This window comes from Carettochelys insculpta, chromosome 10, assembly GCF_033958435.1.
Source record: "Carettochelys insculpta isolate YL-2023 chromosome 10, ASM3395843v1, whole genome shotgun sequence".
Classification (NCBI taxonomy): Eukaryota; Metazoa; Chordata; order Testudines; family Carettochelyidae; genus Carettochelys; species Carettochelys insculpta.
The window spans coordinates 31,308,906-31,447,019 of NC_134146.1; the positions used below are offsets into that span (position 1 = coordinate 31,308,906).

Consider the following 138,114-nt stretch of genomic DNA (forward strand, 5'->3'; position numbering starts at 1 on the left):
TCTTCAATGATAATATGCAGTAATTACATACTAGCATAGTCATTTCAATTTGCTATACACATACATTAAGTAAAATTCTTTAGTGATGGGAAAAAAAAGAAATCTCTCCCAGATTGATGTTCCAACAGCTACTTTTGAGAAAAGCATTAATGCATCAGCTGTTTTTCATAAATGCAATTAAAAATAATTTAGCTTGCCACCAATAGCATCAAATGAAAGCATAAAATGTTGAAGATACATTCACAGTTTAATAACATAATTATATTCAATACCCGTTCTTTTAATATTTTCTGGTTTAGATTGCAAAAGATCCCCCTCAGGCCTCACATTTCAAGTGAACAGCTGTGTTGATGTGTTCTGAAGCCAAGTAGGTGTAACCCACACACCTACGGGTGGCTCACTGTCCCATGTAGTGGCACCCAGACAACTTACACAGAGAAAGAATGAGTCTCCTCTGCAGCCTTAACTAACCGCCAACTGTATTTTAGCTCAACCTGTAGAGGCTCATACACTAAGCTCCAGAGGGCCCAGAGTCAAACATAATTTTTCAATAGTAACAGAGAGGAAGCCATGCTAGTCTATACACTATCAAAACAAAAAGCAGTCAAGTAGCACTTTAAAGACTAGCAAAATAGTTTATTAGGTGAGCTTTCCTGGGACAGACCCACTTCTTCAGACCATAGCCAGACCAGAACAGAATCAATATTTAAGACACAGAGAACCAAAAACAGTAAGCAAGGAGGACAAATCAGAAAAAAATAATCAAGGTGAGCAAATCAGAGAGTGGAGGGGTGGGGGGGAAGATCAAGAATTAGATTGAGCCAAGTATGCAGACGAGCCCCTATAGTGACTCAGAAAGTTCCCATCACGATTTAAACCTGTGTTAATGTGCCAAATTTGAATATAAATGTCAGCTCATCCACTTCTCTTTCTAAAACGGAGCGATAATTTCTCTTCAGTAACACACATGCCTTGAGGTCATTGACAGAATGGCCCATTCCATTAAAATGTTGACTAACTGGTTTGTGGATCTGGAGTGTTTTGATGTCTGTTTTGTGCCCGTTGACCCTTTGTCTAAGGGAGTTAGAAGTCTGTCCAATATACAAAGCATCTGGGCATTGCTGGCACATGATGGCATATGTGATGTTCGTAGAGGAGCATGAGAAAGTGCCCGTGATTCTGTGAGTAACCTGGTTAGGTCCAATGATGGTATTTCCAGAGAAGATATGTGGACAAAGCTGGCAGTGGGCTTTTGTTGCAGGGAAAGGTTCCAGGACTGGTGTTCCTGGGGTATAGACTGTGGCTGTTAGTAAGGATCCTCATGTGGTTGGGAGGTTGTCTGTAGGAGAGAACAGGCATGTCACCCAGGGCCTTCTGGAGTGTAGCATCCTGATTAAGAATAGGTTGTAGGTCTTTAATAATTTGTTGCAGTGCCCCCAACTCAGACCGCGCAACACCAGTCCTGGAACCTTTCCCTGCAACAAAGCCCGCTGCCAGCTTTGTCCACATATCTTCTCTGGAAATACCATCATTGGACCTAACCAGGTTACTCACAGAATCACGGGCACTTTCTCATGCTCCTCTACTAACATCATATATGCCATCATAGCCATGTCTACATATGCACGCTACTTCGAAGTAGCGGCACTAACTTCGAAATAGCACCCGTCACAGCTACACGTGTTGGGCACTATTTAGATGGGACCGTGTAGTTGTTGCGCGTCCCACAACATCGAAATTGCGGGGTCCTCCATGGCAGCCATCAGCTGAGGGGTTGAGAGACGCTCTCTCCAGCCCCTGAGCTCAATGGTGGCCACGTGGAGCGGCCCCTTAAAGGTCCCCGCCCCCTCCCTTCCTGTGCAGGAAACTGAGAGAATGTGCAGGCGGCAGCCCAGACACACGGCCAGCCTGCACGTTCCTCAGACAGCACAGACAGCCACCCCAGCTGCGATGGCCGCCCGGCAGCCCCCCCAGCGCCCCCAGGGGACCCCCCCCAAGGGGAGCCAGGGCGGCAAGCGGCAGCGGGGCCCCTCCTGGACAGAGGCTGAGCTTTGGGACCTGCTGGGGCTCTGGAGCGAGGAGGAGGTGCTCCAGGTAATGGGGAGCAAGAGGCGGAACGCGGATGTGTTCGCTCGGCTGGCCGAGGGCCTGGCCGCCCGGGGTCACCCTGACCACACTCTGGACCATGTCCAGAGTAAAGTCAAGGAGCTGCGGCAGGGTTACGCCTGGGCCCGATCTGGGGCCACCCCCGTCACTTGCCCCTTTTACAGGGAGCTCAGGGACATCCTGGGCCCCCGGCACACCTCCTCCGCTCCAGCCACGCTTGATACCTCGGCCGACGAGCCCCAGCAGGCCCCGGAGCCAGAGTCCGCCCCGGAGGTAAGCCCCGCACCCCAGGGGCCCCCCCTGGAGCCCACCCCCAGGGCACCGGAGCAGGAGGAGGAGAAGGAGGAGGGGGACTCCTCCTCCACCAACACCAGCCTGCACATCCTCCTGCCATCGAGGAGCAGCAGCTGGGCGTCCGCCCCCCGGCTGTCCCCCGACCGTGGGAGTGGACCGACAGGTATGTACCCCCCCCCAGTGTACACCCCCGGGGTTGAGGGGCGGGGGTAATAGATATGTGGCCAGGGCCCTCCACATGCCCAGATGGCCATGGCCCCAAGGACAGCAGTGTCATGTCCCTCACAGGAGTGCATCAGCCCCTGCCCCCCCACCCCCAGCACGACAGTGCCATGCCCCATCCCCGGGGCTGGGGGGAGCGGAAACTCTAGGGTCCCCCGGGAGGAGGGGGAGGGACACCCCGCAGCAGCAGCAGCAGCAGCATGTGATGGAGTGAGGGGAGTGCAAATGCGAGTCTCAGGCTAGATATGAGCAACAAGCTGAATAGCTCCCAGTGGCTAAGGATGATCCTGGGGCTACAACTGGCAGGTTACACCTCTGCCCTGAACAAAGAGGAGGGAGGAGCCGAGCTGGCTTTGAATCGGGGGCCGCAGTTAGAGGCTAGGGGAAGGGAGAGCTGGAAGGCAGCCAGCCTGAGGAGGGGGAAAGCTACACCCCAGAGGGGCACCCCTTGGGGTCTTCTCCCCAGGACGGGTTGGAAGGATGGTCTTTGACTGCTGTACTGTCACTTCTGGGAGAAACTGAGCATCTGTTGCCTAAGAAACCTCTCCTGTCAGACCTGCTGAGTGAAGTGAGAGTCACTCCCGCCGGGGGACGGGGTGCAGTGCAGGGGGACCCTTGAACCCCATCACAGCAGCATCTCCTGGGGACGGGGATGGGGAACCTGCAGCACAGGGGTGGGGGGACAAGGGCCACGGCTCGGGGCCCACACTAACGCCTGTCTCCACTCTTCTTCCCCCCCTCCTGTGTTCCACAGCTGCACCATCGGAAGGACCAGAGAGCGCCGGCAAGGCGTCAGTGGTCCCAGAATCCCCTCGGGGCCATCGCTCCAGGCCAGCCCCTCAGTGGAGGACCGACCGGACCCATGGCGGGCAAGACGGCGGACCCAGCACCACCACCCAACGGCGACAGACCCCCAGCTGCTGGCCCTCCACCGCCAGCAGGTGGAGGTCATGGAGCAGCGGCTGCGGGTGGAGCAACGCCGCCTCCACCTCCAGGAGTGGGCGCTGGCCTGGCGCCAAGAGGCACGGGGGTCCTACATGGAGACCTTTAACCGCATAGTGGACTACCTGGCCCCCCATGCCGCGCCGGCCGCCGCTGCGCCCACCCTGCATGCTCCACCTGCCGTGCCACCCGCTGCTCCTGTCGTCGCCGCGCCGTCCGCCGTTGCCCCGCCACCCGCCACCGAGGGCCGTTCCGCCGAGCGAGACCTGGGGCCAGCTGACACTCGCTGGCCGTATCGACCGGTCCACCCGGCCCCCAGCCAGCCCCGGGCGGGGCTCCCGGCCGCCCACCCCCAGTGCTGAACTATAGGGGCGTGGGGCCCAGGATGTGCCCCCCCTTGTATATATTCCCCCCACTGTTTTGTTCTTTGCGTTGTGTATAGTTTGTATTTATTTATTTGTGCCCCCCGTTTGCCCAGTCTGATCCTTCACCCCCCCATGTAAATAGTTCTCCCCTTCCTTGTTATCCCTGTTTTTTTTTGTTAATATATACATACACTTTTCATGTTTAAGTTAGTTAGAAGTTCCTGTATATAGTTAGTATTAGTTAGAACAGAGTTCAAAGTAAACAAGTTTGATTTCACAAACAAGTGTCTGCTTTTATTTGTCCAGGAAAAGTGTGGAGGGCGGGTGTGCTGTTGGGTGCTCTGTGGTGTGGGCGTAGGGGTAGGGAGTGTTGTGGATGATGGGGGGGGGGGCAGTGGGGGGCCTGCCAGCGTTCACCCCGCGGCCTCATCGAAGTGGGCCCGCAGGGCCTCCCGGACCTGGGTCCCTTCAGGGTCCACCTGGCGACTGGGGGCAGCGGGTGGCTGCACATCGGCCCTGCCGGCCTCCACAGCCCAGCCCTGAAAGAAGGCCTCCCCCTTGCTCTCCACCAGATTGTGTAGGGCGCTGCACGCACCCACAATCTGGGGGATGTTGGTGGGGCCCGCATCCAGGCGGGTGAGGAGACATCTCCAGCACCCTTTGAGGCGGCCAAATGAGCGCTCCACCACCTGGCGCGCGTGGTTCAGGCGCTGGTTGAAGCACTTCTGGCTGGCAGAGAGATGGCCCGTGTACGGGTGCATGAGCCAGGGCCAGAGGGTGTATGCCGCATCTGCGATGATGCAGAGGGGCGTGGTGGTGTCCCCCACAGGGATCTCCCACTGGGAGATGTAGGTCCCCACCTCCAGCCGGCGGCACAGGCCCGAGTTCCGGAAAACCCAGGCGTCGTGGGTGCTGCCAGGCCAGCCCACATAAATGTCCTGGAAACGGCCCTGGCTGTGCACCAAGGCCTGGAGGACCACTGAGTGGTAGCTCTTCCGGTTTATGTAGCGTCCTCCACTGTGCACCGGGGCGCGGATGGGGATGTGAGTCCCATCCAGAGCCCCAAAGCAATTGGGGAAGCCCAGGGTGGCAACGCCCGTGATGGTGGCATCTGGGTCCCCCAGCCTCACGAGCCTGTGGAGGAGCATGGCGTTGATGGCACGACCTGCAGGGGAAGCACATGGGAGAGCACCAATGAGGGGTGAGCAGGGTGTGCATGGCCCTCCCCTGCCAGGGCCCCCCTGCCCTCCCCTCCCCTGCCAGGGCTGCCTCACCCCCCCCGTGGGTCCTCTTACCTCCATGAGGACAGCCCTCATGGTGGCCTTGCCGACGCCAAACTGCTGTCCCACGGATCGGTAGCTGTCTGGAGTGGCCAGCTTCCAGACAGCGATGCCGACCCATTTCTCCACTGGGAGGCCACGCCGCATGGCGGTGTCCTGGTGCCTGAGTGCGGGGGTGAGCCACTGGCATAGCTCCATAAATGTCTGCCGGCTCATCCTAAAGTTCCTGACCCAGTGGTCGTCGTCCCACTCCCCAAGCACCAGCCGCTCCCACCAGTCGGTGCTGGTGGGGTAGCTCCACAGCCGGTGGTGTGTGAGGCGGGGGGGGCGGGGTCGGGGTGCTGCAGAGTTGGGGGTTGAGTCCTCCTCCCCTGTGGGCCGCTCCTCCTCCTGTGTGGCAAGGAGGTGCTCAGCTGCCTCCCGCATGGCATGGAGCAGGGCGAGCCCTGCTCCTGCAGGGGCGGCTGGGTGGACCTCTGGCTGCTGCTGCTGCTGCTGCTGGGGGTCCATGACTGCATCGCCCAAGGTCTGCGTGCCTATGGCTCTGCAGACTGCGTGCTGTGCAGGCTGAGTGTGTCTGGGAGGGGCCCTTTAAGGGAGCAGCTAGCTGTTGCCCCGGAAGCGTTAGCCCACCCTGTGACCCTGTCTGCAGCTGTTCCTGGCACCCCTATTTCGATGTGTGCTACTTTGGCGTGTAGACGTTCCCTCGCTGCACCTATTTCGATGTGGTGCTGTGCAATGTCGATGTTGAACATCGACGTTGCCAGCCCTGGAGGACGTGTAGACGTTTTTAATCGAAATAGCCTATTTCGATGTCTCCACATCGAAATAGGCTACTTTGATGTAGGCTTCACATGTAGACATAGCTCATGTGCCAACAATGCCCAGATGCTTTGTATATTGGACAGACTTCTAACTCCCTCAGACAAAGGGTCAACGGGCACAAAACAGACATCAAAACACTCCAGATCCACAAACCAGTTAGTCAACATTTTAATGGAATGGGCCATTCTGTCAATGACCTCAAGGCATGTGTGTTACTGAAGAGAAATTATTGCTCCGTTTTAGAAAGAGAAGTGGACGAGCTGACATTTATATTCAAATTCGGCACATTAACACATGGTTTAAATCGTGATGGGAACTTTCTGAGTCACTATAGGGGCTCGTCTGCATACTTGGCTCAATCTAATTCTTGATCTTCCCCCCCACCCCTCCACTCTCTGATTTGCTCACCTTGATTATCTTTTTTCTGATTTGTCCTCCTTGCTTACTGTTTTTGGTTTTCTGTGCCTTAAATATTGAGTCTGTTCTGGTCTGGCTATGGTCTGAAGAAGTGGGTCTGTCCCAGGAAAGCTCACCTAATAAACTATTTTGCTAGTCTTTAAAGTGCTACTTGACTGCTTTTTGTTTTGATAATTTTTCAAGCATCCCTGGCCTCAGATTCCTCCCTTAGTTTGACTGTTCCCTGTGGTTTCATGGGTGACTCTCTGTCATAGGTCTCTCTGGTCTAAAAGGAAACAACCACCCCTTTGATTGGAGTTATTCAGACTAGGAAAAAAACAGACAATGTGGGTTTTTGGGGCTCAGATTGTGGGGCTGTTCTACGGCTGTGTAGATTTCTGGGCATGGGCTGTGGGAGGGTCCCAGAGCTCAGGTGGAGTCCAGCCCACGCACAAATAACTACACAGCAATGTTTAGACCACAGCTTGAATGAGAGTCAATGGACCTCCATATGAGAGCAGTTGAGGGGCAGAGACACAGTAGCTCCAGTAATGGTAGGTGACTTGTGGGAGTGGTCAGGGGGCCACGCATACCCCTACATTACACACACCCCCCAACACACACATCTGGTACAAGTAAAGTATAATTCAGCATCAGGAAATAGATGTTTCTTTCCTACTCACAGATATAAATATGTGTTTTTTATTACCAGCATGTATTTTAATTTTCTAAACTTTGTGACATGTCTATTGTTTTATTATCATCTGACTTTTTTACATAGGATTATTAGCAAACATGTTTTCAGTAACAATTAGATTAAACCTTAATCTGTTAATTTATTTTAAAAATCCTTCCATTATATATATTGAAGATGTGTAAAACAAAGCCAGTTGAAAAGATAGCAATCACCCTTGGAATGACTGCACAGCTATTACGTGTGATAATAGATAATGCTTTCATTGCCTTGATGTATTTGCAATCTTTCTACCATTCAGTGATACAAAGGGATGAATGAGGGATGTTTTTGAAACTAAATTTGCACCCCAGGCAGCTATCTTTTATGCACATACTTTTTAGAAAAGTGTTTCCTCTTCTGTGTTTGAAGAGCAGCATGCATAATATAGATTGCCTTCCCAGATGTGTGGAAGACTGACCATTTTGGTGGAACATATTTCTGGAGATTTTATCACGACATAATCTTTCATTTAAAACTAATCTTTAGTTCCTGGTGACTACAGGCCAGCCCTGGAGGGTTGGTGACTCTGATTACTGCATGGGTGAGCAAGCTAAGTATTGTGGTGGTAGTGGTAGTGGTTTTAATTTACACTTGCTGGTTCCTTTTGAATCTTTTCCAAGACCCACCCAAGTAGTTGAAAGATGGTCAGCTATGCATAGCATAGCAGACTGCTTATGTCAAGCATTTGAATGCTCTTTTGTTTAAATTCCCATTGTAGAGAGGGGAACTGGATCATCCTGGAGTTAAGAGATACAAGCTTTTTCTGACTGTAGGTTCCTTGTTCAGAGTAAACCCAAGTCTAACAAGCTCCAGTCCAGCAATGAGCTCCATTCTGGGGTGTATCGACAGCTGAGTGAAGGATGAATGCCAGTCGTAGATTAATATAAGGTCAAAAGGGGCAGTTTCCCCCCGGTATGCAGGACCCCAAGGCTCCATAATTCCATTTTGTTTAAACAAAAGAACAAAAAAAAGTTATGTCATTCTTACCTTAAAATTAAGTGTAATTGCATTATGCATCATGAGTAATAATAAGCATGAATAGATTTCAAAGCATAATTAATGACATTACGTTAATATTTTAATATATTGGGACAGAGGCCTTGTGACTGTGTTGTCTCAGGGCCCCACCTGTTGTTAATCCACCCTCACCACAGCTGTAAGACTGAGTAAAAGATGCTGCCATCTGCAGGTTTTTTGGTAGCCACCAGATGGTACTCTGGTCCTCTGTCTCATCAGAGGGAACAAGAATGGAAAATAAGATGGAGACAGACCATCCCTTTCACTGTAGGGATGGTCCTTCCACAGCAGGGTTGAAGAGTGTTGTTGGCTAGGTCCGACAGGCCTGCCTTGACTATGCAAGGTGTGCTTTGTGAGTGAACCTATGTCTTGGTCTACAGAGCTGCCCAGCTTTCACAGGCATCACAGTTACTCAAATAATAATTATGGAATGCTGCTTAGGAAAATATAGCACAGGAAGATCAATTCTGTCACCGTCTATGAAAACCAAACCAAACAAAATATGGCATATTCTCAGCCAGTTTGGTGTGCTGCATTTCACAAAAAGGCTATACTATACATTTAATAAATCACTGGGGGGAAGAAAAGCAGTAATGTACCCTCCTACAAAACCTGAATTGCCTCTAAATGTATAAACGTTGTAAAGGTGCAAAGACAGACAAATATGAATACCACTCTGCAAAAGCGACAGTTGCCCTTGAATGGAGACTAGGAATTAGCAACAGTTGCTGATACAAATTTAAAATGTAATTGAATAGACTGATGTAACCTTTGTCCCCTACTTTGAAGGATGCCTGCAAAAGTATCTATTTCCCTCTTCCTCATGCCCTACCATTTGTTCCCTAGTCCAAAGACTGTTACTGTTTTGGGAGGAGGCATATTTGTATCACAGTAGATTCTGAAGTTAGCTTGAATGCATCCCTGATCAGCCTGTTCAAATAAAAGGAAACAATAGGTCTACATGTACCTTGTGCATTTCTGAGGTTGCATAATAGGGTTCAGAATATGCTGGTATTTTTCCCAACCAGTCTGAATTGTTCTGTGTAAGTTTAGAAGCTGAAGTAGCAAAAGATTCAGCATAAGAGTAGATGCAATTTTCCAGTAATGTAAAGTCAGACATTTAGCAGCTATTTTGCCTTGGACCACCCTTAATTATTAAAAGATAAACTGTTGGCTCAGTATACATCACAGGACAGATAAATGTCTGGATATTCTACAGTCCCTTATAAAATTTGGCCCTAACATGGTTTCAAAGGTGGGCATTGCCGTGACGGTTTTTCCTCTGCAGTTACAGCTGAACATTATAAGAACATAAGAACATAAGAATGGCCATACTGGGTCAGACCAAAGGTCCATCAAGCCCAGCATCCCATCTGCCGACGGTGGCCAATGCCAGGTGCCCCAGAGAAGGAGAACAGAAGACAAGTGATTTATCTCCTGCCATCCATCTCCTGCCCTTGTTATGAAGGCTAGGGCACCATACTTTATCCCTGGCTAATAGCCATTTATGGACCTGACCTGCAAAAATTTATCAAGCTCTTTTTTAAACCCTAATAGAGTCCTGGCCTTCACAGCCTCCTCGGGCAAGGAGTTCCACAGGTTGACTGTGCGCTGTGTGAAGAAAAATTTCCTTTTATTAGTTTTGAACCTACTACCCATCAATTTCATTTGGTGTCCCCTAGTTCTTGTATTATGGGAAAAGGTAAATAATTTTTCTATATTCACTTTCTCCACACCATTCATGATTTTATATACCTCTATCATATCGCCCCTCAATCGCCTCTTTTCCAAACTGAAAAGTCCCAGTCTCTCTAGCCTCTCCCCATATGGGACCCTTTCCAAGCCCCTAATCATCTTAGTCGCCCTTTTCTGAACCTTTTCTAATGCCAATATATCTTTTTTGAGGTGAGGAGACCACATCTGCACGCAGTACTCGAGATGTGGGCGTACCATAGTTTTATATAGGGGAAGTATGATATCTTTTGTCTTATTATCGATCCCTTTTTTAATAATTCCTAACATCCTATTTGCCTTACTAACTGCCGCTGCACACTGCGTGGATGTCTTCAGAGAACTATCCACTATAACTCCAAGATCCCTTTCCTGATCTGTCGTAGCTAAATTTGACCCCATCATGTAGTACGTGTAATTTGGGTTATTTTTTCCAACATGCATTACCTTACACTTACCCACATTAAATTTCATTTGCCATTTTGCTGCCCAATCACTCAGTTTGCTGAGATCTTTTTGTAGTTCTTCACAATCCCTTTTGCTTTTGACTGTCCTGAACAACTTGGTGTCATCTGCAAACTTTGCCACCTCACTGCTTACCTCATTTTCTAGATCATTGATGAACAAGTTGAACAGGATCGGTCCCAGGACTGAGCCCTGGGGAACACCACTAGTTACCCCCCTCCATTGTGAAAATTTACCATTTATTCCAACCCTTTGTTTTCTGTCTTTTAACCAATTCCCGATCCATGAAAGGACCTTTCCTCCTATCCCATGACCACCTAATTTACATAAAAGCCTTTGGTGTGGGACCGTGTCAAAGGCTTTCTGGAAATCTAGGTATATTATGTCCACTGGGTGCCCCTTGTCCGCATGTTTATTAACCCCTTCAAAGAATTCTAATAGATTAGACAGACACGACTTCCCTCTGCAGAAACCATGCTGACTTTTGCCCAACAATTCGTGCTCTTCTATGTGCCTTGCAATTTTACTCTTTACTAGTGTTTCTACTAATTTACCTGGTACTGATGTTAAACTTATCGGTCTATAATTGCCAGGATCTCCTCTAGAGCCTTTTTTAAATATTGGTGTTATATTGGCCGTCTTCCAGTCATTTGGTACCAAAGTGGATTTAAAGGATAGGTTACAAACCACTGTTAATAACTCCGCAATTTCACATTTGAGTTCTTTCAGAACCCTTGGGTGAATGCCATCTGGTCCTGGAGACTTGTTACTATTCAGCTTATCAATTAATTCCAAAACCTCCTCTAATGTCACTTCAATCTGAGTGAGTTCCTCAGATTTGTCGCCTAAAAAGGCTGGCTCAGATTTAGGAACCTCTGTAACATCTTCAGCCGTGAAGACTGAAGCAAAGAAATCATTTAATCGCTCCGCAATGGCACTGTCTTCCTTGATCGCTCCTTTTATATCTTTATCATCCAAGGGCCCCACTGCTTTTTTAGCAGGCTTCCTGCTTCTAATGTATTTAAAAAACATTTTACTATCGTTTTTTGAATTTTTGGCTAGCTGTTCCTCAAACTCTTTTTTGGCTTTTCTTACTACATTATGACAGTTAATTTGGGAGTGTTTATGTTCCTTTCTATTTTCCTCACTAGGATTTGACTTCCACTTTTTAAAAGCTGCCCTTTTCTCTCTCACTGCCTTTTTAACATGGCTGTTTAGCCATGGTGGTTCTTTGTTAGGTCTCTTACTGTGTTTTTTTATTTGGGGTATACATTTAAGTTATAATTGAATAGTGGTATTTTTCGGCACAATTTGTGATGTATGTGTAGCTTTTAAAAAACATTTTGGAGAGAGATGCCTTCAACTCTCAGGTTTCCAATCACTGCTCAATAAGAGAGACTGGGACAAGAGAAATCCGTGGATGTAAGGTCTTTCTAGAGATGCTGCTGTATTTCTCAGAATCTATGTATTTTATTTAAAAAATAATGTGTCCCTGTTAGATGCAAAATAAGTTTATATTAATCAGTTCCAAACATAGGCTAATGAGATGAGCTTAATAATTGCCTCCCCATCCAGTCCAGCAGCCAGGACCATAGTTTGATTTGTTAATGAATTGTTTACTGCCTTTGAATTGCACAGTGAATGCAGTACTGTACACACACTAAACCACAGTGCCCTTAGCAGTCAGTTGCATCACAAGTGCTTCAAGCCATCCCTGAAATCAATACACTGTTGTCTTGTTTGCTTTGCTGCCTGCCAGACTAAAATAAAATGTTACCCTCCCCCAATTGCATTAATAGGTAACTTCAGTATCCACTTTTGATCATGTAAAGCCCATGACAAAGAGAACAAAACTCAACACTCTTCTCTGAGTCTTAATTCATGGCCAGATTCTTTCTGCCTCTTTTGTGCTTCTTAAGTCTTGTAAAGGAGCCAGAATCTTGCTGCAATTGTCCTGCCAAGATTTCACAGGGGTGGAGGAGGTATATCCCCAAACATAGCATAGGGGGAATGTCAAGGGCAGGAGGAGGCAAATATTTATCTACTAATTCTCAGCTGGTCAAATTCTACTCATGGGTCCCAAAGCATTACTCTGAATGACATCAGTGGGAGCCAAGCATGAATGACCGAGGGCAGAATTATTTCTTTAATGTTGCTTCCCTGTGGAACAGTGTACATTTTTTAACATATCAAAATTCGTGAGTTAATACCTTTGGCAAATAACTAACCAGTATCAATATTAAGACAATGATGTAGCGCTGTTTGTGGATTCATGTATTTCAAGAATTTCAGCTATTTCCATACTTGCATTCCAAACAAATAAGAGACCAATTTATTAAAGTAGTCTTGCTCTCAGTTTTTTAAAGCAAAGACAATCACACAAAATCTCACAAATCTTTTGCAAGGGGAGAGGAACTGTTCTACTGTTCTGACAAATGTTTTGCTGAGACTTATTGATTGTGCCATTTGTTTACCAAACTTATTTACTCTTTCTAAGTGCTTGTGTTTTTAATTATCCTACTCGTGTCTGACAAATGAGAGCTGTCAGTGAATAGGAAAGGAAAAGAAATGGAAAACAAAATGAGAGATGCTTTCACAAGCCTAATGAGTTTGGATAGACCTCTGCAAATCTGAGCTGATCTGAGGAGACTTTAGTGATGGGCAATTCTCTGCCTTCACATAGGTGAGCACTGAAGCATTCAAACTTGTTAAATGAAGTCTCTCAATCTTTTCAGCAAATCTCACCTTTATCCCACCCTCCACCAGGCCTCCTCTTGGACTCTTGCACTCCCTCAACTATCTCCTTCTTTCTTATCTGCGTCTGCAGCAAATTTCCACATTCCTTTAGCAGGAACTGCTCATCTCTCTGACTTCCTGGTTAGTTGAGCTCCAGGCAGAGGAGCCAACAGACTTGTAGAGCCCCTGGAAGGGGCATGGCCTTGGGCAAAAGGGGCAGGGCTGAGGCAGTAAGCTCTCAGCACTGCCGAGAATGTGCCATGCCATTGTCCCTCAAACAAAGCTTAGCCCTTGGAGCCAAACAGTCACGTGGCGCTCTAGGAGTGATTTAAAGGGCCCGGGGCCCTGGGTGCTTCTGCACCTAGTTGTCACTGCCGTTACTGCAGGAGCAGCAATAAGGATTTGATTGCAGTAATATAAACTGCTCCTTTTATACCTTCTGCATTGAAAAGGGCTCTGTACCTTTAAAATCAGGAGATTTGAAGATGCAGATATTCCCAGTGAAGTTTGCAGATAGAAAGATCTAATACCTTGCTGGTCTGCAGGTAGGCTCCTGAGTTTTTTTATTCTAATATATCATGTTATACACCGTTATTTTTAAAGAGATTTGGAAAGATTGTTTTGCTTCCACATTCCAGTGGTGGTAAACATTCTTTGCATTGCTGGAGTCTCAGATGTAGCTGAATAAAAACTGGGCTGAGGATAAGACATGTAGCAATGCAGCAAGCATATGTTTTCTAAGTTACTTAGTAAAATTATCAATATATCAGTATTTGTAACCCAAAATATTTTAAACTAACTTTAGCAGTCTAATTTTAATACTCATGTGCAATTTTAAACATGCCACCCCATTCTTATGTAAGGGCAAGCAGTAAAAAATAAGAGATTTCACATATCAGATTCAGTGAAAGTTTAAATGAAACAGAGAGCCTCAATAGCATGCAAAGATGTTATGCTTTGCAAGATTTAAAAAAGTTTTCCGAGAATATAAACTATAAGAAATTGTTTGTGGTTGGAATCATGCTTGTTTGCAGGTTGGCACTGCATGCCTCTATATATGTGCCAATATATTGCTTCATGGGACAGGGAAGATGGCAAACATTGGGCCCTGTCCCTATCTCCTTGAAGTCAGTGACACAGCTTCCATTGAATCCAATGGAAGCAAGATTGGGCCTTGTGTTTGGATACTCTGCACAGTCTGTATCTTTCACTGCAAGGAGAATATACTCTCCATGAATGGAAAGTCTGCATACTCCACTGATGATGGTGGAAAAGGGTGGAGTGTGACATTCAAGTGACTAGGACACACAAATTCATATTACCTCCCATTTGTTTTCCACCTCTTCGTTTTACTTGGCACTGCCAGAACCAAGAATGTTTTTTAAATAGATGTTACATACCAGCTGTCTTCCCATGAGCCTAAAATGAAGCCATTTCTATCATTGTTGAGGCTATCCTTCAGGTAGTTTTTATTTAGTAGAGAATGTTGATATTATGTATCTGTGTATGTAAACATAGCATGTCACGCAGAGACATGCAGCTGCAATACCTATAAATACTGTACTGTATTCACTATGCAGGTATGTACACATTCACATATCAGCCATGTTATAAACATTTAAGAAGCCCAGGAAAATGCAGCAGCTCAAACACAAAAAAAGATGTTTACATTTTTCAGGGATCGTCCTTGTCATATTCCATGGCATTCAGATGTCATAAATCATGTAGAGCGAAACCATTTCTCTGCAGTTTTTATGCAGGGGAGTGAACGGTACATCTGTATTAAAAGTCTTTACATGTTCCAATTCTCTTAAATATACTTTTCTGCCTGAAGTTGCCAAGGAATATTTATTTTTAAATTGCAAATATGCTGTACTGACTGATCTGTGAAACAGAAGACTCTATTAACAAGTGCATTTATCATGAAACTCCCCTCCACTGTTCTGCAAACCAAGGCAATTTAATTTTGTTTGTTTTAAGTACTGATGGAACAGGAATGTAAGCTTCTAGCCCCATAGGTCACATAGCGCTTAAATTGGGCCTCCAAAAGTCAGTAAAACTGAGGTGCTGAGCAACATATTCACATTTCTCTTCATAGTTTGAGGATAAGTAAAGCCCTAGGGTCTCTTTTTCTTCATGCTGTGACAAACTGAATGAAGAAAGCTGTGTTCAGTAGAGTAATGACTGCTGTCAAAAATACATAAATCCCTGTCCCATGAGCTAGAAGATCTCAAAACTAAGATTCCACTGACCTTAGTGAGTAAAGTTAATGTGTTAAGGAAAAGACAAATCTGCATTGCTCTTGTCTATAAGGAGGGCATTTGTGTGCAGCAGTTTGCACTGTAGAAATTTTAAATAAATTTTGTCTTGATTGCCACTGACATTGGCCACCTTTCTAAAGGCTCTTTCTTAGCACTTAATCATATCTGTGGCACTCAAATGTGTTCTTAGAACTCAAGTATACCGCCCCCCACCCCCGCCATGAATAGATTTTCACATTCATGGGATCTGTCCCATGGCTATACTTAATATGCAGGTCTAAATGCAACCTTCCCAACTTCGTTTCCTCACATATGTGTGAAATAGTCTTGGGAAACAAAAATGCAATTTCTCTTGTACGTGGGATCAAATTTGAGTATCAGCTGCCTCTCTCCTACTAAAATAGCTACAGAAGGCTAATTACCGACAGATCTACACAGAAAAATATCAAGACTTTGTCATGATATAACTCTTACCCTGGAACTTCTAGTCACAAGTCATCCCACTTGGCTGGAATTTGTTAGTATGTTGAAGGCTCACATGAGGCCCACACACCACAGTAAAATTCAGATAGGTGGTGCACATGGAGACAGGTCTGTACAGCCAGGAGTACGTCTACACAGTAGCCTTATTCCGAAATAAGGTGTTCTGGAACAGCTATTCCAAAATACCTTATTTCAAAAGAACTCTGCATTTCAAAATATCACTTAGCTCTTTCGAAATACAGCCTCTACACACACACAGCCTATTTCAAAATAGAGCCATTGGATGCACTTATCTCAAAATAGGAAAGGTGACCGTCCATCCCGTTTTTGGTGGGACAGTTCTGTATTTGGGATGCCAAAAAAGGTGTCCCTACTTATTTTAGAAAAGGGACTAATTGCCCTGTATTTTCCAGCAGTAGCTGTTCAGGCACAGTTGCTGGCTGGAGAGCAGAGAGCCTGCAGGTTAGCCTATTTTCCCCTTCTCTAGGACTCCGAAAAGCAGGAGGAGCATGGGCGGCTGCCCCATCCCTGCCCTTCCCTGGAGCTCAGGGAAGTGGTGGGGGAAGCGCTGTGCCTGCCCCATCCCTGCTGATGAGGCTCAGGGAAGGCCAGGGGGTTAGCACCGCAGCTGCCCTGTGCCTGCCGCTTCCTTAGGACTCCTGGGAGTGCTTGGGGCTGCCTCAGCCCAGGGCTAGGGGAGGGCCAGTGGCTGCTGCCGCCTTCCTGGATCCCTGGGGCTTGGAGGAGCCTGCCCTCCCCTCGCATCTCCGTGTCTCCTATTTGGGACAGGGAGATATGGTCTCCCTAAAAATAGGTGCAATTTCTTGTCTTAACTGCACCTATTTTGAAATAGCTGTTTCGAAACGTGCTATTTCTCATGAAAATTACCAATTTCTAAATAGGACAGATGCTATGTCAAATTTATTTCAAATTGTGATTGCGCCATGCAGATGCCAGCATAGTAAGTTATTTCAGAATAACTGATGTCATTTTGAAATAACTGTGCTATGTAGACCTATTGAGGGTGGCCGCTAATGAGAGTTTTGTTTAGTATTTTCCCCTAACTAGTCCTATAAAGGTTGTATTGTAGCTCCTGTATTTTTCTGGCAAGTGATCTGGCAAATGGTACTAATGACATTTATACTAGGGAACTGATCCCAGGCACATCTTGTTTATTGTTGGAAAATTGTTCTTAAAAATATAAATTCACAAAGCCCCAATTGATTGGCTTATTACAAGTATTTTAAGGCACCCATCACCATATCTGTGTGCCCTTTACATAGGTTAGAACAGACCCAAATAAAGATTCTCCAAATTAGATATATTAGCTTATATTTTGTGATCCTGTGCGGCATCTGTGACCTGTATCCAGTAAGATCTTTAATGGTGGAGAGCAGTCAGTGTGGTATCCAAAATCAGCACACACACAATACACCCTTCCCCATTTATGAGTGCCTGTGACAAAATAAGGTGTACTTTAGCCAGTGCACAAATGCCCCAATAACAACTATGGTGGTGAATCCAGACAACCATGAAGCTCTCAAATGAACTTGCACAGGAAAACAACAACAGACAAGAACACCCTTTCACCTGTGAGCAAACACTTTTCACAAAACAATTACTCTGTCTCTATTTTTTCACACCCCTGAGTGCCATAAGTTTTGCTGACATAAGTGGTATTGTAGACATGGCCTAAATTTCCCTTACCTGAAGAAGAGCTCTGCATACGTGTGGCAGCTTGCCTCTCTCCAATAGAAGTTGGTCCAATAAAAGAATTTACTGGGAGGGGGTGGGACTGCAGGACATCACCTAATGTGCTTATGTAATGCTGACAGGCAGAGCCAAACCTGGCATCTCTGGAGCTTAGTGAATGAGTCTTCTCCACAGCCTTAGCTGAGAGCCAGGTAGCCTTTAGCTTCAGTGGTCAAGTGGCTCTCAGCTAAGGCTGTACGGAAGACTCATTCTTTCTCTCTGTAAGTGGTCTAAGTGCCAGTACATTGGACAGTGAATCACACCCAGTAGGTATGTGGGTAACACACCAGTGAGCTGCCTTCTCTGTCTAGAGAGAGTGGCCAGACTGCCTGGCCCTCTCTCCACAGAATGGTGCACAAGAAGCTCAGTAAACAGGGCTGCCCAGTGTACCAGAAGCTCTGTCTGTCAACAGAGGGCACCCTGAAGCATCTGCATGGCTTTTTTGTCAACAGAAACTGTCAACAAAGGCATTATTCCTCATCCCAGAGAGGCAGAATGCTGTTGGCAGAAGTGCCGAGTTTTGTCCAAAGACTATCGACAAAACGTATTTGTGTATAGACGCTCTGCAAGTTTTGCCATCAAAAACCCTCTTGTGTAGACATAGCCCACGTTTAATCTTCTGTAACACCAGATAGGAAGAAGGGGCTTTTGAAAACTGGGGGGGGGTCCTTTCGGAAGGTCCCCATCTCCATGGGTGGTGCGCAATTCAAAAGCTGCACTTTCGAATCGCCATGGCTGCCATTATGCTAATGAGGTGCTGCATATTTATGGCAGCGCCTCATTATCATCTTTTGAACCTGCTCATTAACATGCCCTTTCCGAAAGGAAAGGGCTCATGTAGACACGGGATTACTGTTTTTATTAACTTGTCTCTCCCTGCCAAATGATACTAAGAACTTAAAAAAGGCCTCACATTTTGCTTTTTAAAGATATTCTGGTTTGCTGTTTAGAAGGAATAATCTCTGTATCTTAGAATAAATGGTCTAAAATGATTGATTAAATACTTGTATTTTTGACTGTTAATCTCAGTCACTATATATGTCTTTGCATACTACAAAAATAGAAAGATTATCATGTAATTACAGCCTGCGACCCCCAAAATGACTATTAAATTACTTTGCAATGAAGCATTTTATTATAATTAAAGTCATAAAAATAAAACCTATCACCAGCTCCAGGAGCCCTTGTCTGCAGTTAAAAATGGAGTCCTTGTACACTAAAACCAACGTGGACCAAAGAAACAATATATCTCTGCTGTCAATCAGTCCACAAGAACATATTTTTAAACAAAATCATTCCAGCCCCTCAGATTTCCATGCTACAGAGCCTGTTCAGAAAGTCAACATATATAGGTTATTTTGGACCCACTGAGGCAAATACAATGCTGTAGGCCTTCTGGAGAACACCTTTCTGAGTCTTCTCACTATCTCTGCTAACAGCAAAAACACTTAACAACAGTAGTGACAGCACAGAGCTGTATATGTGGTATTCCTGTATTTGAATTGCATTTTATGCTTGCTTTTTATGGAACAGCATTCCACTCTCTGCTCCTATGCCCAGATTTCATTCAGCTGTTTTATATCATTCACTGTTAGTGTCTGTTAACAAGACAAAAAAGTTCCCATTACAACTTTTTGCTTTCACATGGCCCACATTCCAACACATTTGTTGCAGTGGCAGAAAAATCACCATGTTTGGTCTCTAACCAAAGATGATTTATTTATATATTTTCCTTCCAGCATGTTAAAGCAAAATTCTTTAGCCTTCTTAAGTTATAGGAAAGGAGGAGGAAAGAAACTTTCCTCGTTGAAAAACAAAAATCATTGTTTGGGATCAGGGTTGTGAAAACATTTGAAGAAAATATAAATAATTTTCACTATGCCTGGGGGTTTCTGATTGGTTTAAACATGTTAATAATGATGGTTTGAATAGTGTATACAGAACATGCTCAGCAAAATATGAATCAATCTACAGGTTTATATTTACATGTAGATTTGCTGTGCATATGCGAGTGCACTTTATGTAACCGCCTTAAATCAGACTACTCATATGCATAAAGTTCTGCACCTACAAAAGCGTTTGCAGGATCAAGGCCTAACTGTACATATCCTTTTTCCTTTAAGGCACTTATAAGATACCCTGACAGACCCTGTAATCGTCTCGAGATGAATAGCTGTATAGCAAGGAGCTTAAAACCCATGAAGATAAATAACTGCTGACTTTTCCTTTCAGTTCTTCGTATTTAATTTACCCTTTTAAAACAAATAAACAAAAACCCTAGAACATTTGGTGCACGTGTTACAGTTGCATAGTTTAAAATTCAAGTCAGCAAATGCAGAAGTTAAGGATCTACCAGAAATGTTAATTCAACCACGTTGCACTTATTTCTCCTATTTCATTTTATGCTTTAGTATATATTGTTGTGTGTCATAATACCAGCAGCCCAAAGCATGTGCAGCACAACTACTGCTGCTGCAGTCTTAACTTTTGCATTTCTGGAATTTTGTGATATTAAATCTGAATCCATAATTTTGTATTAACGTTCCTATTTAGCTTTAAAATGTTAGTAATGTTTATGAAGAGGTCCAGGCTTAATATAATTTAAATAATTAAACAATGACAGATTAAACTTAAGGACACTTTAAACCTCTCTACTCTGATAAATCCCTAGCCTTTGTAAGAAACGTTTCCTACATCCACTCTTAGTATAGAATCCTTTTCTGTACTATAGTAACCACCATCATTACCCAAAACACCATACAACAAAGTTTTAAGTCCAGCATGACAATTACTATATTCTTTCAAATGCAGTTTTGAATGTGTTACTTGAGGTGATACTGAGGCCATTAATTTCATATATAGTATGTAGAAGCCCTTTTTAATGCTATTTTGGTGTCATCAAATTTGTATGTGGCATTTAGTTTCAGCAAGCCAGAATATAAAATTTATTAGCCTTTTAGACAATTATTTCTAGAACAACCAGTAATTAGTACTCTAGCGTTAAAAGAATAGATTAATTAGAGAGAGTTGTAAAAACTGATAAATATGTGGACTTACTTATTTATATCCGCCAGTGCACTTGGTGTTGACTACTAGTAGGATTATAATTACAGTTTAATCTAATCCTTCAAACATTTTAAGTCTGCCATCAAACCAGTGGCAAAATCTGCAAAGATGTCATCTTGCTTTTTAAAAGTCCCTACTTTTTCCTGTATAAGTTTTTATTTGAAAAAAGACATTTCTAAACGTCCACCAAGATTATAAATTATTAATTTAAGTTGTTTGAATAATATAGTTGTAAAACCTAAAATAAAGGTAATAATTAGGAGTTTAATTTCATAGTTTTCAAAACAGACTGATAGCCAAGTATCAACTCTCCCCGGTGCTTGTCTGTTTTGGTGGTGCTGGTGGTGATTTTTAGGGGGTTTATTTTGTGTTCTTAGAAATTGAAAAAAAAAGGTAAGGAAAAATGAGTGGTACAGGTTAGGAAGAATATTGTCAGGAGGGGAGACTGAGGCAGCTGGAAATGGAGCCTGGGAGACAGTATTTTCCCCAGTGTTTGGTTGAGACTGGAGCAGTTGATTGAAACTGGATTAGATTAAAGTGATGATGAGCTGTACGAAGAAGATTATATCAGACCCATTGTCTGCCATTTGCCATCAATGTTCACAGCTTAATATTGGAGCGTCTGCTGCTGTTAGATGACCGTAGAGCATCAGTGAGTAATGTGGGTCTTCTCATTTTGTATCTTGACAGAGATTGCAGTCATTTCTTTTTGAGGCAGACCTTGCTACCAGACCCCATGTCTATAGTATGTTAATCCTAAACTAATACATGCAGGATTCCTGGCCAGGTGGTGGTGGGACCTTGCCAGCCCCAGCTGGCTGGAGTGTGGAGCCCCACTGGCAGCCCCAGCCACAGGATCCCTAACTAGGGGAATGGGGAACAGGGAGAGTACCAGCTCCTTTTTTTTTTCTTTAATAAAAAAGCACTGCTTAAAATGCATCTTAAAAATAATAAACCAGACAATATGTCTGCTTTTCCTAAGCTTCGCAAGTTATTGGTTCTGGGAAGGCTTTCTCCCTCAAGTCTCTCCCTGGACAGCTTGCCCGTGTCTACACTAGGAATAAGGGGATTTTGACATCTGCAGGGTCCTTTCGAAAAGGACCCCGTGCAGACAAGCCACACGTGATTGGAAGTGGCACTTTCAAAGTGCCACAGCTGCTATTGTGCCAATAAGGTGCTGCATATTCATTGCAGTGCCTCATTAGCATATCCCAATGTGTCTCATTAGCATCCCCCTTTCAAACTGGGGGGGGGCTAGTGTAGACGTAGCATTTGTGACAAAAGCCACCTCCCCATGGCATTCTCCTGAGAAGCACTTTCTAGCTATTTGTTCTTTTGAGCTCCAGGGTATCAGTTTTGGCAAAATAAGCCTTGTTGAAGATAGCTTTAATGATTTGTCTCCTCACATCTTGCCATGTGGCCTTGCAAGTGTGTTTCTGGATGTTCCTACCAAGAAACCCATTGTGTTGTAGCACAGACCACATTACAGGCTTATAATAGACGTTCCACTATCTTCCAAGTAAGATACATCAATTCAGTTACACCAGAAATCCTAATAACCTGCTATAGTGACTGTGACTTCCCCTCATAGGTCACATACAATGTTCATAAAATTATTACATCTCAGTGTTTTTTAGATTCTATTATAGCAGTTCAGCAGCTGTCACAAACATATGTCAGATTCTGTACCACTTAGCCACTTGTTTCTGGTTCAGATTAAGGCATTGGATTGGACATATGAGTTGAAGGTGTTTGTAATGTGACTCTCCAAGGTACTACTTCTCTGGTGATTCAGGTGCAGCTGGGATTAGCAGAAGTATCCTAGCTGTAGATCCCTTGATATGTAAGAAGTTTGACTGTTTGACTTTTTGGGCATACTGCTAAATCTATCTGCTAATTCAGGCTTCTGCAGAAGAGTTGTCTGCATTGGCGACCTTTTTGGGAAGACTTTGAAATAAATATTTTGTTTCTGGAGTATTAGTAGTATGGGTGCTGAGTTATCTGCTGGACTTATTCTTGTGCTATTATAGTAAAAGAGAGGGAGCTGTGCTAATCTATACACTATCAAAACAAAAAGCAGTCAAGTCGCACTTTAAAGACTAGCAAAATAGTTTATTAGGTGAGCTTTCCTGGGACAGACCCACTTCTTCAGACCATAGCCAGACCAGAATAGACTCAATATTTTACGCACAGAGAACCAAAAACAGTAATCAAGGAGGACAAATCAGAAAAAAATGATCAAGGTGAGCAAATCGGGGGGCGGGTCAAGAATTAGATTAAGCCAAGTATGCAGATGAGCCCCTATAGTGACTCAGAAAATTCCCATCCTGGTTTAAACCACATGTTAATGTGCCGAATTTGAACATAAAAGCCAGCTCGGCTGTTTCTCTTTGAAGAACGGTGCGAAAGTTTTTTTTCAGTAACACACATACCTTTAGGTCACTAATAGAAAGCCCCATTCCATTAAAATGTTGACTAACTGGTTTGTGGATCTGGAGTGTTTTGATGTCTGTTTTGTGCCCATGAACCCTTTGTCTAAGGGAGTTAGAAGTCTGTCCAATATACAAAGCATCTGGGCATTGTTGGCACATGATGGCATATATGTTGTTAGTAGAGGAGCATGAGAAAGTGCCTGTGATTCTGTGAGTAGCCTGGTTGGGTCCAGTGATGGTATTTCCAGAGAAGATATGTGGACAAAGCTGGCAGCAGGCTTTGTTGCAGGGAAAGGTTCCAGGACAGGTGTTCCTGGGGTATAGACTATTATCTTTTCCACAAAACGTTGGCAAGCTGCCTAGGGCCCCAGAGAGGTGGGGGCATTTGGGTAATGACAAGTGGTGTTCTGTTATTAACCTTCTTGGGCCTATCTTGAAGTAGCTGGTTTCTGGGTATTCCTCTGGCCCTGTTGATTTGTATTTTTACTTCTCCCAGTGGGAAGTCTTGTAAATGCTTTGGTTTCTGTCAGGAGGATCAGAGTATATGCAATTACATCTAAGGTCTTGACTGTATGTGGTGGATCCTGTGGTGTGTGCTGGATGGAAGCTGGAGGCAGGTAGGTAAGTGTAGCAGTCAGTGGGTTTCCAGTGGAGAGTGGTATTAATCTGGCCATCAGTGTTGTGCTACTCTGTGTCATCTCTGTTAGTATTTGTACTGCTTATGTGTTAGTTATTACATACTGCTAGATAAGTCAGACACTAATTTCTCCAAAATACTGTTCTAAATTACTCAAAGAAAACAGGTAGAGCCATAGGAATGGTTGCAAAGGCTGCTGAGAAGTCCTTGCACGGATGCTAGGTGTCCATACTGATACATGTGGCCTCATTTGCGACACGCTATGTTGGGTGGCTTTGCTGTTGTAATAATAGACTTAATTCCATAGCTGGAAGCAGTTCACGCTGTGCATGCGGGAGGCCTGAAAAAGAAAGCAATCGCAAGAGAGCTGAAGGGGCGGCTGGAGCCCTACCAGCTCGCAGCCTCTTAAGCAGAAGCTGCTCCAAGTTCGTAGGCTCGGGCTACGTTTCCTCCCCCCGCCGGGGGACTGTGAGCCCGTGCCGCACCGGAGAGCCCCCTGGAGGTCTGTGGTTGGCGGGTCGCGCTCTGGGCAGGGGCAGAAGGAGAAGCAGAGCAACTCCACCCCGAGTCGTCGTCCCCCCGCCTCCCTGCAGGAGCTGCAGCCGCGCCTCCCCGGCAGTACCGCAGGGGGCGGTGTGAGCTCCAGCCGCCCGCTGCTCCTTACGCCGGCAGCGTGGGGACGGGACTTCATGCCGCGGCTGCCGGCCGCGCTCCCCCCACACCTCCCGCCGGCGGCTCCCCGGCTCCAGGCGGCTGCGCTATGGGGCCGGCCGCCTCCTGACCGCGCCATGGAGCCCTGACCTGGGCGGCTGCCCCGCCCCTGGCCGGGGGTGAGCTGGGCGGGGAGCACTTCGGCCGGCGCCGCTGGCGGGAAACTTCGGGCCAGGTCCGGGCGCGGCGCTCGGGGGAGGCGCCCGGGGCTGGGCTCCCCGCGCCCGGCCGGCTCTAACCCGCCGCCTCTTTCCTCCTGTGCCCGCAGGACTCCCGCGAGGATGGGATGGAGCTAGGCAGCGACGCCGGCAGCAGCCGCTCCAGCTCCGAGTCGGGCTCCAGCAAAGCCACGCCGTGCTCCGAGTGCAAGTCCTGCGCCTCGCCCGGCAGCCCGGACCTGGCGCTGGAGGACTCGGAGGAGGAGGGCGAGGGCTACCCGGGCTACGGCGGCAAGGCGCCCGCCGAGTGGCCGGGGGACGGCGGCGATGCCCGGCCGGCCGCGCCCAGGAGTTTCGCCGGGGCGCTGGAGGACCTGAGCCGCCGCCGCCCCATGCCGCCCCCCGCCCCCAACGGCAACCCGCCGCCGCACCGCCCGCGCCCGCCCCAGGACCTCCGGCACAACGCCAACGTGCCGCCCTCCGGCCGCAGGACGGGGCGCCGCGGGGCGGGCGGGCCCCAGGCCCGGCTCCAGAGAGCCCCGCCGGCGGCGGGGAGGCAACGCGGGCCCCCCTCGGACAGCTGCACGGGAGGGACGTGGCGGAGGGAGCAGGAGCCCCCGCCGCCCACCATGGACTGGGAGGCGCTGGAGAAGCACCTGGCGGGGCTGCAGTGCCAGGAGCAGGCGGTGCGCAGCCCGAAAACCAACTACACCTCGGTAAGTTGTGTGTGGCCCCCACCCCGGGAGGGGTTGCTGGGGGTGACGAGCCCTGTTGCCAGCCAGTGAGTCACGGGCCTGGCACTGAGCGTGGCCGTAGATGGTCACCGGGCACAGGGCAGGGGTGGAGGGGTTACACCCTTGCAGTCTGCGGGCAGCGCCCGGCCCCCCGCCGGCTGAAGGCAATGGGGCGGGGGGGCTGCCAGTCACAGCTGCCTTCTGTTCGACTCCACAGCCCTCCCCTTCCCGCAGGCCGGTCGGTGGGTCTGTCTGCGTCTGTCTGTCTGCAGCCGCCCTTCTTCCTTGGGCTGAGGCCTGCTCTACACTAGGGATCGAAGTTGTTCCCAGATACCAATTTTAGCTCCCTCCGCCCCTTAGCATAGCTAGAATCGACCTATCAGGGTCGACTTTGTACCCCGGTGTAGCTCAGGGCTCTCCTGACTTGTGCCCATGTCTCTTGCCCGGCAGGACAGCATGGGGTATCAGGGTTGGCAGCCGAGCCCCGCGAGATCGGTTTTGCCACCTTACGCCGCTAATTTGAGCTCCTGCAGATGGATCAGGGCAAGTCAAACCTGCACTAAGTATAGACGTACCCTGAGGGAATACCTGAATTCTGACCTGGCCTGAGGACCAGGGAGCCTGGGCGTGTGTCTGTTGAACAGACCACGCTGACTCAGTGATCATTTGTGATGCATTGTGAATGGTGTGTTGGTGGGGCTGTGTGGCACTCCCTTTTCCTGTCAGAATGACACCTGTCTGGATAGAGGAGAGCCAGACAGAGTGGGTGGCATCAGGAGGAGGCATGGATGGAATAAGTATAAGCAGGAGTGTTAGGCTGTCTAGTATGCTTCTCAGTATGGATCTGACCCAGTGAAAGGGGTGGGTATCTCCTTTTGAAGGGATTTTCCCTGGGTGCTTTTTTCCTGAGGTACAGCAACAATTGCAACCTTAGAATTTAAATGTGTCTCAGTTAAGAAGGATTGCATATTTTAACCTAGCTAAAGTATGTGGCAGCCTTACAGTATGCTTGTCATTTGTTATGTGGCCTTGGGGTGTGGCTTGAGTATGCAGGGCCTCAGGCTACTGGAAATTGGATGCCTGCACTTTGACTTCAGAGCATGAGGACAGGTAACAGTATTTCTCTGTGTAATTGGCATTGCTAGTAGTAAGAGTGGGGAGGAAATGCTTCCTTCGCCTCAGAGAACCTGGTTGTAAGACACCCCCCTCCCACTCTGTTTCCTTTAATCATTGTTGTATGTCAGTTTCATAGCTATTCTTTAAACAATGTTCAGCAAATAAAATCTTTAAGCAGCAAACAAACATCATTATTAGACACAAAATTATTACAATGTTAGGAAAAAAAAAAAGACACTTCCAGATAACTCCCTTAGCTATCTATTTCGAATAGATTTAGAAAGTATTAAGCTGAAGAATGGAATTTTTGCTTGTATTCTGTGGTTTTTTCAAGTGTAACAATATAATTCAATGGCTTTTAGTTACTGCAGTAAGAGATCTGGTGTCACTTCATTTTAAGCATGGCACAGTCTCAGTGTATCAGAGGAGTAACCAAATTAGTCTATTTTCAAACACAAGTCCTGTGGCACCTTATTGATTAACAGATATTTTGGAGCATAAGCTTTCGTGGGCAGAGGTGCCACAGGACTTCTTGTTGTTTTTGACAGTCTAATAAAGATTTTCTCTATTCTGTGAAAGTTGCTTTTATGTGTGTGAGCCTATGAATTTAATTGCTTATGCTTTGATGGATTAAATGGCATTTGCTTCACTCTACATTGGGCTCTTACCAAATTCGTGTTCTGTTTTGGTCAATTTCACAGCCATAGGATTTATAAAATAATGAAGGTCATGATTTTAGCTGTTAATATCTGAAATTTCACAGATTGTATTGTAATTGTAGTGGCCCTGACCCTAAAAGGAGTTGTTGCGGGAGTGGGGAGGTGGCAGTAGTGCTGACTGTACTTCTGTGGGGCTACTCGGAAGGCAGAGTCATCTTCAGCAGCAGTGCTGAAGGGAGGCATGGTATGATGTTGCCACCATTACTTCTGTGTTGCTTCTGGCAGGGCACCCACTCAACAGCTGCCACTTTTCAGATGGTGCAGAAATAAGAATGCCAATACTGTGGCTCCTTCTCCTTAAAATTACATGTTGACCCTTTCTAATCTGGCACTGTGGTCTGCCAAGATCCATGTTCTGGCATGATTTTATTTAGCCAGCTGTCCACTTACCATGGGTGTGACCAAGTTTCATGTGGTCTCATAAAGTTTGTCCATAGCCACCAATCTTGGCTCTGTTCTATGCTGTTATTTAGCTCTACTGTATCTCAAATGTCTTCTAAGAGCCCAGTAAGCAGTGGAAGAATTGGTGATGCTTCTAGATAATATTGACCACCCATGGTTCAGCAAATTCTCTGGTTCTGCACTAGTCAGGTCCTGAGGGTGCTAGACTAGAGAGGTTCAACCTATACATTGTGATCCCAACTTCAACTTCCTTTTGGTACAAGAGCCACAATTTCAGAAATGCCTGACTTTGAAATCTGTAGATGATAGGTAAAAGCACATACAAGACCAGATTTCATCAGGGGAAGACCAGATTTCATGGTCTACGATGTGTATTTAATTGCCATGCATTTGGTAGGACCCTACCTATGCAGCTCTGCCAATGAATGACACTTATACATGGCCAGAAAAGTGGTATTCTCAGCCTGGGCTGCTCTTGAACAGAAGTAGTCACACAGAATACTGGCCTTTTATTTTATTTTAATTTTATTTAATTTTATTTTAATTTTATTTATTATTGTATGAAGAGAGTTGTTTGGTTCTAACAACTAGATGAAAACATCATACATGTTTTCACTTCTAACCTGACTCAGCATTTGAACTCAGTCCCCCAGAGATTTAAGAATCACAGTCAAGATGTAAACCACTTCAATTATATAACTACTTGGAAAGGCAAATACAGTATATTTTAAAATCTATAGTATATAATTTAGTATGTAAAGTAATAATTTTGGAATCCTTAAGGAAGGAAGGGAACTAGCACATTTATTTTCTGATAAGCAGGTGTCAGTAGTGTGTTGGGTATACAGTGTTCAGTGCAGAAAACATAAACACTGCTTTATAATAGATAGCAAATCCAATGTATCATATAGTTAACCTCTGGTTTATAACTTCACTTTTCTAGGGCTTGATTTTATAAGGTGCCCTGCAACACTGTTTCTAACTGATACCCGCTAAACAGGGTGCTGAACAGCATTTTTCCTCAAGCCAGGCATCTAGGACTTATATCACATTTATTGTCAGTATTTTGGATGACTCATTCCTTGAATATTACAAATTATGTTTTTGAAAAAAATCTTGTGGTTATTAGATATTGTAATTAGGCCCATCTGGTAACATAACAGCTGCCAAGCTGTGCATTTTTAAAAGACTTGGATCTAAGGATAAGCTAATAACAAGTAGTAGAATAAAATCACTGATCCCATGACTTCTTAGGTGATCTTGTAACTGGTATTCAGAAACTAAACTTTTCTATAAAAAAAGTTATTTCTGACTTTTATTCTTATGAGGATAATCTCAGCAATGTAAATGGATACATTCTTTTAAATCTCTTGTGCTCAGAGAAAGCCATTGCTAACTAAGCAGCAGTAGCAAATATAAGACCGCTCTTTCCAGGCACATGCTCATCTAAATAAGGTGTTACCCTGAAAGATTTTTGGATTGTTGCCTTTCATAATTCCAGCAGTCACAGCTAAGAAAAACACACTAATTTGAGTCTGAGTGTTTTGACTACCCCTTTTTCCAAACCAAAATCCTCTAGCTACACTGCCTGTACTGGAAGTAGACTGGAGTTTCTTATGTCCCTTCACCCTTGCTTGCCATTATTTCTGTTGGCTCTTAACTGTGCTATAATCCAAGCACCTTGCCTCCAGCCTGGAGGATGAGCACATAGCGCTTCTCTGTTTATCTGATACAAACATAGATCACTGCAAGAAATTCCTTGGAAGCATAGTCTGTGCTAGAGTCACACTGTTTTTCCCCCAATGGAAGTTGCAGTTTGGGAGCAGTACTTTTCCTCGCAGACATGCAGCTCTCCGTGTAAGCATTGCAGTAGCATTCCTTTCTGTAGATCGGATCAGGCAGAAGAAACTGGACTTCCATCTCCAGGGCTGCAGCCCATACATGTCCCTTTTTTACCTTTCTATCTTAGCTGTTGCTGAGCTGTCTGTCAGCTTAAGCCCATAGTGGACGTTTCACATTTTTATAAATGTTTGTTTTCTGCTACCTCAAATACTGTAAGAATTCCTGATAATTCTAACCTGTATTTTCCCCTACAGTTTTCCGGTACCCTTGGAAATGTTTGTAGCTTGTGGCATCTCTCTTTTCCCATGTATATTTTGGTTTATATTTTTGAGCATTTATTTTGCTAATGCACCTCAGTTCTCTGAATCCAGTGAAGAGCACTAAACTACTGCAGACGTCTCATTTTTCTTATCTCATTCCTGGATTTGTGCTTTCGAATTAGCATCTGTGACTTATGGACACAGTTCAGGACAGAGACTGTATTAGACTTATTGATGTGCAAACAGCCTCATGTTTTTACCGAACCTCACTTTTATAATAGAGAAAATCAGGGTGAATAAATAGTGGGGAAATGGGAGATCTCTGCTGTCATGGCCAGTTTAACAGTAATTATTTTGTTGTGCTTTCCTACAGTAACATTCTCTCAGCTTTGTTGCATCTTCAGGGAGGGTTTTCCGTGATCTCTTGGGATATGCCTCCACTGTAATTAGAGGGGCTAGCCCATGCCAGCTAGTCACATTTACAGGGTTTTGTCAAAGGGACTCTTTGACTGCAGTGTAGACATTTGGGCTCTGGGTTGACCTAAGGTACTAGGACCTTGTGGAGTGGGAGGGTTCCAGAACTTAATTGCAGGTGAAACTAGAACGTCTATAGTACAATTAAACAGCACAGTGAGCCTGATTAAGCTGGCGCAGGCCAGTGTTGGATGTCTAATTGTAGTTTAGATGTACCCTTTGAGGTCCAGGGCCTGCATGCTTCTTCCCCTGCTGTTTCTTAGATGTTGATTGTTCTTTGCAGCCTCCCCTTCCAGCACAGGAACAGTCTTTTTTCCACCATCATTCAGCCTAATGTTAGACCTGTTTTTCCTTGTATACCTCTTCTTGGCTGTCAGCCTCTTTTGGACTGAGAGAGCAGAAGGGAGAATCAGACACTTCATAACTTTGTGTAGTTTGAAGTGAATTTTTCCCAGGTTTTCTGGGAGGATGGGGGAGCAGGCAGAGCTGTGCACAAAATTACCCCTTTCTACTCTTTACCTTTCAGTCTGTTGCTGTTTGAGAAAACTTCAGATCATAGAATCATAGGATTGGAAGAAACCTCAAGAGGTCATTGAGTTCAGCCTCTTCTGAAAGCAGGACCAGTCCCCACCAAATCATCCCAGCCAGGGCTTTGTCAAGCTGGGACTAAAAGACCTCTAGGGAAGGAGATTCTACCACCGCCCTAAGTTCATTCCAAAGCTTCACCACCTTCCTAGTGAAACAGTTTTTCCTAATACCCACCCTAGACCTCCACCTTAGAAATATGAGCCCATTGCATCTTATTTTATCTGCCACTGCTGAGAATAACTTCTCTCCATTCTCTTTGCCCCTCTTCAGGTAGTTAAAAGCTGGTATCAAATCCCCTCTCACTCTTTTGTAAACTAAATAAGCCCAAATTCCTCAGTCTCTCCTCATAAGTCATGTGCTCCAGCCCCCTAATCATTTTTGTTGCATTCTACTGAACTCTCTCCAGTGCTTCCACATCCTTTCTGTAATGAGGGGCCCAGCATTGGGCGCAATACTCCAGCCTCATCGGTGCTGAATACAGGGGAATAATCACTTCCCTAGATCTGCTGGCAGTGCTTCTAGTAATTCACCCCAGTATGCCATTAGCCTTCTTGTCTACAAAGGCACACTGTTGGTTCATATCCAGCTTCTTATCCACTGTAATCCTCAGGTCCTTTTCTGCAGAACTGCTGCTTAGCCAGTTGGTTCCCAGCCTGCAGCACTGCTTGGGATTCCTCTGTCCTAAATGAAGGACTCTGCACTTGTCTTTGTTGAACCACATCAGATTTTGTTTGGCCTAATCCTCCAATTTGTCTAAGTCTACATGGACTCTATCCCTACTCTAGCATATCCACCTCTCCCCTTAGTTTAGTGTCATCTGCAAATTTGCTGAGGGTGCAGTCCATCTTTTCATTCAGGTTATTAATAAATTTGTTGAACAAAACTAGTCCAAGGACCAACTCTTGGGTTATTCCACTCGGTACCAGTCACCAACCAGACAGAGTTATTGATCAGTGTCATGACCCGTTGAGCCTGATGATCTGTCCAGCTTTCTACCCACCTTACAGTCCATCTATCCAAGCCACACTTCTTTAAGTTGCTAGCAAGGATACTGTGAGAGACTGTATCAAATGCTTTGCTAAAGTCAAGGTTATGTTATGTCCACCACCTTCTCTGTATCCACCGAGCCAGTTACCTCATCGTAGAAGGTCAGTCAGATTGGCCAGGTATGACTTGCCCTTGGTGAATCCATGTTAACTATTCCTGATCACTTTTTTCCTCCTCCAAGAGCTTCAAAATGGATTCCTTGAGGATCCTGTCCATGATTTTCCAGAGACCAAGTTGAGGCTGAGAGGCCTGTAGTTCCCATGATTCTGCTTGTTCCTTTTTTAAAGGTGTGATGGAGTGGGGGGGGTGCATGTGTGAGTCAGGCTGGATGTCCGAGGCAAGCAGCAGCTCCCAGTGGCTAAGGATGACCCTGGGGCTACAACTGGCAGATAACACCTCTGCCTGAACAAAGAGCAGGGAGGAGCTGAGCTGGGTTTTGAATCGGGGGCGGCAGTTAGAGGGGAGGAGAAAGGAGAGCTGGAAGGCAGCCAGCCTGAGGAGGGGAAAGCTACACCCCAGAGGGGCCCCCCTCGGGGTCTTCCCCCCAGGACAGGTTGGAAGGACTGTCTCTGGCTGCTATGCTGTTGCTTCTGTGAGAAACTGGACATCTGTTGCCTAATAAACCTGCTGTTGTACCTGCTGAGTGAGAGTCACTCCTGCCAGCGGACGGGGTGCAGTGCAGGGGGACCCCTGAACCCCATCACAAAAGGTAGGCACTACATTTGCTTTTTTCCAGTCATCTAGGGCATGCCTTGATTGCCAGTAGTTTTCAAAGGTCATGGCCAATGGTTCTGCAATTACATCAGCTAACTCCTTCAGCATCCTTGGTTGCATTTTATCTGGCCCCATTGATTTATGCATGTTCAGCTTTTCTAAATAGTTCTTAACCTGTTCTTTCTCCACTGAGAGATGCCTACCTCCTTCCCATTATGTGCTGCCTTGTGAAGCACTCTGGAAGCTGACCTTGTCTTTAAAGACAGAGGCAAGAACAGCATTGAGTAGTTCAGCTTTTTCTGCATCATCTGTCACTAGGTTACCTCCCTCAGTCAGTCAGGGTCCCACACCATCCCTGACCAGCCTTTTATTACTAACATGCCTGTGTCAGAGAGGTAGCTGTGTTAGTCTGTATCTGCAAAGACAACAAGAAGTCCTGTAGCACCTTAGACTAACAGATATTTTGGAGCATAAGGTTTCGTGGGCAGAGGCCTGCTTCATGAGATGCATGAGTGGGGATTACAGAGGAGGGTCTAATTATACAGGCTCATGAAAAGGAGGGAGTCCCAGTCTAGAGAGAGGCCAGAACTGACGGGGTTAATTCAGGCGGAGAGGATGTGGCCCATTATCAGTAGTTAATGTGGAGATGTGTACATCAAGAAAGGAGAAACTGCTTTTGTAACTGGCCAGCCACTTAAAGTCTCTGATCAGTCCTTGGTTGATGGTGTCAAATTTGCAAATGAATTGCAGTTCTGCAGTTTCTCTTTTGGGGGGGGCGGTGTGTGTGTTTGCGCGCACGCACGCATGCATGCACGTGCAGGATGGCTACTTTTAAATTTGTTACTGAGTGTCCAGGGAGATTAAAGTGTTCTCTCACAGGTTTTTTATGCTGCCGTTCCTGTTATCTAATTTGTGTCTAATTCTTTAAGTAGAGACTGTCCAGTTTTGCCAATGAATATAGCAGAGGGGCATTGCTGGCACATGATGGCATATATAACATTAATAGATTGCAGGTGTATGAGCCCCAATGGTGTGGTTGATATGATTAGGTCCTGTAATGGTGTTGCTGGTGTAGATACGTGAGCAGAATTGGCACTGTTTGTTGCAGGGATTGTTTGCTGGTGTAGGGTTACCATTGTGTGGCCTATAGTTGCTGGTGAGAATTTGTTTCAAGTTGATGGACTGTCTGTAGGCAAGGACTGGCCTGCCTCCGAAGGTCTGTGAAAGTGAGGGATCATTGTCCAGGATGGGTTGTAGGTCACTGATGATGCACTGGAGAGGTTTTAGCTGGGGGCTATAGGTGATGGCCAGTGATGTTCTGTTGTTTTCCTTATTGGGCCTGGCTTGTAGCAGGTGATTTCTGGGTACATGTCTGGCTCTGTCAACATGCCTGTAGAAATCTTTCTTGTTCTCATTCACATCTCTTGCTAGCTACAGCTCCAGTTTTGTTTTAACTTTCCTGATTACACACCTGCATACTCAAGCAATATATTTATACTTTTCCCTAGTCTTCTGTTCAAGTTTCCACTTCTTGTGAGCTTGCTTTTTGCACTTAAGCTCATCAGATATTTCTCTGTTATGCCGGGTTGGCCACCTACCATATCTGCTTCTTTTTTTTTTTTTTAACTGCACATCAAGATGGTACATTCTTGTGCCATTAGTAAGGTTCCTTTAAAATGCAGCCAAATTTCCTGGACTCCTTTCCCTCTCTTGTTAGCCTTCCAGGAGCTTCTACCCATCAGTTCCCTGAAGGAGTCAGTCTTTTTTTCTGAAGTCCAGAGTCTGTGTTTTGCTGCTCTCTTTCTTTGGTCAGTATTCTGAACGTGACCATCTCATGGGCACTACTGCCCAGGTAGCTGCCCACATCTGCTTCCTCAACCAGTGCTGCATCTGGTTCAGCACTTGTACCAGGAAGTTGTCTCCAGCATTCTCCCAAAAACTTCCTGGATTGTCTGTGTACTGTTCTGTTCACGTGACCAGTCTTCTCCCCTCCTGTAGTCCTGGCCTGGGCTGTCAGCCCAGCTGTGGGGAGGGGAGCCCAACCAATCCTCCCTCCCCAACTCCCTCCAAGCACTGTCTTGATCCCTTATCTGCTTTTGCCTTCTCCTCTTCTCCTTTACGCTCTCTTTCCCAGTGCCTCTACCTCCTCTCTCTCACTCTCCACTTGTCCCTGCTTGACTGGGCTGCTTTTAAGCCTTTCCAGCAGTCGGATCAGCTTGGCTCTTGTTAGTTGATTGCATTGCTGCCAGACTGAGCTGCCTTTTCCTCCATCCCAGTAGGGTCTGCTTGCCTCTGTTACAGGTATAATAATAAGTAAAATCTGAAGTCTTAAAAGGATTCAGATAGAATTAGAATGCCTGCTTTGACTTTTGTGGTCAGTTGCTAAGGCATTGTCAGCTAATTTTAGGTGACTCACTCCTTAACAGAGTTATGTAAACTCAGATAGAAACAGAAGTGTTTTCGCTATTTTTCCTGAATTGAAAGGGTGTGTGTGTGTGCCCATGAGTGTGTGTTTTAAAATAGTCCTTGCCTCTCTGAAAACTCATTTTTAAACATGTGCATCTGATTGAACATGATTTCAAAACAGACTGAAAAACAGAAACTGACTCGTTTAATTCTATTGCCAAAGTTCAGTGAAATACAAAAAGAGAAATTGGATTTTAAAAATTAATTTTTGTTGTAGTAATCGAAAATAGCGTTAGTAACAGCTGTGTGTGTGGACACTTTGGCTTTGATTGACAGTGGTCCTTCTATTTGTGAGTATTAATTAGACTACCTGCAGCTTCAGTGAGATGTTTACAAGAAAAGAGCTAGGATAAGTCTAAATTGAGAAAATCCAGACTTCTTCTGGAATTAGTATTTACTTCAAATTTTTTCAGCCTTTCCCAGAGAGGATTCTACCAGTGCCAAATACTTAAATATTCATTAATACTCTGGCTGCCTGATGACCTGAGTAATGGGTGAGTGACATTCAATTTATCTAATTGTCTAGTCAATATTTCAGGTCCTCAGTCTCCCATGTACCCCAGTTTATAGTAAGTTATCTTCGTCTTCAGAGTTTTGTTTAGTAATTTGAGATTTCATCATCTCTGATCTAGGGGTCCTGGTCACTTTAATCCTTATGTACATTAGACCTCTGACTTACACAATTTCATCTTACATGTTTCTTGCAATAATACAAGTCGAAATCATGAGTGTCAGGGAGCTGTGAACCAGGCAGCAACCTGGCTTCCAGCTCCCATGTGCTTGTGGGAGCAGGGAAACTGACCAGTGCTGCTGGGCTGCTCAGTTTCCTGGCTCCAGTGAGTGGTGGGGAGCTGGGAGCCAGGAAACTGACCAGTGCTGCCTGGGAGCAGGGAGCCAGGCACAGCCAGGACTGGGGGACCTGAAGGTAGCAGGGCCCCTCCACCACCCAGTCATGACTTATGCAAAATTTGACTTACGCATGGTTGCCCGGGAATGCAACCTGTGTGTAAGTCAAGGGTCTGTTGTATTTGAAACCAGTTTCAAGAACAGCTCTAACAAGGCCCTGCTGTCATACAATTGCATCTGTATCTTGTATTTATTTAAAAAAAAAGTTATGTTTAGAACTTAGATAAAGCCATACAGTAGGAGGGTAGCCTGAGGCATGAGTTCTGCTAATAATTATTTGAAAAAAAATTTCCCATCCACACCAAACTCTTTTCCCTTATCTACACTTCCAAACACCACCCTGAAATTTCCCATTGTTGGGTCTCCCTGTAGCAGCAACAGTGTTGCATCATCGTTTCCTTGTGCTCCTCCTGTTTTGTATTTGTTGGATTGTAAGCTCTGGAATAACAATGATTTATTCATTGTATCATACCTAGTTGTGGACCAGGACTCCTTATGCGCTCCTGCACAACTAACATGCAGCCTGGTTTCTAGGTTTGTTCTGAACACAGTTATTAAAATGCTTGCAGCGTCTTCTGCCTTGTTTATTAGAGAGAGAGAGCTGGTGATCTTGAATAGGTAGCAGAAGAAATAATAGGACAAATTACTAGTGCAGATGCATCCTAAAACTGCACAGACTGCATTTTATGTGTTGATGAGTGTCAAAGGGGATTTAGAATAAGGTTCCATTGTTCTCCAAAGGAGCAATATAATGTCAGTGAAATTATTTATAAAGATAAAATATGCTCATACACAGACTCTTCTTATATGGGCTAGATTTAAACTAGCAACTCTGAGGATGGACCTATTTTCTTACCAGTCACCTGAGTTATGAGGGTACAAGTGGGGTTTGGATCTGACTTCCTGGAGAAAGGTAATATTTCTGGGACTTTTTGGATCCCTTAGAGCAATTTAAATTCCTTTAAAACTTCCATCACCCTCAGACACTTGTACTGTGTGTTAAATAATTTCATCAGCTACTACTTAGTGACTTGGACATTATGCTCTCTCAGGTTTTTCATAACATTCTGCTAAATTGTGGATGCATGTGAAAGTGTTGACTTGATAAACTCATCACATTCATTTCTTTTGGGGGCAGCTCTTCTAATGGCAGCATTATTATTGTTAGTCTTCAAGGAGCATAAGGACTGCTTTTTTTTTTTTAATTAGATTAAAACAGCTACTGCTCGGTGACTCTTGAAGAGGGAGGGTGCAGCACAGTCGGCTGCTGGGTGTCAGGCTTATCCATCTCATTAAAAATGTTGAAATATATTGCTGTTTTTATGTATGCGTATTCACATGTATATACTGATAAAGTTTTTGCATTCTACATACTTATTTTCTTACACATGCCAAAGGGGTTTTTTTTTCATATGAACATAACTAAAATTTCTGTTAATTTGGATTACATTTGACAGGTTGCAGGGCCCCTGCTAAATGCAGGGACAAAAAGTAGGGCCCAGCTTAAAAAGTTTGCTCATCCCTGGCATAGATAATGCTTAGGATTTACGGGCTGCTTTAGATACCTAGACCTTTAGCTGACAAAGAAGAAATTTCATCTTTCCAGGCTATAATTAATGCCCAGAACAGTCCTTCAAAACTATTTTGGATTAATCTCCTCATCCATGGGCTGGCAATCTGCCACTAATGTTTCCTCTTCACACTGTGTTCACTTACTGCATCTTAGCTGCATTAGAAATTATACCAAACGTATCATGACATGATTTATGGTGCTTCGTATCTGTAGTATTACAACCTTATTTTGTGAATAGGACGCAGTCCCCTTCTGTTTGAAGCCTCAATAATGGTTCTTAAAAATTAGCATTAATGGGCTTAATACCATTTTTCATCAGGTCTCTGCAGACTTTACCTATGATCAAGAGTGTATTTTCTGAAAAATGATACAAGCATATATTTCATAGTCTCTAAAAACCTGAAAAACTAGTAAATTGACTTAGCAGCATGACTTTTAAAATGACTCTGGTGCTTGTGATGACTGCTGGATGGGTGGTCCTAGAAAACAAATTCTGGATGTCAATGAACAGTTTTACAGTGGACAGTGATAACACAGGCTTATACTTTCAACTCCAGGGACTGTTCCTCCTTGCAGATCTTGGGTAGCTTCCTTCCTATAACAGAGGAGGTACAGCTTTTTGGGAGACCCACCATTTAACACTCTGCAAGGTTTGTTCTTACACTGGTCTTGTTTTTGTGACCAATTACTGATCCATGAGAGGAGTTTCCCTCTTATCCAGTGACTACCTAAACAGTCAGAAGGAGTCATTTTCTATATCCTAGTGTCAGTCTTCTGAGTCATCCAGTTCTCCTGATTGTCTTTGTTCTGCATAAACTGGCAAAATGCTCTTTAGTTTCCATAGGAGGCTTCAGTGATCCTATGCAGAGGGAAAACAGCATGCAGGAGGTAGAACAGGGCTGGATCTAAATAAAAACATCTGTTTCTTGTGTAAATTAGTTTTGTGGGCATCTTGAGGGTCTTTAATAAATAGTGTCAAACCGTGCTTTTTGCAACTTCTGTTTTGAGAACAGCACATGCACAATAATTTATAATGTAATACATGTTTATTTTTATTTAAAATAATCAGGAGGGGTTTTTTTACTTTGCAATTATAGTGTCAGGAGCTGCAAAGAAGTCCTTAAAGAGCCACATGCAGCTCCAGAGCTGCAGGTTGCAGGCCCCTGAGCTAGGGGGCCTTCATACTTCACACTCAGGCTATCACAAAGTGCTGGTTGAAGCCCTTTCTGTTGGGGTGAGACAGTGTGAGTTGGTGTTTTATCTATCCGCGTAGTTCAGTTACATAACACAGTAGCACAACATGGGGCAGGACGGGGAGCTTCCATTCAGTCTGGGCACATTGTCCACATTATGCATGCCATAAAATGTGATTTGTGTGTGCATGCAGTGGCAGATCTTTTACTCCAAACAAGAAGAATGTTTGCTGTCTGAGCAGTTTTGTTCCACCATTGATAGCTTAATTGGCTCATTGCTTTGAAGGGGAGCATATAATATTTTGAGAACATGGGACCAACGTGGATCCTTTCATGTTTATAAGGTGTGCATTTACCTGATTTTGTCCAGGAAATCTTAGCATCAACATCTTCTTTCCTCAATCCTTACCAACAGACAAATTCATTTTGAAAATGAATATCCGTTTAAAACGCTAAGTTGCAACTTCTTTCTACCTTTATTGTCCTTGCAGATTAGGAGCACAAAAGGATGAATATTAAATGACCATCTCCCTCCATCTGATTGCTTTATAGGGTCTATCATTTCATTTAACACTTCAGAATTGATTTAATGAGCGGTAAAATTATTTTGGGAATGGAGCTTCACAAAGCTTAGTCAATATTTATTTTCTGTCTGAGTTGACAGCAAAAATGAGTATTTTCATTAGCCCAAGGAAAATATTACATCTTTAACCAAACAATAGGCTGCTTGATTTGCATGTCTTTGGAATTGGTTGTAATAATTGGCATGATGTGATGTAATGGTTGACACATCACTGATCCATTTGCAGCATAATGTAGCAAAGTAACAGTGTACTTTGGCTGCTTCCCACCCAGTTCAAAGGTTAAGTGAGGTTGGCAAGATATTAATGATTTGACCTAAAGGTTCAATGTCATTTAGCTTAGAAGACACTCTGTAGTACATTGTGGAGTTTACTGAATACCATTTAGAATTCGATTCAAAGGATGTTTTATTTCTGAAAGTAGTTCAGCAAGATCACCTACAGTTATTCAGTTGAGCTCAGAGTTTATTCTTTTGCTACTGCAGAGGCTTTCATTAATGAAAATGCACATGGGATAGTTGAAAGTGTTCCTAAATGGGTAGTCTGCATATGAGTACTCTATACATGTATTATGGATACAAATAAGGTGGCTGCATTTCATAATTGCTGGGTAAGTAAATGTTTCATACAGTATGTAGAAATAGTTAGAATGAATTGATAGTTTGTATAGACTTCGTGTGTTCAGCTAACACAAAATTTTTTTTTTAATATACTTGATTTGGATAGGGAAACAGCTACTCCTATAGCTGAAATGACTGGAAAGAAAGTATTTGTATTTGGTATAGAAATTAGCCGCAGACTAAAGTCTTTTATTGTACAAAAAAGAAAATAGTAAAATATTGTGTTCCAAAACCAAATGCTGTATAACAGTTTATTTTCCCAAAGCAGGCACTATTTATTTTGTGTCAGGGAGAAGCCTACTGTGCTTCAAAATATATTTTCTTTGTTGTAATTTCTGGAACCAAGTTGTTCTATAGTGTAGTATCTTAGGGTGGGAATACTTCAAAGCTTCTTTCAGACTTCTCCTTTAATGTAAATAAGTATCTTCTGTTGAGACAGCAGTAGGAAGCAAAATATATACACTTGAGATGATAGTATTTATGCTTCTGGCACTTGAAAGTCAGTTGCAATAAATGATGTAGGGATTTTAGTACTCCATAATAGACAGGCTGCTTATAACTGTTATTTTTAACATCAAAGGGAAACATTTGGTATGAAAATGAAAAGGTAACTTTCTTCCTTTCTACAAAATAGCATGGGAAATATAACACCTGGCTCTGTAGAAAATTAGAACATAGACTCTAAGATAATTTACAAGGTCTCTCGTAAGATAACAGTAGTACTGAAAAATATAAAAAGGAGAGGTCTGTTTATTCAATGTAGATTAAAACATCTTCGGAATTGAAGAACGAGCTTTAAAAATTTGAGGCTTGGTCCATACCAGGTAAAATGATATGACCAGACCAAAGGAGTAAAGATTGATTATAAATATAAGAAAAACAATAAAATGAAACAATCCCTCAGCCAAAAGGTTGGTACATAGTTGATGTGGAATACATTCAGAAGGAAAGCAAGAGGAAAAAAACCATGTTCTTCCGCACTCCAGAACCGTATCCTAGGGCAGTCATTAACTCCAAAACAAGTCAATTGCTGCTGCCAAAGCAACAGAATTTAGGGCAGGTAGACAGTTCCTCAGATTCCTTTCTAAATGGTACAGTAGACCCCCGACTTATGTGGAAGTTGGTTCTTTTCAACCCCATATAAGTTGAATTTTCGGGTAACTTGGGGAGTTACCCTTGAGCAGCAGGGAGCTGGGAAGCAGGAGACAGCCTGGCTCCCTTCTGCTGGCAGGACCCAGGAAACTGACCAGCACATTGCAATGTGCTGGTCAGTTTCTCAGGTCCCACTGGCAGAGGGGAGCCAGGCTTCCCCTCCAAAGGGAGCAGTTTCCCTGTCGGAGACTGCAGCCTGACTCTCAGCTGCCACCATCAAGAGGATTGGCTGCCGCCCCTGACAGGAGCAGGAAACTGCTCCTGTCAAGGGGAGCAAAAGTCAGGCTGCTGCCGCTGACAGAAACAGTTTTCCACTCCTGTCGGGCAGCAGTTTCATTAACGCAAGCCTATATCAGTGGTTTACTGTATTAGACTCTGAAAAGCTTAGCAAATATAGTATGGTAGAATGACAGCTTCAAAGCGAAAACAATGATCTGTTTCTCTTGTTACCACAACATTGATTTAAATTCAGAAACTGATGCTTCTGATGACATAGTTCTGCTAGGCAGAAAAAAGTAAAGAATAATCCTTGTACATTTTCAAGATTTGGTTGGAAACAAGATCAAAAGTCACATTTTTGTATTTAATATTTTGTGTTTCTGTATACAGAAATGTATTTCTTGAAATGCAAAGATTTGGCCTAGTCAGAGGTAGCAGGGAGGAGAGGAATAGTTGGCAGTGAGGGTTGGAATAGTTGAGAGTGAGGGAGAGGAATAGTTGGGAGTGAACCTTGAGGGTTGTTGGATGTGGGTGGAAGTGTGGAATAAAGGTTTGAGGGGGGATGATGGTTAGGGAGCTGGGGAGCCATCCCCTCAGGCAAATCCTGGCTGACCCCAACCTCTCCTGTTCAGTCAGGCATCAGTACCCCATCCCAGTGTGTCCCTGTACTCTCACCCCCATGTGGCCCTGCAACCCCTTCATTCAACCCGTGTCAGTGCTCTCCTCCCATTAGCTCCTGAGCTTGTTCCCCTTTGTCTCCCACATTAGTCCTTCTGAACTTCAGTTGTGCTCCCAGCAGTACTGTGTGCCCCACTCTGTCTTGTTTCTGCTCACCTGGCTTTGCTGTTAGGCGCACAGGCTCTCTGGTTGGGTGTCCTCTCTTGCACCACAGCAGCCCCTGGTGGAAAGGTCCTAAATCTACATCTACACTTACTGCAGAAGATTGACCACTCAGGTTCAGTTTTTCTGGACATGCGTGAAATGACTCATTCCAGGGTCAACGTCAACCCTGGAACTCCTCACAAGCTGTGAGGATTAAGGAAGGTTGATGGGAGGAGTGGTCCTGTCAACCTTCTGCCATGAAGACAGCCACCAAATTCGATGTCTGAAAAGTCGATTTTAAGTATGCAAGTGGCATACATAAAATTGCATATCAGCTGTTGACTTTCCATGAGAGTATAGATGCAGGCTAAGAAGTAACTACAGCCCCTCTTCTGCAGAATCTATATTCTGCAGAGAATTAAAATCTGTGCGGGGATATGAATTCTGTTTGTGTGGGTTGGTGCAGAATTTTCCCTAAGAGTAGTATATCCCTGAGGGATGTGGGCCATCATGGCATAAGCTGGCATTTCTTCTGAGATGCAGTATGTGTTGCACTGGAGACTTCTGTTTTCGTTTTTCTCATGAGCCCTGTGGAGACCAATGATTATTGTCTCTAGTACCCCAGGATCATTGCTGGAAAATGGGTGCACAATTTTCTGGTGTGAATTTTGTCATTGATGGGTGACATGAATACTAGTGCCACACTGACATCACAACAGAAGGTGTTTTTTAATACATCTTTTCTTTATAGAATACAAAGGCAGTATTTTATATTTTTAAGTCAGTGATTTATATTTATATTTTTAAGTCAGTGATTTAAAATAAAAATAGTTATGTACCACAGGAATGCAATTACAGTAATCCCTCGAGGGTTGTGTTTCATGCAGCCCTCTCAAACCTAGAATTTCGTGTAAGTCAGGGATGGGTTGGGAGGGGCGGGTTTGGGCACTGGGAGGAGGCAGGGGGAGTTAAGCCTGGGGTGGGTTAGGGCTGCCTGGTGTGGGGAAGGTTCAATTAAGCTGGGGCATGCAGGGGGTTGGACCCACACAGCAAGGAGTTGAAGCAGGGGTTGAGCTTGGCCAGGGGTTGGAGTCAGGGCCGCAGCGGTGGTGGGTAGAGGGGTTGAAGCTGGAGCCCCACCTGCGGGTTGAAGCTGGAGCCCCACGTGCCGGGGTGGGGGGTGAGCTGACGTTGGGAGGCATTGAATGGAGTGAATCAGGGCGGGGGTGGGTTGAGCCAGGTGGAGGAGGGATTGAACAGGGGTGGGTTAAGCTGACGGGGGTTAGAACCCCTGCGCATGCCACCAGTGGCTGATAGTTGGAGCCCCAAGTGTGGGTGGGATTTGAGCTGGGACCGTGGTGGGGGAGGGGTTGAGCCAGGCAGGGGGGTGAATGGGGGTGCACCCGGGTGGGGTGGTTCAGTGGGCAGGGGTTGGAGACCCCACAGCGTTCAGGGAGCTGGAAGCCAGAGCACTGCATGTGGGTTGAAGTTGGAGCCCTGGGAGCGCGGGGGTGGGGTGAGCTGGGGCCACAGGGATCAGAGAATTGGGGGGTGTTGAGCCAGCGGGGGGTTTAATGAGGGTGAACCAGCGTGGCTGTCAAGCAGCGCCGCTCTGGGAAGCAGGGCAGAAGGGGGTTTTAGCCTGCCTGGCTGCCCGCAAGGGCAGGCAGCTAGGTGAGCTAAAAGCCTTCCCCCTACATTCCCAGAGTGGTGCCCATCGATGCTCTGGGAAGGCAGAGGGAAGGGGCTCTTATCCTGTAGGCAGGCTGGGAGCCCAGCAGCTTTGTGTTATGCGAACGTGAAGCCACGTAAAGCAGAGGATTACTATACAAATCAGGGGTCAGCCGCATAAAAGCAGGGTCACGTGCTCTGGATTCGTGTACTCTGAGACCTTACTGTAATAGTTTTTCATATTAAAGTCATGTTACCCTGAGATGGAATTTTTCATTCTCTTCTATATTACCGTGAAGTGATTAAATATTGATCAAGGAGAATGAAGTGGTGACAGTCAGAGGCCCAGTCTGTGGTAAATGCTGATGTATGTTAAGATAGATGTAAATAAATCTCTGCAGAGCTATCATCTTTTTGGTTGAGGAAGAAAAATGGGTTAGAGGTAGAATTTCTAGGAGCAGTAGTAAAATGAGGGCGCGCGCGCACACACACACAACCATAACAATAACTTGTTATAATTTGACTAAAGGATACCTTGCTGCCTGTTGAAGTATTTAATAGCAAAACAAGGATTTTCCAATAAATGAACAGGTATGGCCTCTGAAGCTTGTTAGTTCTGTCTTGAAATATTAAAATATTTTCATGTGCAAAAATTAAAACATGAGAATTAAAAATCTTCATTTTAGAACTTAACTCAAAGTTGTTTGCAGGGAGATATTGGAAATACCTTAATTTCAGTTTTCATTCGAAAGGGTTTTGTTTATAAAAATGTGGAACTAATATTTCAAACTCCAAATTTGGTAATAACAAACAGGTTTTTTGCAAGAAATGTATTTTTAACTTAAAACCTGTTTTTTTTTAATTGGAGTCTTGGGGGAAGAAGACTTTTTTATGCCACTATTAAACCTCAGTTTTATGCCACTATTAAATCCCAGTGCAGTGTATGAAAATAATTATGGAAAGAAAATCTGACTCTTCTAGTTCCTGCTCTTTGCCCAGGATAGCTCTTTTCTTTTAGAACATAAAGGATTATTTAAACTGATCAAATTACAGGAATATGTTTGGTTTCCTGACACTTGTTCCTGTAGCCTGAGTTACTATGGATACATGACCACACTTACGATTAGGTCATTCCAGACAAATGAAACAGCAGTGTCAACATTAGATACCTGTTAAAGTACAGGTTGCACCTCCTTGGTCTGGAATACTGGGAACCTCAGAGGTCCCAAAGGAGGGATTTTGCTGGACCAGGAGCTGCAGCTGGTGCCGTGGCCCACTGAGCAGCTGCCAGGGGACACTCATGCTCCAGCCATAGCCCCCCATGCAGCTGCCTGGGGACACTGGCACACCAGCTTCCCTTGGTCCACGGGCCTACTGGGAGGCTGGCTTATCTTGCCCTCCTGCCCTGTCTTTCTGGTCTAGGAGCCTCCCTGGTCCTACTGGGTGAGGGATGTTGCCTGACAGGAGAGTGTTGGTTTTAGGAGGTGAAGCTTGTAGTAACTTTGAGTGTGTCTAAAATATTCTGATAATGGCATTAAAACATTTCAGTGTAATTTAATGTTTGCTCTTGGCTATGCAAATAGTCCTCAGCAATCAGGAGTGAAATTTTATCCTGATTGTGTCCTGTTGCACAGCACTTTTTAGCAGTGCGGTTTGATCTCCTCCTGTTTCGGTATATTGTGTCGTGACACATACGAAAAGTATTTTCCTGTAAGTATCAGAAAGGAACCTCAGGTATGAAAATAGTAGAGCAGGGTCAGCAACCTTTCTGGGGCCCCAACCCAGGCTCCCAGGGGCTCTTGTGGGGTAGGCAGGGTTTTCTGGCTCTCCTGGTCCCCTGCTGCCAGGGGTCAAGCAGGGGGTATGGCTCATGCGCCAGCCCACTGTTCTTTCATCTGGCAACATCTGTGGTCCTGCTGGACCACAAATGTTGCTGGATGAGAGAGTACCAGATTTGAGAGGTTCATCCTGTGTATCAGTGTATTCTTGAAGCTAATAATATGTTGGTAGACTGTTAATAATAGCTGTAGAACTTGCTGTGGGGGAAGTATGTTAGTCCATGGTTCTTATCAGGAAACAAATTTCTCGTTCTGTCTTTGTTTGGTGAATAAGCATGAAAATCACCTGTTGCCTGAAAGGGTGGAAGTCATAATGAGACGCTCCTGATGCTCCCTATGGAGATGAAAATATTTCTTTAGTGAATATATTTCACATTATGAAACATTGGAATTGGAGGAATCAAGGGTGCAGAAATGAAATTCTGTCAGGGTTGAAATGCTTTTGGTTTCAAAATGCAGTTTGTGAAGCAAATTTTTTTTATTCCGTGTTATAGTCCCCTATTTGTATTTGCAGTAGTGCTTTCTAGCTTTTGTTCCTCTTCCTTGTGGTGTTTGATCTCTGAATTGGTTTTTAAGAATGTTTGTGCATTTTTAAAATTTTGATTATCCTATTCAGTTATCCTCATTCTATTGCTACTGTAAAATGCACTGAAATGTTTAATGAACTCTGAGCATTACACTCTGTTTGGACTTTCTATTAGCGGTGGGCAAGCATCATATATAATCAGCCAGCAGATCATATAATCTAAAATTTAAGTCCCACATTTGGAAACTGACAAATAGTTATGATAGCAAAATTATTCATATAAAAAGACTGCAATAAAATATTTCACTAATCATTTCAGAAACCATTGACAAGCTGTGTTCTTAGAGTCAGAGAAACAATTCCTAATATGGGCATTATGTTGATAAAATTATTTTAAATCAGTCTGAGGATATCATTTTTGAAGGCACATGCCACTAAGCAATAGGATGTAAAAATGTAAAAAACAGGAAAATCAAGGGTGGGTCTCAAGTAAGCTTTATTAGTCATGGAAGGGCAGAGAACACTCACTGGCTGTTCATACCATGACAAACAGTACCCTGCAAAAGCAAGACAGAGTATCGCATGTCTTAAAATTTAAGTTTTTTTTCCCTTCTGACTTGTCAGATAAGACTTTTTTCCTCTTAGCGTAACAGCCTGGAAAGTTTCTTCACTTTTCCACTGGAAGATCGCACAGTTTTATATATATTATTAAATGTCATTAATATCAAAGGTGATCCAAGTTCTTGAGCCTGTGTTAAACAGAATAAAATTGATGAATAGTTATGTGGAAGTGCTTTTGTTTGTAAAACTTTCCGCTCAGCACCACATTTTGGGCCAAATTCAACCCTCAACAAACACTGACTTCAGGTCAGGATAGCTATTATTATTCACAGAAGGGAAAAGTTGTATTCCTCACAAGATTGGGAGGACATGGAGGAAAAAAAAGGTTAAGATGAAATGGCCAAGAATTAAAGTATCATACATTACCCAGTGTAAATCAATAATAATTTAATAAAAAAGTTTATTTTAAAATCTCCAGGTCTGATAAAAAAGCAGCCTACTAAACACAAACCTAATTATTCCTTTTATTCCCTAGTTTCCTCTCTTAGTTCTTCAGTAGTTATAATTACAGCAATGTATTTTTCTTGCAGAAGAATGCTAGTGAAGCAATAACACACATTTTGTATCAAAACACGTTACAAAAATATCAGTTAAAAAACCTGAACATTTTACTTTTCTTTGTAGCCAGAGAATATCCAAACTGGCAAAATGATGCCATGCTACTTTCTAATACCTCAAATGACACAACACAGAGAAGTACTCAGAAATATTTCAGATCACCTGTATGACTCTTTTAAAACTGTTTGAGTGACGGAGAAATGACAGCGCATGCAATTCCTGTACAACTCTTGATTTTAGGTGTAATACTGAGAAATAGTTAATAAAGTTTAAGATGTCATACTAGTCAATCCTTCCTGAAGTCAAAATACATATAATTAGTATTTGCCCATACGCTAAGACGCACCTTCTGTCAAAATGACTTTCACCCACTAAAGGCAGCACATAAAAATGAATGTTACGCAAGATGTTTCAAGATCAGGGGATGCCGACTGAACTGTAGCAGCACTTGGATTGGATGCAGAGGGAGCACATGCCTCTCTCTCAATGCTGTGCACAGTCAGCACACACCTTCCTTCATGTGCCCTAGCTTTAAGTGTGTGTCACTTTAATAATGCCGGTGGGGGCGACAGTGGGAAGGAATCTGTGGATGGAAACCAGTGGAATCAGGCAACCCTGCATATGGGCAAGAAGTAAACAAAATGTCTCGTGGGCCACACATAGAACCCTCTAGGGCTATATGATCTGTTGGCTGATTTGTGTCGGATCTGTTTATCCCATGCTTTCTTCCACTCCAGTCAAAGAAAAGAGAGCATCTTGAGGAAAGTGAACAAAAAAGTGTGTGTTTTAATTTTACTAAATAAATTTAAGCACAGCTATTGTTTTATTGCTCCTTTTCAACTAACTGTTGGGATTGAAAACTTAGTTATTTTTGCATTCATTTATGATAAAACCAAGACTTTTTAAAAAATGTAGACTAAATGTAATTAAGGCCTTGGTTCTGATGCTCTTTCTTAATGCGATAGGTCTTTACTTTGCATACTACTTAGACTCTTAAGCAATGTGGATTTCTGAGATTTTAGCTGTTGAATCTCCCCACTGGAAAGCTGTTAGGTTTGGAAAATTCTGCTCTCAAATTGTGAGCCACTGGTTGTAGCAATCTGAAATTTGAAAATTTCTTTTGTAGTTCTAGAAATTTAATCTTCCACTTATTCTTTTTGACCCTGCCGCAGGTTAAACTCTGCTTTACTGAGCTACATAGTATTATATTTTGTATGGAACTTACACTATATTGCCTATTACGCTTAGTTTGGGACTGTGTTCATGTTGGCATTATCTGGTTATACATTTTAAAAATTAGAGATTACTTTCTTGGTGGTGGTACAGATTATATGAATATGAAGAAGTGAACTCTAAGTGCCCATCCTGTGTTCTGTACCTGGCACCTATTAAAACATCTTTTAATATAATAAAAAAAAAAACCCTGCCTATAAATAATCTACCTTCCACCCACTCCCTTCTCAGAAGACTGAGGAGGGAATAAAAGAACTGATGTGTTGCAAACAACTGATATTGCCATATTCCTCTTTCACTCTCACTTTGAATTAACTATGATTCTTTTGCAGCAGAAACATAGGCGACTGGAACTAAAAGGTCTCTCTATCCTCTGTGTGGGCCAGATGTTAGAGGGCAGCATCTGTTGCTCCTAAGATGGTGGATTGCAGTGGGTATATTTTGGGCTGAGGGTGGTGGCTGGGGTTTTTTAATAGAAGAGGTCATTACTATAGCTGCCCATCTTCCCTGAAGTCTCTAGAGAGACTTCTGATTGCAACTGGTGTGATTTGGAGAGTAACAGTGTGACAGTTACCTTACCCACACTATCAGGTATATGTGGTTTAAAGCTGTTTCATGTAAACATATGCAACATCAAAAAACAAGTAGGTCCGAGGCTTGTAACTATAGGTTGCATACAAAAATTGTGCTGCCAGGTCTCTTGTTTGTGAGATCATTCACACTTAAAAGACCTTAATTTTTTTCATGCAAAAATGGCTGTCTACTTTCACAGTAGGAGACTTTGTAACTGTACGTTCACCTGTAAGTTGTGGAACTTCCTGTAAATTCTCTAAATAATAATTAGAATCACATAAAAACTTGACTGAGTTGTAAATATAGCCCAAGAAAAGCATGACAGGGCCCTCGCCTAGCCAATGCATTTAAGCAGTGTGATGGAGTGTATTCAGTGGCAATGTGGGATACAGTTTAAGGAGAGTTCAGTTAGGGTACCTGTTGGCGGGTTTGGGGCTTGTCAGGCTCAATGAAGGATGAGAACCAGATAGGGAACAGCTGTTTGGCTAATATAGATGAAGAACTTCAGGTCAGAATGAAACAAGAAGCTCAGGGGATGAAGAGATTTGCGCTCATCTTCCAAAAGGGACGCTCAGGTGAAAGACCTGGAGAGAAATTGAAAACCCCTTGGGGTAAAGTGATCTCCTGCAGTGAGTCCAATAAAGGGCAGAAACTGGATTTCTAGGGAGAAACCCCTGTGAGGTTTTGTTTATTACAAAAGGCAGAGGGTGGGGGGAACCCCTCTGCATAGCCTGGAAAGGGGCTTGGAAAACAGTCTTGAGGCCAAAGTAGAAGGCAGTTCAGGGAGGAACAAAGAGTTGTGGCAATAGAACTTAGCAGCATACTATGGGATACCTATACTGGAACCCAACAACGAGGAAGGGCCTTGGTTCCATTCTGTGCAGTGCGGAAGGTGGAACCGCAGATACAAAGGGTGAAGATCACTGAATTCGTTAAGATGAGATGTAAGGAACACTGGGCTAAGTTTTTGAAGACCTGGTATAAGGACATAGGATCGTTATCCTGTGGGATTCTATCCTTCTGGAAGAGGTGGAAGTGGATTTGACCCAGCCAGAAGGCCAAGTCGTGAGTAGAAGCAGGGCTGTAACATCTATTCATAGAAGGCACCAGAGGGAGATATTGGTACACCAAGCATGGCCACAAGGGGGACCATCAGTTTGAGTTACTTCCACAACAGTTTGGACCTTAGGCACATTAGTCCTTCTGAAGTCAAGAAGCGAGCACTCACAGGAGGGATTTTTTTTTTTAATTCCATCTTCAATGTGTTTCTGTATGATCTGTTGTAAAGAGAGAAGCATTTTTACTTCTTGATAAAAATGACTAATATGAAGTTAATTTTGAAAATCACTTTGAAAGTAGTTTTATAAAATCTGTATATTTCAAATTAAAATGGATTAAGGAGCAAGTGATTTTCTGAAGTTCTGGTAAAAACTATGTAATTCAGCTTCCTAAGTACTGTATTTTTGTTCCTGTGTGACAGAGACCTCTAGTGATTAAAATTGCATTACATACTACAGCTTCCTTGATCTTGAGGATGATATTTAAGTGTCTGGCTTCCAACTGTGACTCTGCCAGTGGGAGTTCATTTTATGCATAGCTTTAAATTAGAAAATGAATGAAGTTAATAAAATTCATAATACTCTTATGTTTTATGAGATGCAGGTTGCACTTCCGTGGCTCAGTAATCTCGGGACCTCGGTGGTCCTGAGCAAGGGATTTTGTCAGACCAGGGGAGATCAGTGCTCCCTGGCCCCTAGAGGACTCCTCTGGCTGTGGTTCACTGTTGCAGCCATCCTCCCAGCCCCGGTATGCTGGTCCCACAGGGCTGCTGGGGGATGCCAGCATTTGGTCATCGCTGTCCCCCACGGGGCTGTCAGGGGGTGCCAGCATTTCAGCCTTGCTGCCCCCAGTGGGGCTTTCATCTGCTTGCCCTGCTGCCCCAGGTCTCTGGTCCTACCAGACATGGGATGTTGCTGGACTAGAGAGTGCCTGTTTTAGGAGGTGTGACCTATACCAGCTTCTCATTCCTTGGATGCATGTCCTTCTGGAATTCTGGCATTATTAAACTAGGATTCCTTCTTCATCTGTTTTACTGAATCTAAATATTCAGTTTCTCTGAAGTGTCTATATCATAAAGACAATCATCTGAGTTGGAAGCACTTGGCACCTGTAATTGCAATCTTTTCATGGGGTCCATAAATGAATGTAAATATGGGCCCAGCTAATATGAACTAATTCTGAAAACTATATCTTAGTCTATCAGCAACCCATAAATGCTGTTTGGTTTTAATTTATATTTGATGCCTTCTCGTATTTGTTCTGCGGAGAGAGCCTGATAAACAATGACATCTCTGAGGTGAGAGGATGTAAAATTATAGGCTATGACTGAGTGCACTCTGGTATGTACAAGTTAATCCACAAAACCACCTGCTTTCATAGAACGTCATTCCCTTCCCCACCCTGTGTGTGAGTGCACCAGAAATACTGAAATTGCTTTTCAGTGGATGGAAATGGAAACCATGACACATTTCCTCATCTCCTAAATGTAGTAGAAATAGCACTGTCAAGTAGTAGTGCTGCACCACTTAGTTCTCGGTAGTGCCGGGTGTGGGGTGGGGTGAAGAAATGCATTTCTGTAAGAAGTCATGAAAAACGCTATCATGTTCTTTTTTCTGATTGACCTATTACTAGCCAAAGAACTCTTTCTTCTTATGGATAGAAAGTTGCAAGCGAATTTTGTTGTGCTTAAAATATCTCTGTGGACATAATTGCCCCTGGGAGTCAGGGACAGCATGCTTTTGGTGGGAAAGATCACTGTGAGGAAAAATCTCCTTAGACACATGGAGTTTCAAATTGTCATAGCCTGCCAGCTGGCAGTGTTCCAACAGTCACTTTTTGACCGTTAGCTCCCCTGGCAACTTGAAATCATACATATTCATGAATCATGGTTTGCATGCGGTGCCCTGGTTGGCTGGCTATGGAGACTTTCCAGAACCGTCTGCGAAAGTGAGGACCTAACAGAGAACTGTGCCTGTATGCTAATTCCCTCATAAATATGCATGAGAACATTCTATATAAGCGGGGCTCGCAGCTCACTCCCCGGCCCTTGACGGGGAGGCGTGGCTCGGATGAGCGTCTGCCAGTCCCCCAGGCTAGCCTGAAAAGGCGAAGAACATCTGAAGCGCAAGATTGCCCATCATCTGCGCCCTAGGAGAAGTGCAAGATTTCCCATTGTTCCCGCTCTTGGCAAACGGGTTCTCTGGAGATAAGCTGCCAGCTGTCGAACTGGCCTGCCTTTGGCAGGTACAGTGCGGTTGGCAGTGACTCCCAGAGCCCTCCATCTTACCGGACGTGACCTTTTCAACTGGACGTGACGCACTTATCAGGACAAGTGTCTCCAGTCACAGGCCTGTACTTGCCACAGAGCCACACCTATCACACCTCACGCCAGTCAGTGGCATCGGGACCCTCCGTGAGGGAGTGAGGCTGATACCCTCACTGTGTCCCTGCTTGGTAGGGTAGGGGCAGTACCCGGGGACCTGACCCTAAGGCTGGGCTTTACAGGCCTCTGGCTGGACCTTGATCCAGAAACAGGACATTTATAAGCTTGTTTAATTTGCAATAGTCGTTCTATTTAGTTGTTAGTTATAGAGACATTTAGGAGATATTCTTAAACAGGGTATTTTAATGTCATTTAATTAGTTAACTTATTAGAACTGTTAGTATTATTAGAATTGCTATTGTTAGTTGTTAATGATATTTTCCCACAAAGGGATTAGTAGCCATTTACCAGCCACATATATCTATATTCACTAAGGTGAAGGCGTGGCCTCCCTTTTCCTTATTATACTTTTAGGCACAATAGAGAGGAAAATCCTCCGTCAGGACCATAACCATTATACGGACCAGGCTAGCAACCTGATCCCAGCAGAGGTGAGAGGGATAGCATCCTCCCCCCTCCTCAAGAGTACATGCATATTTATATTTATATATTTAATATTTATCTACTTGTTATATTTCTTCGACTTCCTTCAACTATCATGCCACGTTAGTGTCACCATGAATACCGTGGCTGCCATCCAAGTAAGTGGGTACTGTTGTTGAGTAAACCCGTGCAATACTGTTCTATTCATCTTTTAACAACCAATAAATTTATTGAGAGTGTTTACACAGAAAAAGTCTGCTCGTCTGTCTTGTTGTTCCTCCTAACTCCTGCTTGTCCAGGGGGGTTCGGTGGGGCAGTGTCAACCGAGTGTGCACCCCGTCATAGGTCCGCGGGGGTGGGTCTTGGGACCTTCAGTGAGGAAGGCCTAGCACTGCAGTAACAGTTGCAGTCTTGCTAGAGAGCCTCCCTCTGCATTCCATCAAATTTAAGCATAGTTTTCCTTTGTCGTTTCATTATCATCTATAATACCTGGCAGATGAATTAGGGTAGGTAATTAGTGATGGGCTCAGATAATGCAGCTGTGTGATAAATGCATTTTTTTCAATCTGAAAACTGTGGAGAAATAGGGGAGAAGTTTACACTCTTAGACCAGCAGGTATCATAAGATTCATGCACAGCTTCAGGAAGAGTTACCAACTCTCACAGTTTAAGTCCCTGCTGAGGTACAGTACTTGAAGAGTAGTCAGGGTGGATAAAAACAGGGTTTTTTTTATTTATTTTTTAAATTTAAATCAGGTTTATTTTAAAACCAATTAAATGCTAAATTTCTCATTTAAAATAATTGTTACAATTAATTCTCATCATAAACATGTTACAGACAGAAGATGTCTACACTGAAACAAAACTTTAAAAATGGCCATGCAAATGGCCATTCTGAAGATTACTAATGTGGTGCTGAAATATATATTCAGTGCCTCATTAGCATGCTGCTGGCCGCAGCTCTTCGAAATTGCCGTGTTTTGCTGCTGTGCGGCTCGTCCAGATGGGTTCCTTTTTGAAAAGACGCTGCCAACTTCGAAATCCCCTTATTCCTATCGGCAGATAGGAATTTCAAAGAGCTGCAGCTGGCAGCATGCTAATGAGGCGCTGAATATGCGTTTCAGCGCCTCGTTAGTTTTCTTCAAAATGGCCATTTGTATGGCCATTTCAAAGTTCTGTTTCAGTGTAGACGTAGCCAGAGTCTCATAAAAATGAATTAATGGCTTCTATGAGGGAGCCCTGCACAAACGCATTGTTACACACACACACACACACACACACACACACACACACACACACACACACACACACACACACACACACACACACACACACACACACAAAATAGTAGCAACATATTGAAGTACTTTGTTTTGTAATGTGGTGGTCCATTCTCCACTACGATGACACCTCCTAGAGATTCCTGGGAACAGCTTATGATATTAGTGCCCCTTTCCATATTGCATGACGTTTGCGCCCTCTCCCTTGCTCTTCAGGTGTGTCTTTCTCCACAGCCTGCTGCTGCCGCCTCTCCTTGACATGGCCATCCAAACATCACCAAAGCATTTCCCCATTCATTGCCAAATCATGCTCTTTCCCTCAGTGGCTTGGTTCTGACTCAGGAGCCCTCTAGCCAGCAGTCAAGGGTTGTGCCTTCTTGGCTCAGGGGAAGGCAGTCAGGTTTCTCTCCCGCTTTCTTGGCTTCCCCCCCCCCAGTGCCCCTGGATTTGCCAGTCCAAACATAACTCCCTTGCTCCCTGGGGTAATCACAGACTTTCAAGTTAAGCTCCATCTTCTTTAGATTTTCTTTCTTTGTAGTCCCAGACCAACCCCTCAGCTGGGCTCTCTGTCAGCCACCTGCTTCACCTCAACTGTGACCTGCTGAGTTAATTAGCCCCCTTCTCTGTATTAACTCTTTCTGGGCAAGTGGGGGGTAAACATCTGTGTCCTTTTTAAAGGATGAAAAATTTCCTGCTTGAGAATCAGCATCTATTTTACAGAATATTTTCTTGTTTCTTTTTTTAAATGCCAAGCTTCACATCCCAAATATACTGCCTGGTAAGGGTACTATACTCCTTTGAACCAAAGCAATACATGGAAAATAAGTAACATACTCTGAAAGGTTTTATTTAAGATTCAATAGGTAAGTACTTCTAGGAGCATATTTTTTACTGCAGTTATAAGTCAACCTATGTGAATTCGATTTACAGCAGCCCACGCTAGCCTTTTGTTGGTGATGTGTGTCCCTAGGAGCTCTTTTCCATTGACTGAAGAGGAGCAGCAGGGTTTTGGGGGTGGGGGGAGGCACTGAGAGTCAGAGTTCTTAGCTCCATGCATTCTCCTCCTCCCTGCAGAAGCCCTTCTACCCTTGGGGTTTCTCACTTCCCTTCTCTTCGCTGGGAGTAGGGGAAGTAGAGGAAGCAGCTACTGGAGATGCAGCAACAGCTGTCTTGTCAATTTCAGGACGCCAGCAGATCCCTGAAATTAATACAACAGCCAACAGCCAGTACAGGTTGCACCTCTCAAATCTGGTATGCTCTTGGACATCCTGCTGGACCATGAATGTTGTCAGACGAGAGTAGCGGTTGGTGAAGAAGCCTTAGCAGGGCTGGGAGCTGGAGCCCTTGCCTGCACCATGGAGCAGGGACTGGCAAGATACCAGTGGAAGCCCCTGGGAGCCTGGGTTGGGGCCACTGTCCCAGGGAGGGAGGCTGGGGCTGCAGCAGCCCTGGAGCTCGGGACTATCTGGGTGCAGAAGCCCCAGACTTCCGGTTGTTCAGCAAATTCTTTTGTTCAGGATCTGTGAAGTCCTGAGCATGCTGAATAAGGGATGTGCAACCTATATAAGGAAAGTCATGTCTGTAGTACACAGACATTGCATCACCCTAGCATCGCAGACATAAGCCCTACACCTATTGACTATGTCTACACTACAGCAATCTGGCAACAGAAGTTACTGTTGGGAGAGATCTCCCAGCAAAACCTCTGTTGACAGATCATGTCCACACACGAAAGCGGATTGAAAGAGCAGTTTGCTCTGTCAACAGAGAATGGCCAGACTGCCCGGCCACTCTCTTGAAAGAAGGACTAACCAAAAGCTCAGCAAACAGGGCTGCCCAGGGAACAGGCAACCCTGTCTGTCAACAGAAGGGCACCTGGAGCATCTGACATGTTTGCTTTTTTGTTGATAGAAAACTGTGGACAAAGGCATTATACCTGACCACAGAGAGTACGGTGCTGCCGGTGGATGTGCTGGGCTTTGTTGACAGTCTGTCAACAAAGTGTATTATGCGTGTAGATGGTCTGTGCTCATTTTTCAACAAAATGACAGCTTTGCCAGAAAAATCCTCTTGTGTAGACATAGCGGTTGTGGAGGTGGTTCTGTGAGCTTGTGTTGGTGTATGCAATAGGGCACTTAAATCAGCAGGAGAAAGACTGTAGTGTAGGTACTGACATTGGGTAATATAAGCTGCCTTATGTTGATACCTGTAGTAAAGACCAAGCCTAGGTCAAAATGGACTTGATATATCATCTCTTCCTGTGTGAATAGATGGATACATTCTTTCTCTATATGATTACATAGATTCCAAAACTAAAATCTACCATGCTGTTTCTATATCTTTGTCCAATGCTGTGTTTGTGGAATAGGAGGTTTTGTTTTGTTTTGTTTTTTTAAATCTTGTACACCTATGATATATTTTTCACTGTCATAATTACCTAATATATCTTTATTCAGGGATGGAGAAAGGTCTATTGAAACATTATTTGGATGAGTTGATTGACAAGGTTTGGGGGGCTGCTTTTCCTCACACCTCCCTCTGCCCCCACCCATCTGGGTCAGGGGAAAAGAGAACATCTGCCTGCTTTTTATTTAATATGATGAGAAAGGAGAGCGATGCAGAGGCGTGGTAGTAAAATAACTGTTTAGCCATTTGCTCTACCAATCTCAGTCTTGATATTACAGGATGAAGTTGCACTGGTGGGAGTTTTTTAACCTGCTAGTTATGGTAGACAGGTCTTCCAAAGCAAACCAGTGAAGCAAACATTTCAGTTTCTATCCTGTTATATTTCCTAGGATTGTGTGTGTATTCTTGAGGCTTATGTTTTATAAAGTGCTTTAAGAATCTTTGTTAAATTGTAGAAGTGCAAAGAGTATTTAAGCCTCTAAAGGATTATTTTATTGGAGAATAGTTATATATTCAAAATTATGGAAAACATCTCAGCAGCATTCTGTTTAAATAAAAAATTAATCTCAAGTATTATATGTGAAAGTAATCTGAGGAAAGAGTCCTGTTTTCAAATAAATATGTTGTCAAAACAGATTGCTAGTACTGTATTATTCAGTTTTGGGAAAAAAATCTATTTTGTCAGGTGTGGTAATGCTGAAAAATTTGTTGCTTAACCTAAAATACAGCTAAGTACATCACTCCAAGTAAATCATGAGAAAATTATCATTACATTCCAGTAATTCTGCATGTATTTTTTATAGTTTCTTGAAAATACATTTTACTCATGCAAGCATAAAGTAAATTGTGTTCCCTGTAGTGTTAGTAAAAATACTAACTATTGATGAAGAAAAAAGGAGTATAAGTAATTATGGATAAGTATGCACAGCAGGCATATTGTGTCATTTACGTGAATTAGAGCTGTATAACTTTCTCCTAGAAATGACCAGTCACTGGTTTAAATAATTACCTGTTACATGTAAATAACGTTTTTAAAAGTCCTTATGGGTTTCCACCTTGGTCATTACCTGAACTGGGGATATGTTAATAATGAAGTTCTAGAAAACTAAACTAAAATGAACCACCAGCATTGTCTACTGTAACCACTGTTAGCTAGAAGACCTAGCTTTCTTCTTCTGTTCCAGGAAAAACTGAACAAGTAACATAAGGCATCAAAATGTTGAGTGGCAGTTTATAATAAGGGTGATTGTGGGCGAGAGAGAATGTTTCTCCCATTATGTTTAGGGCAAGGCTGGCTCAGCTTCTGTTCCCCCTGCAACTCTGCATTTAAAAGGCTGAGCTGGTACACAGGCTGGTTCTGTTTCTGTCCCCACCATGGGGTTTGGGCACTTCCCCCTCTCTCCTGCCACTCTGCTTTTAGAATTTAGAAACAGAGGAGCAGGGAGATGGGAGGAGGGAAGAGCTCAATCCCTATGATGGGGACAGCAGCTGAGATACCCTGTGTGCCAGCTCAGCCTTTTAAATGCAGAGCAGCAGAATGTGTTTTGGGTGGGTGTGGGGCGGGGTGTTAACTGAGTAACCAACAGAAATTTACTTGTTCTGCAGATTACTCATTCTTTAACATCCATGGTTCCCATCCTGGTAGCTAGGCTTTTGGAAGGAGGATTATTTCTCTCTGGACATCTACGTATATCCCATAAAGCCTGTGTTCTGTTTTTAAACCAAAATTCTCTGGAACTTCTAGTCAGCAGCGATCTGTTCATCCAGCAGCACAGGACTGGCGCTCAGGAGGACCAGAGTTCTATTCCTGGCTCTGCCACTGTCCTGTTGTGTGGCCTTGGGTGAGTCATTTCACTTCCCTGCCGATTTTTCCCTGGTGTAGAATAGGGTTAATGACACTAACATGCTTTGCAACATGCTTTGATCTACTTCCCTATGTAAGAGCTAGATGTTATTGATCATGACATCTTTCATTAGGACCCAGTAGTGTGATATACTGTTCCTGCTTTTCTTTATAAAATGTAGTCCCTTTTTCATATCAGTCAGGAGACGTTCTTCTTTGGTTTCTTCCTCACTCTGTCTGACGCTCTCGGTAGGTACTACCATCTAGGCATATACTAGACCCCTTATATTTTTTTCAACTGTAGAATCCCATTTTGTAAGTCAGACAGAATTTTCCATTTCATTTGTTGGGGAAAATTTCTCTTGGCAAGTTGAGTTAAATATTTCATTCTATAAAAGCAGTCAGAAGAGATGGAGAGGACAGTTTTTGCCTGGCTAACAGCTCTCTCTGTCCATTCAGTAGCTTCCTCCTGGGCAGAGAGATGCATCTCTTCTCAGCAAGGAACGGTTAGCATCATACTCATACTTGCATTTTTTTCTCAAAACACTGCTGTATAGATGCTTTTGTGTTCTCAGAAACAGTTTGCAGACCAAGAGTTTCTTAGCGTTTCTTAGTGAAATTTAGTTTATTTTCAAGCCCCTTCCTGTCTTGGTGAACTGGCATCGTATAGGTGCAAAAATAGGACTGTTTACCCGTTCTTTAATTTAGCAAGGAAGACTGTTATTGTAGCAACCCATTTGGGAGACAGCCAAATACATTTCAATCACATGAAGCGTCTACTGCTTTATTTATTGCCATCTGACTTGCCCTTTGGGGTTATGAATACACTAGCACCCCCTTTTCGAAAGGGGGACGCTAATGAGACACTTTGAGATACGTTAATGAGGCACTGTAATGAATATACAGGAACTCATTAGGGTAATGGCGGCCACGACACTTAAGTGCCATTTTTGATCGCGCATGGCTCGTCTACACGGGGTCCTTTTTGAAAGGATCCTGCACATGTCGAAATCCCCTTATTCCTACAGCCAAATACAGCAGACCCTTTGCTTGGTTTAAAGGATTCCAGTGAAGCCTGTTACTGTGGTGCAGCTGTGGCACTGATGCTGCAATGAGGGGTATTGAGGTGGACCTCTATGCCAGTGAAGACTCATGGATGTATTCATATGTTCACGCAGAACTTACTGCAGAATTGGGAACCATGTGCTAGACAGACCAACTGACCTGTTCAGAACAGACTCTTGGAAGAGGTGGTCAGATTCTTTGCAGCAAACGAGAAGTTAAACATAAAGCAGCTCCCATGCACAAATTCCTGTTGAAGGAGTAATTTGTTAAACAGAATTGTTTTGTATACTTCACTCCTCACTGCACCAAAGCTGTGTCCAACAAGATTCACACTATCCTTGTCAGATATCTGCTTTGTGTGAAATGGCACTGAGTCATTTCAACTATAAAAATAAATCAGCAGTGTGTGAAGTGTGGGATAATTTCATGAGTCTTTCTTATGACACTTGATAAATGTCATTCAAAGATTATGTAACACAGCAAAAGCTACTTTGATCATTAGCAAAGGTTTTGGGGTTTGATTGTGGGGTTTTTGTTTAGGTCTTTCTGGGGCAAACAGCTTGTCCTCTGTAAAGGAAGCTTTTGAAAAAGTCCTGTTGAGGGATTTCTTTACACTTCTTCAGAATGGAGCATTAAAAGGTTAAATGTTTTTGCAATTTATTTTTTAAAAAAGACATTTTGTGAAGGAGTTCTCTGATACAACCAAAAAGAAAACTTTAGCTGATGCTCACCCATCAGAACTTTTAGAGATTTCATAGCTCTAGAGCCACAGACACTCTTCCCTGTTTTAAGAGGGTTCACTCCTTCTGCCCCCCACCCCTATTTGTGGTGTGTCTGGTTAGGAGTACTATCTTTTCACCCTCTGCAGATCTGGAGTTTGGAAATTGCTCCAGTATGATTATCTCACGTGTGGCAATTAATAGCTTCTTTAACTTATGCTGAGATTTACTAACTTGAACTGTAAATCCCCACATATACTGATAAAGGTTTTCCCATCTGAATGAACAACTGGCACCTGGAGGAGCCAGTGTCTGGCTGTCATCAGTTGTCTTCTACATTTCTGCTGTTTTATTCCATTTTGGAGTTCAGCCAAAAAGAGGAATAAAGTGTTTGGGGCTTGAAGGGAGCCCTCTTCTTTCTCCATCTTTCTGAACTACGAAACTTCCTTGCCTGTTGCTCTCTCTTCACCCATTCCCCACCTCTTGATTTTGTGTTTGTAAAAGTTGCAAACTTTGGAAGAGAGATGCTCTTCTCCTCCTCCCCATCTAAACACCTGGCCAGGTGTTCAGCAGAGTAGTTGAAACCTTCCACTCCAAGGTACATACATCTCATAGAAATGAAAGGGTCCTTAGGAGGTCATTGAATCCAGTCTCCTGCCCTTTTGTCAGGACCAGGCACCATCCCGGACAGATTTTTTTTTTTAAATCTATTTGTCCCAGACCCCTAAGTGGCCTGCTCAAAGTTTGAATTCACAACCTTGGGTTTAAAAGGCCAATGTTCAAACCACTGAGAACAACAAGAAGTCTTGTGGCACCTTATAGAATAACAGATATTTTGGAGTATAAGCTTTCATGGGCAAAGACCCGCTTCATCAGATGCATGAGTCAGGGGTGGTTTCAGAGGGATATCTAAAGAGTGGGGTCCCAGTAAGAGGGAGGGGCAGAGCTGACAAGGTCTATTCACTGAGCTATTACTCCTACTTACTATTTCTGCTTAGCTCTCTCCTGGGGCAGCCTGGGGCCTTTCCTCTCCCACAGCATTGTTGACTAAGCACTCACTCTCTGTCAAGCTGTGCTGCAGAGATGAAGACTTTAACATGTGGCTATGGGGGTAATGATGACTATATATCAGCCTTTCTCCTAAGGTGCTGGATAAGGCCCTCAGAGACGAAACTGAAAAAATAGCATGGGGTTTTGGTTTTTTTTTCCATTCAGCTCTGCCTTCCCATTTTCGTGAGAACTCTGGTGACTCTTCAGCCGCCCACATTTTCCCTGCTTTTTTGAATGTTCTTGCAAGGCTAAAAAGCTGAGAAAATTGGGGGACGACAGATCATCATGTAAGGCCATTTTTTGAGAGAGAAATAGTGAGTCATGGCTAAATTTTTGGCACTTGAATCAGGTACTGTGAGGAAAAGTCATGATTCCTGTGTTCTCATGGCCATTTAAATTTGTGCGCTCAGCCTCCACAGGCCTAGGAAACTAGGCTAATATAAAACAGAAGGGACAGACTGAAAGCTTTTCAGTAATGCAACTGGCATTTGTATATTTTGTAGAAACACTATATTTAGGAATGAGAAGGATATAGTTGCTTTTTATCGCCAAGAAGGTTTTGTGCATTTTCATTCCATACAAGCTATTGTGCAAATGTGAATATTAGTCATTACATTTTAACTTTTTACCATGTTTTGCCAATAGCCTAGTTTTATAATATTTCCAGTAGCAGTCTTCTCCAGAGTAATGTGATGTACTTGAGGTCAGCATGTCGTCTTCACTGTCAGTACAACATAAGAAACGTGACTTCATTGACATAATTCTGTGAGCAAGTGATTGAAATGTCATAGCTGTGCTATTAAAGGGACAAAGCAGATTTTGCAGCACTGGGTGCATCTAATACTCCTGTTGAAAGACTGGCAGAGTTTGAAAGTGTCTCTTAGCACTGAACACCAGATTCTGCATGATGGACACTGACCAGTTTGGGATTGTGCGGTCCCTTCGACCCACGTAGAGATCTAGAGGGATTTCACAATCCGTCCTGGAGTTCTCAGGCATTGAGAGGGAAAGCACAACTGTGATGCACCATAAGAAGGTGCTAATTTCTTGAGAGCTGGATGTCTCCATGGCCTTTTCTATATGGGAGGTACCCCCATCAGTTACTGCATTAAAGGGAAGAGCTTCTGGAATACATGAGCAAAACAGCGCTCTTGTGTCATAGCATCTGCATAACAACTAGGCATGCTCTGGACTGAGTGTTTTACAGATCACCACTTTGGCTGATAATGTACCAGGACCGCATAATATTTTTTCAGTGTTTAAATAGAAGGTGAACAGCCCAGTCATGAAAGTGACTCTGAAATCTCAGATTTTTCTGAGCTGCTTGCTAAAACTCCCAGGCTAAAGTCATAAACCCTGAGAAACTTTAAAATAGTACTTCATTTCTTCTTTCGCTCCTGTCTTTTAAAAGTTTTTCCATGAATGGAATGCAAAGTTTGTATATGGTTTCTATTGTATGTCAAGAATTAAAGCCTAGCCTGTACTATCATTTCCATACCCAGTGTATAATCTCAAAATGTTATTCTGAAAATGCAGTAGAAAATTCTACAGAATTCATGTTTGTTCAGTTATTGTTAGATACTTATCACTGCTGTTTTGGATGATTTATTCAGCCTCTAGGAATTTTCAGGCCGAATTGTCTCTCATCTGAGGACTGCATAACGGTATTATAAAAGTAAAAGAACTAGCTCTGAGCTAAAATACCAAGCCATAGTATCCCTGAAAATGCTATTCCGACCAGCTGTGGCTGTGTATAAAGTTTCCTATGGATATCTGTATGAGCTTTAATTTTTTGTTTTTTTAAATCAGTGAAATTTAGTTAAACAACCCAATTTTTGTTTGGGGCTGTTGCAAAGAACACAGGTGTTTTTCTTTCATTTGTGTGGCATCAAGCGTTCCCTAAACTTGAAAATATCTATATTCAAAGCTCCTGCTTAAAATGGAGATTACAGTATAGAAAATAAAAAGCTTCTTAAAAATATCATTGCATCCTATAATTACAGTTCACAGTAAATGTAGGAAAAAACATTCTAAAGAAAATATTTTCTCAGACCCATTGTAAAAGAAGATGACTGGAATGCATTCCCACCTCTTATCTAATGATTTAGTATTTTACATCTATTATGGGGAGACAAAATACATAGCTTATTTCTTTTTTTGGATGGAATGTACACTGGAATTTGGGTTTATTCAGCTGTAAATTGTCTAGTCCAAAGAAAGAAATGTCTGATCATTGAAATAGACTCATGTTTTTTAAACTGCCAAGGCAAATGTTTGTATTTTTGTATTTCACCATTATGACAAGCTGTTTATAAGCATCAGTAAAACTTCAGAGTAGTAATAAAATTTATTTGCAAGTTATCTTCCAGATGCACTAATCAAAGAATGGCTGTAGGGAAGGGAGAATGATGGTGAAGGTCAGAAATGTTCAATTGAAATATTGATTTTTTTTTTTTAATTTTTTGCCTTTTCCTTTAATGAGGACTCAAATGTTCCCACATCAGTTATCTGCCTTCAGAAAGCACCAGAAGGTCACACCAGCCTCAGACTGATCCTTTTCTTTGTGTCTGTAATATAATTGGCCGACTGTGCTAGTGATGAGTGAGCCCCCTCCCCCATTACAGTCTTAGCTACATGTTGTTAAGCCTCATTGCTAGTTCCCTGAGGAGAACAGCACTGCTATGCTCCTTGCTTGCAAAGGCAGTGCCATTGCGCAGGTTGAAACAGCAGAAACAGCATCCATTTTAATCTGCAGGAAGCCTCTCGCCTTACAAGGGCGTTCTTTTCTCCTTCAGATGCTGTAAATTTTAACTGTGCAGCTTCTTTAAACATTCCTGGCTTTGGTGTCTGCTCTCTGTATGATGCACTGAGATGGTACACCAGGAAAACTGTTCGTATCAGGTAAGAATTAAAGCTCTGTTACCATGATAGGCATCCTTTAGGGAGAGAAAGGCCTGCCCTTTTCTGTGCAGCAGGTTGCCTCTCTTTGGCGTCTACTGTACTGTGCTTTGTTGAGTATTTGATAAGCAGTGTAGAAAATAATGCTTAGTTGGCTTGCAAAATATGAATTATAGAGGTATAATCTGTGCTGATATGTATGTCAGTATAGATAGCAGAACTCCTTTACATTAAGAACTGTTTCAGATATGGGAAACAATTTTGGGGAGCAAAAAAACTGGTACATAAAATAATAATAGAGTATTTTAAAATGTTACCTTACATGTGTTAATGTCTAAGGTTCTTGTGCAAACTACATGTTTGCTAATTTAGTACAAATCTTTAGATAAAGTGGAAGGGGAATTAACTGATTTATTTACCGTGCACTTCCATTCATTGCTGCTTTACATTCAGTAATACGCATTCGTCTGAGATTTTATGTATGAGCTGGGTTTTATGTTGTATAACATATCAACTCTGGTATGCTTACAGCTAAAAATTAGAGTATTTGATGTAAATGACTTATACAAAGCAGCTTGTATAGCATCTTTGTAGTTATTACATTTGAAGAGAGATTAGCTTTTAATATTTTTAAGAGTTCTGTATTCACTGTCAATAATTGCCTGTTTATGACGTTAGAGACATGAAAATGTAGTGGGCATTTTCATAACATGCCTAACAGTATTATCACACACTGTATTTCAGATTCCACTCCTAGGGCTTGGTCCTTTTTGAAGATTACTGTTAAACACATGTCCCAATGTATAACAACAATGTATAATATGTATAACATATTATCATAGGATGAAGGGAAGTAAAGCAAAGTACCACTACATGCACGTAGTACACATTTAAAAATTATTTTTGAGTTGGAAGATTTTAAATCTAAGTAGTAGTTTAAAATAATTATTACAGTCTGTCCCCTTCTTAAAATGTTTTTAAATCTTTTTCTGAAGCATTTAGCCTGTCATATCTCAGTAACGTAAAAAAACAGCATCATTGTTGTCTCTCTGAGAATGTTTTCCCAGCATAGTTCTGAGAACTGCAGGGTTAAAGGTCACCTATTGTCTCATCTCAAATGGAAGCCAGTCGTCTGGGAACTGTGACTAAGTGAAGGTACATTAGATACAGTCAAGAAAAGACTGCTGCTGTTAGGCTGTGTAGCATCCTAAAGCATTTGGTTTTGTGTGTGCATAGTATGGCTTCATTTTTAGTTATTTAATCTACTGCTTTATTATAAAGTGTTCTTTCAAAACAAAAAATTCTCACTGTAAATCACTGGTAGTGTATGAATCTATTGTAGAAAAGTATCATCTGAGATTGATCTTTATGATTTATTTGGTTGCACAGAACAGCAAAAGCAACCATATGATAAAATCCACTAACCTGGAGGCCAAGTTTTAATCCTTCTGTGATCCACAAACCAGGGTTTAAATTCAAACTACAAGCCATAAATGATTGGATTTCAGCATGCTAGAGAGGAAAGATGTCTTCCCCAAACACTGACTTGGAATTGGGAGTGGGGAAGGGGAAATGTCAATGTTAAGGCTGCCACAGTAATTTGTGACATCTGCGATCAAATTCTTTATTGAAACGTGCTGTAGGTTTCAGAGCTTTAAAATACAATTAACAAAGGGACCCATGCATAGGGAAATTTACAGCACACTAGTTCTCGGAATGTACAGTTTAGATTTTAAATCCCTGATATTATTCAGAGCTACAGGTAGTGGCTGTTTTTAAAAAAAACAAAAAAACAAAAAAACAAAAAAAAAACCTCAAATGCTAAGCAGGACAGTATGTTATGCTAACCAAAAGAATCTTAGAGTGGTGGATCAGCAGCACAGTTTTATTTTATGAACTGAGACATTTTACTGCACATGATCTTTGACATAAATCAACTGCTACTGCTTTCTAAATTCTTGAGAAAATGACCCACTAGATTTTTTTTTAAATTAACAGAATTAATTCAAAAAAGAGAAATGCTCAGTGTTTGTTAAACCGGTTTTTAGATCCTATGCTAGATAGTATGGTGAATAACCTTCCTAGGAAGGTTAAAGATCTGTGCTTTAATATATGAAATCTCTTAAGAAATCAGAAGAATTATATATTGATTGCAATGGAATTGAATGTCATAAGGTAATGGAATATGGATCCTTTCGCTTTTAGGTCATCCATCTGAATCCATATCAGGTCAGTAGTGACCAAAAGTTATTAACACCTGAGGCTGGTGAGTTCTCAAGTATTACACAGCTCAATTCCGTCCCTGCTAGTATCAACTCTGTAGCCGTGGATCCTTTCACCATTACAGATTGCCCTGTTCAGGTGTGTTGGCATTGGTATATCAGTATTCTCTATTACAGCACCATTAAGAGTGACTGAAATTATTTTGTAAGTAATACCGAACACTTGCTAAAAGCAGGGAAATATTCAAGACGTGTGTGCACAGTAGACCCTTGAGTTATATGGGGGTTGTATTCCTTGCAACCTCCATGTAACTCAAATTTCACACAAGTCTGGGGAGATGGAAACCATGTAGCAGCCTGGTTCCCAGCTCCCTTGGGTTTGCAGGAGCCAGGAAACTGACTAGTCCTGGCTCTGAGTGGCAGGGAGCAGGAAACAGGCTACCACTTGGTTCCCAGCTCTCCCCTCCCTCCTTCTTTTTTTTTTTTTAATGCATGCATACAGTGCGTAACACATTGGGACCCAAGCCTCGAGATGCTACCATAATATTATTGCTACTCAGGCCTGCTGATGATGGTGCAAAGGAGGTAAAAAGGCAATTGCCCAAGACCCTGGGCAATTTAAAAGGGTCCAGGAGCAGCCACTGGCAGTACAACAGGGTTAAGGGAGGATTCCTGCTTGTTCTTGGAAGTGGCCAACACAGTTCTTGAGGCCCTGGGGGGGAGTCACCACGTGCTGCCAGTGGGAGCTGTGGGTGTGGTGCCAAGGGAGTGTGCTGGTTGCTTTCAGGAGCTATCTGAGGTAGGCAGTAACCCCCTCCTGCACCCTAGCCCAGAGTCAGCACACCTACACCCTATCCTGCTGCCCAACCCCACTATCTTATAGGCCCAGGCCCAGTGCAAATGAGTGAGGACAGGGGAGAGTGAGTGTTAGAGGGAGCAGGGCCCAGGGAAGAGATGGGGCAGGACAAAGGTCTTTGGGTTTGCACAGTTAGACGCTTGGCAGGACTATTGGGCAGGCATGTATGTGGAAGCCCTTGCCTGGTAGAAAAGCATGGTAGAAAAGCATGCCTAGCAGTGCAGTGGGCAGCTCACGGGGCAGCACAACATTGCCCAGATGTCAGCCAGGCTGTGTGTGTGGCTTGTCTGGGAGCCCACTGACTCTTCTGCCCTGGGTCCTGGAATTGCTGTTGCTGGGCACACTGCTATGGCTGTAATGTTACGTATCGTCTTCTCAGACTTACTTCTGATGTTCTAAAAGTTGATAAATTCCTGAACTCCCAAACATTTGGGATTGAATCATTATAAGCCCTAAAATTGTCCATGGAAGCCATTTGGTTTTGGAGAACAGCATCAGTTTGGATATTTCTGTTGACTGTGACAGGTCAACTATTTTTGGGCTTTATACACATAGGCTATGTCTACACTAGCCAAAAGCTTCGAAATGGCCATGCAAATGGCCATTTCAAAGTTTACTAATGAAGTGCTGAAATACATATTCAGCGCCTTATTAGCATGCGGGCGGCCACAACACTTCAAAATTGATGTGGCTCGTCACCATGCGGCTGGTCCAGACGGGCAGGTAGGAATAAGAGGACTTCGAAGTAGCCAGGGTCCTTTCGAAAAGGAGCCCGATCTGGACGAGCCACACGGCAGCGAGCCGTGTCAATTTCAAAGTGTTGTGGCTGCCCGCATGCTAATGAGGCACTGAATATGTATTTCAACGCTTCATTAGTAAACTTCGAAATGGCCATTTGCATGGCCATTTCAAAGTTTTTGGCTAGTGTAGATACAACCATAAAGAGACAAAAAAAGGTAATATGGCCCAATTAGATTTGATTTTCCTTGATATCCCTCCTCCCCCCCAAAAATCATGACATGTTTAAGCATCTAATGACTTAAGTCACAACAACTTACAGCGTGTTTATTTGCCTTTTGGGTTTTGAGCTTTTAGCATTCATATTGTGAGGATTTCTCAGCACCTGTAAATTAAAGCTGAAAACACCAAATATGAGACTACAGATAAATAAAAATTGTCACCGTTATGGTCTACTTCTCCTGTAGTGAGGCAGAAGACATGGCACCCATCCTATCTTCCAAAATAATTATTTTCTTCAGCTGCTATCTGCATAATGCTGCAAAACATTTGGTAACAGGGGAGTTGGAACTCATTAGATCAGTAGCTCCAGGGTGCACTGATCACCAATGGAAAAACTACTATGATTAAGTTAACTAAGAGAGATTGCTGCCATGGAGATGGGGCTCATGAGACAGACAGCTTGGCAGGGTGCATGAAAGGCAATGATTTAAAAAAATCATTTTTGTATTTAAATGGGAGTTTATTTTTGTAAAAATTTGAAATACTAAATTTCTCATTTAAATGTAAGTTATAATTATCCCATCACAAGTATGCTACACCTACCCTTAAAGTCTCATAAAAATACATGAATGACTCTAGTCTGTCCAGCCTGTCAGCTCTTGCATCTTGAAAGTTCTGGGCTTTCAATTTCTGTTTCTCAGCAGACTAAAGTCACGTGTGCAAAGACAGACACTGGCTGGATAGGATTGTTTTTGTTCTGTGCTTATGTGGTGGTGGCCTGTGGTCATGCGTGGCAGAAGAATTTAAGACATTGTCTTAAAAGACAGAGACAACATATAGGAAAGGATGGAGACAGCATAGACAGGAACAATGAAGTGGACTGGAAGGAAAATGTGATGACTTTAGTCAGCACACATATTTTCCTATATTCCTCCCCTGCACTTTTGCCATGACTGAAGCTCTGGACCCCTTTGAAGCCCCATGGAGCACTGTGCCGCCACTCCTTGTGTGGCTCTGACGGTGCATGGGAGGGGCCCAGGGCTGAGTGCCTTAAGTCCTGCTCCTTCTGCCCTTGGCCCCCAGCTTCCAGGGACAGAGAGCTTTGACCCCAGGTCCACGACAGCTGTTCCTGCTGCTTGGAATGGAAAGGTGAGGCTGGCTCTCTTTAGTGCTGTGAAAACATGTCCCCTTTGCTATCAGGAAGTGCTTTCTGCTCATTCTGCGATGTTTTTCAGGCACATCTGTATGAGTAGAAAAGAAGTTGATGGCCCGTCTTTGAAGTGGTCCTTTCATAATAAGGACTGACTTCACAAGAGTTTTTCTGAAGTAACAAATTCAGACCTTCACAATAAAATGTGTTCTTCAAATAGCTGTCCAGTGACCTGAAATTTCTCTAGGTTTGGTGGAATGCTATTTTTATTTTTTATAATTATGTGGATAATGTTTATTTTTAAGCATTTTTCTATTTTTATCTATTTAAATCTTTACAGTTGCAGGAAGTTATGGGGAGATCAGATAATCATGTAATGATAGCTGAGATTCAAAAAGCTAAAGCTTTATGACCATTGTAATGCAAATGGTCACATCAGATATCAACATATGAAGTGTACATATCCTTAAATCAAACTTTCAGACATTCTCAAGCAGCACTTACCTTACTTTGCCTATTTGTCCATTTTGATTGTTGACAAAAATATATTTTATAGGTTTGTATGTGTACAGTGAAATCAATGTTTTACTGGCATTTACTGGTAAAAATGTAATCCTTCCAAATGTACATATAACCTAACAATATATTAGAAATGCTCTAAATTTTACTAATAAATAGTAAACTAATTGCAGTTCTGGGGTAGTGTGAGAGATGATCATAGTTATAAGTACTCTAGTTGAGTTACTGTGATCAGTCAACTAGATTGTGTAAACAAAGATCAGATTTTTGGAACAAGAAGATCATGATGACCTGTTCTCTATCACTCTCTTTATGGTATGCCATAACAAATTTATTCTGCACAGTTCAAAGTTTATTTCATTGATTCAGATAAATGTTATCCATGGGTAGTTAAATGTGAATATTTAAAATACTCATAAATATTCAGTTACAGTTGTATTGCTCATTTTTAGTAGCCCTTTTAAAAAATCAATAGCAGGAGGCGCTTACTGTTTCATGCCTTATTACTATCCCTATGCAAAACTGAGTTTTTATGTTAAAGGTGAGTAAAGTTAAGTTCTGTTTTCTTGCTTTTATAAAATCTTAAAGTTGAAAATCATTTTTCCCAGACTTCTCCTGCACAAGAATGGGGTACAGCTTAAAATTGATATGTAAATAGTTTTATCTTGAAGGGAATGACTAATTTTGATCCTGGAATGGGGAGGGGTGGAATAGGATTGTTACATTTGATTATTAACTGTAGCATCTTGAGCCAGGGGAGGTCTGCATGACTTACTGCATAGGGCACTAAGCAGAGAGTTAGAAGACATTGGATCTATTCCTGGCTCAGCTACTGACCTGATTTGCGACCTTGGGAAAGCAAGTTCCTTTCTGTGTGCCTCTGCTACCTTTTCCTCCCTTTGTCTTATCTATTTAAATTATTAAGTCTTTGAGACAGAGACTCTTTCTCACTTTGTGTATGTACTGCCCCAACAGAATGAAGTCTGGTTGGAGCTTCCAGATTGCTACTGTGATATTACTATTACGAATGCTACTGCTAATAAAGCAGAGTTGCACTAAATATGTTTCTGGTTAGGATACCCAAAGTACAGTCTCAGACTTCTATGTCTTTCCCTACCCCTACCTGCAATGCTATTATTTAAATTACCTGAAGGGAAAAACAGCTTTTGTAACTATAACCATGGATCCAGTTTCATAGTTAATAACATTTTACATGGACTTCTCTGTCGCAAAAAAAACCCTTGGCCACCGACACAAAAGCTAAGTGAACCTTACAGTGTAACTTGCTGTGTATCATTAAACTGACTGCAAGATATTTGAATAGTAACAGAGAGGTACCCATGTTAGTCTGTATTCCAGCAAAACAAAACAGCAGTCGTGTAGCACTTTAAAGACTAACAAAATGATCATCACCTAATAAATCATTTTGTTAGTGTTTAAAGTGCTACATGACTGCTCTTTTGTTTTACAGTAAATTTGGTGTGTGTGTTATGTTAAAAGCACCTAAAGGGTACCAAATTGTTTATCTGGATGGATATAACAAGTACAGCAGCAGTGTAATCATCTCCAGTGGGCTTTGTCAACAACCTGCAAATGGAAAGGAAGTAGCTATCTACGGAAATGTCTGGAATGTTGTGATAACCCAGAAATGCATTTGTTTTATCGTTTAGTTTTCAAGACAGTCATTTAAATATGCGTAGAGGTGGAGGGATAATGCTTTTGTACAATCAACTCACTCCTCCCAGCACTTGAGAAGCTACTGGGAGGAACGATGATTGCTGGTGGCTGCAACGTGACCCCAGAAATGGTATTTAGATTGCAAAAAGAGACGCTGCTTTATCAGAAACCTGTTGTCCAGTAGAGTATTCCAAACTGATTTCTTCTTCACTTTTAAAAAAGATATTCACTGAACAAAAGATTTTCATTTAAGTTGTGATTTGAGTTGAAACCCAGGATTGCCATCATCTAGACTTACAATCTAAATCAACAGACGTGACTCTGGTGTGGGAATGATTTCATTACCGGATTAGTCCTCAGAGAATCCCAACAAAGACATTTCTCAACAGTACTGGGGTGACAGGGTAATCAGCCTGGAAAAGCTTAAGTGGAGGGTCAGGAGGTAATTTAGGTGACAGATTTCATGTGAATATATTTTAAATATAACCTGTCTTTTTATCAATAAAGTCGTAAAATATTCTGAGTTAAATACTGCAGTGATGGGTGTGATTATATTTCATTTTTCCTAAACATAATTACAAGCCCAAAAGCTTGACTTTTACTGTAGTGGTGTTGAAGTAAAATAAATAACATTATGTACGTTTTTCAAATACATTAATAACATTTCTTATTTAGGCAGTGGTAGTACCAAGATGTCCTCGCCATGTACTAGACACCATAAATACATATCATGAGAGAGAGCCCTAGATAAAACAAGAAAATTTTATTCCATTGTACAGGTGGGGAAAAAGAGGGCATAACTAGTGACTGTCCAAGGACAGATAGGAGGAACCAGATCTCCAAAGTCATAGTCCAATATTTCAACTACAAAAATAAACTTTTTCTTGAATCAAATTAAAATTATGCTTAAACTGTCCAGTTTCTGTAATATTAGCAAGGTGGTTTTTTATGCCTTAAAGTAATTAGGTGCTGGGGTTTTTGTTTTTTTATTTGGTTTGAAGCTTGTTTTTTTGTTTTTTGTTTTGTTTTTTGGTTTTACTTATTCATTTTCATTTATTACCATGTTGTTCTGTCAGGAAGAGTAAAAGAATACACTCTTACTATCCAGGGATAAATGGTCAACTTGTAATGATTAACTGCTTCAGCACAGCCTTCTCCTTTGCCTAAAATGATTCATCCCATGAAGAAAATATTTTAGGATTTCTGGATATCAGTTTTAATTGGAAGATAGGATATTTTATTACTGGGTTAGAGGGGACTGTGTCCAATAATTTAAGATGGAAGCAAGTGCAAAATAGCTGAATAAACAACTGCTCTTCATATTGATCAATTTATACTGAAATGATAGAGGAGATTGATATAATCAGTATTTGCAGTATACCTCAGTAGATGCACCATATTTCCTGTATGCAAGGGGAATGAAGGGTATAAGAAAACTTGTCATGTTTCTTCCATGATGTTGTTTTTCATTTAAAAGTATAATTATTTGCTGTACGTACTTTTTTTTAAAAAGTATGATGTCAGGACTCCTTATGCTCTCTAGCAATGATCATGTTTTCCAGGTAAGTTAACCTAGAACAGTTCTTGCACAAAAAGAAATCTCTTCAAAGCATTCCATGCTTTATTTCTGACAATGATTTTCCATTTATTGTACAATATTTAAATCCCTAAATACATATTTACTTAATTAAAAATTGTGTATTATTCTGAAAATATAAAATGTAGTGATTCTAATCCATGTGCTCCATACCCTAATTAAGATTCTGAGGCTGTGGTTACAGTAGAGCCACCTGTCAACAGATATTTCTGTCGGCGTTTTTCCGACAAAATTTCTGTCAACAGAATGCAGCTATGTACTAAAGCCGAGTGAAAGAGTGATCCACTCTGTCAACAGAGCAGCTGGACTGCCCGGCGCCTCTCTTGACAAAACAGCCAACCAGAAGCACAGCAGACTGGGATGCCCAGTATCCAGGAGGCTCTGTCAACAGAAGCTGGTCCCCCAACCCTCCCCCACTCTTCCCAAGTATCCGCACAGCTTTTTTGTCATCAAACTCTGTCACTCTTCCTCATCTGGGAGAGTCAGAAGATTGTCATCGGAAGTGCTGAGTTTTGTCGACAGACTGTTGGCAAAATGCATTTTGTGTGCGGACATGCAGAGAATTTTATTGACAAAACTCCAGTTTTGTCAGAAAAGCTCACGAGCATAGCCATAGCTCCTATGTTTATTTTGTAGCATTTTGTACCCTGACTAGGTAGGCACCAACTTTATAATTGCTAAAAGGGAGTAAAATGTGATTTGATTTTATTTTTTTAAAAAACCTTCAGTGAGATAATACTTACTTGGTGTGGTTTAATTTTCATGGCCCTGAATAAAATAAAAAGCTTTGTGTAACCACTGACCAGCTCTTAGCCCTTTTCTCCTACACAAAATGCACACAGGTCCCCTTTGGTATTTTTAGTAAATAACTGAGTTATGTTGCATGAATATTTTCTAGTAATTTTGAAAGCTAGTTCCTAGGATTTATACAGTGAAGTTACACTTTTTCTGAAAAATGTTATGCTTCTTAAAGCTCTGCAGCAACAATGCTAAGGACTTTTCTTCTCTTTTGTCAATAACTATCTGTAAAAATGTATTTTGAAAGGAGACCTTGAGAAACCATATATTATCAGAAATAAAAATCAGGAGCCCTACTGCAGGAAAAAGGAAGTTAATTTTAGTAAAGCTGGAAAATGACACACTTGAGTCAGCCATGGATAGGAACCAAAAATAATAAAACAAGCGCATAAGCATAATTCCCTTGTACGGCACAGTAATTACAAAGCAACCAACTTGGAAAACAATTGATTTTAGCCAGCCCTGTTCATTAAGCTTTTTTTCCCATGAAACTTCGACGTAGAATGTTTTAGAATATCACTAATCATCATTGGTGCATAATTAAAACTACTGAGCTAACTGGCAAAATGCATTTTGTGTGACCCTATGTAAGTACAGTTTAGGCGTTTGAGAGACTTGAAAAGTAGTTAAGAACTGTTGAACTAATAGGCTGGTGTTGTGTTTTGTCATGTCACCATTACAAATGTGAAAACTGTAACTTGGCAACACAAATACCATCCTACCTCCGTTTTGTGCTTTAGGCATTTAGGTTCTGATCCAGTGAAGCATTTAAACAAATGTTTGCCTAACTTTTAGCACATCAAGATTTACATTGACTCCCTTCAAGCCCTATGATTCTGTCCTTTTCTGAAGCTGAGTGCGAGGAGAAGAAATTTAGTGACAGTCATGAAGGCACTGGATTAATAGCATTAATCTAGAAGTCAGCCAAAGTGACAGGTGCTATGCAAGCACTGCCAGACAGCTCAGGCACGTCATCCCCCTCCTGGCCTGCAAAGCTCTGACTAAAACAAACCAGAATGAGCATGTCAGTCATGCTCGTTTGCATGGTGGGTTTCTGCAGTGTAAGTATTTCTACTAGGCTCTAGTTAAGGAACAACCATAGTAACTCTTCAGTTGGGAAATGAGCCAGAATTTGAACACAGATTTCTAACTTTTACCGTCTGTGTAGGAGGGAGAAAATTATGCTAATTATCCTCTTTGTCTGACCTCAAAATTTGCTGCTATGGTAAAACAAAACCCTGTTTCTTACATTATAGAAAAATGTAAACCTTTCCATAATAGGGGCTGAAGTTTGCTTGCTGTAACACCAGACTCACTTTCCCCTTACACCAAACTCTCTATTGTTTGATGGCCACAATTCTGTGGCCAGAAGACAATTTTTGTCCAAAACTTATTGTAATTTAGAAATTTATGATTTGGTGGGGCAGGGAAATTATGATGTTTAAAATTCTCTCCTGTACATGTACTTGGGAAGAAGTTTATTGTGGTTTTATATATGTATGTTACAGCAATGGCCAAAACCCAAGATTTTTAAAATCTTCAGATAAGTTATGTGAAAGATCTGGTAATACCTCGTGTTGGATTTTCAAAGGTGATTTTCAAGTGGGTAGTAAACTCCCTTAATCCCTTTTGAAAATCTCAGCACTAATGTGCAAGACTTCTGCTCCCCACCCCCCTTGGGGAAAGGCGTATTATAGTACCCTATTGGCAAATTAAGAACATCATAATAAACCATTGGACTCTGGCAAGCTGTTTAAAAAGAAAAAAAGCCACATGACTAGTTTAGACATAAATTTCAGTTTTTTCAAAAACATGTTTATAGGCCTTTTTCTTGTGAACAATTGCCTTCAAAGTATAAGCAAACAGGATGTAACACGGCCTGTCTCCCATCAGTCACAGCCAAAGATAGCTCAGTTTCTGGTATGTTTTCTTCTGTGTCCTACAAACAGGACAGGCACAAGTGGAATTTTTATTCCTGGTGTTTACCATTCTCGGCTTGGTTTGCTGTGCAGAAACCATCACTACTAATTTTTCACTCCTGTCTGAAGAATGAAGGCCAGCTCAGGGTTGATATACCTAGAAGGCATGCGTGGATGCTGAGAAAAAGCCAAGAAATGCTTCTTCATCTGTGCCTATGGGACACACTGAACTAGATAGACCATTTGGTTTGAACCATTATTGTTATCATATGCTCTTAGGAGGAAAGGAGAGGGATCTGCTCTTCCTCCCTCCCACATGCAATCTCACTGACCCTGAATTAAAGACACTAGGCTCCAACCTCTTCTCAGTGGAACCCTCTTAGAGGGAGCAAGGTGTGAATATTTCTAGAACTGCAGTTTGGAGTATTTTACCCTTCCCTTGCATGGTGGATATGGTGGTATATCATCCAGGCTCCCTTGTGAAGAGGGCAGAGGGAGCACAATAAGTGCTGGCCACCAGTGTGTCATGTTCAGCAAGGTCTTTACATCCCACTCTGCAGTGGGAAGCTCTTGGTACATTCATGTTTTCCCCTATCTTTTCTTACTTCCCCCACTGACAATTGACAGGCAGCAGAATTAATACTCCTGAGTGACTTAAAATGTCTGCCTCCATGGAAATAACATTCAGTCTGAGGAAGGAAGGTTTAAAAATGGAAAGCTGAGGGGCTCAGGAAACAAATGGAGAACTGGAGATTCCATGACTTCATAAATACCATTACCAAACTAATTACTAGGTCCACAAGTCTGGGGTGAGTGGAAAGCTTTATGAAATCTAAAAGGAAACCTGGTATGGAGAGTGGGGAGCAGTGTGCAACATACTTGTGATCACCTGGGAAGCAAGGGTCCACACTGCTGTTTAAATTTGTAGCTACCAATGAGGCTTAATCTAATTCTGGAAATACTATAAGATCATGGCAAGCAAAATCTTTATATGTGAATGGTTCCTTTTTCTCCTTTAGTTTAGATTTATGTTTTTTCCTAAAAAGCTTTATTATGTCTGACCAGAATGTTCCAGCCAAGGAATAACCCTTTAAAATTGAAAATCCCCAGTTAGGTATATGTACTTTCTGAAATGTGTATGAAAAAATTTTTCAGTTGTAGATTTTGTTACCCCTGTCTTCTAAGCAAGTAAGCAAACCATGTACTGCCTGGAAATAAGACCAGCAATAAAAAGAGTAAAGTGCTTCTCCTGAAATTGAGAAGATACTGGGTGAGTTTCCAAACAAATTAGTGAATTCTTTTTTGCTTCCCCAATAGACTAAAGTTGTGTATATTAAAACAGAACACCCAGTCTGTACAGAAAGTATTGCATGGTTGTACATGGAAATCCCAGAAATGAGTCCACAGTTTTGCCTTGTGTTGCCTTGATTTTGAACCATACTGTTTTAATTTTGTCATGAGATACCACATTTTGTCTGCCCTTGTTGTAGTCTGCTAGGAAGTTTTCCATCTATTTTTATCCTGCACTACTAGTGGCTGGAGGAAGACTGCTGCTTTCCTCTCGTAGCTAAAACACACACGGGTAAGCAGTGAACTCTGTGTAATCAGCTGGCTAAGGCTCAAAAACAGCCTTTTACTTTATTAGGGAAAAGGAACATGCTTTGAAGAGGATTCTAGCAAATTGTTCAGAGGAAGGTGATAGCAGATTGAGAAGACCATACCCTTGACAGGCCCAAGTGTCAGCAAGAAGTTAGATTTTAACTGCACGGTGTAGCAGCTGTCCTCACAGCAGAGTGAATGAGACAAGGGAATTAGCATTGGACAGCCTTTCTGAATGAAAGAGAGCAACAACGCTGACCAGTTTTCATGTTTTTATCCCAAATTTCAGTTTAAAAATGAGAAATCCAAATATATCTTGAAGTATAGACTAGTTGTGGATACACTAAACAGTGATTATAGCAGGAAATATTTAGTCTTCAGAGAGTGGGTTTGAGTTAAAAGAATGAATTTGGACAGTGATGGAATGGATGACGACATCAGTGAAGTATCCCCATTGGAGATGGAGGGGAATTATAAAAAGGTAAGAGACAAAAAGGATGCTTGTCTTCTAACAATTGCTCTGTTTTTGCAAAAGGGAAAGAGTTTAGATCTGAAACATTGCCAAATACCATGCACAGCGCGCTAAGCTACAGTTCAACCAGCTATTTAAATATTTATTATTTTTATCTTCATTTGCTAAAAGAGCAAAATAGTCTGTTGTATTTAACACATGCCTGTTTTTCATTAAAATGTTCAGTTTTTGCTGTACAGCTATGTTCTGTAGAACTTCTTACACTCTACAGTTAATTGTCAAAACTATGGTTTAAGAAATAATTAAGAAATATTATGGTCCTGTAGTTTTTCATGTAAATTGAAGTGTATCTTCAGAAATGAAAAATGTTGACTCTAAATTTTCATTTTATTTATACTTTACTGGAAATACATCTTGAAGTGAATGATACAAAAACAAGTGTTCCATGTCCTTTTAAAAATAAAGTATGCCGTGCACAGTTTTGGAACTTTAAATATAGTAATTGTCTACATCTGGTAATGACAGACCTAAGGCAAAAATAGCTTCAGTTGCATGGCTGAAGTCCTAACATTAACTGAAGTATATGCTTGTCCATTCAGAGCCAGGATGTTACGCAACTTGTTGCTCCTCCCTCTAAACTGCTTCACAGTATGTAGGAGTATTAGTCCCTGACAAACCAGTGACCCTCGGCTTTCCCTCTATACAGCACCAGGCAGTATTTGGCCCAATTTATAATATTAAATAAATTTTTGTCACCGCCCTGCTGGGGTTTTAACCCAGTTAAATGTTCACAGTATAACATTTTTAACTCTTATACCTCTGTAGGTTAGCAATATCCATGAATGATTCAGCTAACTGAGGTACTATGTGCTAAGTTGAGTAACTGCTGTTACAGGTTAGTTCTAAATATACATTTAAATAAGTTTTGTATATGTTCTACTCACTATTTCAGATGACATCTTAGTGTGTAAAATATAGTAAAACAATGGGCTGCATTGTAATAATCACTTCTAAAGTGAAGTAGTTTTTCAGGTATGAATTTGGTTTGTTTTTGGAAATTATTATGTAAATAAATTCAAAGAGTTGACTCAGGCATTGCTGTTGCTGACCTGCCATGGCATGGCTTATGGTTTGAATGTTGTATAATTGCCAAGAAGGGAAAAAGTCTGAGGTGATGAGTGTCCACATCTTAACATCCCCTGCAGGAAAGTTCTTGTTCAGGAAAAATGCCTTTTCTTTTTTTTTTTTTTTTTTCCCTCTGAACATATTTTACACTGTGGTCCAATAAAAATACTTTAACAATAACTACATTTAAATCACTTTACTTCATAGAGCAATGTAAAATTGACTGTGTATGCCTGAAAAATGACTGTGTATGCAAACTCTTAAATTCCATACCAGAGTCAGTTATTGTTTGTTATATGTGGAATGAAGCGTGCATAAAAGTAGGTCAGTAAAAGATAATGATCTAATGCGTTATTACTGATGGATGAGCAATCAACTAATGTTCCCAGTTGCTTTTGTGGGATTCACATTCTTCATAATGTGCAGTAGAAACAACAGGAATAAGCCAATAATATTTCAGATGCTAATACAATCAAACTAAACAGGAATGCTTGTCAGTAAATGATGTCTGAACACTCTCTGATACTCTGTAAATTAGAAAGGAAACTGAGCTCAATAGTACTTGTACCCCAATATGCCTTTGGATCGTCAGACTATTTCTTTTTCTGGGGGCATATAGAGCTTTCTTATCATCAGCCCACTATTATTCAGATAAGTAAGAATTGGTGATAATATTGTGGTACTTAAGTATTTTAAGTCTTTCCTTGTTAATCCCAGACCTATTTCAAGCAAACTAAAGCAAAAGTGAAAATATGGAGTTAATCGAGGAAAGGAGAGCAGGTATAGGCAAAGCAAATGACAAGCAGTGAACTGTTGACAAGACATAAATTGCCAGAGGTATGACAGCATTTGTATTGTTCATCTACTTCATTCTTTAATGTATATTCAGTGGGTCAAATTCTGGTGCCAATTACACTTGCATAAGCCCGAGCGACTCACTAGAGTTTCTCTAGTTTGGCCCGTGTGTAATTGATAAAGCTTTGCCCTATTTATTATGTTGAGTCAATAAATGTGGTAATATTTCAAATATCTGGAATACTGTGAAAAAAGACAAAAAATTGTCAGGGTTTGTGTGTTAAATGATTCATACACTGCATACAAAATGGTGTTTGTCATGTATCTGCAAAACCTGCCAGAAAAAGACTGCCCTGCAGCTCCAGTCTTCCCAGATACTAAATAGTACCCTGTGTGTCTAATCATCATGAAATCCTACATTTCCACTGGAGATGTATAAAATACCTTTCAAGAAGCTTCTGTAATTCCTGTCCACATTTGTCTTGTCATTCTCATGAATCTGCAGACTGATAGAAAACAGCATATCACCCTCCATCAGAGTTGGCCATTACCGTAGAGAGGTTGATAGCACTGCAGATCAGTTTCCAAAGAGCAGCTACTGGTGCCTGAGAAAATTGTATCCCCCTCAAACATTCAAGCCAGTTCAGGTCTTTAGGCAGTGGATAATTGCATCAATAATTTAAAATGGAAATGATAAATACTTGTGGCATGGAACCAACTTTGTTTTGTGAGAACAGGTCCTCCTTACCCCCAAGGTTAATAGTAAAACTATAATAGTAAAATTATAAACCCTCCAACTTTATAACGTTTACCCTTTTAATGTGTTGGAAAAGTTGAATCCTGAACTACACAATGTAGAAAAGAGATACAAGCATTATTTATCTATATAGTACCATAATTCTGCAGGTGCATGGGTGCATACATAAAAGTTTTATAATTCTTGTTTGTGCTATTGTCACCAACACCGCTCTAGGGATGTTTCTCCTTTACAGGGCTACATCTGTGGTACAAGATAAATTTGAATTTATTAAAATCGATTTTTATAATGCTGGTTTTTAAATTCGATTTTGAGTGTCCTCACTTCCTACAGGCTCTCAACAAATTCAACATATTGCTTCCACACAGAAATCGCCAAACATTGACTGTTGCAGCAGTGCATTGTGGGAACATATCCCACAGTTCCCTCAGCCCTGCATTCTGAGCTGGGAGCCAGGTGCAGCAGCATTGTCAGTTTCTTGGCTCCCTGCAGCTTGGGGAACCTGGGAAACTGACAGCACAGCAGCCTTGGGCAATTTCCTGGCTTCCCCAAACTGTAGGACCTGGGAAGCTGACAGTGCAGCAGCCCTGGTCAATTTCCCGGCTCCAACAAAGCTGAGGGACTCAGGAAGCTGATGGTGTAGCAGCCATGGTCAGTTTCTTGGGTCCCACTAGTGACAGGGAGCTGGGAGCCAGGTGCGGCACATAGCTTTGTGGGATACATATGTAACACTTGAAGAGGCTAATAAATTTGAATTAAGGACATGATGCTTCCACACTAGCCTTTATTCGAGATTTTTAAATTCAAAATTGATGCTATATCCGTCCCTTAGTATTGACTTTTTGTTATCGATATTAGAGCAGACTGAATTGAGCTAGTGATGTTTTAATGTCAAGCTAACTCCTTTAAATTCAATTTTATTTCATATTGTAGATGCAGCCTAAGATTTGAAAAAAAGAACAGATATTAAATAGGTGGGACAAATGTGGCAAATGGAAGTTACTGCTGTGCACCTGAAAGAGGGTTAGGAGGTTTTTTATTTTTGTTTTTTCTTGAGAGAAAGATAGGGGACTGTTAAGAAAAAACATTGTAATATATGGGTCAATAAGCAACAAAACTGTAACTTAATACATATTTTGAAAACTATGAGGTGGCATGGTGGAATACGATCACAGATGACAATAATGATGGCCTTCCCCAAGGCATTTTAGTTAAGTTATTGAGGAAAGTTGTCTTAATGTAAACTTAATTGAAATAAGTGTTTTAGCTGCAGAGATTCCCATTGTCCTTTCCTTGACTAACCATAGATACTTCACTAGTTTAGCCAAACTGGCCTACTTTGGTATTGTTGTTTAAAAGAAAAAACCTGCAAAGTTCCTGTGCTTAAAATTAGATCCTACAATGCATGTGAAAAGAAGAGATTCTGTAACTTTGCCTTTAGGAGGTGGTGTAGTTGCAGGCTGCAGTTTTCAGAATTAGAACCCTGTACATGGCACACACAAATTGGGAATTAATAATTCAAACATGGATTGTAAGCAAACAACTCATGAGATTAGTGGACTGTAGTATTTGTGTTCTCCTCAGTAACAGCTACAAGTAAAACCTTTTTAAAGTAACTTTTCCTAAAAGTTATGCTGTCCTTAACCTTTTAAAATGTGTGCTTTAATCACAAAATTGATACTTTGGTGAAAATCTGTTCATCTCACGATAGATTTAACAGAGACACGCACCTTTGACCATATATGTATAAAATAACTATTATATTTTAATTGTTTGTAGTTTTTTAATGTAGGAAAATAAACACTCGGTAGAGGAGGAATGAAATTATTGATTTGGTTCCTATCTAAAACCAAGTTTCTTAATGTCTCTTAGACTATTAAGTGTATCCAATTCAGTGATCTGTCTAGCATGAAATCCAGCTCTCAAATATATGAGATTTCCTAGGAACTGTTCCTTGCTTTATAACAACTAATGGTACAGTTGATTCCTTTATGATCATTATCTGGAGTGGGATAATGTGGATGCTCAGTAATGGAAATTGTTTTATTCACTATTTCAGTGATGACTTAGTGGATATAATAAATTGTACATTGATCACTGCAGAATAACCGATGAACTAAATTCAGGACCCTGGGATTCAGCATAATGGGTGGTTTGAATAGGAGAGGCAGACTCCACAGGGAATGGGTAGATGATATAGAAGATTGGTGCGGAGCTAGTCTACGGAAGCTAAGCCACTCCGCACTAGACAGGGAAAGATGGAAGGAAATAGTGAGAGATGCACCAGACACCAATGGGCATTGAGCCCGTGGTTGTTGATGACAATGGTCATGCATGTACTGATATCAGCTGGGAAGAACTGCAGTCTGAATGCAGATTTCATCCAAATTACAGAATCATCTGAAAGATTTAGAGAGATCTCAATTAGATAAAATATGTAAAAGTAAAAAAGCAGACCCCCAACACAAGCATAAAAGATGAGGATGCTACTTAAAGAACAATGCTGCGGAAAAATCTATGGAGATGAAAGCAAGAAATGGGACATGAACTCAAAATAAAATGAGGCTGGAAAAAAAGCCAAATGAAGTTCTGGTCTGAATGCAGGGTTTGCACTGATAGAAGAAGGAAAAGGTAAAAACACTTTATTTCAGCTTGGAGGGAGTCTCATTTTTGGCATCTTATTTCTAAAAAAACCATAGATCCTTCCAAATCCAATGAAAGGCCACAAAAGTGATAAATAGATTACAAGACATGAAAATTGATTGTGTGAGATGTATATGATTACAAATTTTAAACAATTACAGCATTGAGATGAATAACATGCAGAATACTTAGGAGAAAGAAAAACTTAAAATACCATAAAGCAATAGTCAACGTGGAACTCAGTCAGTGCATGGATTGTCTCTCTCCTCCATTTATGCAGCACCCAGCACAACAGAGCCTCAGTCATCTTTGCAGACTTTAGGCACTCCTCTAAGAAAAATATTTAATCATCATAATGTTCAATTTGCAGGCATGTTGTGACATTCCTGATCCCATTGGTTATCAACAAGGCCACTGTTCCTTCCAGCATAGCTGCTTAAGAGTAGATTAAATGGAAGAAAATGTTGTGCTTTGCAACTCATTGAGTATGACCTTCAAAAGCGCATATTAAGGCTGTAGAGGAATTCTACTGTCACTAGGACCCAGCAGAAGCAAAGTTAGGAAGAGCAGAGATGCAGCAACTTGCTCTCCTCCACTGATTCCAGTTCTCATATTCACCAAGACAGAAAATGTAGGCTCCTGGTGAAAAAAAGGTTGAGAACTGGTGAGCTAGTTGACACACAATTTAATATTTAATGAAATCTTACACTAAATATTTTCCATGTGAGAATGTCAATAAATTTTGAGAAGTACTGGTGACATTCTCCATCAAACAGGCTAAATGTATGAAAGTACATAGGTATGGCCCTACCAAATTCACAAGTGTGAAAAACTTGTCATGGCCCATGAAATCTGCTCTCCCCCATGAAACTTGGCAATTACAGAGGAGTCACGGTATTGCCACCTTTACTTCTGTTCTGCCTTCAGAGCAGTGGCTACTGACTGGGCATCTGCACTGAAAGCAGCATTATGATCAGCAGCAGCTCATCAGAGAGGCTACATCTACCCTACAGCCCAGATAGATGCTCTGAGACCAATCCACTGGTGGTCAGTTTAGGTGGTCTTGTTAAGACCTCAGTCAACTGCAGATCGCTTTCCTGTTGACCCAGTTATTCTACCCCAAATGAGAAGAGTAAGGGCTCTACCCTGTGGTGTAGAGCACATGGTAACTCAGCTATCCCCTACATGGGCTACTCAGACCTACCTCCGGCGTGACAACACAGAATTACAAGTGGCAGTAACCTATTAGGACACTTTCACTTCTGGTGGGTGCTTCCTGCAGATCTGGACTCGCAGTCAGCAGCCAACACACTTTAGCTTCCCATTTCAGGAGGTAGCAGCAGCGCAGAAGTAAAGGTGACAGTACCCCCACAGAAAGCCCTTTGTGTGTCAAGAGCCCTGCCATTACAACACCATGAAATCTGTGACTTAAATATTTGCGGCTAGGAAATTTAGGAATATTTAAATCATGTGACTAAAATTTACCAAACTGGACAATGAATTTGGTAAGGTCCTATTCATAGGATTGAGTAGACATTTTATAGATGTCAGATTTCCCCCTCACTAAGGCCCTGCTCCTGCAAAAATTTTCTGAATATGATGGTTTCTACTGCCATGAACAATTTCATTCTAGTTTGGAGGATGCTAATAAGCGTTACACACAGTAGTGCTGTGAGAGTGGAAAAGGTGTTTTTGCTTTTATTAATCATAGGGTAAAACTCCTGAAAGAAAAAATACAGAAATAGTTATTTACTACATTCAGTGCTGTCAGATGTCATAAATAATGTTTGAAGTTTACATTAAAGCTACCAAGAATTGCAGCAGTACAGTAGGCTTTATTTGCAAGATTTTCAGTAAATTTTATTCATAGTTCTGATCTCTAGCGAAGATAAAGGCTTACTAACCAAATGACTGAAGAATCATAAGAGATCTAAGTTTTAAAGGCCTCTGTCATTCACCACAGTACTGATTAAGGGCTTGACTTCAGTATTGTGGCTAGACTTGCCCAGAGTACAGCAGTCTCTCTGGTGGATTTTAGATTATAGAGTTCTTTGAATTTGTGTATCTATTGTAAATGAATGCTGTATACATTTAGAAGCTTGTGACAAGTATCAGAGGGATACTATGTTAGTCAGTATCCGAAAAAACGAGGAGTCCTGTGGCACTTTAAAGACTAACAGATTTATTTGGGTATAAGCTTTCCTGGGCAAAAACCTAAATAAAGACGTGTGTGGTGACTCTAGTTACTGCAAGCCTCAAAACAATGATTATGTTAAAATTTCAGGTGCAGGTTGAATCTTTCTAGTCTGACACATTCTCATTGGGCAATATCCGTGCTCTGGCATGATTTTAGTTAGCTGGATGTCTGTTTATCACAGGGGTGAGCAAGTTTCCTGTGGTCCCATAAAGCTTGTTTACAGCCACCAGTCCTGGCTGTCAGCCTATGTCTGTATTGCCACAGGAGATCAACCTGCTCAAAGTCAATCTTTCAGGGTTTCATTTTGCATGCGTACAAAACAGTTCCTTCCAGGGTCAAAGTTTGACTTCAGAACTCCTCACTAATGGCAAGGATTAAGAAAGGTCGATCGGGGGGGCGGGGGCGGGGCGGAACGCTCCCATCAACCTTCTGTGTAGCTTTTAGCTATGCAACTGGCATAGCTAAAATTGCGTATCAGCAGTTGACTGCCAAGAGGGTATAGACAGCCTCAGTGTTCTGTGCTATTACTTAGCTGTAGTTTACCCCATATGTCTAAGAGCGCAGTGGAAGTGTTGGTAATGCTGCCAGACAATATTGACCTCCCATGCTTCAGGAAATTCTCTGGTCAGGTACTGAGGGAGCTGGTCTAGAGAGGTTCAACATGTAGTACTAAAATACTTTCGTTTGTATCTGCACTGATCCAGAAATGTTTACACATCTGTGAAGCAAGACACTGTCAGTCATCATAATACATCTGAATATAAAGTTGGAATATAAGTTTATGTAGATTTAGACCAGTTAGGATATAATTTGTTTTATGCAAAGCATGCCCGTTGAAAGATGAATAATTACTGTCTAATGCTGTTTGTGTATACCTAGGGGTGTCAACAAAATTTCCAGGTCCCTAGGCAAGGTGGATAGGGGTCTGGGTTTGCACTCCCAGAAGGGGCAGGGCAGGCACTTGCTTCCCCCAGACAAGCCCTTCAGTGCTACCTGGGACTCCAGTGGCCATTTAAAGCACCCAGGGCTTCTGCTGCTGCTGTCACAGTAGCAATGGCCAGGACCCCTTGGCCCTTTTGAGTCACGAAGCTATTGAGACTGAGAGGGCGAAACGTTGCCAAAATATAGTATGGCACGGTTTACTTTTTTTCTTCAAATTTGATCATTAATACTGCATATATTTTTATCTAACATTTATCTAGTACTATTTAAATTCAAAGCACTTCACAGACCTTACAGCAGCCTTGTGAGAGAGATTAAATAAGTATACTAAGATTCAGGAATTCCTGGCTTCTAGTACTGAGGTATGGCCAAGTGGTCTAAAGATCCCATTAGAGCATTCAGTGGAGAGAGAAAATTAGTGATTCACTATAAAAATGAATAGGGAGTAAGAGAACTGGAAGTGGCAGGGATTGGCCTGTATTTGTTCTAACTTTGTTGTATTTAGATTTTTGCTACTGTAGGATATTGTATATTTCTTTAGTGAGTGCTTTCACATCTTGATTAGCTCTTCAAACTGACATTTTTCTAGTTTTAAAAATTATGGAGATTAAGGGTGCAAGATTCTTCAGCATGTAATAGATTTCATGAAAAATCTAATGAAGTAATTTGGTGGGGTCTACTTCACAGTATCAGCACTTTCTATATACTGAAAACTAATGTACCAGTTTATTAAGTTCAATAAATGTGCTTTTAAAACTATTGATTTTATTTTGTTTGTGGCTGCAGTATGTTATTTCATCATGTTTGGAGAGAGAAACTGTGTATTAATGGAATAAAAAAATTAACTGTGGATTTTAAAGAGACTAGTGTACAGTATGCATCAAAATCTAAGTTTATTCATTAATGAGGACTACTAATGATGATGCTGTCAGAATTCACTGGACAGAAGGCTTCACTGAAGCTGAGGGATTAATATAATTGCTTCAAAACAGACAATGTGGCGTCAGCTACAAACAATACGACAAACAATCAAGGAGTTAAAGCAAAGCTGTTCTTTAAGTTCTGTCTAGCTTGTGCTATGGGAAACACTTTTCTGCTATTACCTGCTAAAACATGCATTGCTTACTAGAGAGTTAACTGATAGTTGCACAGTCTAGCATAACATTTCATTGCATAGCGTAAAATATAATAAAAATATGGAGATTTAAAAATATATTGTTTTCAAAAAGATAGATTTTATTCGGTAGTAGAAGCAATTGTTGAAGTTACTTTGGATTGCCATCTTCAAGTGTGTCTTCTGTTATTTCCTGTCCCCAAGCTGTTCTCTAAAGTTGTGTGTGATGGCATGCTGCTACAGTTAGAAACCCAAAGTTGGAAAAAGTGCCATAGATCATATCCAGCCATTGTTCACTCTATGACTCTCACTGAAGTCCATAAAAGATTAGGATAAAAATCAATGGTCAGATATGGCCTATTAGTAACTACGGGAGGCTGCAAAAGGATAAAGTGCTAAGCCATTTATGTTTATCATAAGAAATTAACTACCAAAAGTATTTTCATTTTCAGGTGTTTCCAGGAAGGAGGTAATAAAGTAACTAATAAGAAACAGGGAGAAAAAGAAGCATTGGGAAACTACCTTTTTTGCCTAAACTTATTCTTTGAAATGACTACATAATTTTTGCTGAAACTAAAATAAATATATATTAAGATCTGACTGAAACAGGAAACAAACATGGAAGAATTTAGCCAGAACAATTAATTTGGCAAAGTTATAAACATCTGAACATTGGGACTGATAATTAAAGTTGCTTAGCATTTTAAATTAAGGTTTTGCTACCAGGTTTACTTATAATTGAAACACGGAAGGTTCAGATTTAGGGTTGCCAGGTGTCCAGTTTCCAACCAGAAAATCCAGTAAAAAAATGAACCTGGCAGTGTCTAGTTTGTATTGCTGGTCAGACCCTAAAAGTCTGGTTACCTCCAGTAACTGGTCTCTGCCATGGGAAAGGGGGATGGGAAGAGCAGCAGCTGGAGTCTGGAGGACCCTGTCCTGCCCCAAACACCATCCCTTCTCTACAGCCCAGTTCACCTGACAGGCAGAGTGAAGTGGAGAGACCAACAAGTGGCAGGGGGTGGAGAGAGAGGAGATGAATGGGGATGTGCCTTTGACAGAATGGGGTGGGGCAGAGGGTGGAAGAGGTTCCCAGTACTCAGTATCTGATTTTCACACAGAAGAAACTTGGGCACCCTTGTCAGATAAGTGAGGAGAGATCTGGTTTCAAATGAAGTCCAAATTCTACTAAGAGTCTGATAATATAACAGATTATAATAATAATGTAAAATCATAAATCAGCATTCAGGATTGAGGTCGTAACTAAAACAGGATCTGTTTCTTTTATGGTTAAAAAAATTCATTTAATCTTGTACAGGTTGACCCTCTCTAATCTGAAACTCTCGTCTCGCGAACTCCATAACCCAGCATGATTTTAGTTAGCTGGATGACCACATATGAGTCCAGCCATGTTTTCATGGTCCCATAAAGTTTGTTTCCACCCATCAGTCCTGTTCTGTGCTGTTATTCAGGTGTAATTACCCCAAATGTCTTTTAAGCGTCCAGTAAGCAGTGGATATGATGTTAATGCTGCTAGGCCAATGCTAAATTGGAAAACTTAAAAAAAAAAAAAACAAAAAAACAAAAACTGATATTTTTGATAAATGGTGAATGTTTAAAAGCCCAAAAATGAACAACTTATATCTAAATAGCAAACAGTAGGTGATCTTGAAATATTGGATGACTCCCCCTAGTGTCCTCCAGACACAGAGAAGGTTCTGGAGTCAGGAAGACACTGGTACAAACACACATGTAAAGTGTGAGGAAATAGAATATGTGTAAAAAGTTTGTGAACACCTGCAGTAAATGTGTATCACATTACAAATCATTGTGTGTGCATTGTTCTTAAAATAGGGCTTACAAAAAGTATGTTTTGACATTATTTATTAAGGAGGATCTCATATTCACATGCATTGCAGCACTTAAATTACTGAGTTTTTAATAGAATAGGAAAAATTCTCTCATCTGGCACCAGTCAGGTACCAGAGGGTTCTGGGTTAGAGAGGTTCAACCTGTATTACAATCCAGAATGATAAAATTTAGTTGTTTAATGGAATCTAGTATATAATCTAGAGAGTTTGTCTGTTTTATCAGTAACTCATCATACATAGAGCTAGCACCACCAAATTCAGTATACACTTTCCTCTTTTAACTAAAGGTAAGGATTTGGTTGTAGTGGGAAAATGGGATATGCCTGGAATGGGGTTGTTTTTCATAAAACCAAACAGAAAAGAGGGAGAATCACCAAATCCACTACAACCCTCAAAACTGACGTGACTGAGCGAATGTTGAAAGAGACTCAACCAAGATGGGCCAGAAAAAGAGGATGAAGCTGAAATAGTATTGGTTTTCAATAAGCCTTACAGAAAAGAGAGAAAAGAGAGAAATTTGGAGTAGTGCTTTCCTTTGGCACAGCTAAACCAATGCTTAATGTTTGAAAACAATGTTACGGGAAATCAAAATGACTATAGCCTGTTGAAAATTGAAATAATTTAAATAAAGCCCGTACATTTTCTTTTAATTTCCCCCATCACCAGCAACAACAACAAATTCCTTAATGGAGTTAAGGACCTGAGCAATGCTGGGTAAATCTGCTAATTAAATATAAAGTAAAACAAGGTGCACTTATAGGAAGACATCAGAAGTAAACCCAGAATTGTACAGTATACTTTTGCTTTATTGTATATGGTACTGATAGGCTGAGAGTGTTCTTTCCATTAGCCCTTTAACTTCTATATATATTTGCTTTCTATGTTGACACGCTATAATTATGTATGATCCTCCAGGATGGTATTATATTAATATTAAACATATAGGGCTTGTCTGCACTTGCCTCCAATTTCGAAGTGGGGGGCATGTTAATCAGGGCGATGGAAGATTACCAATGAAGTGCTGCGGTGAATACGGAGCTCTTCATTAGGCTAATTCTTCTCCATGGCAACTTCAAACTATCGGCATGTGTGTAGCCATGGGCACTTTGAAGTAGTGTGAGCACTTGGAAGTGCCCATGGTTACAAGTATGCCAGCACTTCGAAGTCTGACACTTGGAAGTTGCCATGGAGAACAATTAGCCTAATAAAGTGCTGTGTATTCACCACAGCACTTCATTTGTAATCTTTATTAGTAATCGTCCTGATTACCATGTCCCCTTCTAAGTTGGGAGCAAGTGGAGACCCAGCCAGTTTTAATTTACAATATGTGGAGTGGTTCAATCCAAAAATCAAGTCTACAGCCACTGATGATTTAAGCACTTTGTAGCTTAATTTTTTGAAATGTAAAATATTAAGAAAACTGATGAATAATTCAGAAGTAGCTATTTTATACATATACAGTTTTGAAATAAATTGTGTGGAGATGAAATGATCACGTAAGAAAATATATTGGAAAATATTGCGTAAATTTGATTGTTATAATCCAGTTCAGGTTAGTCTGTTAGTCAATTAGTTACTTCTCATATGTTTGTTTTGTTCTGTTTCAGCAATTTTTTGTCATTTCATATATAACAATATAAGAATGCAAACTCTTTTAGATGGAATAAATATTTTCGCACATTGTATTTTTGACACTACCAGTATAGAAATTATTTAAATATATAAATCTGGTAACACACAGTTTATGAAACTATCTTCTACCTGTATTTTTAAAAAGTGAATACAAACTTGTGCTCTGTGTATGATGCAACAATTTCACTTTTTTTTCTTTTTCTAAAATAATTATAGCTTTCTTTTGAGTAGATATTTTTATATTAGCTCAATATGAATATACATTGCTAATGTTTTGGAAAATCTTCCTTTAAATGTTACAAATCCATAATCCAGGAATTGTCTACATTTACAATGCAGTTGTTTGGCATAAAAGGTTGGTTTTCTTCAGTAGATTTTTTTTTCCGAAAACCACCATTTCATCCCCATTTATCATCATCTCCACTGGAGAGTAGATTTTTGAGCAGCAGTCAATGTGAGGGAAGAAGCTGCTCTTTAAAACATTGAGGCTGAGTTGGTTAGATAAGCTTGAGATAAACAAGGCTGAGATAAGTAGTGCAGGTAGGTCAGTGGCAATTGAAAGATTTTTAATTTAAAACAAAGCCTCTGAAATGTCCCCAATGTGATGGAGGGTTTCTGACTTTGCTCATCTAATATAATATACTGTAAATGCTAATTGTGTACTGTAGTCAGCTTGAATAGTGAACACATGGTTAACACTTTGTTGTCTACCTGCACTTGTAGGCACAGAAAAATGAGAGAGAATCTATCAGGCAGAAATTGGCACTTGGAAGTTTCTTTGATGATGGCCCAGGAATTTATACCAGCTGTAGCAAAAGTGGCAAGCCAAGCCTTTCTTCTCGGTAAGTAAAATGGCATAGTAAACATTCCTGATATTTATGGATTTCATGTGACATGGCATCATAGTGAATTTAAGGGGAAGTATCTGTCTGGTGAAAACTAACATGAAGCTTTGCGTAGGGGATTAGATCTACTCTGAAGTCCTATCAGAAACTCATTTAGAATATTGAGGAAGGCCCTCAGTATTCGTAAGCTCCATTTTCTCTTCTGGTTGTCTGCCACTAAAAATCTAGGGAAACGTCTTTTAAAGGGCCCTCATTTTAGATCCATCGATTCCACACAAATTTGATACCTGCTATTTCCATTTGTTGTGAAGAATTTCCAAAAAAAAAAAAAAAGGAACAATTTTAGGACTGTACAGAACATTGGCTGGGGATGAAGTAGGTGACCTAATGCTCCACTTCTCCCAGCTTCATAGTCAGCTCCAGCATCCCAGCTCCACACCCAGCTGCTGGTCCTCTGGGCCAGCAACGTCCGGGGTCCCGCAGGGCCACAGATGTTGCCAGATCAGAGATCCCAGGCCAGTAAGGTTCAACTTGTACTGTTGTACTGTAGGTATTTTGTGTGTTAAATGTAAGGAAAATACATGAGTGCTTCCAGAACTGGGATTAATGTACGTATGATTAGAGGAGGCCAGGGAATTTGGTTAGGATCCTCAGAAAGATAGGATTGCCCTTGGGCAACAGTACTTTTTGCAGATATTAGTAGTCCTGTTATGTCCCCCCTCCCCTTTTTTTGGACTAAACTTTGCATATGATGTCTGAGTGCAGTTAGATTTTTTTTCTCACAGAAGGGCACACTTTGCAGCCCTGTACATTTTTCCAGTATGTAAAATAATGATACATTGAATGCTAACTTAGGAACAACTTAGTTTACTAGCTTTTCTTAGTAAAAATTTTTCAAAACAACATGAAGATCATAACCTAATATGTTTGTACAATATGTTTCAAACCGCTTACATTGCAGAACATTTTCAGCAGAAAATAAATTTTCTCAATTATAGTTTGTTTTTTTCTACTATTTAAAGCAAAAATCGGAAACGTCTTTTGTCTTTTTTATTGTGAAACTGTCAAAGTTAGTAAAATGCATTTTTTTGCCCAGCTCCCCTCCCCAGCATGTAGCCTGTGGCAGGGGGGAGCCCTGAGCCTTACAAATGGCTTAGGCAAGCTGGATCTGGCCCATGCACTCTGACAGGCCCAGAAGGGGGAGCGGGGGGAAGGGTTCAGGAAGCTGAGCAACCGCTGCTCTTCCTTCTCTCTGCCCAGCTGGGGGAATGGCAGCCAGTGTAGTACTGCCTGCAGAGAGGCTTTGCCCATATCTGATTGGCCAGAATTCCAGCCAATCAAAGCAGCAGTGTGGAGGGGTCTCTGGAGAGGCTTTTCTACACTGCAGCCATTTCACCAGCCGAGGGAGGGGCAACAGTGGTGGTGTGCCGAGGTAAATGCTTCTATCGCCAGCCTACTCCTGCCCCATCCTCCTGCCCACTCCCAGCCAGACCCCCTGCCCTGTTCCTTCATCCTCCCTACTGCTCCCCTCACCTCCAGCCCACTTATGCACCTTCCTTCTTATGCACATCACCCAACTCCCGTCTGCCCTGTGCTCTCCCTCCTACCCAGACCCCACACCTGCTCCCTAGCAGCCCCCTCCTGCACAATGAACGCCCATTTTTGGTCTGACCCCAAGCCTCCAAAAGAGTTGATCTGGACTGGGGGAAGCTCTGAACCTCAGTCCCCACTTCTCCACCCTCCTGCCTGTTGTGCAGGAGCGTGAGAGGAGGGAGACCTTTTTTTGTCTTGTTTTCTTACTTTCATAAAAGTTCTATAGGGCTCTTTATTCCTTCTCTGGCCATCATCATAAGGCCACTCAGATCATGAAATATCACATACTTACGTGCCATCCATATATGTATAAAATTCAAGTGTTCATTCTGCCAAAGCTAGTACTAGGCTTTTGTGTCATCTGGATGTCCAATGCGTGGATCAAATGACAGATTTGGTGGCCTGAGAGAGAGCATTGTGATACAATAAAGTCTTTCGTACCTGGCAGCCCTGTGACGGGAGGTTGCTGGATATTCAAATGTTCTGGGTAACAGAGAGGTATACCTAGCAATGCATAACACTAAAGAAAAACAAGATTAGGTATTAAGACACCAACAAAAAAATGCTGAGTACTTTATTCACCAGCAGTAGTATTGTACACTGTTAACTTACACTGTATTTACTTGATTCCTTTCACTACACTGTAGTCCCTTGAGTTATGTGAGGTTTGCATTCCCGTGCACCCTCACGTAACTCTAACTGGGCGTAAGTCGGGGTGTGGCTTTTTTCCCAGGCAGAACACGTATTCTGCAGCGCAGCAGGAGCACTGGAGCTCCTTTTGAAAGGTAAGTCCTGGGATTGCGGTGGGGGGTAGTTGGGGAGGATTTAGCCTGGCGGTGGGTTGGAGCTGTGGGAGAAGGGCAGAAAGGTTAAGCCTGGGGTGGGTTAGGGCTGCAGGGGGTGGAGTTGAGCTGGAGCCGGAGCTGTGTGGGGGTGATGAGTCAGAGCTGGGTGGGGGCATGGAAAGGGGGCCAGGGATGGTGACCTGGACCCATGCACAGGGGGTTTGAACCAGGGCTGCGTGGGGGCTGAGCTGCGGCAGGGTTGGTGAGCCGAACCACAGGGTGGGGGCTTGAACCAGGGCTGGAGTGGTGAGGGGGTTGAGCTAGGGCTTGGAGGGGGGAGGGATTTTGGGTTGTGCTTGACTCACATTAATACAAGTTAAGCTTGACTTGAAATCACGCACTTTGAGGGTTTACTGTACTGTACTTATGGAAAATGTAAATAAAATTTACTTAGTTAAAATGCCGTTTTTTTTAGTGTTCTGCGTGATAGAATGCCAGGTATGATAGAGTTTATACGTTAGTAAGAAGGGGAAACACATCCAGAAAATTGCCAATATGCTAACCTGACCAGCTGCTATCAATTTGATGCGCAACCCTGAAATCATGCTGAAGTCACTATTCCTGAAGATAATGATAGTATCTTCCATTAGCCAAGTAGCATTTCTTCACTTGCTAGACTAAAGCCATTGTGATCCTTGCTTTCATCTCCTTAGCTTTATGCAGCTTATTCAGCCTGGAACTAAACACAGGCACCCTGAGAAAGCTTAGTGTAAAATGCCGGGGGGGGGCAGGGGGAGACAGGAAGTTTTAATTTTAATCCAAAGGGAACAGAGAAAATCCTGTTGGCCATATTCTCCAGAGAAGTGCACCTGATTTTGCTGTGCTCCCCAATGCAAACTGGCTCCATGCTGGTATAATTAGCTCTCAGAGGAGAACTGCAATGTAAGGGTATTTACCCAGTAGTGAAGAGTCAACATAAGAGCTTGGATGTCACACTCATGTCATTCCCCACCTTCTCCCATTATACGTACATTGGGGGAACAGGACAAGGATAGAGGAGAGGGCACTAGGCAAATATGTCTCTGTATTATTTAATCTCGGGTTTTAGTATCATAGATAGGTTTGCAGCTGGCATAAGGCCTGTTCTGCTTTCATTAAGTGGAATCATACTTGAAAAAAGCCAGCAGCAAGATGTATAAAGTAGAAAGATAAAGTTTGAGCCACATTTCTTTCCCACTATGTCTTGCACTAGGTGTGAAAGTCTTATCATATCTGTGGATCTGGATCTCTGTTATACTTCCCTATCATGATGTTTAATTTTTGGCAGTCCATTATGCAAACCTTCAGTAGGTTTCAAAATAGTCCAGAGATGTGTGTTTACTTAGGTTGTGGTGAGTAACACAGTTGTTTTCATAACAGAGCTGCTTTCCTTTTGGAAGTTTCTGAATGGACTCATGTTGAGAGTTGAGATGTACACATCACCAGGGTGTGTCAGGAGACAAAGTCTTAGGGATGCATTAAAGCAGGAGAGAAGTAGCCATTATTTGAGTGAGGCTGCAATTATAAAATCAAGTTTAGCTTCAAATAATTTGAAAAGAAAAACAATTTGACTTTGTTTAGTAACCACTTTCCTTTAAAAGCAAAGCCAGTAACTCAATCTTCTAATTATACACCAGGTCTAATTAACAGTGTGCATGCAGAATTTGGCAGATGTACCAAGTGAAATTACCAGATGTACTAAATGCTTCTGAATTTTTTAAATATTTATACACCAGTCAGAACTTAAAACATATTGCTTGTTGTTAGAGGTGGTGGAGGCATCTTCATAAGAGTGCTTCCATATTGAAAAATGATATGGTATGGTATAGAAAACAGAAATATAAAAGCCCTTTACCATATAGGCAATGAATATGGCATAAATGTGCCCAGCTGTTCACATTCCTCTCCTCAAGCAACACTTGTGTGCAAGGTGCATTGTTTGCATATATGGAAAACTGACTGGGAAAGACAAATGGAATTTTCCAGTGATCAATTCTGTACTAAGACTCCCATCATTCTTTTTGTGATTCATGTGTCTCATACTCTGTAGTTTCAGAATGTTTCTACTGACATTTTGAGTACCTACAAAAATTATTATAAGTTGACAGTATGGAGTACATACTCTTTCCTCATTAGTTTGAGGCCAGCTCAGGTTGTTAGTGACCAGAAAATGATTTTATTTCATTTTAATGGCCTTTGCCAAATGAGTTGGTTCCAATTGAATAGCTGTCCATATGGCAAAAACCGTCACTTGCAATTATTGCCAACTGTCAGTCTTTCTTGCAGTCATGGTAGACAGGCCAAGGATTAATAGGAAGGGGGATTTCCTTTTGAAGGAACCCTATCCACACTTCTGCTTTGGCTTCCAGAAGCCAGATCATGCAAGAATATGCAAAAGAAGCATGAGATATTTAAATCTGAGCCTCATTTGCATTTCCAAGCTTGCTCATTTACATGCCCCCTCCAAAAGGGAGGGGCCATGTAGACATAGCTGTATTGTTTTGTGTTCTGAAGTGTGTTCATTGTGAAAGCAAATAATGGTAATAAATGCATTTGTCCATGTTAACATTTTCTTACTCTAGAATTTTATTTAGGTGTTATGAATACGATGTGAATGGTCATTGCTGATGGAAATGCAAGCTAGTATAAAAATAAAACTCTAAACAGCTTTCCATGCAAACTGAGCAGCAACAGCCCCCAGAGGAGACAATATACACATCAGAAAAGTCATCATCTAAGAGAGCTTCTTGATCCTCTGTGTTTGATGCTCTATGTAATCCAACAAAAGCCTTTTTGGGAAATTCAGCTGTGTCTCAATTTTGTAAATTCTCCTCAGCATGATCGCTTGCTAAACCTAACAGTCAATCCCTTTAAATCTATGTAGCACATCAATCTGCCCTGAATAACACAGCTATTCTCAATACATCACAATCAGTAGAACCTAGTCTTAAGTTATGTCCCATGTGAGCTTTTAGATCTCTAGTCAGAGCTTTTTGATTTTGAAGTGCTCATGTTATGCTGTTAAAACCAGTGTGAGTTGAGCAAACCAGTAGGCCCAGCTCTCTTCAGACAATACAATATTAGGCAAAGTAGCACAATTCTGTATGTACAACATGTTTCCCAGGGTGGTGATAATTCATTCTTTACACCTAAAACCTTTGAAAAATCTCATGTAACATAATGTCAGTTCTGTTGCATATTATTAATGCATCAAATAGGGGTGTTAATGGTTAACCAGTAGGGGCTGGAGCAGGCAGAGGGTTGGACCACCATGGGTGGGTGTGCTCCAGCTTTGCTGGAGCAGTCCCCATCTACAGTGGCCGGGGACGGGGGAATTGGGGGAGTGCTGGACTGTGAGTGCTGCTGACAGGGAAGCTTCAGCAGAGCTGGAACAGCCCTGATCTCTAGCACACTGTTTGCAAGGGTGCTCCAGCCCAGCCAGAGCAGTCCCACTCCCCCAGTGCACCACAGCTGGGATGGAGGGGCAGCAGGGCAAGCTGCCAGCCCTCACTCTTTAATTGGTTAACTGGTTTTACATCCTTAGCATCAAAAGAGCCTTTAAAATAAATGGAAAATAATATTTTAGTGACCTGACCGTTCTCATTAAATAGAATGAAAGCAAAACTACTGGGAATAAGATGCATTAAAGCCTATGATTGTGAGTTATGCTCTATGTTGGATGTAAAGTAATACAATCACTTCACCCTCATACTTGAAATCATTAGTGAAATAAGAATTATGACTAATTTCTCAAATCGCAGCTTCCTTATAGAAATTATACATGTCGGGGAAGAACAGAAAGGCTTAAGCTTTGCACATACTTTGTTTAAATCTGACTCATTTCTCTGAAGACATCTCATTGACTATAAATCAAGTCCAGCACTTTCAGGGTACAGCATTCCCAATTTAAGTAGGATAGGAAAATATGGAGAGGAAAGACCTGCACAATTATTTACCTACCCAGTATGTTCCTGTGATTGGATTTGTAGCTCAGGAGACACTCTTAGCTTCTTCCCCCACCTCCTTTCTGATGATTTGCATCTCTGAGGGCAGCTGCAGTGAACAGACTTAAGCCCTTTGTCCTGAGGGATTGCATTGGCATCTGCTCGTGCAGGGAAGTGCAAGTGGAATGATGGATATAGCTATTTTTCTCTCAAAAAAGACAGTGTTCATGTAATAAGCCATTAAGTATTTTATAAGGCTTGTTTGTATGATACAAGTTCAAAGTGAAACTAACTCAAGTTAGGGAAATATGCAGAGATCTTTGGCACAGCAGGAGTCATCTTCGACCATAGAAAAAAATGTTAAAAACTTTTAGTCAAGCTGGAAGGCAAGGAAATCTACCTGGAAACATCATTCAACTTATTTTAAAATGCTCTTAATCCATTAACTACACTACAGCATCATACTTGGCCTGTGAACCATTCTTGGCTACAACCTTTACAAAGGGATTATACGTTTTAACCTAAAGGTGTGTCTGCATTCCTATACAGAGAAGGTGCTGCTAAGGAGATTTCCTGGATTTTAAATTCCTCCTCATTCCACTCCATCCAGGAAATTCTCCTGTTTTCCTTTTGACACTTTTCAAAAAGTTTTTGATGCTACAAGAGCTCTTACATCCTAATGGTGAAAGGATTCATTCTTTTTTTGAGGCGTGGAAGTTTTGTATAATTCCTTGTACGTAAAAAGGAGAAACATTCCCTAGACGCTTTTTAGTTTGCCTCTGTATCTTGGTTCTGATTATGTTGTGATGGTGGCTAGGAGGCGATTAAGTAGATGTTATTTTATATATAAACTTACACTGCGTTCCTAACAATCCTAAAATAATTGATGATGGTCATCCCCTCCCACCCCATGTTAATGTTTAATAAATCTTGGAATACCAAAAGAATTTCCAGAAGACTGGAAGAGTTTTAATGTTCTAGTAATATTCAAATAAGACAAGTATACTGACCTAGGTAACTCTAGGCAGGTTCACCTGAGATCAATCCCAAGCAAATGAATGGAGATGATGATGCAGTAGCCAACCAGTAGGAAATAAAGCATAGTAATATAATTAATGCCAGTCAGTGTGGTTTTCTGGAAAATACATATTTTATTCCATGATAATAATACAAATTTAGTTGATAAAATATCATTGGAAACCTTTTAAAAGTCTACAAATCAAATTTGGTAGACTTTCAAAAGGAATTTGACCAAGTATGGCGGAAATTCTAATAAAAATCTCAACATCATGCAGTATCACTAAAGCGTATGTTAACTGGATTAAGAAGTAGCTGATGCATTTTTAAAAAGTAGTTTGGTGGGGAATCTTTATTGGAAGGGACACTGAAAATGGATTCCTCAGGGATCATACTAGACCTAACACTAATGAACATTTTAAGCTGTGATCTGGTAATGAATATAAATGTCACTGATGGTAAATTTGCAGATCCCACAAAAATTGGTCGAGTGATAAATAATGAGAAGGATTGGGCAGCCATGCAGAGACAGAGACATGGCTTGGCATGCCATTCAAACAAAATGTATTTTAATACAGTCAAATGCAAAGCTAGGTATCTGGGAAAAAAGAATGCAGGCCATAACTCCAGAATGGAAGATTGTGACCTCGGAAAGAGTAACTCTGGAAAGGATTTAGGGGTCATAATGGACAAACAGCTGAAAATGAGTTCTCGTGATACTGTGGCAAAAAGGGCTAATGTAATCTGTGGATGAATAAATAGTGAAGCAGGGAGGAGATTTTACTTCAGCATATAGCACTGAGGAGACATTCTGGAATTTTGCATTCAGTTTTGCTATCAACATTTTAAAAAGAAAGTTGATGGGGTTGATGGAAAGAGCCCCATAAATTATTTGAGGGATGGAGATGCCACCTTACAATGAGAAATCAAGATTCCAATCTGTTTAATGTATCAAAAAGACTGAGAGATGACCTGACTATATTGTATGAATAAGTATCTTTCTGGTGAAAAAATGACACTATATATCTTTACATGAGCAGAGAAAGGTGTAACAAGATCCAAGGGCTAGTTGTTGACGCCAGATATGTTCAAATTAAAAAAGACACAGATTTTTAACAGTAAAGGTTATTAACCTCTGGTAACCAGCTCCCCTCCTAGGAACGAGATAATCCCTCTCTTGATGTCTGTGAATCAAACCTAGATGCCTTTCTGGAAGGTAAATTCTAGCCAAGCACAAATTATGCTTTTTGCAAACCACAGTACAAGGGTAAGTAGGTGAAAGTCTGGTCAGGCATGAGCTAATTGTCCCTTCTAATCTGAAACTTGAATCTTTGAATTAAAGGTTGGTGGTGATAAGGTACATGCTGCTTCCAAAAGTACCCATCTGAAAAATTTACTCTCAAAGGAATAAGCATTATCTGCATTTGGAAACTGCGTCGCCCAGAATTGTTCTAAGCCACCAACATGGGGGGGGGAAAATGAAAAATTAGTGTGCTTTCAGAAAAGGTAAATCTCTAAGAGCACATGTGAGAGAAACAGATGACGGTCCTTGTGTTCTTTTGCCAATTAAGCACATCTGTTACTTTGTATCCCAGTAGTACCTAGTGCCCCCAGTTCTGATCAGGGATCCAGTCCATTTGGTGTTGTATAAAGACATTGTATGAGAGAGTTCCTGCCTCCAAAGAGTTTGCAAAGACACAAGCACACCATAGCCATGTCTATGCTAGCAAGTACGTTTGGAAAATTTGGTCCTCTTTCGAAAGAGCTTGTGGTGCATCTATACATAAAACTTGCTCTTTTGAAAGGAAATGGAAAGAACACAGCACTGCTTTCAAAAGTGTTATTACAGTCCCTTAATAGGAAGAGTGCCCTCTTTCAAAAGAAAATGCATAGATGCTCTACGGGCTGCTCTTTCAAAAGAGTGAGTCCATCGTGGAGCTAGCCAACTAGGGTGCGGAGGTGCCCTGGCCAGCGGCAGCAGGGCTTTATGGTCTTATTGTCTGGCCGTTTTTAAAGCTCTATAGACTAAGAAACCCTGTGATAGGAAGCTGAGAGTATTCTGACAGCAAAGTCATGACCTGCTTGCAGCACACCCTTATGGCCACCCTCAAAGAGCATTAGAGCAACACGGCCAGCAGCCAACTGCCTCAGGAGTCCCGTCCTCCCCCGCCACCCCTCAAGCCCTCACAGTAGCCCAGCCAGCTCCTGAAAAAAAGGGCACCATCCTGGATGGAGCCAGATCACTGGGACCTCCTAGGACTATGGGAGGAGGAGGTCCTGAGAGAGATGGATGGCAAGTGGCAGAATGTGGCCACCTCCGCTCACCTCATCACCAGACTGGCCGCACAAGGCCACCCTGACTGGAGCCAGAAGTAGGTCCAGAGCAAAGTCAAAGAGCTCCAACAGGGCTACACCCAGGCCCAGGACAAAAGCCGGCCAGTCAGGGACAGATCTTGCAACCTGCCACTAATACCAGGAGTTCTGGAGCCTCCTGGGGTCCTGGGATAGCTCCCTGCCACCCACGTTCCTGGACACCATGGCAGGGGAGCTGGGACCCTAAGGCAGGCCTATCCTGCTGGGCACTGAGCTGGAGCCATTGTCTGAGGACTCCAGTCGTCAAGCTGGGTGACAGCCAGCAGGGTATTGCCAAAGGACCCTCCAGTAAGTACCCGACAAGGCACACACCCTGGCTCATAGGGCAGGGGCACCACAGCTGCCAGTGGGACATCCACATGCCCAGGGGACCAAGGCCAGACACATCCAGGCTGGCTGTGGCTCCTGGTATATCATAAAGACCACCAGTGACGCTCAGAACCTGCCCCCCATGGATAGCACCATGAGGCACGTGGAGAGGGCATGTGTGGGGCTGGACTGTGGCTAGGGCCTGCCCCACACAGGCGGGGCTCTCCTCCACACTCATGATACCCCATGGCTGCCATTCCATTGGACAGAGTCTGGTGCTCATAGGGAGGTGGGGGGCAAAGCCCTTGGGCCACGAACAGACATGCTGTCCATCTCTTCCTTTCCATCGTTACAGCCACACTGCAAGAGAACCAGGAGAGCCGTGAACTATCCGTGGTCCCAGACAGCCCGGCAGAGCGCCCAGTTCCCCCTGCCACCAGCTCCATGATGCTCCTGCAGCAGGATGGGACAATGATAGTCCATGGATGATTATGCCATCCACCACCAGGAAGAGGTGGCAGAATGATGTTGCTACTTGCAGGAGGCAGACTGGGTGTGGCAGAGGGTGACCTGGGAAAACCCTATGTCCAACCTGCAGGACATCACATCAGTCCTGCGGGAGCACTTGGTGCACCTGGCCCACCTTGTCCCACCCCACCACCCCCTCTGTCATCCCTGCTGAAGTCCTCCCATGGCTCTACTTCCCTGTGCTGCCTGCCCCATCGCAGCCCCGCCGGGGACCCCAAATCGGGTGGGAGGGGATCCCAGGGCTGACAGGGCTTGCCGCAGTCCACTCCTTCCTGGACTATTGCCTCCTCCTCCCCTCCAGGTTGAGTTCCCCTGAGGTTAAGCTGCCCCCCCTTCCCCAGCCCCTTGATATATGCCCTGTTCATCACTGTAAATAGTGTTGTTCCCAGTTGTTTGATAATGTCATGGAGTTATTAGTTTTGGGTAAAGAGTTTAGTTTTCCACCCTCCACATGTCCTGTGCTCATAGCTGGGGGACAGTGAGGTGGGATCGTAGTGGGGGGATGGTAAGGGGTGGATGTGCAGGGTGGCTGTGGATGGGAATCACTGGGGCCTGTGAGTGAAGCTCTCAGGGAGGGCCTCCCTAATGCAGACCGCATCCCAGTGGGCCTGGCGACTCAGGGCAGCAGCAGCTGTTTGTACCTAGGGTAGGACTCCTCAGCTTACCGCTGCACGAACGCCTCACCCTTACCCTCCACGATGGTGTAGTGGGTGCAGCAGGCACCTACCACCTGGGGGATGTTCTACAGCTTAGCCTCCAGGTGCATGAGGCGGCACCTGAACCAGCTCTTGAGGCAACTGAAGACTAACTCAAATGTATTGCAGGCCTGGTTGAGCCTAGCATTGAAAAGCTCTTGGGTAGAGTTGGGATGGCTGGTATAGGGCCACGTTAACCATGGTTGCAGGAGGTAGGTGGCATCTGGCACAGTGTGGAGGGGCATGGTGACATCCCCATCCAGGAGCTTCCACTGAGGGATGTATGTCCTGGCCTCCATGCACTGGCAGAGGCCGGAGTTTGGAACATATGGGCATTGTGTCTCCGGCCTGCTCAGCCCACATGGATGTCCATGAACCAGTCTTTCAAGCCCACCAGTGCCTGGAGCACTAGCAAGTAGCAACCTTTGTGATTTATGTAGCGGCCAATGCTGTGTTCCAGGGCATGGATGGGGATGTGCGTCCCATCCAGGGTGCTGAAGTAATTCAGGAAGCCAACTGTGACCAATCCTGCAGTGGCCACATCCACATCCCCCCATGCAGATGACCCTGTAGAACAGCATGGCGTTGATCATGCAGACAACCTATGTCGGAGGAAGGGCATATGCTCTCTCAAGGGTGTGACAGGATGTGCCTAGCCCCCGCCCTCATGCCCATATCCCCATGTGCACTCCTGCCTCCATACCCCCAGCACCAAGGGTCCCCCTTAACTGGGAGCCCCCTCTCTATGGCGGGTGAGTGACCTGAGCGTACCTTAACTCCATGAGGTCAGTCCTGATGGTGGCCTTGCTCTCCTCAAACTGTTGCCCTGCAGACTGGTAGCTGTTCAGTGTGACCAGCTTCCAGATGGCAATGGTGACCCACTTCTCAGGGGGGAGGGCAGGCCACATGTGGGTGTCCTGGGATCTCAAGATGAGGGCAAGCCAGTGACAGAGCTCCTGGAAGGTCTGCTTGCGTATGCGGAACTTCTTGCGCCATTTGGCTTAGCTCAGTCTCCTATCACCAGCCACTTGCACCAGTTGGAGCTGCTGGGATGGTGCTGGGGCACTTTGGGGGGTGGGGGGTGTTAGCTGACACTAAAGGGGTGGCTGATCGGGGTAGTGCTTGGTGCCAGAAGGAGTCCCTTTTACATTCGAGTCTTTAACTGCTAGGACAGACTGTCCCTTCGCAGCAGGCACCCTGGGCGGTTGGCAGATGCACCAGGTGTTTGCCCCTTGGCAGGCGGCCAAACTCAACACCCAGTTTCCAGCACACTAGCACCGCTGACCCTAAGGGGTTAATGAGCCAGAAGCCGGCTAGGGTTCTTTGGTTGTGTATGGCTCGATGCAATCACTGGATGAGTCAGGTTTAGTGTAATGGTTACTGTGATTTATTAGAGTGAAAAGTTTAGCATGTAAGAGATGTGAACTTACAGGTCATTTAGGTCATTAAACTTTACTTTAGTTACAGCTTAACTTTAGTTACAACAACAACACTTAACCTATTAAATGCGCGCAAAATAATACAGAGCAGGTATAATTCTCACCCCTGCATCATCCAACTCCAGCGTTGCCAGCGTCTGTCACTCAAGCCCTCAGGAAGAAGAGTACGAGGAGGGCGTCCCCTTACCTCAGGTGGAAAAGGCCTGTTCTGACCAGTAGGTCAGGCAATTGCAGCTCAGCTCATGTCTGCTGCTAGGCCCTACTTTATACCGCTTGGGTCACGTACACATCTTCCTTAACACCAGTTGTGCTGGTACGTCTCAGTGATGCCAGTCTCAAAAGATGGTTACTAGATTAATTTGCATTTGTTAGGTGACGATAGCCGACTGTTAGCCAAATCATTAAGACTGAACATTCTTTTCACGTGGGCGTGGGAGTTCTCTCCTGGAACGTTATGTGGGTGTATCACTATAAGTACTGTTCAAGGGTAGCCTGAGGCCCCTGGCTCCAGGAACAGCCTGTTACCCCTTTGTTTATTCTTCTGTGCGTCCCATGGTTTCGACACCTTAGCACATCTGTGCCTTGAAGTAGTTACAGTGAGAGGAGAAAGTGGGGGGGGGGCGGGTTGTCTGGTTCCAGGGTGCCAGCAGGATCCTGGGTAGAGGGGGCTCCAGGAAGGATCCCAGGTAGAAGAGCTCCAGTAGGCAGCAAAGAGCAGCTGTGACCATGGCACCCAGGATGGCCACAAGTTGTTGGTGGGGATCCATCAGGCCTTGCTCTCCATCTGGTCCTTGCAGGCTCTGTGATGCTTGTGGCAGCTCAGCAAGCCTCAGCACGTTCAAGGCAGGGGTGTTTGGGAGCCAAGAATGTGAGCAGGGCTGCTGCCCTGGTCAGTTTCCTGTCTCTGCAAGCAGAGGGAAGTCGGGAGGCAGGCCGCCACCTGGTTCCTGACTCCCTCAAGTTGCCTGAAATTTGATGTACATGGAGGTTGCGAGAACTCAGTGCCCATGTAAGTCAGGGGTCTACTGTACTGTAAATAAAGCCCTTAAATTTCATTTCACTGTGGCATTTATGCTTTAAAGGCCATGTTTTCTAGCAGGAAAGGTGTAATGATGAATTGTAGACTTTTTAGTAACATTAAAATTGAACAACAGATGGCAGCAAAGGCACAGTACTGTTACCAACTTGGAGAACTTTCTAACTGAAACATAGTAACTAATTTAAAAATCAGCTGTTGTGTTTCAATAATGTGGTAGACCAGTGGTTCTCAACCAGTGGTAGGGTTACCATTGGGGGTACACAGAAGTCCTCCAAGAGGTACATCAACTCATCTAGATGTCTGCCTAGTTTTACAACAGGCTACATAAAATATGCTGGTAAAGTCAGTACAATCTAAAAGTTCATTCAGACAGTGATTTATTTCTACTGCTTCATATGCCTTACGCTGGACTGTAAGTACAATAGTTCTATTACAGTTCTCTTATTTGATAATAACATGATAGAAAGTAGCAAGTTTTTGGTAATAGCCCTCTGATATTTTTGCATGTTTTTGTAAGTAGTTTTTAAATGAGGTGTAACTTGGTTGTATGCAAAACAAATCTGACTCCCAAAAAGGGTATTTTAATCCGGAAAAGTTGAATGGCACTTTAATTGGGGATACACATCTAGAACTGGAAGGAACCTCAGGAGATCATCTAGTCCAGTCCCCTGCCCTCTTGGCAGGATCAAGCACCATCCCTGACATCTATTTGCCCCAGTCTCTAAATGGCTTCCTCAAGGATTGAGTTCACAAGCCTGGGTTTAGCAGGCTAATGCTCAAACCACTGAGCTATCCCTCCTCAAGACCTCAGATTACCAGAGGTATGTGAAACCTTACGGGTTTGCAAGAGAAGTCTGGGGGTACTTATAATTTTTTAAAGGGGTGCTCTTGTTTTAAAAAAAAAAAAAAAAAAAAAAACCCAAAACGTTGAGAAGCATTGCGGTAGAGCAGAAGACATGCAGCTAGAATAGCTGAGTTTTTGTTCCTGGCTTTGCTGTTGAATTGGTTCTTGAGTTTGGGAATTCAACTTCTCTTTGCTGGAGATGCATGATGGAGAAACTGCAAGCAGAAAGACTGGGGAGTGGTACAAGAGCTTCTGTGTGGGTTCTTAGCTATCAGCAGAACTCTCTTGTACTGAAATCTTCCTTCCAGTGTTGGATCCACCAGTTCCTTAGTTAGGCTTGTGCTGTTTGTTTGTATAGACCCTAGCACAATGGGGTAATAAAAAAAATTTCACCAGCGCTGGAAGGCAAATGTCATACCAGGGGATCTGGCCCTGGGAGTTAAGTATATTGCTTTAGCTATGCCCCAAGAGCCCTCTTGATATATTAAAAGTGAATGAATTTTACCTGACACTTTGCTCTGTATTTACTCTTTATATTTTTTCTTCATCACTGAGAATCATTTAAGTCAATTGCACCTTTGTTTATAGTCAATTTCACTTTCTTTTCCTACTGAAGTGTTTAGTTTTCAAATGATACCATGGAATAATGTTCATTTTGTCTAAAACCAAGTTCTTCCCTTACAAAGAAAAAAAAGCCCTAATAGAAACACTTTTTGCTCATATACAAATTGAAAAAAAATCAAGTTGATGGTATTCTTTTAAATAATTCAATAATTTCTGCTTAAGGCACTCAAGCATTTTCTTTTCTGCAAGATTAAGTAAGTCTAGCTCTTAATGTGTTGATAGAACCAGTTAACCCTTCAGTGTTGATTTACCTCAGAGTTCTTATGTTTGCTAATATGTTAGCATATCTTGAGCAACAGTGATTGCTGATGACGTTACTTTGGATTTGTTGTACAGAAAGAGTATGCATGCTAACACCTGTCCCTTTCCTCCCCACACCAGGCTACAAAGTGGGATGAACCTACAGATTTGTTTTGTAAATGACAGTGGTAGTGACAAGGACAGCGATGCCGATGACAGCAAGACTGAAACAAGCTTGGATACCCCTTTGTCTCCAATGGTAGGTCTGATTTTAAAATCTAAAGAACTAAGGAGATATACCTATCTCATAGAACTGGAAGGGACCTTCAGAGGTCATTGAGTCTAGTCCCCTGCACTCACAGCAGAACCTCTCATAATCCCTGACAAATTTTGTTTTTAAACTATTTGCCCCAGGTCCCTAAATGGCCCCCACAAGGATTGAATTCACAAACCTGGGTTTAGCAGGCCAATGCTCAGAACCATTGAGCTATCCCTCCACCAGCCTGTTTTAAAGCATAAATATGTATGTGAGCATCTGTCATTTAAAATAATTCTTTAGCACATGCACATGTCATTTTTAATTTATACCTATCTTAAATATATTATGATTGGGAATAATTATAAACCAACAATGGTGTAAGTAGACAAGGAGCTTGTCATAGAAACTGCTTAGATAAGCTGGTTCTGAAAACTTAAGAACAATCTTTGATTACCTGTAAAAAAATATATATATTTTGGCTGCCGGCTGCAGTTGGCAAACTATTTCTAGGTAGAGAGACAAGGTAGGTGAGGTGTAATATCTTTCACTGGACAAATCTCTGTTGGTGAGAAATCTAATAGAAACTATAACCTCATTTACCTTCTTGCTAGTATCCTGGGAGTGACACAGATACAAATATCAATGCATATTCCTTGGTAGCACAGATGTGCTACTTGTGTGAATAAGTCCTCACTCTTGACCCCCATTATAAATCCCTTTTACGGGCTGGTAACAGTAAGGGGAAAAAAAAGGCATGGTATAGCATCAGCTTCCTACCGCCCCTTCCTTCTGAACAATATTGTAGCAAGGAAATTAACATATCTGCTACAATTTCCTCTTTCCCCTATATTAACGATACCTGAGCGCCTCCAACCCTTACTGGAATTTCCCAAAGTTTGATTAAATCTACTCCCTTTAAATGTTCACTGAGCTAGTGGGTTCTTCTCTCTCAAAAATTACTCAAGTTTCCATTAGCATTTAAAAATAATTTTGTTGAGCAAATGCAAAAATTAAATTATCTTTATCTCCCCTAAAGAAATCGTATCACTTGCATATGAAAATTTTGAACCTTAAAGCTAAACTTTCTTACAGTATTATTTATCTTAAAAGGATGAACATTATTATTCCCTTACAACTGATGTGTGTGCACTTTCTTAGAGCAAGCAAAGTTCTTCCTACTCTGATAGAGATACTACTGAAGAGGAATCTGAATCGCTAGATGACATGGATTTTCTCACTAGACAAAAGAAGCTGCAAGCTGAAGCCAAAATGGCTTTGGCTATGGCAAAGCCAATGGCCAAAATGCAAGTAGAGGTGGAAAAGCAGAACAGGAAAAAATCCCCAGTAGCTGATCTTGTGAGTATCAAACCAAAGGCCAGTATGCATTAAATAACCACCAAATGTTAATCTTTTGTTTTATTGTTTGGAACACTTGACCACTTTTCAGCAACTTTTAATTCTTTCCAATTATCCACATTCTGCATCTAAATTTCTCCAAATCTGCATGGATGAAAGATTTTTTATTTCTAAAGACCGGGGGGGAGCCTTTTCTGGGTCAGGGGCCACTGACCCATAGACAAATCAATCAGGGGCCACACAAGTGAGAAGGCGGGGGTGGAACCAACTCACTGATATGGTCCCCAGCTGTATGGGGTCTGGAAGGGGGTACAAGAGCAGGCTGCGGGGTGTGTAATGTGTGGAGAGAACTATACATTAATTGCTACTGCTGCACACAAATCTGTTCAAACTAGTAATTAAAGAACCAATAAGTGCAGCGGAAACAATACCCTAAGCAAAATGAAAACTACAAAGAAGTAACTTGAAAGTAAATTGTACATTTTAAAGATGAGATCATCTTTCTATAGTCATTCTTCCAACATATATAGTAATGTAATATACAAAAAGGTTAATTCCAGATTTAAAATGGTTTCTGTGTGTTTTCAAATAAATCTCTCCTGCTGTATAGTGTTTAAATTACTCTCTGAAGAGCAGCAACAGATAAGGCTGACCAGCCATCCCTCTATCCTACCTGCCTGGGTTAAACATAAAGGCTGATAGAGAATAAAAACAATAATTTAAAACTGCCAGTAATTGGTAACATCTGTCTTTTTAGATATCTTTTCTCAAGACATTTTCTATTTAAGTTGACACTTGTCTAGTTTAATGCTACATCGACATTTATATTGTGATGTGTAGATACAGCCCAGCAGTTAAAAGCTTTGTTTTAAGCATTATTCAGTGTTTTACATATTGCTTGGTCAGGCATATCCATGTATGCCAAAGAATATGCAGTTACCATATAAATCAAGAGATTTATATATGAAATTTCAATCACTAGCTGCAGAGTCAACATGGGTCACTGTATTGGGTCATTTAAGGAGCGTTATCTATGAGGGAAATTAAGTGATAAATCTAGAAGATCATGACAACACAGAGGATGGTTGTCTCTGACAATTTTTCATAAAGGATGTATTCATCCTGGCTCTTTCCTTTGAAAGATTTATTTACATATTAATGAAAAGTTTTCACTGTGGAAGTCTCAGTAAATAGACTTTCTGTGGTTCCATGAAAGTATGTGCATGGGTGGGTGAGGGAGACTAGGGAAAGCAGAGAGTGGTACTTGGAATGTCCACACCTTATTTTATCATTTTTAGAAAAACAGATAAGTTAAAGTAATAATCTAGATGGCTTTTATTCCATCTTTAGCTGCCACATATGCCTCATATAAGTGAGTGCTTGATGAAAAGAAGTTTAAAACCCACTGACCTGAGAGACATGACTATTGGGCAGCTACAAGTGATAGTCAATGATCTCCACTCACAAATAGAAAGTAAGTGATTTTTGTTTTAATTCTTTGGTATTTCCCTTTTAATAGCTACAATATATTAACTTTTGTGTGGTAAAGGGGTACAACCTGTACATTGCCATAGGAAGAAAGCCATGTTTGTGTTAATTTTGATATATTAACTTGAGAAATAATATTTAGACAGGTGTTAAACTCAACTCATTGGCATGGCTGTTTGTATGTAATGTGATAATTTTTAAATGCCATATCTGATCAAATTCCAAATTTCACTGACTGTTCTAGGCATCAGTGGATAGAATCCTACTGATGTGGAAGAAAACCAAATGGGAGGCTGTGGGACACAGTGCTCTTGGTTTAGAACAACTGCAGTTTCAAGCATCTCTGCAAATGTGTATAAGATCAAATAACTGGTTGGTGGCACCAAATAACATCTTTTACCATAAAAATATTCCTATTTCAGCTCTGCCAGTGCTCCCTGGAGACGTGAGACTTGATGACATATCTTCCAGGCAGATAGAAGAATAGTACTGGTTGGGGAGAATAAGGGTATGGCACATGGGTGATAATGGGACCTGACTATGGGCTGGGGGACACAGAACCCTTCCTGGAAGAGAAACTGGAGGATCCTTACATTGGAGGAAGAGGGAATAGGGATGCAAGCTCAGCTATTGGCCTGGAAGACAGCGGGGTATGAGGTGTGTGCATAGAGGTGCTGGCATAGGGGGACCGTGGCAAGTAGCAGAATGGACAATATGGGTGACCTGCAGAGTTCCTAAAGGAGTGAGGTGGGGGGAATTTCAAGACATTCCTGAAGCAGAGGGGGATAGGAGTGAAATGTGAAATTACATGATTATTAGGGTATAGTAGTGAAGTAACTCAGGCCATAATCAGCCCTGCTGATAAGGTCAGTATAGTTAGACCTTGGATGAGTATGGCCTATTTGCTTAGATCAGTGGTTCTCAAAGTGCCACTCTGGCTGGGGGAATGGCAGTGCAGGAAAGGGCTCATTTAGAGCCTTTCCCTGCTGCTGCCATTGGCCAGAATAGTAGCCAAGGGGAACATGGAGCCAGGTAAGTGCCCCCCTCTCCAGTCCTAATATGCAGACCCTACACCCCCATCCTCCTCATGCACTTCTCCCTGCCTGCCAAGACCCTGCACCCACACCCTGCCCCAGCAACCTCCCACCCAGACCCTTCACCCTCTCTCCCACCCTGACCTCCCACTCCCATCTACATCTTACTTCCTTCCCAGACCCCATGCCCTACAGTCCACTTTTGCATCGTTCCTCCTGACTACACCGAACCCCAGCCAACTCCTGCACCCAGTCTCCCACCCAGACCCCCAATCCGCTCCCTTGTGCCGAGACTCTACTCCCTCACCCCTCTTCTGCATCCTCCCTCCCTAAAATTTTAATTGAGTAAATGCCACGTTTGTTATTTCATGAGACCCAAGCTACTTAACAGTCTGTGTTTCTTATAGCTCTTTTAGTATTATACAGTAAACTTTTTTATATCTGGCATTCTATTATCCAGAACTTTAAAATAACTGGCATTTTAACCATAAGTAAAATTTAGTTGTGTTTGCCATAAGTACAGTATATTGAAAGTAAATACAGAGAAATACAGTAAACCTTCAAAATATGTGGCTTCAACTTGCACATTACTTGCTTTAATGTGAGTTAAGGACAACTTGAAGCAGGTACAAGGCTGGTCAGTTTCCTGGGTCCCACAAGTAGCAGGGAAATGAGGTTGCCCACTCGTTCTTGGCTCCTCACCACCCTGGGAGCCAGGAGACTGACCAGCCCTGGTGAGCTGTTCAGTTTCCTGAGGCCTGCAAGTGGCAGAGGGCTAGGAACCAAGCAGCAGCCTGGCTTCTGGCTCCCCTCCTCTTGCAGTTTCCTGGCTCCAAGGAGTAGTTCCCCTCCACTGGCTGGAGCCAGGAAACTGACCAAGGCTGCTGCCCTGGTCAGTTTCCCGCACTGCAAAGGGAGCCAGGCTACTGCCTGGTTTCCAGCTCTCCACCACTCAGGGGGCCAAGGAAACTGACCAGCTCATGGCTGGTGGGCTGGTCAGTTTCCCAGCTCCTGTAAGCCCAGGGGAGCCAGGAACCAGGATGCGGTCTGGTTCCTGTCTCCCCTACCCCGACCCCAACTTGTGTGAAAATTTGAGTTACACAGGGGTTGCAGGAATGCAACCCCCATATAACTCAAGGGTTTACTGTACTATTGTTGTTGGCAATCAAGTACTTTGCATACAGTTTTGTTTGTTTCTTAATAGCTTATCTTGTTTCAATTTAATGTTATGCATTACTGAGTATACCTCTCTACTATCCAGAATATTTGAATATTCAGCAACCTCCTGGTCCCAGTTGCCAGATATGAGAGAGTTTACTGTTGTATTATAAATTATTACTGCATTTATTCCATTTTGTGATTATGTTCCTTTTATGAAGACCAAAACTTTAGCTATGGAATCCTTCTGCTGTTGTGTTACATACAACATTATGATTTGAGGAGCTAACAGATTCTCTAATCATTAGTTTCTGGATCTGTGGTTAAATTATATCATAAGCACCTTGTCTCTGATACCAGGCTTGAATGAAGAATTGGTGCAGCTGCTTCTTATTCGAGATGAATTGCACACAGAGCAGGATGCAATGCTGGTAGACATTGAAGACTTGACCAGGTTAGAAACATCTTCTGATAAATAGTGCTGCTAAAATAATAGTCCACGTTTCACGTACTCTCTATATTTTGGAGTAGAATTCTGGTAGAATGCCAAACCTAAAGGTAAACCCTGTACCTGTAAACTGTCACAGAACTGCTGAAATGAACGTATCTTCTTTCTGCTGAATAGCATAATGGATCAGCAACAGAAGCATTTTAGGTAATATAAGCACTTAGGAAGTTATCAGTTTGATCATCCATTATATATTTTTATTGCAATTCATGTCGTTATTTTGTGTTTTATTTAGAAATCTATATTAGACCCCACTGGCAAGATAAGTGAGTGTTTGGAGCAGTAAAAAAAAAATTACAAATCAATTCAGAATAATATCTAAGTAATTGCTGTTACTTAATGACATATCACTAAGGTAACATGAAGAGTCCTAATCTTTGGTTCCAATTCCTGTATAAACTAGGCCACAATTTTCTCTAAAAGCACTCACATTAAGATAAGTGCAACTTCCATGATCATTAATGCTAGGCAATGAGAAACCTGAGTTAACTTTGAGGAGCTGCAGCATCCTGTGACCAGAAATGTATCTTCCTCAGGACAGAAGTGACTTTTATCCTCTTGGACATTAGTGATGTCATTTGACTCTGCTTTCTTCAGTCTGAATTCCTTCCTCTCAGTTGCTGACTTGTTTGGACCTCTCTCTCAACTCCTCTGCTGCCAGACTTTCTCTTCTTGTCCCTGCCCCCAGGCTTTTTCTTACTCTTCCTTGTCCCTTATTCCCTTGCTCATATTAACCCAACTTCACCTTCCTTGCCACAACTCAGCCTTCATAATATATTTTTAAAAATGGAGTTAAGACGTTTGACAAATTCTCCCCAATTGCTTTGATCAGTTGCTGTCTCCCTCTCCTCTACCCCTTTTTATGTTAGTTTTTTACCCCTGCAGAATAAAAAATGACTTCCTAGACTTTCAGCTTCACCTGCAGACACAGATAAGTCAAATAAAACAAAAGCAAAAAGGTCCTTTTACTTGTGGTATCTTTTTTACAGAGCAGTCTCCATCAGTGTTACAGTACTTTGTCTATTTCTGCAACAGCATAATTCAGCTATGGGCAATGCTAAATATTTTAAACAGTTTTCTGATGAGATGTATCCACTAGCTGTCCCACTCCTTTATCCTGGAGACCAAAATTCTGATACTGGTTGAACCTCTCTAATCTGGCACCCCCAGGAGCTGACTGGTGCCAAACAAGAGAATTTGCTGGACAATGGGAGGTCAATATTGTCTAGCAGCACTACCAAGACTTCCAGTACTTAGACTCTCAGAAGACATTTACGGATAAATTACAGCTAAACGACAGCACAGAATACTGAGAGCCAGGACTGGTGGATGTAAAGAAACATTATGGCATCACAGGAAACTTGGCCAGCTAACTAAAATCATGCTGGATTATGGATGTTGCTGGACAAGAGAGTGCCAGACTAGAGAGTTTCAACATATATCTTGCTTTACCAAGCTCTGGCATTATCAGTTCTGAAAGGTGGCAGATGCAAATTAAGACTAAATCTGCTTTGCTAGTGCCAGAATATTTTACTTTCAACATATCAAAAAGGTGTTTTTTTTAAAATTCCCCATAGTGTGAATGTGGTGCAGACCAGGCAAGGCAGACTTTGTAATCAGAAGGATTCTAAGAAAATATAACAGTAATCTTAAGTAGTGGGCTGAGAGAAAACATGCCAGAATACAGGTATCAAGTTCTCTTTATCCATCCTCTCTGCCATGATTTAGGGGATATTTTGAACTTTAATTAGCTGCCATACTGTTATACAACAGATTTTTTAAGGTTTATGCTTAACAGAGATTGGAATTCGCGTAGCTGGAGTTATTGACATTGATTTTGTCCCCTGGTGTAGACCTGGCCTCTGCCTGATTCCCACACTTCTGCTCACTGGTTCCAAAGTACTTTTGAGCTGCTTGGGTGGAATAGCCACATGTCCCATAACCTTTGAATGCCTTTTTGTATTTCCTTGAGTCATAGGTGAACACAGATTCTCCATGTATCTGCTGTCATATGATTTGTCAGGTCACAAAGATAGGGTGTTGCAGGAATATGAAAATGCACAATAATTTACACTACTTACTATCAATGTATACTTGCATTGTGTTTTTTCTATCTATTTCTTTTTCTGTGCTTCCCAAAACATATCAGCATTCTGAAAGCATTTTGCAACAGTTTAAGCCATTTCATTTACAAACCAGTTAGAAGTGTTTTTGACATCTTCTGCACCAGTGTGTTTCATTCTTACGCTTTATATTTTTCTGTATGTTCACATAACCAAAGGACAAGGGATACAGAGTCAAACCTAATTCCTAGCTAATGTCCACATGTTACATTATCTAACTCTTGTTGAACTAACAAGTTGAATTTCCTTGGGTAGGAACAGGGGAAATTTTCAGGTTTATATGATTCCAGAGAGTGTTCTTTAGGCTAAGAAATGTTTCTTTCCTCTGAACATGTTGTACACCAGTTAACCAGACCAAGTTCATAGAAGAAATATTACAGTAAGCTACACTGAACAAAGTAATTGCTTGCTTGATTTTTAATTCATTGGGGAAGCCTGGTTTAGGTTAAAGTATGTTGTAATATGTTGAATAGCCTGTTTAATTTTTTTTTTTGGTAGTAACACAGTTTTCCCCTCCCTAGACATGCTGAAAGTCAGCAGAAGCACATGGCAGAGAAAATGCCAGCAAAATAAAGCAAGAAGCCATCAGACTACAGAATAAGATAGCATTTATTTGCTTCTGTGGATGTACAAATGCTGACGCTCAAGGTGGCACACAAGAAAATGGGTGTTAGTCATTATGTCTGAAGCTTTATGTCCAGTGATTAGCCTCTGCTCCTTTATTTATTTTAGTCTTTTTTACTTGTGCCACTAAATATCAGGCATTTTAATATTATTATTACAAAAATGTAAAGTACTTATGACATTACAAACCATGGATAAGAAGAAAAGGTAGTTTACCTTTATTTTTGTTCGTTTTGAGATTTTAAGTTGAACAGTATTTTACCATTGACTACTTTTTATTCTTCACTGTTGTTTTAAATGAAGAAACTGTAATTGACGGTGCTATACAAGTAAAAAAGAAAAACAAAACAAAAAAAAGAAAAGAAAAAAATGCCTGCCTCGTAGTGAAATTGTAGAGTTCTGTAATATGTATATTTTAATCAGGTTTCAACATTTTGTGAATGTTGATGATCTGATATTCATTTTTAGATGTGCTATTAACATTCAGTTGGATTCAAAGAGTTACCTTGAAAGTTTTATGTATAAATATGTAAAATAAAATTTAAATTTTTGTTTCACGTCTTTTTGTTGACCAGTGGTTGACTTAGGTGTTGCACCAGTAATATATTCATCCTACTAAATGTGCAATTCCTAATTTCTCATCACCAGAAAGAGCCTTTTGCATATTGCATTAAAAAAGAAGAGAAAAAATGGAGACAGGACCTGATTTTTGTAGAGCTATTTATTTGAAAGTTCATAAAATATATGTGATATGAACTTATGATATTCTTATATATAATATTCACTGGGAATCCTAATATCATGACTATTGTTAGAATCAGCAGGCACATATAGTAGATGTTTTTATATTTTAATGTCGGGGGCTAAATACTCAAGTAACTCACCACTTGTCAAAAGTATAAATGTGTCAAATCTTAATGCACTAACTGCATCATATATGGTAATTAACCAGTTTACTACCTTTTGGCTGAGATCATATTTAGTGTACTCGTCAGCTTAATATCTGCTACATCTGTCTTGGAATAATTACTGACTAGGTAAAGAAATTGTTCTCTTTAGTCTTTGATTTCTGTTATTTAATACTGACATACAAGGTCATTGTATCTGTTCCTAGAACTAGACAGCTGTAGCCCGCAGCTGAATACATTATGCAAAACAGGTTATCTTTTGTATTTTACTTTATTTTTTTCTCTGAGATGTGACAAATTTATCTTGATTAAAATTATGGCTAACATTATTCAGGATGCTTTAACAGAGCCATATGGTAAAACTGTCATTAAAATTTCATAAAGAATGTATTTTATAAAATTATTTATTTAATGTTATGTCTCAACAATTGTGTAGTTTGTAAATGAGGCACCAAAACTCTGTGGAGTGAGGTATTTTTTTTTAAACAGCCCTACTATGTTGTAAGAAACTTCTCTTTGGGGCATAGTTGTCTCCACATGGCAGATTGCATCTGCTTTCATTTGGATAAGCTGGATCACACTTTCTAGCACTGATGTATATTCTGTATGTTGTTATTAGAAAATATTTGCTGCTCTGCATCTTTTCGGTAGGGAAATGTTCACAGGTTTTCCTTCAGATCTAGCAGGAAGAACGTCATGGCTCTGAATTTGCCCCTACAGTTTTGTACAAGGCTGAAGCTAGCGTGGGGGGTTCTCAAACTGATCTGTGAATCCCTTCAACAGGCATGTCATGCTAGGGATGCATTTGTCAGTATCTAGTCGGTGACATTCCCTATCATTTGTAGTCCAGTCCAGAACTTTATTTTTAAACTGCATAAATGAAGCACAGTCTGCTCCTTTTCTACCTGGCAGCCTCTGGATGCTCTCTGTCTGGTGTTGCTGTGGACTCACATGTACAGATGACACCTACAGCAGAGTGAGTGTGCAAACACAGGTGGATATGACCAAGGAGATTTAGTATGACCATCCTAAGAACTGGGTTATCTGAAGTGCTCAGTTTTGATATAATTGCTCCCACTGTCTTCAGTGTGAACAGAATTAGGCCAACCCTGAAAATCCCACCTGTAAAGTCCTTCCAAGCATCCAGAGGTGGGAAGTAAATAGCACATGGGGGGAAAAGTGGGAATTAACCAGTAAGTTGATTTTCATTCCATCTACTTAACACTGCCCTTAGACTATGTTTCCAATTAACCAAAACTTGAATTAGGAAGTCAGAAGGGGGAAATGTTTGTGAATGAACTCATCTATTTTAAGAAGTGGTCCATGGCATGGACAGAGTTTGAGAACCACTAAACTAGCCTATAAAATACATATAAAGCAGGAATGTAAAACTAAGATTATTTATTTTGCTTTCTTTGAATCTATGCAGAAGAAAAAATATTTTGGGTGTTGTTTCCCTGTTGCTCTTGGTTGTCTTGACATGTGTGCACTGTGATTTCAACTATTTTTATATTTCTGCTTAGTAAAGTTCCATGTTTTCAGTGTTCTGAGGCCAAAATTGTCAAATTTGGAGACCAAAATTAGGCAAATAAATTTAGATATCTATATACAAGTGGCCTGTTTTTCAGATGAGTTGACTGTTGTATTTTCTGTTAAAGATCCTAGTGGTGTTCACGCTCAGCGTTTCTGAAAATTAGGCCATTCACTTTTGTGCCTAAGTCTGGGTTTAAAGTGCTTGTCTTACAGCTCCCAAATTTGAAAACTTTGGGCTAGGCTAAATAAAATAAAATCCTGGTATGCTCTAGGTGTGTGTGATAACATACAGTAATAGAGTTATAACAGTAACATCTATCTCACATACCTTCATCTGTGACAGATGTTCAGAATATTTAACACTACTGATATGCTATAATAAATGAATATGTGCAATGGAGACAAATACCGTATCATGAATAGTGTAGTTGGATGAACCTCAAGCCCCAGCTGAACATGTCTGGCAGTTTGACTGCACGTGCTGCTGTGTTCTATCAAAAGCTTTATCTTCAGTCATTATGTATTGATTTATTATAAAGAATTAATTTCCTGCAACATGTAGCATTGAAGATTTAATGGGATCCCTTCCTGCAGCATGCATATGCAAAGCCTATTAAATATTAGCCTGTATCAAAACAAGGACACATCCCTAAAAGTGATTTGTTTTTCAGCCCATTCATTAGAGACCGATGAACACCAAATCTTCCATAAAGGAATAGTTTTTCCCATGAGGCACTAAAAATAAGTTGTAAGGAGCAATCCTGACCCTTGCATGTGAAATGAACTAGGTCAAGCTTTTGGTCTCTTCCCACTTTGATTCAACCTATCCCTGCAAAGAGGGTCAGTCTTCTTGGCTTTCAGTTGTGTAAAGTATTATGCTTTGTGTTCAGGCTCATATCTTCCTGGCTGAGTGTATCCCACTCCCCATTTATACCCAGAATTTGTTCCCACGGAACACAGCTGCAGATATAGCACCATTTTTGGACTACCCAAGAGCCATTTGTGGGAAGAGAAATTCATGTGTATGGTGGGAGTGCATAGTCTCCTAACAAATGGCAGGAAATTGGCTTAAAAGTTAACACAGCCAAAGGTTGCAAATCTCCCAGGTGGTGTTCCAGGTATAAGAAAGTAGGAACACTTTCTGTCAACATATGAAGGCAAGCTGTCTAGGAACTGGATGGGAGACCTTGAACGTGAAGCTATGGAAAGGCCTATGACATCCAGTCAGAGATCAGAATTTATGGCAGTCACCTTTCCTTCCTCCTTCATCCCCCCCAGTCTCCATTTATTCTGCTGATCAACAAATTCTGCCGCAATCAAGATAATGTCGGGAAATTGCAGGGTAGCCTCTGTGAAGGTTCTCCCATTTCCCCTCACACACACCAGTTCCCACTACAAGTTTTTAAAAGCAAAGGGGCAGTTAGTTCTCGGTTGTAACTTTTTGCTCAGTGCTCCCTCAACCAATCCCCCTGGATTACAGAAAAGGTCTAAATTCAGTCTTCCGATGCTTACCTCCATTAACTGCACACCATCCACACCACTCATGAATCTAGGCAAAGATTTGGAAAGCGTTTAAAGAGCTTTCCTTCAAATACGTTGTCCAGCAGAGCAGTCAGAATGTAATTTAACCCACACACAAGCCATTTGTTTCACAGCATTGCATGGCCAAGCATTCAGGCATCTGTTAAATGTTAGTTTTGGTTCATTGCTATGAAATAATTGGACCAGAGGTGAGCAATGGGCCTATCGTGAACAAGGAGTAATGCATTGATTCAGGCAATCAAAGGGTCACCAGCCCTAGGCCCACTGGTATAGCTGCAATTGGCTCATAGTTATGATCCAGTAAGCTAGGGCCAGATTCTCTTCTCATTTTCTCTGGCATAAATCTGGAATAATACTGCTGAGCTCAATGCCATTATATCAGTGCCAAACAGACAAGTGAGAGGAGAACTGGGCCCATTACTTGCTAAGCTGACACAGTCAAATGACAGGAAACTTTTGTCAGTGCTGTAAGAGCAAACAACAGTTACAGCAAGATACAACTGCTTTTATCCAAATGACTTGTGGAACTCTATTGTGTAATAACATCACCTGTGTTCTGAGGGCTGTTTTCTGAGCTCAGGCTTGCCTTTCCATTGACTTTTACGGAGTTATGCTGTCTTTACAAAAAAGGTAGTAGGGATCAGAATCTAGCCTTCAATCCTCACTAGATTTCAGGGCACTTGAGACAAGGAGCCTAGACAAGCTGGAGTTCTGTTAACATAAGTGCCTTTAACTTGATAATGAAAAGTAGTGACGTTTAGTCAAGCAACCTGCTGGTAATAACTAATATTTTTTTTCCTGTAACATCTTCAGACTTTTGTTTCTTTTTCTGAACAAAAAATATTGCTAAGTAATTGCATCTTTCTTGGATACCTGTCCAATGTACTTGAGTATTGTGCTGATGTGTATGATGACTGCTGTAGAATTAATGGATTAAATTACATTTTTAAAACAAGAGTGTCTTGTGAGTCTTTGGAATGTTAATATTTGTGCTAGATCAGTGATATCATACAAACACTTACGAAGTGTTTGCTTGTTGATTTCTCTGTGTGGTCAGGAAGGAGATACCCAGTGCCTTTGCTGTATTGGTCCTTGTTTGCTTGGTGGCCGTTTGTTTTTCTTACATTAACTATCTAGAGGTTTAGAAAAGCAGCTAAAGTTCTCATTTTGTGTTGATTTTGTATTGCAATAGTTGTATTAAAAAGTGGCCCAGTGTTTGAAGAAAAGAACAACTGTCATTCCAAACAAAAACAAAAACAGGTTCCCTCTTAGCATGTGCTGGTGTCCAGAAGGGGCAGTGCTAGAATGGGTTTAAACCACTTTTGCTCCCCTCCTGTCATAGGACTTTAGAGACCTGCACACGATACAGAATTGTCCACAAGCTGATGGTATCTCAGCAGTACTGCAACTCTGCTCCCTGCACCAGGGTTTTTAAGGGAGCGCACGGAGGCCGCTTCTACACAGGCCATTTCCTTCAGAAGTGGCATGCTAATACATGGAGCAAAAGATGCTAATGAGGCACAGATGCAAATTTTCGGGAAAAAGGGGCCTCCGGAAGCAGCCTTCCCCCCGCCCCTCCCCGCCAGGGGGCTGCGCTTCTACATGGCATTTTGGAGTCCGGAAGAACAGTCTTCCAGACTCCAAATCACGTGATGTTATGCTAATGAGGCATGGGGAATTTGCATTCGTGCCTCATTAACATCTTTTGCTACGTGTATTAGCATGCAACTTCCGAAGGAAGTGGCCTGTGTAGAAACAGCCAGCAAGTTTTATGGCCTTCTTTTGTACTGGAAATCCTCCCTCAGACTGAATAAGGGATTTCAATAATAATTAATATATAGCACTTTACAAAGAAGGATATTATCATCCCCATCTTACTTCTAGAGCCCATTTACACCACTCCTACTTTTCTATCTGGCATAAAGGGAACAGCCCACTGGTGAAGTTCTCACCCCTGAAGTTCATAGCCTAATATAAGAAATGGAATTAGAATATTGTAAACCCTTGATTTAATGGACCCTGATTTAATGGACTTCAGAAATAACAGCTGCTGTCCACCAGCTCCCAGATACATGCCAATGACTCAACAGAGCCACCACCTGCTGGAGCTGCCAGAGTGGGAGGAGCTGCCGCCCAAGTGGCCAGGGCCAGTGTGGCAGGTGGGACTGGAGGAGCTGCAGTGCTGAGCATGCTGAGAGCTGTGGGGGATGGAAGGAGCCCAGCTGGGGTGCAGTTCCTTTCCTGGTACTTGGGAGAGGGAGATGGTGATGTGTAGGGAAGAATAGGGCAGGAGCAGGGAAAGGAAGAGGGGGAGCAGAGGACAGGAGCGAGTGATGCGCTGGCTAGGTCAGTGCATTGTCACACAGTATAACCCTTTGGATATAATAGACTTTTGGCATTAACGGACACCCCTTTCCCCATTAGCCCGTTAAAATGAGGGTTTACTGTACAGGTGCACGTGCCAGTTTCCTAACAGTACAGCTGTATGATGGTAACTATGACAAATCTGAGAAATACAGACTTAGGGAATTTCCACGTCTCGCAGAAAACCCTTTACTTTAGATAAAAAAATGTGCTTACATCACTGAACTTGTTCACTTTCCTGTTGTCTTGATGCCAGACTCAATGCTCCTTTTATTTCCTTCTGTCCCTGCTTTGTGTCGTCGTCTTTGCAGTCTTCTAGACCTGGAAATCCCTTATCTCAGTATCCAAAACCTACCTAGGTTTTCATACCATAGTACTTTGAGCCCTCACCACCATCCTCATTCAGCGTTTCTCTCAAGCCCTCTTGCTATACCAACTAGAAGAATTGAGTTCATACAAATGTATTTAATAAACAATAAGAGTGACCAAAGTGTGCACTGCTTATACAGACTGCTTCGTCTTTTATTCTACTTCAACAGATTTCTTTCCCTTCCTTTAAAAAAAAAACATGTAATGTCAGTTCCAAAGTAGAGAGTGTAACCCTTCATAAGGTAACCTCGAATGATTAGCTGTGCATATCCCTAACACGTCTAGCGTGTTTTTGGATGCTGCAGACCTAATGAATATTTTTTTATAATTGCACTATTAATGGATTTGAGACCAGATTCAGGACTTCCAAACAAGGATCCAAACATCTTCAGCCCACATTGTATAGAATTTCTAATTTCAATAATGATAAAAATCCACCCATGCAAAGCTTGAGTGATAGGTCTATGTCCCAAAGTGAAATTACAGTTTAGGCTAAACCTGTCCTGTTCGCCTATATATATCTGTACATAAACCTGCCTGGTTTGTGGGCACATAAAAAATAAAAACTAATTTGTTCCCCATAATTATGCTTTATCTTTTTTCCCATTCTATAATCTCAGGCAGTGTTCCCTGTAACCTGAGTATTTACGCAGCTGCCCAGAAGAGATATCAGCCTGCCTTCCTCTAGCTGTGCAATAGGACAGACTGTTATTACTTCAGAAAAGTAACAAGACTAAGAAAAGTACAGAAGGGACCTACTGTAATTAGCAAAAAAAATTATCAATCAACCTCTGTAAGCACAAAGACATTTTATTAAAGCTGTAGTGGCTATGGGTCCTGAAAGTCCTTCGCATCATGAGTCCTGCTTAGTTCAACATACAGTCAACAGGGCCAATGTCTTAGACAAGCATGCATCCATCACTAATGTTTAAGGAGTAGTATTTTGGTTCCAAACATTTACAGAAAGTAAGGCCAGATGTAATTAAACTAAATAGAACTGAAGAAATATTGGAATGTGCAGTTTTCTCTCTGTGACTTAATCTGGCCACATATTATTGCACTCGCTAGACAATCTTTATTGATACTCACACTGTGAGGTAGGGAAGAGCTATCATCTTTTTATACACAAGAAACTGAGGTAGGGAAGAGCTCTTATCTCCTTCTTAGACACAGGAAACTAAGATAAACAGGAACTATGCAGTGTTCTTAGGATTACACCGGCTAATCAAAAAAGAAAAAATGAAAAGAAAACTGACAAATCTGCTACATAGGACAGGTGGTGGGGGAGTGAAAGGAGGGGAAGACAGGGAAGAAAATTTAATTAGCATTGTTAAATTCTCAGCATGCCAGTTTACTTTTATTAGAATTTCCAGAGCTGAAGAAGTGGGTCTGACCCCCGAAATTCATCACCTAATAAATAATTTTGTTAGTCTTTTAAGTGCTACAAGACTGCTTTTTTGTTTTGTGAAGCTCAAGACTATCATGGCTACCTCTCTGTGATTACTGAATAATGTTATGATTAGCATGTCATGTTATATGTGCTGCTTGTATGTTTAAGTAAGTTGTACAGCCTATAGATGTCTGTCTCATTGGTAGTTAGAAAGGCCTCTATGTATGAGGTATCTAAGTAACTAGAATTGCAACATGAACCCTGTAAGATTTTTTAGCTTGACAGTTAGGCCTAAAAGCTTGACATAAATAAATGACTGAAAATAACCCAATGCCACAAAATTACAGGAAAAAAATATACCAGTGAGCAGTAGTGCAAAAAATTAGCCATAAAATTGATTTTAAAAATCATAAAAATGCCCTAGCCTAGAGTTATGGGTTTTTTTTTTTCTATAACGTACCTTACTCAGAGGAACCACATTATGCATCACTGCTAATGAAATCAAAAGGCATATACACAGCATATGGAAAATCAGGTATCTTACTATTTGGGGCTGGGGGGGGCGGGGGGTTGCACAGTGTGTAGCAACCAGCATCCCTGTGGCTGTGGCTAGCCCCTAGCATTTGAAGGTTGACACTACTTAATTGGTTGAATACACAGTAAACCTTTTATATCCTGAAATTTGCGTGTGTGTGACTCTTACCTAAATTACAGCCTTTGGTTCCAAAATTGTAGCAGCCTGTTGAGAAATTATGGGGGCTGGAGAGGAGGTCTTGGAGAGCAGGTTTATAGAGGTGTATTTCAGTATATGGAGTGTGCACTTTATTTTTTTTGTTGTGTTTTTTTTTTTAAATGAATGTGGAGATTTGTGGAGTTTCACTGAAAATTCACATTAGCTGGCCTCTAACACTGTAGCCAAACTTTCCAGAAGAGAGTCAAGGAGCTCTTGGTCAAAATGTTACTTCTGGTACAGTAATATCAGCACATATAAACAGTTTCTGTTGTGATGTTAGCTAACACACTAGAATTACAAGAAACAATATACTAAACTAGTTGCAGACATCTTCCCTAAATACATGCACATGCACTAACAAAAGCTATGCACAGGTGAGCACAGAGAAGGAACGTTAATTTGAATGCAAGCAAGTTCAATTTTTCTGATGTTGATCTGGGCTTCAGTTTCATTATACACTTTATCCTAACTGGTTTTCCCCCTTTGTTTTTAATCAGTGCTTAGCTGCTACTGCTGAAATAGCTTTGTGCCATTTGCATTATGATGCCTTTTCCCCAAATCCCAGCAGTTTGCAGGAGTAAAATTAAAATGCTAGTCAGATGTCTAAAAGTTTTTCAGATGTGTTTTTGAGGCCATATTTGGTCTTGATACATTAAGCAATGTGCAGCACTGGAAATTGCTCACCGCCTGCTTTAAAAGTAGCGACCAGGTGCCCTCAGATTTGGGCTGGCTCTAGTTTACTAACATCATAGTTGAAATGCTGTGACATCTCAATAAGCGGAACAAAAGGGTTCAGCCAAAGGCCTCACTATACTAAAACTGTTTAGTCAGTTTATTACTTCAGTTTTTTTCTGCCTTACAAATGTTGGTTCTCAAGTGAATACCTGCAGATGATTTATAAGAGCAATTACCTGCCACCACCCTGTGTGCTGCAAAGCAAAAATCCTAGCACACAACTGCAGCAAGATTAAATTAACACCTGCTGCACCATTTGGACTTCCAAAGTGATCCACTTCAGTTTGCAGATCCCATCATTATGGGTATATTTCCCCAGTACAAACCACTGCCTATTCATTCCAAACGTCTACATCGTTCAACATATCCCCGGCACCAACAGGTTTGCACTCTGGCTTCAGGTACACTATAGCAGTCTGTCAACAGAGGTCACCGGTGGAAGTGATTGCCCCATCAAACAGAGTGCGGCCACACAAAAGCCAATCAGAAGAGCGCTCCACTCTGTCACCCTTCACTCTCAACAAAACAGGCCCCCCGAAGCACAGCAGATAGGTTTAGCCCATTGTTCTGGGTGCCCTGTCTGTGGCGAGAAGGCCTCCACAGGCGTCTCCACACAGCTTTTTTTGTCAGCAGATGCTGTTGACAGCAGCATTTTTGTCTCACGGCCAAGAGGCACTTCGCTGCCACCCAAAACACTTTATATGTGAGTGTTCCACTAGTTTTGTTGACACAACCGGCTAGTGTAACTGTAGCCTTTAAGTGCCCCAGTCTGATATATGGCCACCAACGCTCATTGCAGAGCAAAGAAAGAGAGAACTGAATGGCTGAGACATCCAAAGGCTCAGCTTTGACATATAGATTTTGTTCACTGCCCTGGACAAAGTGACATTGCTGAAGGGCCTTGGATAGCTCTACATGGTCTATCCTGTGGACGGTCTAATCAGTTTCACTCACACACATATATGTACACACTCTCAAAAGCTTTGCACTTACACTCTGCTGAAGTTTCTCCTCTGTACCAGTTAGGCCTAGGATTACCATATTAGCAATTTCAAGCGAACACCCCCTGAGACGGCAGGTATCAGTATTTACCAATTCACGGTGTAGTAATGTGTTAGTGTGTGTGTGTGTATATATATATAGAGAGAGAGAGTGTACACATTAATAGAACATGAGTTGGTCGGTATGGATACAAATAGCAAGGACGGGTCCTGTGGCACCTTATAGACTAACAGAAAAGTTTTGAGCATGAGCTTTCGTGAGCACAGACTCACTTCATCAGATGCTCAAAAATTTTCTGTTAGTCTATAAGGTGCCACAGGACCCTTCGTTGCTGGTACAGATCCAGACTAACAGGGCTACCCCTCCGATAATGGATACAAATATACGCCCTTTCAGGGGTGTTCTCTTTTTTTAAAAGTTCAAATATGGTAACCCTAGTTGGGCCGCCAAGAGAGTGCCAGCAGTGCACAATGTTTGCCAGGCGCTTTAATGAGGGCCATGTCTGGCACTAATGGAAATTATGCCTTTCAAAAGGAAATAAAAATTGCTTCAAGGAAGTGCCCATGAAAATATTCTGGCATTTGCATCGTGCGTGCTAATGGCCAAGCTGCACATGACTACAGAGGTGACCAGCCTCACAGCACTGAATTGGGCTCTTTCTGCAGAACTGGGGGACCCAGAACATCCGTTTGCAGGGGCTTTTCTCATCCTCTGCTGTCCTCTTTCCTAGAAGCATTTCCTATCCTTTTTCCTGCCTGACTGATGAGCTGAGAGGCTCTCTTCTGTGTATTTCCACTGAGCCCTGGGTAAGTTGAGGGTCCTCCCTTCTCTGCCTTTTCTCACTAATCAAGGCACATGTTCAATACTTCCATTGCTTGTGGACCCACAGAGTGTGCTATTCTACCTTCTACTCCAGGCTCATGCTCTGTTTGTAACCCTATTTCATGGCCTGATGGGGAGTGTGGGCCATTCTGCATCACACAGCTGAGGGGCCAATGACTTTTCTCCATCCCATATTCTGTGGACACCCACAGACTATGTCCAAGATTTCCCAAGGGGTCTGGGCCTCCATTTGAAAATTGTAGATGAGCTGCAAGTGAATAAAAAAGGCTGGGGAGGAAAAAAAAATATCACTCTTCTCGACAGCAGATGCATGCAGCCCAACGCGTGCTGGGTCCGACACACCGAGTGCGGTAGCGTGCAGGCTGGACTGGTTGCGGCTCGCCCCCTGGCCCCACTACCTACCTTGCTCCCAAAGAAAGCATGCCTAAGAAATGTAACGCCAGGGCAGCAGGAACCATTAGCTCAGGCCTGGCATGCAAGCCAACAAAAGATTAAATACAACACTCTGGACAAGGAGGTAGCAGGAAGAGCAGTTACTATGCTGTGCAGTGTGCTCACAGCCTGCAATCAACCTCAGCACCCTGCCCAGAGACATAATTTGTATCCACAGTTGTTTTGCTGCCACAGTCCAGAGCTAGCCACAGCTAGCCTGCAGCTATCTGTAGATCTGCAGGGCTCCACTCACGATAGCTGGGATGGTGCTCTTCAGAGCAGCCAGGGTCAAGAACATGGGGTGAGGAGGAGCACTTACGTCTGCTAGCGCTCTGGACTATTTTTTTAAAAAAAAAAACTGAAAGGCCTTCTTCATGTCACCAGGACCAATTCTAGCCTAACCCATGCATGCGTGCGCACGCACGCACACACACACACACACACACAACCTCTTGGTCAGTGACACAGGAGCCACTTACTTTGCTATCAGGAACCTTAAACTGATGCATTTTCTCTGGTAACTGTCTCATGGTATGTGCCTGCGGGCTAGGAAAGAAAGGCCAACCTCTAACCACTAGGCTCTTCAGCCCACTCGGCCCATGTTGGATTCCAGCAAGTATCCTTGGATGCAAATTTTTTTGTGTCAGAGGGTCCCAGCAAGAGTCCAGTTCTGTAGAGCCTGTCTTCACCCACCCTGCTCTAATTCAGCTGTTTGATCTTAAACAATTAAAAGGCAAAACCTTTTCCCTTAAGTAGCTGTTCTGTTCATCAAAGACCAAAATAACTGCTATTGGGAATTGTATGTAATATTTTCACAATGAAAGCTATGGCTACAGATTAGCTGTTAGACTGGTCTTCGTAACAGTGTTAGCTGAGGAGGGCCTGGCTATATACATACGGAAAAGTATCAATTCACTATGGTAGCTAGTCCTCACCCACCAGTTCCGAAAATACAAGTTGGCTTTCAGTTTTTAAAAAAAAAAAAAAAAATACAGATTAGGTTGTATTCCCTCTCCTGAGTACAGTCCACTATAGATGATACAGAAAATGGGGAAATTAAACTTACTTAGCATGCCACTTCTAAATACCAGCTGGACCAGATTGTTAGCACAAGGAGTTACATCAAATGCCTGCTCTCGCTCGCTCGCTCATCACCAGAATTTGATCGAGACAGCAATGTTAGCTCATCTGCCATATGTAGCTAATATTCTGGGCCTGCACAGCTACAACACTGCATAAACTATGCCCAGTAAGACAGCAGTTCAGTGTGAAAGGATCTCCCCTACCCCAGGGTAAGTTATTGCCAACCTGGGGTGATTTCATAAACTCACAGGATGGGAACGAACCTTGAGAGCTCATCAAGGCCAGTCCCTTGCACTCATGGCATCCAAATGCCATCTAGACCATCCCTCATAGGCATTTGGTTATTGCAGTGCTTAACCCCACTGACAGGAAGTTCCCCCTAATCGCCAACCTAACTCTCCCTGGCTGCGCTAGCAGTGTGTTTTATCCTTTTCCTCCTTGTAACAACCTGTTACGTACTGGAAACTATTATGTGCTTCTCTCAATGTTCTCTTTTCCAGCTTAAACCAACCCAATTCACTCCTAAGGCACTTTCGAGCCCTTCAGTCATTTCTGTTGCGCTTCGCTTGCCTTTCTCCATTTTGCCCACATCCTTCCTGATGTGTGGCAGCCAGAACTAGCCAAAATACTCCAGTTGAGCGCTAATCAATGTGGAGTAGAGCGGAAGAATTACTTCTTGTGTCGTGTATCGCGGGGTAGCCATGTTAGTCTGGATCTATAACAGCAACGAAGGGTCCTGTGGCACCTTATAGCCTAACAGAAAAGTTTTGAGCATGAGCGTTCGTGAGCACAGACTCACAGGACCCTTTGCTGCTGTTTGCACGTGTGTGAGAGAGAGCGAGAGATATGGTATCTCCCTAAGTGGAGTGCTTTGCATGTGTCATTGTTGAATTTCATCCTATTTAACCTTAGACCACTTCTCGTTTGTCCAAATCAGTTTCAGTCTTCACCCTACCCTCCAAAATACTTGCAACACCTCCTGGCTCGGTATCAGCTGCAAATTGTCTGTGCCATATCTCAATCATTGCTGAAGATATTGAACAGAACCGATTCCTGCGGCACCCCCACTAATTATATCCTTTCTGCATGAATGTGAACCATTGATAACTAACCTCCGGGACATGGCTATCCAACGAGTAAACCCTCAAGTTAATGGACTAATGTTGGTTAATGCTGAAAGGCCATCAACTCTGCATTTGCATCATGTCAGCACATGCCACCTGCCCATGCATGCATCCCACCCTTGGTGAAAGAGGCACAGGGCCACTCCAGCAGCAGTGCCCCTGACGGCTCCTCCAGCCCCAGGTGCACCGGCAGCCCCACCTACTGCAGTGACAGAGACAGCTGTCTCTGGGGTGTCACAGCACTTATTTGCAGGGTGGGGTGGGGGGAAGGCGGGGGGGGGGTCTGGTGGACAGCATCCATTATTACCAAAGTCCAGTAACTCGAGTGTTTATGGTACGTCAAATCCATCTTTTACCGCCATCATTAGCCAAACACAAAAGCCCAGAATGCTTGCTATGTGGGGCCTTCACCCCCCAAACAGAGGGTTGCCTTCTCTGGCACTGAATGTAAATGAGAAGGCAACCAGCTTTCACCTAAGCAGCTAAGAGAGGTTAGCACCTCTTACTTTTGTGGCCATAGCCAGACTAAAGGACAGTCTGCCATGACTGGTAAAAGAAACAATCTTGACCAAAGCTTGTACTGTGTATCTTTTAGATGCATGTGTTCTCATTTTTTTTTAATACGTGCTTTTACTTTCTATCACAACCAAAGTCCAGATGGTAATACATTTGTTTTATTTGTCCTATAACTCATCTCTGTGTGTATTTAAAGGTATTTACTTTAGGTAACAAGGTGTGATGTGCGCCTCGTCCTAGGAGGAACAATGTAATATTACTATATCTGTGAATGTCAAAGGTGAGTGCTATACACTGGAGCATACACAGAGTTGAAAAACTTATTACCAGGGAGTGTGTTGAACTCACATTGCTGTTTTTAATCAAGGCTTATGGAAGCCAAAGTGGGGCCGTAGGGCAGCAGAAAGGCTGCTGGAGTCAGAGCTGCTGAGTCAGCACTCTCTCTCTCACAGACATTCAGGGTGTGACCTGCATACTTGTAGGCTTATTTGTGGGCATCCCAGGTTGACTGTCACCACAGCAAAGTACCATGAAAACACACAAGGCAAGTGATTGAACTCCTTACTGATCTAGGCCTGCACCCTGAACCCCGCACGCACACGCGCGCTCTCTCTCTCGCTCACACACACACACACACACACACACACACACACAAAATGAGAACTGAGGCCAAACAATTCATCTAAAGCTATCACTGGAAATGTTCCAAATTACATTCTGTTTGCAAAGTCTGGTAATCATCTGCCACCTCAGCTTCTCAATTGATGCAATTGATGACAGTTGCCATGTATCAGGCTATAACTTTGTAACCCTGAGGAACATCATGTGACCAGATCAGAAAATAAGGAGGAGTGCCTTTTCAACGTTTCATAGCGTTGTGTCAGCTTCCCTATTTGTTAATCATTCTTTCAACAAAGACTAATTTCGCCATCGCTGAAGCAAACTAAGTTTTGCCCATCATCTTACATTGCCACCCATCATCATCTTTGTCTAGTCACACAGGAAAATAATTTTGGATTACTGTTACATCTGAGATGAAATCCTAGCCCAGGGGTCAGCAGCCCCCAGGACACATGCCAAGAGTGGCACACGAGCCGATTTTCATCAGCACGCAAGGCAGCAGCTCGGCCCAGTCCCTTCTCCCCGCTCATGCAGCCAGGAGCTTGCTCAAAGGCATGCCACCTCTGGCTTAACCAAAAAACAAACAAACAAAAAAAAAACAGCTAATGCTGCTAAACAGTAAAGCTCTGCATCTTATTTAATTGTTAATGAAGCTGCTATAAATAGGACTATTGGTGACTTTAAAAAGTATCACCAGCATTCGGACTGTACACAAGGATCAAAAGGACAGATTTGGGAACTCCACCTCCGAAAGGTTGCGGAACACTGTCCTAGCCTTACTGAAGTTGTGTGGATTTCACCCTTGACGTCAATATGACCAGCTTTCTTCCTAGATATATTCTCCATGCTATGAATTGTATAGGACCAATTTGAAATAACGGTAACTTAAAAGGTATAATTCAAAGCATTCATCCCCTTGGCAGAAAATCAGTTGGTGGCTATTAGTTAGAAAAAGCAAATATGCCATTTATAATGTTAGACATGACACAAAAGCAGAACTGTGAGCCGCAACTATTATGCAATAATCACTAGAAGTTAATGATTGCATCCTCAACAGTAGCTATTGCTGGTCTCTTGGAGTGACATTTACCCTAGTGCACAGGGCTTGCACGTCCATCCACCATGTTACTCCCTCTTTCCCAGTAATTATGTTAATAATTTTTCATTCGATTGGCAAACTGTCTCAACAGCATGATAACAAGTCAAGGCTTTTTACCCTTTTATGGCTCACCAAACTCCAATATCTTGCCACTGCAAACAGATCCTTTCCATTTGGAGAGCACTGAAATAAGGCTGTCTCTTCAGCTGAGCAAGACCACCATTTGGAAGGTAATTATGACGTGTGTAAGTGCTTTTAAAAATTCCTTCTAGCTTTTCCTCCTACTCTTCTCTTTTTGTCATTAAGACAAGTCCCTCAGACTTCCCACTGTGTTGAAAATGCAGCAACTCTCCAAGTAGTGCTGCTAAGAACATTAAGAAGCTAAAAGAATTCAAACAAACGAGCAGAAGCCAAGCTCCACTGGCTGGCCTGGAACACACTGGATGAGCTAGAATGACTGAGTCATGGCTCACATTTTTTCGCCCAATTGTGTTTCAGTGACAACTTAGCAATCCTAGAAAGGGAGAACGTCTATCTGCAGGACAAGTAAAACATAGAAAGTACTAAAGCAGACCCTTGATTTGAGTGAGAAGTACACCTGGGAAATCAGGCATAACTCAAGATTCATACAAGTCGAGGAGGACAGGATAGCAGCTCAGCTCGAACAGCCACTGCTGCAGCCGAGGGCAGGGGATCTGCCAGCTCTCTTCCCTTTTGCAGGGGGATCGCCTCCCTCTGTGCCACACCCGTGGCTGCTGAGGCTGAGTTGGCAGAGCTTTGCTGCACCAGGCAGCAGCCCTTTTACAGAGGGATCCCCTTTAACAAGGGGCTTTCCCACCCCCCACTGGTGGTGGCACCCCACAGCAGAGCTGGTGGAACAAAGTGCTCCACCAGCTCTCTTCCCCTTTCAAAGGGAGCTAGCTTTCCCCTACGCTGCAGCGTCAACTCCCTGGAGCTGGAGCTTCCTGTGGTTCCCCCCGTCCCCCCCCAGTCACGCAAATACAAGATACACACGTGAAATGCATGTATTTTGGGGTTTTACTGTACTGTAAACTGCCCATCTATGTGTCTGAACTCTGGCCTTAAATTCTTGAAGCCAGAAACTTTTCTTTCTTGTCTGCCTGGAAAGTGCCTAGCCCCAGAACATAGTGGAGACTATGATAACCAACCATTACATCATCATTAGTAATAATAATTTCACTTTGTGCATGAAAAGACATTAGATGGCAATCGCTTAATGACACTTACAGACAGATGGGAGCTGATGGCCCATAGAAGAAAAATCTAGATCCCTTTAGTAAATGTTATCCTATTCCCATACATACACACAGACATACGCCTTTTAAATTACTTTAAGAGAAACTATGATAAGCTTTTATATTTTGTATTAAAATAGTTTTGCTTGAAATTACATCTTAATTCGCATGCTACAGCAGATAGCCTATGGAGCAAAATTACAACAAATGCTGCTGCTAAATCAGTTTTAAATGTCACCAGCATACTGCTGATGTGGACCTTTCATGCCACGTTTGAATTAACCTGCCCTGATAGCTGTAGCTTCCGACTTTAGTTTATCAGTGCAGTCTAGCACCAGCCACCCACCTCCCTGCCCCGCCCCTTGCTATGTTCAGGTTTGGCTTTCTGCCAGAGTGCTAGCCCAAACAATGGTGTGGTGACTGCAATTCTTCACAGCCCCTCACATATTAACAGAGAACCATTTGTCATTCAGGAATGCAAAGTAGCTGTATTATCAGCGGCTTCTGTAATTCTTCTACATGGCAGGTTAGAAGGTTATAAATAGGCTTTAAATTTCGTAAGAAGCTGGAGCATCATAATGCTTTAATGCTTTGGATTGTAAAATTGCACATACTTGCATCTATTTTTGAGCCAGATCCTCAAGCCAGCTTTGACCTTTTGTGACTTAACACAGACAGCTGCATGTTCTGCTTGTGTAGGGGATTCCTGAGCGGTGTAGAATCATAAACTGCTAGAAATGGAAGGGACAGTGAGTGATCATCAAGTCCCGCCCCTTGTCCTTGGGCTGGATCAGGCACTCTCTAGATAATCCCTGACAAATGTTTATCTAACCTGCACTTAAGTATTGCCAGTTATGGAGTGCCACAAGTTCTCCAGGCAATTTATTCCAGTGTTTAACCACCTTTACAGTTGTGATTTTGTTTTTGCATAACATCCAGCCTAAACCTCCCTTGCTGCAGTTTAAGCCTATTGCTTCTTGGCCTGTCCTTAGGAAACAAGAAGACTCATAGAACACTAAAACAGGAAGGTACCTTTCGAGGTCATCGAGTCCAGTCTCACACAGATGTGGTAATAAAGCTGTAAGTAAAGCAGCTGGCTAATGGAATCAAGGTCCTTGAAAATTAAAATGTGACAAGTGTTGTTTAGATAAACACTGAGGACAACCATGCATATTTTTTTAAAAAACTGGAGAGTAAACAAAAATCAGTTCAATTTACATACTAATCAGTCCAAAAATATAAGTATAAAATTATAATCTATGGATTGGACAAATAGGTTAATTGCCTTTTGGCTCAGACAGTTATTCATATACCATGAAAACTCTTTCAGAGTTACTTGATTGCAGCAGCACCTCATGAGAAGACCATCACTAATTAAGTGCAAACAATGCACAGCTGAGCACAGCCAACTTCTTGAATAGTTTTCTGTTGATGGGGCACAGGAATGTAATTATTAACGCTTACTTCTGATAATAATGGCCCAGCTGGAGCAAGACCATGATACTCACTATGAAGTAATAGTGCTGATCAAAGTTGTGATCTTACAACAGTGTCAGAGGTCAAGATTTAAGCTGTTCTCAGTAGCTGCAAATTGAACAAACAACTTCATTTTGCTATGAGTCAGAATGGTGCTAGCATTGCTCTGTGAAAGGCAGAAAGGCAACAATGATGAGATTTCTAAAAAGACTGTCCCATAGGAACCCATCTTAAAATATTCTGGATATTATAAAGATGATTAGGAATTTTTTCTACACTAATTTAACAGAGAAGAGATATGCTCTCAACCAGCAGAAGGCATTTCAGGTCCAATTTATCATTTAGCAATAACAGAAATACAATGTTTCCTTCACAAACTAAAGGAAAAAGCCTTTTTATTAAAAAAAAAAAAGTACACTTTTTCAGACTCATAAACTATACTTTGTTCAGAAAGTTTAGGTCAAAAGTAGTTAAGAAAAATGAGAAATAAGCAATGCTTTTTCATATACCCATGTGTATGCACTAACTCTAATGTGTATAATTCTGATATAAAGCCCACTTAAGTGATTGGAAAGACTTCTAGAAGAAATTTTGACTCATCTCATGACTCCCCTGTAGATAACGCATTCTAGTTCTTCTTTGGTCATACAAAGTGTGCCCCAGACAGCACATGCGCAAAATTCATCACTGAATTTGGTCCACTGGTTAAATCATTAGTTTTCTCAACCCAGTCTGGTCACTGACTAGGAGTTAGATATAAACAATGATTCATGTGCCTCCCACCACCACCAAAAAAAAAACAAAACAAAAAACCACAAAGGTCAATGAGCTACATTACCTATAACTACTTGAAGAACGGCCTGACAGCTCTGTCGACAGGTCAGTGAAAGCCTCTGGCTGATGTGCCATGAAGAAAGTAAATGGCGATTTACAATCTATAACAAAGAAGTTAGAAAATAATGCTGAAAATATAGTGCCATTACATATGTCAATGGTGTATGTTCTGGCCTGGAATAGTGTCTCCACCTCTCATTACCCGTGCTCGAAATGTACAGGAAAAAAAGAGTAGTAGGCTTCAGAAATGCGCTAATAACTATTTCCTTGTAATGAAAGATCAAATGCTTGAGACTGTTGAGTCTGCAGAGGACATGAATATGAGAAGTACAGTGGTCCCTTGAGTTACGCGAGGATTCCATTCCCACACTCCCTCATGCAACCTGAATTTTGTGGAAGTCGGGGGGGGCAGCCTTTTTTCCCACGTTCTGCAGCCAAGGAAGCAGCAGGAGCACCTGGCGTTCCTTTTTAAAGATAAGTTCTGGAATTGGGGAGGGTTAAGCCTGGGGTGGGTTAGGGCTGCAGTGGGAGGGGGTGGACATGAGGCAAAGCCACACATGCAGGGGGGGGAGTTTGAACTAGGGCAGGGGGGATTGAACCAGTGTGTGGGGGTGGTGAACAGAAGCCACATGAGGGGGGGCTTGAACTGGGACGGGAGGGGGTTGAACTGGGGCAAGGGTGGTGAGCCGGAGCCATGTGCGGGACTGGTAAGCTGGAGCTGTGTGCAAGTGGTGAGCTGGGAGAGGGTTGAACCAGGGCTGCATGGGGCTGTGGGGGGTTGAGCAGGGCTGGGACGAGAGAGATTTTCAGTTGTGCTTAACTCGTGTTAATGTGAGTTAAGCAGAACTCGAAATTGTGCATTTCGAGGGTTTGCTGCATACAAAAATGTGATTTGCATAAAGAGGGTAAACTGATCATGCTTATGGACTCTCAGAATATAATGTAACAAGCAACAATTTAAAAACTGATGAAAGAAAAATATACAATGAATATTTAACTTGTGGAACTCATTGCCATAGTGTATGACTCCAATAAAGACAAGAGTTCAAAATAACAAAATATGCATTGAATGAATAATGAGATGACCAAAGTAAAACCACGTAAGATTTTTGGTAAGAGATACAAGCCATCATGCATCAAGGCATAAGCCAGCCAGTAAGTGAAAGCAGTTTTTTAAATAAAAATTTTTTCTGGGGGTATTTCAACCTTCCTCTGAGCTACCTTCAATTGACCAATGTCAGAGACAGACTTCTACACCAGACAGTTTGATTCAATGGACTAATTCAAGACTATACAAAATGTCAAACTTATGCTCACTATAATCCAAAACTACCAAGCTGTTTTATATATTGTATCTCTTTATGTTACACTGTCCACCAATCTGGTTCTTTCATGACACTGAACACTGCATCAGAAAAACTGGGGGTTTTTTTGTTTGGTTTTTTTTTTTTAAATAATGATCATACATGTGCTAAAAATAATGGCCATGTATACGGTGTCATTGATCCAAGAAGTGTATTTAAAAGCTGGGGAAGCCATTTGATATCAGGTAGGTGTAGGGATGGATGTTCATTTTTACTTATGTTAAAAACTTTGAGATCACCTTTTAAAATACTTTTGACTAGATTCTCATTTGGTGTACTTCAGTGAATTCAGTTGGGCTGGATAAATAAATATACTCCAAATCGAGACTGGGCCCTAAATTTTCACTATAATAATGGTTTTGTAAAAAAAAAAGCCAGAATTCAGCTGCTACAGCCAGGTTTAGATCTTAACTTTTAAGTCTATTCTGCCATTTAATCAGCCAGTATGTGTACAATTACATACATATTTTGGAACCATAACACGTTTTTGGGGTATGGGATTTTTCAACAGAAGACCTAATATTTGCATAAATGAAGGTATATGGTACTAATTTTAGGAACACTGACTGAATTACCTAGTGTATATAAACAGAGAAAAATATTTACCATGTAAGTATTACTCAGTATATTTCAGATAACAAGAAAACTAGCATTCATGGGGAAAAGTTTCTCTAGCCATCCCTACACCTACCTGCAATCAGATGGTTTCCCCAGCTTTTAAATACACTTCCTGGATCATCTCTGTTTGAAAAACATGCAATTTTACTTTTAAAAATAAACTTTGGTTTTGTTTTAGGATTAACTTCCTTCTGAAATTGAACCTACTCTACTTAGTGCATGTTTTGTAAGAAACACTTCATACTACCCACTTCCTATTAAAAAATAGAAGACATAATGCGCATCTTGGGTTCCTTTTTTAAGCCAGCAAGAAGAAA

The 138,114-nt window shown here is 42.2% G+C and overlaps 1 protein-coding gene across 5 annotated transcripts; it reads left to right on the forward strand.

Moving 5' to 3' along the window:
- The first annotated feature begins 24,398 nt into the window (after positions 1-24,398).
- SCHIP1 (schwannomin interacting protein 1) lies at positions 24,399-120,893 on the forward strand. Of its 5 annotated transcripts, none has more exons than XM_075003763.1 (8): positions 24,399-24,632; positions 24,726-25,331; positions 91,815-91,933; positions 107,547-107,664; positions 108,823-109,020; positions 110,371-110,494; positions 113,061-113,154; positions 115,853-120,893. In XM_075003763.1, exons 2-8 carry the CDS (start codon positions 24,744-24,746, stop codon positions 115,902-115,904), a joined length of 1,293 nt encoding a protein of 430 aa, XP_074859864.1. In that variant the 5' UTR covers positions 24,399-24,632; positions 24,726-24,743; the 3' UTR covers positions 115,905-120,893. The 5 variants fall into 5 exon arrangements, with proteins under 5 accessions (XP_074859864.1, XP_074859863.1, XP_074859867.1 ...); XM_075003762.1 differs by having other exon boundaries at positions 24,399-24,576; XM_075003766.1 differs by adding an exon at positions 64,147-64,252 and having other exon boundaries at positions 24,601-25,331; positions 91,815-91,937.
- Positions 120,894-138,114: the final 17,221 nt, after the last annotated feature.

What these genes read in the sequence shown, in the direction of transcription:
- SCHIP1 (XM_075003763.1), top strand. Translation starts at nt 24,744, where the DNA reads ATGGAGCTAGGCAGCGACGCCGGCAGCAGCCGCTCCAGCTCCGAGTCG. An exon ending in CGAAAACCAACTACACCTCG is followed by an intron (nt 25,332 to 91,814) that starts GTAAGTTGTGTG and finishes CTGCACTTGTAG; the next exon opens with GCACAGAAAAATGAGAGAGA. An exon ending in ATACCCCTTTGTCTCCAATG is followed by an intron (nt 107,665 to 108,822) that starts GTAGGTCTGATT and finishes GCACTTTCTTAG; the next exon opens with AGCAAGCAAAGTTCTTCCTA.